General features: G+C 61.2%; 1 protein-coding gene across 1 annotated transcript; it reads left to right on the top strand.

Moving 5' to 3' along the window:
* Window positions 1–1,567: 1,567 nt before the first annotated feature.
* On the top strand, window positions 1,568–63,403 carry NFATC1 (nuclear factor of activated T cells 1). The gene is made up of 12 exons (XM_090285991.1): window positions 1,568–2,028; window positions 13,906–15,007; window positions 25,935–26,094; window positions 33,900–34,102; window positions 35,260–35,432; window positions 36,356–36,496; window positions 44,857–44,912; window positions 49,015–49,147; window positions 60,659–61,041; window positions 61,153–61,391; window positions 62,881–63,040; window positions 63,350–63,403. Exons 1-12 carry the CDS (start codon window positions 1,902–1,904, stop codon window positions 63,401–63,403), a joined length of 2,931 nt encoding a protein of 976 aa, XP_090142117.1. The 5' UTR covers window positions 1,568–1,901.
* Window positions 63,404–119,562: the final 56,159 nt, after the last annotated feature.

Here is a 119,562-nt window from a genome sequence, read left to right as displayed (position 1 = left end):
TCGAGGGGGAGGGGAGGCCCAGCCACCGTGGCCGAAAGCTCCCGGCTCCGGCCCCTCCCCGACCAGGGGCGCCCCCACCCTCGTGCGTCCCGCGGGCTGCAGGCCCGGGGGTCCCACCTGCGCGTGTCAGGGGCGGACGGGGCCAGACTTGACTTCCTTACGACTCGTGGGACCTCCCGTCGCGCAATCCCAACCGTCAGCCCCCTCCCGGCGCGTCCCGGTGCGGGGCGGGGGGGCCGGGGGAGCGGCGGACGGAAACTCTCCCGGCAGAACCCTGGCGGGGGGCGGGGCGGGAAACGGAAACTCTCGGCAAAGCCCTGGCACCCGGGTCTGGGGACGCCAGGACTCAGCGAGCGCAGAGGGAGCTTGTGAAACGGTGGGGGCGGGGCGGCGCGGCCTGGCGCCCCTGGCGGCCAACCCCGCTGGAGCACGCGGCTCCTCGCGGGGTCCCCCTGCCTCGGGGTCCCCACACCCTCGGAGTCCCCGCGGGGCCCCCTGCCGCCACCCACGGTACCCCCGCGCGCCCCCTCTCCCTGCGCCTGGGGCAGGGGCTCTCAGCGTGAGAGCAGATGTGCAGGGAGGGGCCCCCGAAAAGTGGGACACCCCGGGCCGAGGCGGCTTGGTGGGGCCTGGGACGGGGAGAGATACCAGTTCCGCCCAGCGGCTTCCTATCATCTGCTGTTGCACCCCATTAGCCGGCGGGACCCCCGTCTGGGTCAGTGTCCCCCCACCCCGTTTCCCTGGGTCCCGGGCCTGGAGTCACCTAGGGGACCCACCGGCGTCCCGTAGGCCACCTGGGTCCGCGCAGCAGACACGCCCTTTGCTTTGGGGTTTATTTTAAACCACGTAAGGGCGTCGTGCTCTAGATTTATGCGTTTTGTACACCAGACATTTTTGCCGCCCTAACACTCCGGCCCCTCCATCCGCGGCCAACGAGAAAACGTGGTCGCGTTTGGCAGCGAGCAGCGCCGGAGGAAAAGCGTTACGTGAACCGCGGCGTCGGCGCTGGGCTCCCGGACCGGCCCCGCCACCGAGCGCAAGCCGAGCTGGGGGCCGGGAGCCCGGGGAGGGGCCGCGCGCGCCCCCCCTCCCCGGTCCTGCGCCCCGCGATGGAGGGCTCGGGCGTTCACTCAGGGAAGCGACAGTAAGTCGAGGGACGTACTGCCTGCAATCTGTTAGTGATTTGGCGGGGTGGGAATTTCCTTTCTCGGGCCTGCCAGGGGCAGAGCTTTTCCAAATTTCCACCACGGGGAAGCCTGCGATTTTACATAATGACTTCAGCATGCCGCGCTCCCGAGCCCCTCGGCTCTGCTTCCCCGCCGTCCACTCTGGGCGGAGAGCTACTCTCGGGACCCCCGCTGGACCCGATCCGGGCTGGTCCGTGCGCGCGGTCCCCCCACGCGCACCCCTGCCTGCTGCCCTGGCGCCCAGGCCCGGAGAGGGGCAGCCTGGCGGGGAGGGGCCTGCGCTCCTCGCTCGGCACTGGTCCCCCGGCGCGCCGGACAGGCGGGGGCGTGATGTCACGGCAGGGAGGGGGCTCGGGAGCGGCTGGGCGGCGGGAGGCGGGGGAGGTGTTTTCCAGCTTTAAAAAGGCAGGAGGCAGAGCGCGGCCCTGCGTCAGAGCGAGACTTTGAGAGTCCCGAGCCGCCGCGAGGGATCCGGCTGCCGGGTGCGGGCGCACGCCTCCGACCCCCACCACCGCCACCCGACACCCCGCTCGGGTCCCGGCCGCAGCCGTCCGGCCACGCGCGCACGCCCCTCGATGACAGTTCTCCCGGGAGCGCGACGCTGAGCCTAGGCAGCGCTCGTCCGCTGGGAAGTCTGCCTCCCCGGGAGCCCGACCCCGGCGGTGCCCGCTGCTCCCGCTCCTCCTCCTGCTCCGCGCCGCCGCGGCCGCGTGGATGCCAAGTACCAGTTTCCCAGTCCCTTCCAAGTTTCCACTCGGCTCTCCGGCTGCAGTCTGCGGGAGAGAAGAAACTTTGGGGCCCGCGCCGCCCGCCGGCGGCACCATGAAGTCGGCGGAGGAAGGTAAGCCGCCGGCCGCCGCCCCCCACGCGGCCCCCCAGCCCTGGCCCCGGCGCCCCCAGCCCGCGCCCACTGCCCACCGCCCACCGCCTCCCATGAGCCCGTGCCGCCCGCACGCCCCCGGGCCCCGACCCGAAGAGGGCCCAGCTGGCCCCCGGCGTGTGCGTGCGGGAGGGGCGCGGGTCCCCAGCGCGCTGCACAGATTGGGAAGCGGTGTCCCCCTGGTGTTTCCCCGGAGAAGCCCTGATTTCGAGCGCGCCTTCTTGCCAATAGGTGTCTCCTCTTCTCTAGCGCTGAGCGCGCGCCCTCGGCCTTCGCGGGTACAGCCGCGCGGTGAATCCCGGCGGTAAAAACTCAGTTCAAATGCGAGCGGTTTGGGGACGGGGCGAGGTTAGGGCCGTCGGGACCACAAAACACACTTTGGGATGAAGTGACGTTTGGGGGAGGACGAAGGATGACCTGGTTTCTACCGCTGTGGGGCAGGGCCACCCTGTGGCTTTGAAGACCAGTCCACGAGAGGTGTGGGGGCCGCGCCCCTCCAGCAGCGGTCTCTCCAGTCGCCGGCCCCCACATCCGCCTCCGCGTCGCGGGTCCCGCTCAGGGCCGATCAGAAGCGCTGAGTGCAGCCCCTGCTTCCAGCCGCTTTTAATCCTGTAGACACGAGAGTTCCAACCGTAGAAAACGTTTCAGGACACTTCGAAAAGTGACCGCCAAGTTTCCAGCTGCTCGTTTGTAGTCACAGGGTGGCATAGTGTCTGTCCTGAAGCCTGAGATGGCGAGTCCCCGGCTGACAGTGAGCTCGCCACCCTCCACAGGGCAGGTTCGCAGCCACAGTCCCCTTCGCTCCTTACAAGAACCACCAGCGGCCAAAGCAGCAGGGACCTCCCATGGGGAGGCCCCCTCAGGTGTCTGGGAAGCCAGGGAGAGAGGTGACTGGCACCCCCCTGGGGGGGATTAGGAAGCGGGGCGACACCTTTCCAAATGCCTTATTGGGCTGAAGCAGTTTATTCAGATTATTTTAAGAAAGCTGGCAAACCTGCCCATGCGTAATGAGCACTCATATTTTATAAGGGCGGACATCCTTCTGCAAGCGCTAGAAAGTACAGGCTGCTGCTTCCTGCCCGCTCCGGCCAGCGCCGGGCCTCAGAGCCACAGCTTCCCAAGGCTGCGAGCTGCCGAGATGGGTGCCGCTAACAGACGGCTCAGACTCACGCGCTCAGGGTCGGCCCCGGGACCAGTGGCCTGGCGCTGCTCTGTCCTAGTCTGTACCGAGGAAGACGCATCTTCCGTTTCTTACCATTTCATCTCAAGGCAGAACATGTGGAAACACAAACGTCAGGAAATGTTTACAGGACCAGTTCTTGCTATTAAAAAAGTTTTTAAACATTGTTGAGGTTTTGATTGTAAACCCTGGACACTTATTTCAAAGTTTTCCCCACACATTTCTTGCCACTATTTTTCTTTAAAAAGCAAAACCACAGGCCTTTCGCAGTCCAGATTTTTATCTTTTATTTATTTTTTTACTTGACCAGTCAGGGGTCTGCAGCAAAGCCTCTGCTCTGAGGAGAGAAAAGACCATCATGGGCGCTGCCAAGTGTCCCCGTTTCCTCGAGAAGGTGTCGTTCGGCGATGCCCCTGCTGAACGCCGTCCCAGGTGCCCTGTGCCCTTTGCTAAACAAATGTTGCTGTTATTTTATGAGGAGGACAGAATTAGCACTGCTCTAGCCCGTCATAAAGACAGACCCTCCATCTGAGACAGGGTCCCTCCTGCTCAGGGCTGGGGACGATCTGTCCTTCTGTCCTGAGACAGGCCCACCAGGGCCTGAGGTGCCTCTCGGAAACTGAGCCCAGCCTCCCCCAGTTTAATGAGCATCTGGGTTGAAGCCCCCACCCCCACCCCCCACCCCCGTTGGTGCTCACAAGCAGAGGCCGAGAAATGCTGGCCTGTAGGTAAGGGCCCACCCACCCATTCAGAGGCTGCTCCACTCGGAATGCCCCCGGGCTCCCAGGACGGAACAAAGCGGCCCTGTTCTCCTGCCACTCCACTTCCCAGATGGTTTCCTAATCCAGATTAGAAGGGTGCTGGCACCCCTGTGTCACACGCGGGGTGCAGTGCACACCCGGGAACACCCACAGCCCCCGAGGAAGGGCCAAACTAAACACCCTGTCAGGACTGGGGTGTCTGCTGAACTGGCAAACAGCTCCCACCTCCCACAGGATGCAAGTCTTGGGGTGCCGGTAAGAGGAGCACTTTAAAAGCTGCCACCTCACCCGATCACCTTGGTTGGGGAGCTGAAACTAGGTGGGAACCGGCTCATCCTCGGGGAGCGCAGCCCTGACCCTGGCTCCCACGGGGCCCAGGGACCGGGCGGCTCAGGGCACCCAGTGTGCGCCCACCTCTGCGGGACGGCAGAGCACACAGTTTTAGTCTAAACAGATAAGGGCTGTTACTTGTGGGCCAGGTTTTCACAGAGGTGAGAGGGTAGCTGTAGGTTTAAAAAAAAAGAAAGAAAAGAGAGGAAATGAGATGTTGCCGCTTCTCAACAGAAAACAGAACTTCCATTTGCCTGAAGGTCAGCAGAAAAAGCAAACTAAAACAAAACAGCCCTCCGACGTCCATCCCAGAGTGAGAGCTATTGTTAGAACCTAAATCAGGCCAGAGCGAGCTACAGTTTATCACGGGAGAGAGCCAGCCCTTTGCGAAGGGTCACGGGAGACGCAGGTCTGGGGTGCGGGTGGGGTCATGTGATGAGCAGGGGGTCTCTGCTTCTGGAAAATGCAGGGCCTTCGGGGCAGAAGGAGGGCGATTAGGCGCAGCGTTGCCCGCAGGATGGGGTCCCACCCCCCGCCTTCCTCCTGGACTCCCGAGAGTGTGCCCCTCCGCACTGTGGCCTTCGCCACCATCCCGTGCTGTTCCAGATGTTGACTTGCGTGGTGCCAGCACGCTGGGGACAGTGAGCACAAGCTGCTGGGAGAAGACAGAGGGCGACAGCGGGGCGGCTCGGGCGGCCCTCGGTACTAAGTGCGGCAGGGCGCGCGCTGCTCTGCGCCCCCCTGGACTTCAAGCTCGGGCCTCCTCCGCTCAGCCCCGCGCAGCCGGGTGGGGGCCGCTCTGCGCTTTCTGGAGCCTGGGGACTGGAGGGAGGGCGGTGTGACCGAAAGGAAGGGCTGCCTCCGAGGCACAGGCCCGGGAGCCAGACGCCGACACCCGAGGCCAGAAGGCCTCGGGGCCCGCGCGAGGAAGCCGATGGGGGAGCCCGGGCTCGGCCCGTCGTGCGGGGGTGGGGCGCGGGGGTGTCCGTCCCAGGAGAGCGCCCCTGTCCCCTGCACTTAGGTGGTGTACTGAGCTGCGGGGCTGCGGTGGCACTTGGGGTCCAGCCGGGAGGCTCCGGCCTCGTGGGACGCGCCGCCGCCCTCCTCCGGGGAGAAGAGGGTGGGCAGTGCGAGCGCTTAAAAGCATCGAAGTTGTAGACAGTCCGCGGGCCCGGGGACGGTGTCGCCGTCGCTCTGGGTGCAGTCACTGCTCTTTGCGCCACTCGGTGTCACGGAGGAATCGGCGGGGCGCGTGGGGGTCCCGACAGAACCGTGTCCCCCGCGCGCACGCGGACCCAGAGCGGATGGGGGGGACGCTCTGGGGTCTCGCCCTCGGGCGGGGCGCTGGGGCGGGGACGCGGGTGACAGGCGCGCGCCAGCTCCGGAGTTTATTTAAAACTCGGGACGCAGCCGCGGAGTCTTGTTTGTGTGAACCCGGAAACGCGGGGGAGGGGCCGGGCCGGGAGCGCGGGCGGGGGAGGGGCGGCCGGAGTCACGTTACCAGGACCGGCGAGCGCCGGGCGCAGCGTAGCCGGGCGGGACCACAGGTGCGTGCGGCCGGGACCCCGCCGCACCCGGCCGCGCCCCGCAGCCCGGCCCCAAAGCCGGCCCGGCCCCGACCCTGGACCCTGGACCCTGGACCGCGGCCCCGACCCTGGGCCCCAGCGCTGACCCCGGACCTCGGACCCCAGCAGTGGCCCCCGACCCCGGCCCCCGGCCCCCGACCCTGGACTCCGCCCCCGGACTCCGGCCCGGCCCGTCCGACATGACGGGGCTGGAGGACCAGGAGTTCGACTTCGATTTCCTTTTCGAATTTAACCAGAGCAGCGAGGGCGTCCCTGGCTTCGCCCCAGGTGGGTCCCTGCGCCGGGGGTCAGGGCGCAGGGGTTTGGGGTGCCGGGCGCGGGCGCGTTGTCCCGGGGTTCAGGGTCCTGGAGCGCAGGGATGGGGTGCAGGCAGGGGTGCAAGGGTCGGAGGCAGAGCGTCCGGGGTCATGGGTGGAGGGTCAAGGGGTCAGCGATGGGGGAAGGTCCGGGGAAGCCGGCCCGGGCCCAGGCAGCCTCTCCCCTCCTCTCTGCCCAAGAGCATCCGCACCCCAAGTCCCTCTGGCCCCACCCCCGCTCAGGACAGGTCAGTGCAGCAGCCACAGTGTCCCCGGCTCCCGTGTCCTGTGCTGTCCTGCACTCGGGCGCTGCGGAGCGGCCGGAAAACAGGTCAAGTTTGATGACTGGCGGGTGGGGAGGCGGGAGGCCACTTGGTGCCGCAGCTCAGGCTCCGGCGTCCGGAGCATCAGGTCCCCAGCCTGTGTCACACTCGTGCTGGCCCTGCAGCCTCCCCGTGGACGGGCCTCTGGCTCCCGGCGGCCGCTGCACCCATCAAGCCAGGGGACGGGCGCCTCCAAGGCCCGACTTGGACAGTGCCTGGGGACAGGTGGTGAGTGGCCACTGCCAGAGGGCAGGGGGGCCCGGAGCCCCCCCATCTGTCCCTGGTCCTGCTCTGTGGCCTCAGGCTCCCAGCCCCTCCCAGAACAAAGTTAAAGTGGAAGTAGCCCAGCCACGGGGAGGGGGGTGCCCGGGCCGGTTCTTTCTTTCGTTTTCTCTTTTGTGTCAAAATAAAGGGACCCTCCTGCCCCCCAGAGAGGGAGCTCTTAAGTAAGACTAGGGCTGCTGAGAAATCCCAGCCAGTCTGCTTGGCGTGGGGGAAGCCAGGGGCCCCTTCGGGCCCCTCTCTTCCCGTGGGTCTTCAGGGTGCTGCGAGCGGTCCGGGCCCACGTGGTGGCAAGGCCAAGCGGCGACGCAGCGCACCTGGCACCCACAGCCGCCCTTCCTGCAGCAGTCATGTGTTTTCCATACCATTCACCACTTGTCTTTTAAAGACTTGACTGCACTGGTCATTAAAAAAATAAAATAAAATAAATGTCCGGCCAGGCCCGCACTGCCTGATGGTCGTTATCCTCCCTCCGGACCGGCTCCTCTTCTCTCCCTCGGCGGGGGGTCCCCAGGCCCAGCAGGCACGGGAGGGAGCCCAGGCAGGCTACCAAGCGCCAGAGAGCCCAGGCCTCGACTTTCCTGCTGGGTCTGGTGCCTGGGGCTCTGTGGGCACGCCCTGGGTTCCCGCCTTTTTGGTTCACGCAGCCAAGATCGCCAACGTCGGGTGCACGTGTGGCCCGCGCCCCGGCCTCTGTGGTGTGAGAGGGCAGAACGTCTTGCTGGAATCACAGGGGGTGCAGCTTGGCGGAGTGGGTCCGGGTCCCTCCCTGAGCTCTGCGGCAGGCACCGGCTGCTCCCCAGGTCTCCTCCTGGTCTGGCAGCTCCTTTCTCCCCAGCGGTGGGTCACAGTCCACCGTCCGGATGGGCCACAGCTCATGCATCCCTCACCCACGGAAGCCTCTTTTGGTTCCTTCCAAGTTTGTGCAACTGTGAATACTGTCCTTTCTTCTTGTTCTTATTAATTTTTACATTCCCTTTGTTAATTATTAAATTACCACCTTGATATATTACATCGCTACACTAAGGCTCTGAATGGGTGAGAGAAAAGGCCTCAGGTGGTCTCTGGGCTGTGCCTGAGTTTGAATAAACGAGTGAGCACCTAATACCAAGTTCACCGGGAAACCTGGGAACATGGAGCTTTCCAGCCGATGCTGAGCACAAACACGGGCTCTTTGTCCTGAGGACAGGCCAGCCCCGACCACAGGCAGCCCTGGTACCCCCGGGGCTCAGGGTTGGGTCAGCCCTCCGTCCACCCTTCACTCGGGCCACCTCATGCGTCTGTCCACCAATGTGGCTTCTGCCTGACGGTTACTTCAAGGGAGACTGGGTCTTGGGCTTCCCAGAGTGCTTAGCAGGTACAGATAGACAGTCAGGAAGCACTTGTTGGAAGAAAGAAAAGAGAATTTAAAAAATAACGTGCTCTGGGCTGGGCAGGCGTGTTCTTTGCGCCCACCTTCCTGTCCACGGGCCCCAACCCCCTCGGGCAGGAGAAGGCTGGGCACAGGCCTCGCTCCTCTCTGGATCTCAGGAAATAGCTGCCGCTGTCAGCTGGGAGGAGGGTGTGGCCCAGCTTCCCGCCAGGGCTCCTGTTTGCTCCCTTATTTTGGCCGGCCCACTGCTGCCAATACTGTCGCCTTGGCAACTCGGGAGGAACTTGGCCAGGCCTCTGGGTCTGGCTGGAGTCTCCCCGGCCAGTCGGCCACCTCCTGCTCCTTGCAGGCCTGCCTGCGCCCCTCCCTGTGCGGGGCTGCATTTCATCGCTCCTGTGCTAGAGTGGTGTCGCCGGAGGCATTTTTATTCTCAGCGGTGCTGATGGGGACAGGAGGAGCCTGGGAGCCCCGCACAGGGGCCGTCAGCCCCGCGGCAGGCGCGGGCACAGGGAGGCCTCTGCAGCGCCGGGCACAGGGCGTGGGGCCGGATCTCTGGCACATCAGGACAGGCACCTGTGTCTTTAAGACAAGTGGCCCTGCCGTCCTTGTCCTCAGAGATGTTTCCACGAGGGACAGTTGTTTGTGTGAAGGATGTTTTAATTCTGTGTCATGTCCGTCAGAGGAAGACCACAGCTAGCAATGAACAGCTCCGTGGTTTTAGCTCCTTAGAAACGGCCTGAGAGGCGAGGACCTAGGCGGGCTGGGCGGGGGACCCTCGGGGGGCTGCCAAGGCGCCCTGGCGGGGCGTTCTCCCGCGTGTTCGCGTGTGCGCCACTGTGTCAAGGCCATTCTGCTGGCTGTTGTGCAGCCTCCTCCCAGCAGCGTGTGGGCCAGCGGGGCCCTCAGAGGCCACCTCTCTGTCACCCATGGGTCCCACGCCCTTAGGTAGCACTTCCCACAGCTGCTCAGTAAACAGGTTTCAGCACAGGTCTGGGCCTTGAGTGTGTTTGGGTTTTGCTCTGTTTTGTTTCCACTTCCTACAAAGTTACAATCTCACCCTGTGGGCACCGGCCCCGTCGCCCCGTGGACAGGGGTCTGGCCAGGCGTCCGGGAGGGTGGGGCCTGGCGGTCACTCATTCCAGTTCCATTTCTAGCCTCATGTCCTGCAGCTCAACCCCAGGAAGCACCGAAGGGGGCGGTCCTTCAAAAGAAAAGTAAGAGTCGGTGTGTCTCTCGGAGCTGGCGGAGGAGCCCGGGACACACGGCCAGATTGCTGACTCCTTCGGCGACGTCTGCCTGGTGGACGCGTGGCCCCGCATGCGCAGCGCCCGGGCGCACCGGCCCGGCCCCTGTCGCTGTCACAGGACGGGTGGTCCCGGGCACCCGAGTAATGCCAGACGCCATTGTCTTTAACAGAAAGCACGTGGGTAATTTGGGGGCGGTGGTTCAGAAGGAATAAAATGGTGAGGCTCTGAACTAAATTATTTCGTGGAATGAGACGGAGTAATTCTGACAAGTCGGGCTTGTTGAATTTGCTGAGTGTGGAATTTGCGGGCCCTGAGTCCGCCTAGGAGCTGAGGATGCCCCTGCGGGCTGCAGGCCCCGCCTGCTCCCTGCTCGGTGCCTGTCTTGGTGCCCCAGGGCACCCTGCACGGGGTGGGGGGCAGCCGTCGAGAACAAGGAGACGGTGGGCGGTTCCTGGCTTCTGAGGATGAGCCGCAGTTGTATTCCTTCTGTCCGAGTGAGCTGTTTTGAATAAGCTCCGTAACATTTGCTTGGGCCCCGGCCGCTGCGCGCTCACCTGCACTGTAATTTAATGACCCCTCCTTGGCGGGCGGCCAGGTGCCCGAAACAGCAGCAGAAAAGGACTCTCATGGGTGTTGTCTTCAGAGGCTCCTGACAGGACAGGGATCAGAAAGTCACGGAGAACATCCTTATTGCACGTCCACGGGATCCCTTTGAATAGTTAAATAATTCAGATTTGAATACGGTTTGGGTTGGTAATACAACCAAATGAGGTGGCGCGGGAGGGCGCGGCCCTGCCGTGTGCCGGTTCCAAAGAGAGGGCTTCGTGGGCAGCTCTGGCAAGCGCGCCCCAGGCGGCTCCGGCTTCCAGCCCTTCGTCTCGAAATCTGTCCCACGAAGGGGCAGTCGCGCTTAGGTCGGCCCGTTCTTGTTTTTAAAGGAGGCCGCGTCCTTTCCCTTCCTCACTGACAAACTTCGGTTTAAAGAAAGGCCCCTTCTCGGCACGCCCGGTGGTCGGGCCCCCACAGAAACACGCCCAGCCGCCCCTCCCCCACCTGCCGGTTCATCCGGGACCTGCCAGGAAGGAGGCTGAGTCCTGGGGGTGCTGGATGGGGGGCCCCCACACTTGCTCTGCTGATGGCTCAATTTTTTTCTTTTGAGTCTTAGAATTGCCTTCCTGCCAATAAATGGCGGTTCCACTCTGGGAGGGGCTGTTTCTTAAGATAAGTCACGCATCCTCATGATGTTCTTTTAGCTGGGCGGGGGGCGGAGGGGTCCGTCCTCTTCCCAGGCCCTGCGTCCTCAGCGGGGAGGAGCACCCAGGCTCCTCGTGGGCGGGACCCGGCAGTGCAGGGGCGGCTGTGAGTTTACACCCACGCTTCCTGTTTCCACCCACGCCCGCCCGTGCCGCGTCCCTGGAGACGGGAGTTCTCTTTGACACGAAAATGCATTTTCTGTAAACTGTTAGGTCCTCTGTGGCTTCGCTGATACGTGGGCTGTAAACACACAGAGGCCGGCGTGGGTGGCAGGGTGGGGCCCCTTCTCGCCTGCGGCCCCAGCTGCAGCGGCTGCTTCCATGTGGGGGAGGGGACACTTGTTACTACCTAGGGGACGTTGCCACCTCAGGGACCGAATGACAAGAAAGCTCTGGGCATCAGGGAACAGCGTTTTACCTGTGCTGGTGCCTGTGGCCGGGGGCGCACCAACCACCCTGGAAGTGAGGGGGGCGCAGAGACCCCAGGAAGTGGCCCCTGGCTCTGTCTCTGTCTCAGTGGGCCAGGCGAGTCCCCTGCGGTGACCGGCCAGCGCAAGGGTGGCCGCAGTGTGCTGGGCCACAGGGGTCTGAGAGGGAGCCCAGGGTTGCCTTGGGGACCCGGGACAGCCAGGAGGGGCGAGCTGCCAGCCCCAGCGGCTGCCGAGGAATCGCGTGGTGGGGACTGGGGCGCAACTGTCTTGTCCGTGGTGAAAAACTGCCGGGGTCGAGGCAGCAAGCCGCCCTGACCTGCACTTCGTGTTGGAACAAGTCAAACACAGTGAAGCTATTGGTTGAAGTCTAGTGACTAAAGTGCCTGCCTGCAGATCCACAACACGGCTTCACGCCTGCTTTATTAACACCCCGCCTGCTGACCGTTCACCGCTAATAACCGTAATCACACAGAAGCAGGACGGGGGTGCTTTGCTCTTGGTCGGGCTTCTGACCTGCGGCCGTGCGGACCTGTGGACACATGGGTGTCCCGTGCTGAGCTGGCAGACCCAGCAGAAAGGGCTTGGGGAGCGGGGTCCGGCCCCAGAGGGGCGTCTGATGGGACTGTGTCCCCCTGACGTGTCACGGGAGAGTGCGCGCCGCCGACCTGCACGTGGCTGTGAGGGGCACTGTCCCCCAGGACGAGCGTTCCACTCCCCTTGGAAGTTTGCAGAGTGGCGTATGGTCTCCCTGGACGGAGGGAGTAATTTCTACTCGGTGTCCCACCTTGCTGGGCGCCCCTCCCACAGCAGCCTGTCCTGCTGTCCACGGGGACCTGTGGCCTCACTGTGTCCCTCAGGCCCCGCCTGGTCCCCTGCACTGGCTTGTCGCGCCTGTGCCCTGGAGGGCGGCCCTGGGTCCCGGCCTGGCACCCGAAGGCCCGGCACGCAGTGACGTCTCGTGGCCTCGGCAGCTGCGGCCCCGGCCACCTCCTCCCGGGCACTCGACTGCCACCAGCAAGTGCCTTTCCAGGGTTATTAACTTCTTGTTTGGTTTTTACAAGTACCATAACCAGATTTTAACACCCAATTTCAGTTTTTGTGTTGAAAGTGTCAGCACAGGAGGGTGTTGGCATGTGCCGGGTCAGGGTGCATGTCGCCAGTGTGGGCGCGGCCGTCCCGGGACAGGCTGCAGAGCCAGGGGCCAACCGGGTCAGGCCTTGCCTGCTCCCTGCCTCCTGCCCACGGACGTGAGGCCTCACCCTTCCCCCCAGGACTGTCCCCATCACCCTTCTGGTTCCTGGGGAGACGGGACCCGGAGGTGGGAAGGACCAGGGATTTCAGATCAGTGTCCGTGGCCGCGAGGCCGCAGGAGGCACCCCTGCCGCTCCAGCGTCTGACTTTCTCGGTCACAGCTTTGGGTCCTCTCCCGCGTCACAGCTCTGTGTCCCCCAGGGGCCCTTGGGAACCTGGCCCCTGCTCTGGGCATCGGGAGCGCCGTTGGGGGCTCTCCTGAAGGCCGCAGCAGCCCCTGGGTTACAAGGGCTGTGGGCTGTCCTCCGGCCGCCGGCAGGGCCGGGCCAGGACTGCCCCGGGGAGCAGGGAACAGCGCTTCCATCAGGGAGGGGTTCCCGACAGCAAGGGTCACAGACGACGCGGTTACCGCCCAGGGTGGCTGCTGGCTGCTGCCAGAAATAAGTGATAAGGATGTTGGTCCCGCCTGTTTGGGGCCTCACACCCACTTCTGTGAGAGGGGCCGTGGTGTGGACCGGCCCCCTGAGGCCCGGGACCCTCTGGCCTCCCTCCACAGACACCCGTGTCTGACACCCGGCGAGCCATGTTCGGCCGGCGCCGCAGCGGGAGCCTGGGTAGAGTTTCCACGGGTGAGTGTCCATTACTGAGCGACCTGGATAGCAGTGCCGGGCACACGGTGATGCGGTGCCAGGTGCCGCAGCAGGTCCGTGCAAGCTGGAAGCCCAGCATGTGCCTTTTCTGGTAAAAGGGACTAATTACACCGTAACGATTTTTTTTAAAAAAAGATCTTACTGAGGTTCTCATTAGCGTGTAATGATTCTTAATCTCGCTGGGCCCCACCGCCGCCTGCTTTGCTTTTTCTCCGAGGAAGCGTTTCTGGTCGAGAGTCGCCGGCACAGCTCACACGGGAGAGGCTCCAGCAGCTGCTTCCCTCCGTCGATCCTGGAGGGGGTTTGCTTTGCAGCCGGGGATTCGCGCAGCTCGGCCGCGATTAGTCTGTTCACACATCTTCACACACACACACAGGTCCCTAAACGCACCCACCTGCCCGCCCATCTGCCCAACAACGGGAGCACCTCCCTGTGCCGGCCGCAGCCCTCGGCCCTGAAGGCAGCAAACCACAGCCCCCGGGGCCGGGGAGGCTCCCGCCCTCCGGGTGCTGAGCTTCTGCAGGTGAAACAGATGAGGCCCAGATGATGAGGAGCGTTTGTGGAGGGAAGGCACCGGGAAGAGTGCGCTCAGAACTCCCACAGGGAGGGTGGGAGACCCTTCTGAGCAAAGAGCAGAAGGAAGCAGGGAGGCCACGGGCAGAGGCCAGCCCACGGGGGAGGGGCGCGTGCGGGGCTTTGCGGGGGAACGGGAGGGCCGGGCCAGGTCCCAGCAGCCTCGTGGCTGGACAGGACGGGATGTTGCTCTCAGGTGTTGGGGGCGGGGCCCACAGGGCGGGTTCTGGGCCTGCCTGGCCGTGGGCGTGCGTGTCAGGTGACCGGCCCCTCACGCCTGCCTCTCCTCCCCTCTCCCTGCAGAGCACTACAGCTTCGGGTCCTCCGGCCTCAGCCCCAGTCTGCCCCTGCCCACGGCGCACCCCTCCCTGCCGGCGCCCTGCCATGACCTGCAGCCGCCGGCCCCCGGCATCTCGGCCGCCCATGCCACGGGCCACCACCCCTCGGGCTACGGGGCAGCGGTGGAAGGCGGGCCCTCGGGCTACTTCCTGTCGTCCGGCCATGTCAGGCCCAACGGCGCCCCGGCCCTGGAGAGCCCGCGCATCGAGATCACCTCCTACCTGGGGCTGCACCACGGCAACAGCCAGTTCTTCCACGACGTGGATGTGGAGGACGTCCTGCCCGGCGCCAAGCGGCCCCCGTCCACAGCCACCCTGAACCTGCCCAACCTGGAGGCCTACCGGGACCCCTCCTGCCTCAGCCCGGCCAGCAGCCTGTCCTCCCGCAGCTGCAACTCCGAGGCCTCGTCCTATGAGTCCAACTACTCGTACCCGTACGCGTCCCCGCAGACGTCCCCGTGGCAGTCGCCCTGCGTGTCCCCCAAGACCACGGACCCCGAGGAGGGCTTTCCCCGCGGCCTGGGGGCCTGCAGCCTGCTGGGCTCCCCGAGGCACTCGCCGTCCGCCTCGCCCCGCACCAGCGTCACCGAGGAGAGCTGGCTGGGGGCGCGCTCCTCCAGGCCCTCGTCCCCCAGCAACAAGCGGAAGCACGGCCTCAACGGGCGGCAGCTCTCCTGCTCCCCCCACCACTCGCCCACGCCGTCCCCGCACAGCTCGCCGCGCGTCAGCGTCACGGACGACACGTGGCTGGGCAACACCACGCAGTACACCAGCTCGGCCATCGTCGCCGCCATCAACGCCCTGAGCACCGACGGCGGCCTGGACCTGGGCGACGGCGTCCCCGTCAAGGCCCGCAAGACGGCCCTGGACCACTCGCCCTCCGTGGCCCTCAAGGTGGAGCCGGCGGGCGAGGACCTGGGCGCCACGCCGCCCGCGTCCGACTTCCCGCCGGAGGAGTTCCCCGCCTTCCAGCACATCCGCAAGGGCGCCTTCTGCGACCAGTACCTGTCGGTGCCGCAGCACCCGTACCCGTGGGCCCGGCCCCGGTCCCCCACGTCCTACGCCAGGTGAGCGGGTGGGAGGGCGGTGCCCCGGGCCGGCGCCTCCTGTGCTCAGAGCCCGGCAGGGGCTTCGCTGCCAGGCTCGGGTGTCCCTTGTGTTCAGCGGCACCCCCCCCCCCCCGTCTCTGCCCGCTGTGTCGCTCTCCCGGGCGTCTGTGTCCAGTGTCCCTTTTTATAAGGACCAGGAGGCAGCTCCCCCTCAAGCCCTCCTCCTCTCTCGCCAACCTCTGTGAGGGCCCTTTCTGGGGTCTGGCGGACACAGTTCACAAGCAGGGGCACCCGCGTTTGCTTTCTGTTCTGCGGCTCCGGGGGTCCCTCTCCTGTTTGCTTGCGCCCCCTGCTCACCCCCTTCCCGTCTCTGCCTAGTCGCTGCCAGCGCGCGCTGATGGGGCCTCAGCGCTGCAGTTCCCGGAGCCGCCACGCTCCCTGCGGTGCCCACCCGGTGCAGAGAACGGCACAGCCGCCTGCTCCCCAGGGGCGCGCGCAGGTCCCCGCCGTCTGGTGACCGAGCTCGAGCCCGTTCCCAGCTCTGCGTCTCGGGTTGTTGATCCTTCTTTTTAACGGCGTGTGGGGCCGCCGGGGCTCCACTGGGGCCGCTTACTCGGCCCAGCGTCTTTATTTTTAACAGAACAGCTTTCCCGACAGGTGGGCCCCTAACGACCGCTGGCAGAGCGCTCTCCCCTGCAGGCTTGTGATTGGGCCGCAGCGGCGTCCACGCCTGCCTCCCGTGCGCAGCACCATGGGGTGCGCGGCCGTGGGGTGTCGGAGATGGGAGCTCAGTGGGGGTCGGGACCCTCTGCTCTGCTCAGACCCCCGTCCCCCCAGCCGGAGCCCGGGTGGGGGCTGTAACTGAGCTCTGAGCCCCCACCACCAGCTGCCCCTTTGCACCCTCTTTTTTTCTTTCTTCTTTAAAAAAAGATTTTATTTATTTTGTTAGAGGGGAAGGGAGAGAGAAAAAGAGGGAGAGAAACATCGATCGCTTGCCTCTCGTGCACCCCGACCAGGGAGCAAACCCGCAGCCCGGGCCTGTGCTGTGACCGGGAACTGAACCTGCGACCTTTTGCTTCGCGGGACGACGCCCCCTCCCCCAAGCCGCCGGCCAGGGCTCCGCACCCTTTCAGTCTGTGGCAGGGAACCGTGTGAGTCGTGACAGCCTTTCAGGCCAGCAGAGGGTGAGCGTTAGGGCCCAGTTAGGATCAGAGGGAAACCAAAGCCGACTCCTGGCGTTTCTCCCCCTTCACGAGGGCCTGTCCCCGTTTTTATCAGTGCGACGAGGTTCAAAAAGCTGGTGTTTTCAAAGATCCCGCCAAACGCACCTCGGCACTGGGATTAAGGCGTTAACACGGGAACTTAAAAAACGTCAGCACTGGTTATGGCGGCCGCACGTGCTCTGTAACTTTTATGGGAATGAGAATATTCAGAAACTCACCGCCTCAGGGCCAGAGTCACACACGTGCCTCGGTGCGGGACCTGCACTTTCCTGGACCGCAAAGGTCACAGTGCCAGCCCGGGGCTTCTCTCCAGTCCTGACCCCAAGGACAGAGTGATGTCATCGGCACGGACCGTCACTTCTAGTGTGAAGAGCCCAGGGAAACCCTGTGTGTTGACAACACCAGACGAGGCTGGCCTGGCCTATCCCCCGGGCGTGTAGACCCCGTTGTCACCGTCTCTTCCTCGTCCTTCATGCGTCTCTGCGGCCAAATGTCTCCTGTGGATGAGGACCCAGTGGTCCTGTGTCAGGTCCCCCCAAGGCCCTCACCGCAGCCCCGTGGAGGCCCCGAGTCCACACAGCCGCACGCTGAGGTGCAGGGGTGGACCCCAGGCTGTGGGTTCCGCAGGGACACAGCTGTCCCGTCCCGGCGACGGGCAGACCGCCTCTGCCTTTGAGGCCCAGGGGTGTTTCTGGGGGTGGCCATCTGCACAACCAGGCCTGCGTTTACTCCGTGGTTGGGAAGCAGGTAGCCCCTCTGTCCCTGCCGGGGCTGAGCAGGCATTCTGTGGCCACCTGCCTGCTCCTTATCTCTCGGTCCCAGAGCCTGTGTTCAGTGTGACGCTCTCACATTCCTGGGCATTAACGCAAACAAAGCCCGGGGAAGGCGCCTGCTGCCCTCCGCAGGGGCCAGGCTAACCTTTCCCCTGTGCCGGCTCCACATCCAATATGTTTCCTGGACCTGCCCGCGTGTTTCCACAGGACCCCATCGGCTGGGGCCCAGGGGCAGTGGGGACGCCAGGGAAGCCAGAGGTGAGGCAGTTTTGCCCGCGGGAGGGGGCGACCACACTTCCTTCCCGAGCCCGGGGCCAGCACAGGCGGATGCCAACAGGACCCTCCACGCAGCGGGGGGCGAGGTCTGGGCGGAGAACACACCCCCTCCTGCCCTCAGGGCCCCTGTGCGTCACTTCTGCCCCCCAGGAGCGGGAGCATCAGCGACACGTGTGCCCGAGGCACGTGCTGCGGCGTCGCGTCCCCGCCGGGGTCCCTTTCGCTGCGTGGCGCCCACGGCTCCTCCCTTGGCCGAGCGGCTGACTTCTTGCTGTGGTGGAAGAGAGTGTTTGCCAAACGAACAGTGTTTGATAGAACTTCACAGTAATAGACTTCATTCTTGTTCTAGAGTTTAACCAAACACCATTTCTGGTCTTAAAGCTCGGAAAGGCACAGAAATCACAGAGGATTCGTGAACCCCCATAAAAAAATCTGCCCTGGCAGGTGTGGCTCAGTGGATTGAGCACCGGCCTGCAGACCAAACGGTCACCGGTTCAATTCCTAGTCAGGGCACAGGCCTGGGTTATGGGCCAGGTCCCCTGTTGGGGGCGTGTGAGAGGCAACCACACACTGATGTTTCTCTCCCTCTCTTCCTCCCTCCCTTCCCCTCTCTCTAAAAATAAATAAGTAAATAAATTTTTTAAAGTTAGAATTCTAGCGTCCAGGCCGAGGCCACCAGCCTCTTCGTGATGTGCTGATGGTGAGGGCAGCGTCCCCAGACCCACCTTGTTACAGGCATAGGCTGCGTGTGGGCACGAGAGGCCACCCGGGGTGGGGCGCCGATGGGCGCAGGGGCCAGGGCAGCGGGAGCGTTCGGTGCCCACGTCAGACACTCTCGCGCACCCACACGTGATCGTTTCTAGGCAGTAGTTTGCAGATGGCGCCTTTAGCAGGTTTCATGTTAACCTGAAAGAGCTGAAGTTTGTGCAGCTGAAGTTTGTTGGCTCAGACAGACAGGACTGCGCGTCCATCACGGTGCCAGCGCCCCGCGGCCATTTCTGTGGGTGAGAATCTTTTCTTCCCTTGGATCAGGGCCATGGGAAGTCTCAGCTTTGGGGGTTTTCGGGTCCTTAGCTCTCTGCGCCGAGACTATCTCTGAATTTGCCTGGAGACAGGCGGTCACCAGAGAAACAGACTACCCGGGTCTGGAAAGACGCGCGCGTGACATGAACCTGATGTCAGCAGCCCCTGTCCCACCAGACGGCTGTGTGCGGCCCGGCCACTTCGACGCACGCGCCTGCCAAGAAGCAGGTTTCCTAAGGGGCGGGATGAGCTTAGTGAACAGTTTTTCCTCAGAGCCGAGGGGGCTAAATCTGTGAATTTCAGATGTTGCTTCTTTCAGGTTTTCGGCTGTGACATTGATGATTTCAGTGATATTTGTCACTTGTGTGCTGCGCAGAGTGTTAGCTTCCAAAACCTGATAACTGCTGACCCTGATTGCATTTATGAGGTGTCTGAATATCTCAGATTTGTCCTAATTTGGAGTGAAATTAAATAAACCTGTAGGCAGGTCACCAGTCCAGCCGGTGGGTCATTCGTAAGTGTCAGCGCTGTGCGCCAGAGCCCAGGCTGAGGCATGTGCTCCCTGGTGGCCAGCCCACCGGGATCCCAGGACACCCCTTCTGGGTTATTTTTCTCTTCTTGATCTGGAGAAGGAGTGAGCCCCCTGCATGTCACGAGAGGAAGGTTGCTGAGTGCAGGGAGGGGCCGTGGGGACGCGCTGGAGTCGGCCCGGCGCAGGCAGTGGCAGGGCAGCCTCGTGATCCCCTGGCCCAGAGCTGCCCCTTGCTGGGTCCCTGCAACCAGCACCCCCGAGGAGGCTCCTGTGTCCCAGGAGCACCTCTGGGAGCAGGTGGGACCCAGCACAGCCGTCCCCATGAGGCCCAGAGACTGACCTGAGCCACAGCCCCTCCCAGGGGGTAAGCGTGGCATCTCTTGGGCTCAGCCTGTTGTTGCCTGGGACACGGGACACGGGACACGGGACACGGTTGTATCCGCCTGTGCGGAGAACATGGCCGGGCAGAGCCGGGCCTGCTCCGCAGCCTTTCACTGGCCTGCAGCCGGGCGGGGCTGCGAAAGCCGTTAGGTCCAAAGACCGTCACTCCTCCCACAGTTTCTTCTGGTTCCACCGAATTCACAGCTGGCCCTTGGGAGGTGGCATCCTGACCCCTGGCCTGGGAGCCTTGCCTGCAGCCAGCGGTCACACCAGGGCTTGGGCCGGGCCCCAGGGGAGGGGCTGCCTCCGAGCAAGGCCTTCCTCCCAGGTGTGTGCAGGGCATGGGCCCGGGGGCTGCTGTGCAGGATCAAACAACCCGGATCCCAGCGGAGGGGTCACAGGACCATCCAAACACCAGCCAAGGTGTGGCCGCGAGGCTGAGCGGCCCCCGACCTGCTCATGTCCACCGAGGGGGGCCGGCGGCTCTCAGGCTCCTCCCCCCACTATCGCCGCTGCGTGTCCAGTCCTGACATTTCCCAAACTACCTGAGCCCCGCCGGGAGGAGGGCGCGTGTCAGCGGCCACGGAGCAGAGCATCTCTGCGCTGACCTTGCCCTCAGAGCAGGACGGGGGCAGGCCCTTCCCGTGGGGTCTGCAGCTGCCCGAGGTGGGCATGGGCCGCAGCCTCGGCAAACCTGGCAGCCCTGCCGGGAGATTTAAATTTAACCGGGAGGCAGCGTCGTCCGCCTTCATACTGGACCTTCCGTGCAGTGAATGGGACTTGCTCGCTGCTGTTCTTGGGTCCCCGAGCCAGCGTTTGGAACGTCACGATGCGGTTTCTGTTCTTCTGGACGCTGGGCTGACCTGGCTTGAGTCAGTTTCCAGTCAGGACACCCTGACACTGCCCACAAGGGGCAGGGCTGGCCCTCCCCCAGCCCTCCCCCAGCCCCCGAGGACACGGATGTCCCCGTGTGTCTTGGCCCTGAGGCCACCGGCAGAGGCTGGCCCCACTGACCGGGCTGAGGGGCAGGCTCCGGTCCGTGGAGAGGGACATCCATTGCTGGGGACCTGGACCCACACAGGGGCCGGGGGCCGTGTCTGTGTGCAGCATTCGGGGTTCAGCCTGTGGTCGCCGCTCGGTCAGAGGCCACGTTGCTGACAGGCCTGCAGAGGCGGCAGCCCCGTCCTTTCCTCGGTCGCAGGCTGCCTGCGGGTTTCACTGCCCCCCCAGAGCCTGACGGCTCATCTCAGGCGCCGGTGACACCCGGCGTGGTCGTGCCCTGGGAGCTCCCGCGCCACCTGGAAAAGCCTGACCGCCCCCCGAGAAGGCGGGCGCCCTGCGCCGACCCCGTGTCTGCTGGGCGGTGTCTGCCCCGTCACGGGGGGGTCGCCCGCAGGCCGTTTCTCGTGGGGATGCTCCCCACGGGCCGCCCTCCCTCCCTCCCTCCCCTCGGGGCCCACGCACGGGGCAGGCCCTCCTGTGGGCCTTCACGGCTCGGCTGCCTGAGTGCGGTAGATGCTGCGAGAAGGCAGTGTCCTCCTGGGCCTGAACCGTGTGGTCTGGGGACGGGGACAAGGTGGGGGTGGTGGGGGGCTCCAGTCTCAGGGCAGAAGGAGCCCCAGCAGGTGGGCAGTTAGTTCCCCCAGATCCCGTCGCTGGGGCCCCCTCCCCATTGTCAGGAATGTCTGAGGTTATTAGATGTGTCATCTTTCGGTGGGAAGAGCCCGCCCGCGTGGGCCCGAGGGGGCCGCTGAGCTGGGTGGTCCCGGCGCGGCTCTGCCCACGGGCGCCTTTGGGGGCCCCGAGTCCCAGCCTCAGGTGCGAGCGCTGTGCCTATGACCTCTCCTAAAACTGGAGAGAAGAACAAAACCAAACAAGAAGGAGGCCTCTGGCTGCTGTGCTGAGGAAGGGCTAACGGCCCCGCTCCATCCCCTTCCCCAGCACTGACTCCGCTGCAGGAGGCGGGTCCCGCCAAGCTCAGGGTTTGTGGCTTCAGCTAGTCAGTGTCATACAAAGGCCTTCCTGCTTCCTCTGAGTGACGAGGACACACAGGCTTAACCCTGGGAAAATTCACCTGAATTGTTTGAACCGCCCCCCACCCTGGGTTTCTGCCACGTAAGGAACGCTGCTCCCCGCAGCGGTGCTTCTGAGATTTCCGAACTCAGCAGGCGGGTGACTGACATGAAAACCGGTTTCAGGCGACATGTGAAGAGGTTCTCTCTCGGGCCCCGGGGCCCAGAAAGGCCCTCAGACCCACGGGTGCTGCCAGTATGCTGAGCGGGGCCGCGGGGTCAGACCGGCGTGCCTTGCAAGGGACAGGAGAAGGCTGAATCATGAACAGTTTTATCGTTTGTGCTTCTACAAAGAACATGCTCCACTGCAGAATCCTCAGCTTTAAGACACAGATGAACAGAGAGAACACTGGCTCGCTTAAGTCCTCCGGCCCAGGGTGGCCATGCGTCTTTCTCCCACGCGTGGGGCCGTTCACTCCGCGCTACGTAAGACGTGGGCACGCAGCGGTGACAGACTCAGCCACGGGGCCTCTAACCCGGGTCCGCTGGTCTCATCCCCCAACCCCTGACCCCGGTCCATGGGCAGTCAGGCAGCCTTTCCTCTAAATACGCAGTGTGTCTTCCAAAATAGGGGCTCATTTTTAGAATTATGGTCCCTTCGCTGTCACATGAGATACCAACAAGCAGTTTGAACTGACCCCTTAGGTCGCCACGTGAGCCCGCGGTCACATGCCTGGGTCTCTCCCTCGCAGCCGCTGATGCACACAGTCGTCCGTGAGGAAACCTGGTGCTTCCCCAGATTCCGGGGGCTGCGTCTGCCACACGCTCACCTCCCGTCTTCCCTGTTTTTCTGAAATGGGTGCTGATCGGGGGCATTGCTGGGAGGGTGGTCCAGGTGTGGGCAGCGTGGTGCGTGTCCGGAGGCAGGTGCCTGCGTCTCTCTCCACCGTCACTGACGAAATCGCCTACAGGTGGTCTTCAGTTTTAAATGGAGATGCTCAGTTTGAAAGTCTGGGCTGTGCCCCTCCACCCCGCGAGTCCTGGGATGTCACGGGGGGTGGGTCACTGCCGGCCTGGGGTCCCGAGAGGAGGTGGGATGGCTCCCCAGTGAGGGATGGGCCTTCATGCCCCCGGGGGCAGCAGGGCAGCCAGGCTGATAAGAGAAGCATGGCCCCGTGTGGGCGATAGGGAGGGAGGGAAACCCTGCATTATTCTCTGAGTTTGGATCAAGGTGTGTAGGTGGTCTCGCTGCTGTGAACAGCGTTAAAAAAAATCCTTCACATTTTTTCTATGTGAAGAAAACACTGGAGCTCTTGAGAAATGAAAGGCTGTTCTCGTGGGGAACGGTGGTCACGGCAGCCGTGGGAGGGCTGTGATTCAAACCGGCACGGCACGGCCCCCTTTTCCACCCGGCCTCGCCCACGCCCAGCGGAGACAGTGCAGCCTGTGGCCCGCTTCCCTTGTGTGGTCCCACGCGGCGAGCCCCGCGAGGAGACGGGGTCGGCTGCGTCCCTGGCACACAGGATGGCGGAGCCTGGCTGCCGGGGGAGGGGGCAGAGGGCCACCTGCGCTTCCTGGCCTCTCGGGGGGAGGACGGTAACGCCAGTGGAGGTGATGCTCGTGTTCCCGGCCCAACAGCAGGGATTTAAAAATTTCTGTTTTGCACTAATTCCAGATTCACCCTGGCCAGTGCGGCTCAGTGGGTTGGGCGTCATCCTGCAAACTGAAAGGTCATAGGTTCAATTCCCGGCCTGGGCGCCTGCGCGGTTTGTGGGTTAGGCCCCCGGTTGGGGTGCGTGCAGGAAGCAACCAGTTGATGTTTCTCTCTCTCTTTCTCCCTCTTTCCCCTTCTCTCTAAAATCAATAAGCACGTCCTCGGGTGATGATTAAAAAATAAAAACAAAAGAATTCCAGGTTCCCAGAAAGTGGCTGCGATCCGTGTGCCCTTCAGCCAGAGTTCCTCATAATGACATTGCCAGCTCCCGGGCCCGGTAGGGGCGCCGTGTGTGTGTGGTGCGGAGGAGGAGACGCAGGTACGCGGGACGGTGTGTCCCCAGCTTTCCCAGAACTGTCTCCACCTCCCAGCAGCTGAGCGAGGCGGCGTTCCTGCCAGCCTCGTTCTACAAGCGAGAGGATTTAGTTAGAATTCAGGAGAATGTGTCAGTCTCTTCAAGCCGCCGGCGCTGCTTGAGCCAGGCTTCCTCTAGACCAGCGGCCGCAGGGGCCCGCAGGGCCACCGTCACAGCCACAGCCTCCCCGCGGACCCTGCGCAGGCCCAGCCCGGCCGCTGCCTCTGCAGAGGGCTGCGTCCGAGGCTCCTCGCGCTATAGGCGGCTTCCGCTAGTCCCGTGCCCAGGACGGCTCCCGAGCGCGTCCTCCGTGAGCGGGAGTCCCGTGTCGTTTCGTGAACTTGCCGCACGGGACGCTCCCAGGCTGCGCCCCCCTGCCTAGGACGTGGGTAGGTTTTCCTTCACAGACGGCCAGCCCAGCCCAGGGGTGTGGCCGCGGTTTGCCGCCGTCCGCTCTGTAGGGCCTGCAACTGTGCCCAGGAGCGGCCTCTGCGGCCCACGGGCGGGCTCTCTGTCGGGACCAGGACTCGGGATGTGTGCAAGCGAGAGGCTTTCCGCCGTGTTCCTGCGAGTGCCGCGGATGTATTTGCTCACGTGTGTTGCTCACAGGTGGCGGGTGTTGGCTCTTCACGTTGCAGAGTTGCGTGCCCCATGGGGGACACACCGGTCCCCGCCCCGGGGCTGCCTGCAGGTGTGTCCCCGGCGGCAGCTGTTCACGCTCATCCACGGGGCTGTGACCTTGTCCAAGGAAACGACCAGAAAGGCAGTCAGGGTCTCGCCTGCACGCTCCCGTCTCTGGGGTCACCCTCAGCGGCAGGTCCAGAGACTGGGTCCCAGCTGATCCCCCATGCGGCTCGTGTGCAGCTGTGGGGCAACCACCCCCAACAAGGTGCCGAAGCTCAAAATTTTAGAGAAGCTTTAGGTTTTAGAGAAGCCCGCGTATGAGCTGATGTACGTTATTGTGTGGAGCTGTGGCCCTTGTTCTACGCAAGTCCTCACAGAGAGGCACCCAGTCTTCAGGTCCGAGGTGTGCGTGGGTCAGGTGTGTAGGGCGTCATGGCTTCCGTTTGTCTGTGCGCCTCAGGGACGCTCATGTATGGACTTAACCACCCGCCATCCTCGTGGCAGCGAGTGTGACTGGAAAATGGAGTTTAGCGGAAGGTGAGTGAGGAGCACGACATTGTCTGTCTGTCCAGCCAGCAGAGCCCGGGGCCCCCGACGGGCAGAGGGCAGAGCCGGCACAGGGCGGCGAGGTGGGGGCGGGGCGGCCGCCGGCCGGGGCCCCTCGCCAGGCGAGGTCTTTCCTCTGAGTCAGACACGCTCATTCTTTCTGCACAGCTGCCAGATCCATGCTGAAAATTTCCAAGCAAAAACAATACTTCTCGTCGTCTCTGTTACAATATTTATTTTGTGAACCATTCTGACTTTAAACTGTGCACACAGTGTGTTGCCAATTCTGTCAGTGATTCGAGAGCTGATTGTTTACCCAGATTCGTTCCCTAACGTCCCAGTGTGGGATGGTCTAGAAGCCTCGTTGCCCTTTACCAAGAGCGAGGAATTGAACTTTGCTCCTCCGTCCCTCCGCCCCCTCATTGTCTCTCACGCTCTTTGTTTTGAACTTTCTGGGCCTCCGAGGGACCTTTGTGTTTCTTCTTTTCCTATTTATAGTAAGTGATACCAGCCTCGTTACCTGGGCCAGCAGCTTTCATACAATAACGACCCAACAGGGGAAGTGCTGCCTCGGGGTCCCGGTGGCACTGAGTGCCCCATGTCCGTCTGGGGTGGTGGTGGGGGGCCACATTAACAGTTGCTATGTATCCGTGTACCGCGAGGCGGCCTCTAGCCTCGCGTCCACACCGGGAGCTCCAGGCCGACGTCTGTCTGTCCATCATTGGTGGGGGATTCAGCTGGGGTTGGAGGTTTCTGGCTGCACCTAACACAGGCTGAAGGCGTGGCTTCCTCCTGCGCTTGGACGCCTTGGATTGGCCGGGCCTGGGACGGGCACAGGCCCCGTGGGCGGCACGCAGCGGGCGCAGGCCCGGCAGGCGTTGCTGTCTGTGGGCAGGACCCTGCAGCTGCTCGTGCTGCGTCCAGAGCCATGGGCTCTGAGGACACGCGTCACACTGTCCTCTTCCCCTCACCGGTGCCAAAACTTGCTGTGTCTCCTGCAAGTGACATTAGGTAACAAACAAGCTCACAGACCAACCTCGTGGGCCCCACAGTGGTTTCCCTCCTTCCTGCAGGCAGGGTCGCCCATTTGTCTGCATGAACCACGGAAGCTGGGGGCTGGGCTGGGGTGGCCGCAAACCCACTGAGCTGTCGGGCTGGCCTGCGGGGCCTTAGACCAGGACGTGTGCCCCCGTGGCTGTGAAAGGACCTTCGATGGGTCCTGGGGCCGTGACCTGCGGGAGGCATGGCCACTCCACCAGGCCTGTCCAGCAGGTTGGGACCGTCCCTGGGAAATGTTTCTACCTGGTTCTGGAGGCCCTGGCCACCCGCGGGGCCACATCAGTCACTTGTGCCGCGAAGGGAACCTTTGCGTTGGGAAGCCTGACCCCCGGCTTGTGAAGGGTGCAGGGGGTCAGGCCCCGAAGCGAGGGCGCGGCCCGGGTGGGCGCTGTGTGCCCGCCACCTAACGCTGTGCCGTCTCTTCCAGCCCGACTCTTCCTGCCCTCGACTGGCAGCTGCCGTCGCGCTCGGGACCCTACGAGCTGAGGATCGAGGTGCAGCCCAAGTCCCACCACAGAGCCCACTACGAGACGGAGGGCAGCCGGGGGGCCGTGAAGGCGTCCGCAGGGGGCCACCCCAGCGTGCAGGTACCGTGTGCTCGTGGGGCTTCTGAGCCCGTAGGCGACTCTGTGGCCGCGGCTAACAGCTCCCTTCTCCTCTCTTCCAATTAACTGTCACCTCCGGGCGGCGGAGCTCCTGCGTTGTGCAGGGGGGCAGGCCGGGCTCTCTCCGGCCCGTGCGGGGTTGGGCTGGGAGTGTCTGGGGCTCTGGCTTCTGCAGCTTCTCAGTCGGCTGTTCCAGTCGAGCCTGAGACTCGTGTTAAAATGGGGACTTCTCTGCACGGAGCTCTGCTCTGGGGAGGCAGGCAGTTTCTGGGTGCCAGGCCCCGGGGACACTCCCTGTGGCCTGCCCGCGGCTAGAGGGACTGAACGGATGATATTGCCAGCAGGCGTCTCTCCCATGGGGGGCCCGACCGGCGGTGGCTCATAGTTTGTAAGTGGCGGGCTGCCGAGTGTCCTTTGTCCCAACGGACGCCGTCCCTCCAACCCCATGTCCTGCTGGGCAGTCACGTTTGACTCAGAAAAGATGAGAAAGCGCAAAACAAGAATCACGGAGACAGCCTGGCAGAGGGGATGCCCGGGCCCCCCGCCCCGAGGACCCGGGTTGCAGCCAGTGGGCTAGTGCAGCTTCTGTCCTCGTCATAGACTCGGCCCGTGTCCTAGAATAGAAAACTTGAAAGAAAATAAGTATAACCTTGAAATAAAACATTTTTATTTTGAGGACCGTTTCGGTAACAAACTGCAGAAAGGTTCATCAGACTGAGGAGAGGAGCTTGTGCCCCAGCCCCTGGCCCCCCAGAAGCCCCCCCGAGGCAGGTGGAGGGAAATGGCCTTAGGGTCCATCCAGCGGCCTCACGTCCAGGCACCCGCCAAACCTGCAGCCCACAAGGTGGACAGCGTCCTCCTGCATGGATGCCCCACTCGGGACAGATGGACGACGGGCACAGAGTGTTGAACTGAGTGGTCAGGGCCCCTAAAGATCCGACTCCAAGGGGTGGTCGGGCGCTGCAGATCGGGGTTCATGGGGTGGGGACCCAGGGACCCGGCGCCGTCCCGCCAGCCACGTCATGGGCAGAGCCCAGCGGAAGGGGGTCCCCAGCCGCCTCTGCCCCACGTTTGCTCAGAACCGCCCCAGCCCTGCCAGCTCAGAAATCGGGGTAGATCGTGACGGCCCGCCGTCCCTCGGCCTTTGCCCCTGAACCGCCTGTCCCAAGGCAGCTCTGTGAAGCGCGTTCGGGCCGAGACCCTACAGGCTGCCTCCCTTGGCGCTTTCACGGCACGTCATCACGGAGCTGGCGCGGGTCCCCTGCCCAAGGCTCATTCCGTCTCACGGAGGTGCCTTTGGTCTGGACGTGTTCGGTGGTCGATGGCAAACACTTCATCTTTCCTCTTGAAAGCCTTAGACCCTCTAAGATGTGGCTCTCAAAGCGTGGTCCCCGGACCTGCCTCGCCAGACTCCCTGGGAACTTGTAAGAAACACACGCCTCTGGCCCCTGGACCCCTGAGTGTGTCCAGCTCCGGGCGGGCCCTGCGGCCACGGCTGAGCCGAGGACCTGCCATGAGCTACCAGGCGCAGGGCAGTGTGTTTGGGTGGCCAGGGAGGCCAGTGGCCCAAGGGAGAGGCTTCATGCGCAGGGTGGCCAGGCCGGAGGGGTGGGTGCTGTGCCGGCAGAGCCGGGGCCACCCCACCTTACGGCACTTGGGAGGTGTGGTTTCAGGGTCCGAGCTGGCATCAGGGAGCCCCTGGGGGGCCGCGACAGGGACGGGTGTCCTCCCCCATACCAGACGCGTCACCCGCTCCACCCGGCGTGGATGTGAGCCCCAGGTTGGCTGCAGGCCGGCATCCTCCTTGCCCTTGGGGGTCCCACGTCACCTCATAGGCTGTAAGTCCCGCAGGCCCCTGGCATGACAGGCCCCGCAGGGACACGCGCGTCCCCCGTCTGCACCCACCACACCCGGACGCCGACCCTGCTCTCAGGGGCTGTGTTGGCATTTTATTCAGGTTCAGTGAACAGGAAGCTCGGGAGGAGTGGGGCTCGGAGACCCAGCGCCACAGTCAGCACCACCGGGAAGGTGTGGGGGACGTTAGGTGGCATCTGTGGCTGTGCGCTCCGTGACGATGGGTGCCTGCTTGGCTAGCTGCTCGGCTTGGTGCAGCGGCCCGTGACCTTTGAAGTTGCTACCTTCTCGGGGGCAGCAAGGCCCCATGGTGCCGGCGTCCAGCCGAGCTCCACGCTGCAGGCATTTAGCTCCCTGTCTGGCTGCAGCGTCGACGGAACAAGAGTGCGTTGTTGCTGAGCGGCAGGGACGTCACAGCCGCGCGGAAGCGAGAATAGAGCCGCCCGGGAGTTGACGCCCGCGGCCTGTAGATGACGGTGGGGAGGGACGGAAGCAGGACCGTCCCCTGCGTGGGAGACGCCTCCCCGGGAGACACAGGACGGCTGGGTCTCTTCCAGCACTTTCCCTAATAAGCCAGAGAACTGTGTCCCTGAGGAGCCCAGGGTCCCGCCGCCACCTCCTTCAGACAGGAACGCAGAGGCTCCCGGAGGCTGGCGGGTCACCGAGTCCCTGCTGCCCGTCTCTGTCTTCTGCTCTGTGTCCCTGGTGCCCCATCTCCGTCACCCTCCCCCCAGCCTCTGTCCCCAGAGCGCTGCTCACGTGAGTGTGTGGTGGGTGAGCGTCCAGAGGGCCTGTCCAATGTGTCCTGTGTCCCTGCCCTTGTTGGGGGCAGGGGCCCACGAGCCACGCGGAGAAGTCACTGGTCCCTGACCCCAGGGTCAAAGGATTAAGCTCTGTTTACCAGCTCACCAAAGTAACTTTCTCGATAGCATCTAAGCCCGTCACACAGGAGGCTGGTGTGTGAATAATTAATGGGCCTCAGAAACACGAAACACAGCACAGGCCTGTCAGTTCCTGAATAGCACGTTGGGCCTGCAGTCTACGTGCTGCTCAGTCACCCCTGTCCGGCCGAGGAAGGGCCTGCGTGGGGGCCGAGGGCCGGGCGACCCTCTGCTGGACGTGGGGGCCCCCCGGCCCAGCACTTCGCCCTGGCCGCAGGAAGGGCGGCTGGTGCCCTGCCTGGTTGGACTCTTTAATTAGGGCGCTTGGCTTTCAGGCCTAACGGTGTCCCCACGGAGCATGACAGCTATTTTTCTGTTATACGAGACATTGGCGAGCTGAAACCACCGAGTGACCACAGCAGGGAACAACTTGCTTTTCGTCAGATGGTTCAAGTCGGCGTTTAGGGTCGGGCTGGCCATGTTCGGTTGAGGAAGGGCCCTCCCTGGCTTGGAGGGGCGGCCGGAGACGCAGGCTCCAGAGGGGGCCCAGGCCGGCTCCTGCTCCCCGCCGTCCGCAGCACGTTCCATTTTACGCAAAGCTTGTTCCACTTTCTGGTTCATTTGTCTGCACTCAGGACGCAATTATGAACCTGGAACACCAGGGTTTTCACAAAAGCCAGAGAAAGAGATGTTGCTGGAGAAAACCACGATTCGATGGCAAACCCCGGGCCCACCAAGGAGCCAGGCACCCGGGACCGGGGACCAGGGATGGCGCGGGTCCACTCGGGGCCCCTCCCGGAGCCGAGGCCGCCCGCCAGGTTAAGATGCAGCTCTGACCCCGCCGGCCCCGCCCACGCTGCCGACCTGCATGGCACGGACACGCATGAATTTTTCATGGTCGGCCTCAGCCGCCTGGCTCCTGCCCTTGACTCGTTCCCGACCCCAGACTAGGAGTCGCTTCCCACCTGCGGCCACCGTGTCCATGAGCCCGAGGCCGTACCCTGGAGGGGGGCCTGCATTGTTGCCGTCAGGCTTTTGTGAGGTGTCTTCTCCTCGCCTCCTGCAAAGCCCGCACGGCCGTGAGACGCGACGAGGAGGGAGGGCGAGGGGGCGGTTACGTCACCCCGATCGCCCTGCGTCCATCTTGGCTGCTGCGTTTGAAGACTGCTCCACATGTGAGAGGGAGGCCCTGGCAGGAGCGATGTCACCTCCTGAGCGGATGTGACGTGACTGTCCCCTAAGCAGCTGTGGGCCAGGGTGCCAGGAGGGCCCAGCGACCTGCACCCGGGTCGGGCGGGCGTGGCGTCCCAGTGACTGCCTGTGGCCGTCACCCCGATTGCCCAGCGTAAATTGTTTACATCTTAGCGCGTGCACGAGGCCTGGGTCATTAGCAAATCGACGTCATTCACAGGAAGGGCGCTCAGAATTGAAGTGACGCGTTGTGGTGCAAATTCAGCATTGACATCAGGTCATGGCACGTACATGGGCGCATTTACAGAGGCACACACGTGCACACGCAACACTGCGGGGGCTGGGGAGCCGCCCCCCGGAGCAGCCGTGCAGACGAGGGGCTTCCTGGAGCAGTGATGGCTCAGGGCCCCTGCTCGCCGGGTCCTGGGCTGGACGCTGCACGTGTGCAGCCGCCCCTGTCCCCACCCCGTCCTCAGACAGCGCTGCGTCCCCCGACCGTCTGTCATCAGAGGATGGACTTCACCTGGGCCGGCCGAGCCCAGAGCTGACGCCTGCATCCTCACACATGCACACATCCATGCCCTTGTGCACACGCATGTATCACACCTGCAAAAACACCAGCCAGCCTCGTGAGGAAGTCAGTACTGAGCAGCTTTCACCGGCACGTTGTTGCGGCCCCTGCGCGCTCCCTGTGACGGACCCAGAATTCCCGTGGGGCAGGTGCCCAGGAGGCACGGCCAAGAGGGTGGGCACATGCCGGGGCTCACGCATGCACACACACGGGGGGGGGGGGCTTTCCTGTGACGCTCAGCTCCGTTTTGTCGCCACTGTTCTGTTTCTCATTTCTACTTTCCCGCCCCCCCCCTTAATAAGTGGCAGGAAGTCAGTGTATAGGGCTTTGCGTCAGCTTGCGCTTGGACGCTCGCATGGTGTTTGTTGCCGTGACCACAGGCCCCGCCCCCATGGCGTGACAGACACCAGCCCCCGATGTGCTCCCTGCCGCCCCGTCGCTCACTGTCCCGGAACGGGCGACAGGGAGCAGAGACCCTGCTCTTCCTCTTCATTACCTGCTCGTGGAGGGGGAGCCCTGGGCCTCACTCGCCGGGAACCTGTCCTGCCTCCGGCGCCACCTCTGTGGGGCGGCCTGGCCCCTGTGCGGCTCGTGGTGAGGAGCTGGGACGCGGGGCAGCTAACGCGGCGACGCTCACACAGCACAGTCAGCCTCTGAGGTCATCCAGGAGGGACACGTGGCTGAAACGAAGTGAAACTGCTTTTTAAGCTGGATTTTTCCTCCCTGCGTAGTTCCTTTGGACTTCAGTTAAAGACGCGGGTTTTACGTCTGGGTGGAACCCATAATTTCTCTCTGTGTGGACGCTGTGCAAGGATTTTCTTGTTTAGTCTGTGTGTCACCCAACTCAAAATGGCTAATTGAACATAATTCTCCTCAATTAACTGGTTCTGTGTTTACAAGATACTGCCTTTCTCTGTGTGCACACGTGTGTGCACATGGATGCGGGGATGCCTGCATGTATGCCTTGTGTGTGTGGGCTGCGCACTTGTATGCCTGTTGACATGTGTGCACATGAGTGTGCGCATGCTGGTGCCTTGTGTTCGTGTGTGCGTGGGGTGCGCCTGCATGTGTGCCTGTGGACATGTGAGTGTGTGTGGGTGTATTCGTGCGTGTGGGGTGTGTGTACAAGCACTGCTTGAGTTCAGCATGGAATTAACTCGGCCGCAATCACTCCCGTCACCTGTCACGTCCCGAGTAGCTGCTGAGCTAAGCACAGAAGCTAAAAACAAACATCTTGACGGGTGGAAACTCAGGCGCTCTTACGCCTTGAAAGGGAATAATGCATTTGTTTAGCGAAGAGAGGCCATTCTTGTGACAGGTAATTTTAAAAATATTGTCTTGACCGAAACTATGGTGTGCCAGAGGCAGAAAAGCAGGCAGTGCAGTGTGTGAAGTATTTAAATTACTTTTCTTAAAGTGAACTTCATGTTTTAAATAATAGATGTTTACCTCCCAGGTTGAGCCTTATGTATCCCCATTTTCACTGGAATGACATGTTTTAAAAGGCTAGAGTGAGGCCCACCATCCGCTGCCTTCCACAGACCCGGTGGGGGTCCCGGGGGAGTTGGAAATGGTCGATTCCAAACCATCCGAGCCCCGCACGGCGGCCTCCTGACCCATAGAACCGCCTGGGCCGCACGAGACGAGGCTTCGGCCAGAGTCCCAGATACGTCCTGCGTTAAACGTTACAAAGTAGAACACAGAACGGCAGAACATGTCTCCTAATCAATCTCTGCTTTAATTTTTACATTTCCCGTTAGAACATGTAGGTTTGGGTCCGGTGTGGAGTCAGGTTTCTCAGTAAGTTCACTAACTGGCAAAGACTGGGGCCCTAGTCCCCGGCCAGGAGGCGGGAGGGGTGGCCCAGACGGTGGGTGTCGGCCTCCTGTCCCGACTGCAGATGGCGGCCCCTGTCTGCACCTGGAGAGAGGGCTGCGGGACACGCAGGATACACGTCACCCTGCAGTCAGGCCACCCAGGGTGAGTGCTGGCGCTGGGCTGGCTCCTGGTGGCTTCTCTGTGGGGACCAGAGGCCAAACCGCGGTTTTGCCTGCGCTCGGCCAGGAGGAAAGCAAGTGGACGGAGCAGGTGAGGGAGAGCTGGCCCCATGCCCAGCACAGCTGTCCGCGCGACGTTGCTGGGTCCTCTGTGGGACTCGGGTGTGTCAGCCGCAGGGTTTGTCCCAACATGTCGGAGACAGGAGGGTCAGGACGAGACTCTGTGTCAGGACAAGAGGAGCACTTTGAAGACGGCCGTGTCACAGACCGGCAGAGACAGCTGGGACGCTGACACGGGACGGCCACGCTGCAACCCAGAGTGGAGACCCCCCCAGTCTCACACTCAGGGCTCCAGAGGGTCCGGGAGCCGCTGTGAGTGTGTGTGTGGGCACGTGTGCGCACCTGCGTGTCCAAGTGTGAACGCACTCGTGTGAGGTGTGTGCACAGGGGACTGTCCTCGGTGGTACAGTGGGGGACATTTCAGCGCTTGCCCTCTGTGCACACCACCCTCCTCCGGCTCCGGCGCCGCTCACTGGGGGTGCGCAGAGGCTCCGTGGGCCGCTCTGCAGCAGCTGACCGGTGCAGCCGGTCCGTGTGGGTGAGGCGGCTGCCGGTGCCCACCGGGACGTCACAGACACTGCGCCCCGAGCAAGTCCGCACTGCGGACCTCGGGGCCGACAGATACCGCAGCGGCCAGCGCTGGTCTGTGATTGTGACCTCGTGGGCCAGGTGTCACGGGGGGACAATACGGGACGAGCTGCCGCTGCTGCTACCGGCCCCTCGGAAGGGGCGGCTCGCACCGGGCGGAGAGATCGTGGCCTCCTAGGTGCGCGCCTGGTTCTCCCAGGCGGATAGCTCGATCTCAGGGTGTCCAGCTCTCTGAGGGGCCGCGCACCTGCGTGTGGTCCTCACCGCCCTCCGGGGGAGGCTCAGAACAGGCAGCCGGCGGCTGGGAGGACCGCTGGGAGGTGGGCCCGGCTCGTCCCGCCCCACAGAGAAGCCAGCACGGCCTGCGTGTCGTCAGTCAGTGCTGGTCGTGTGGCGGTCGTGGCAGTGTGTGCACATGTGTGTGCACGTGTGTGTTGGAACGTAGGCACCACGTGCCCCGGGTGTGGGGGTCGGGGGGCCATCCCAGGCCCCCAGTTTCGTTGTTGCTGAGCAGCAGGGGCTGGAGCGGGAGAGACTCGCCCCAAGCAGCTGCCACGGGTCTCCGTTCAAACTCGCCTCAGCTTGGGGGTGTAGTCGGCCCTGAGCATCTGCGCGGGTGCTGAGCGGGTTCTCTTCTCCCGCCAGCTCCACGGCTACCTGGAGAGCGAGCCCCTGACGCTGCAGCTGTTCATCGGGACGGCGGACGACCGCCTGCTGCGGCCACACGCCTTCTACCAGGTTCACCGCATCACGGGGAAGACGGTGTCCACCACCAGCCACGAGGCCGTCCTGTCCAACACCAAGGTCCTGGAGATCCCGCTGCTGCCGGAGAACAACATGCGAGCCATGTAAGCCGCGGCCTGCCGCTCGGCCGGCGCTCTGCCGCCGTCACACGTGCTGAGGGCGACTTGTCCTCTCCGGGGTTTCAGCCTCTGAGCCGGGTGCCACTTAAATACTCAGCTCCAAGCCACGAGAACCCCCGGGCCTGCGTCCAGCTCCCGGACGTGACGCCACCTTGAGGGACGGCTGACGTGCAGACGCTGAGCCGTTAGCGAGAACTCTGAGCCTCACGTGCAGGCAGCTCTCACTCCCTCGTTTGGAGGTGGATTTGGGATCAGCGGAGGTTCCCACGTCTCCTCTCTGAACGGGGCCTGTACGTGCGGCTCCCACGAGTCCCGCCCTGTGGACGTCTTGCCTAAGCCGTGGGCGCCACGGAGAAGGAACACGGTCACCCCACGGGATTTACCTCCTGCTGGGGCCCTGGGGTCGTGTGTCAGAGGCCCGGTGGCCACGGGAGATCAGGCAGTGTTCCCGGGGTGGAGAGCAGGTTAGGCAGGGAGACAGCACGTGGGGAGGCCTGAGGGACAGTGGGACGTAGGACAGGCTGGGCCACGCTGCAGGACTTCGAGTGCGGTTCTGCTTACGTTCTGAAACCTGAAACCCTGCAGGTTGAAAACAGAGGGAATGCTTTCTCTCCAGGTTGTCTTTTCCTGATTTGGGGGGTTCATGCGCCTCTGAGCTCATGCTCAGCCCTGGGGTTTCCTCCTAGCTGGAGTGTGCTCCCCGTCCCAGACGGAGGCGGGGGTCCTCCAGCAGCAGCAGCAGCCCGTGCGGGCCGCCAGGGGCAGGGGCGGGGCCGGCGCTGGCCCCAGTCCGACCACAGGACCCGGCGCTGCCTCCTCAGGCTCCCTGAGGGCGAGGGTCAGGGCCCACCCGGCCAGAGGTCCGCAGGGAGTTCTGCCGGAGGCTGGTGCCCAGTTAAGTGAACAGAAGCACGTGCAGCTGTGGAGGCTGCGGGACCTTGAGCTGAGCGGGGGGGGGGGGGGGCGGCCGCGGCTCTGGGAGGACGGCACCTTGGCCACAGGGGCAGGGCTGCCAGCGCGGCCGCCTCCCTGGCCCACGGGATGGCCGCATGCCCTGCCCTCAGGGGGCCCCTGTCAGGAGGTTGGAGCCGGCAGCTTCCCGTGCGGCTGGGCCCGAACATCCTCTCGTTTCGTTTGCGCAGCATCGACTGCGCCGGGATCCTGAAGCTGCGGAACTCGGACATCGAGCTGCGCAAAGGCGAGACGGACATCGGCAGGAAGAACACGCGAGTGAGGCTGGTGTTCCGGGTCCACATCCCGCAGCCCAACGGCCGCACGCTGTCGCTGCAGGCGGCCTCCAACCCCATCGAGTGCTGTGAGTACCACGGCCGCCCGGACAGCGCGCCCCACCGACGCACGCGTGTTCCCGTGCAGCCCGGCCGCGCCCCAGCCCGCGCAGGTGGGGGTGGGAATGAAGAGTGAAAGCGAGTTGGTCCTGAGGCAGATCCCGCAGGGCCGGCTTTGGCGTCAGTCCCTTCCCGTTTCTGGGACGTCGGGCTCGGAAGCCCGGTGCAACCCCCACCACGCCCCGGTCGTCCTGTTCTCACGTGGCGTGGGGCCCTTTCTCTTGCAGCGGGGGTGCCATGATCGTTAGCAAATGGGGTGCCCAGGCTGAGGGCAGGACCCGAGCTGGGTCTCTCGGGGTCCCCCAGCAAGCTCGCTCTCCAGCGCCGTCAGAAACACTCCTTGCCCAGCACTCCCTCCTGCTTCCCTTGCCTCTGAGTGACCCCACCCAGCCCCAGGTGGGCTCACCTGTCCTCACCGCTCACGGCAGGAGCGTCTTAGTTTGGTTCCTTTGCTGCAACTTGAATGTCAGGGACGGGGTCCTCCTCTCGCGCCTTCTCTGTGATGCTGGCCCCGCCCAGCTGTCCTGTGTCCTCTGCTCCGGGACATCCCTGCACGTCATCTTGCAGACGCCTGCCTCACACCTGGGTCCTTTCTGCACTGTGGCCTCCTCTGTGGGGGCGGGAACGGGACCCTCGGGACTCTGTGAGGACCCCAGTTTGTGGTTTGTCCTCAGAAACTCTGCTCACCCTTCCCCTCGGGACAATGTGACCACTCCCAGCATCGGCGAGGTGTGTGACTGACTGCCTGTTGTCCCTGTATGGGTCACGCTGTGCGCACTGGTCCCCAGAGGAGCCACTTGAAGGCACCACTCCGCAAAGGGCTGGCCCTCTGGGATCACTGGGGACAGGAGGGCTGGTGGCCTCTCACTCACTGTCCTTCCTGACCCCACAGCCCAGCGGTCGGCCCAGGAGCTGCCCCTGGTGGAGAAGCAGAGCGTGGCCAGCGGCCCCGTTCTCGGCGGGAAGAGGATGGTCCTGTCCGGCCACAACTTCCTACAAGACTCCAAGGTCATTTTCGTGGAGAAAGCACCAGGTATTGTCCTTGAAAACAGACCATCCAGTGCTTCCTCTCTGGGGATGCAGGGAGGCTTCCTGGAGGCGGTGGCAGGCACCCTTGTGTTGGTCTGCGTGTGCTGGGCACAGGGCTGACTGTGCAGCAGGGCCCGTCCTGACACACGTCTGGTGTTAGAGGGGCCACAGCGAGGGGCCACCTTGAGGAGCGCTGTGCTCTCCTGGGGCCACGTGCATCCCTGCGCCCAGACTGGGCAGGTGCCTCCGCGCAGAAGCGCTCTTTCTCGGACTCAGACACCGGAGACGGGCGTCCAGGTGCAGAGCAGCCACATAGCCAGGGGAACCTGCACTCAGACCCACAGACCCCGCCGGCCCTGTCTTCCTGCAGCCCCCCAGAGGCCAGTGCAGAGTTGCTGTTCTCTGTGTGACCGGCAGCCCACAGGGCCCCAGCCTTCGTGTGCCTGAGCCAGTGTGGACCCCGTGTGCGTGGTGCTTGTGGGGGAGTTGTGGATGAGGCTTGTGGGGTGAAGATGAGGAGCGTCTGCCCCCTGGAACTGGGGGAACCGGCGCGGAGCCATGCGCTGCAGCCTGGGTGTAGGGAGGCACTGCACCTGCCCCGCGGATGCCCACGCAGGCCCGTGGAAGAGCCATTGGCACTCACGCGAGCAACATGACCCTGGTACGCGGAGCGGCCTGCACCCAGCGTGGGGTGAGGGGCGCCTGCAGGTGGCCCCGTTGGTGGCCTGTTTTGTTTCGGTCACGTTGCCCAGTTGCAATGTTCCTGAGCGCCGGGCAGGACTTGTGCTAATCGCTGGAAACCTCAGGCATTCAGCCTCCATAATGGGCCTTGATTGGGTACCGTTTGCAGGAAAATTAAGTGCTCCAGTCAGAATGGGCTTAAAAGTCTTTCCTGTTTAACGTGGCCTGCCTATGTAATCATGCACATAATTGGGAAATGCGTCTCAGATTATGGAGAAAACCCAACCAAGTGTAACGATGGGGACACGCATTTGAATTTCTGGAACGCCCTCCTTTGAGGGACGTTAATTTTGAAATAACCTTTTGAGCTTTGAACGTGGGCGCGTGCTATGGAGGCGGGAGCGCGGGGCTTTGCTCGGGGGCAAGGCTGCTCAGAGCCGTTCCACAAAGGGAGGGAGGAGCGGCTTCCTCGCTGTTCCCTGCCAGATGTCACCTCACCGTAGGGTGGGGACTGAGGCCTCCCCAGGAGGCTCCTGGCTTGCTGTGGGCATCCCCTCTGCGGAGCAGGCCTCCCAGCCGCGCGGCAGCTCGGTCCGCACGTGGTGGCCTCGCAGGTACCCCGTGGAGGTCGGCCACCTGCCCCAGTGTGGGAAGCTGAGCTCAGGAACGTCCAGCCGTCCTCACCCCGCGGTCCCCGGGGCTTCCCTGGACGAGATCCAGGCTGTGCCTTGCCAGGCTTGGGGGGCGTCCTCACCCCCCCCCCCCAGCTCCTGCAGCAGCCGGGCGCCCGTGCAAAGACGAGACACAAACAAGTGGGCGGCGACTAGACGTGACATAAACGTGCTGCACCTGGGATGCGTGAATGCAGACATGACGGTCATGCCTCTGACATGCCGGCTGCTCATGTGTGCTCATATGCACGTGCACATCCCGTGTCTGCAGAAGGCAGCGATGTCCATGTCTCTTTCCTGACGTCGGCTCTTGGCCAAGGACGCTCAGCTCGCCCACCATTGTGTGTCCTCAGCTTGGTGTTTGGAGAAACCACTTGTCAGCTCAGACACAAACACAGTTCGCCTCAGTGCGTCCGTGGAGGTCACACGGCCCGTCTCAATGTCATCTTTAAACCGCTACTGGGGGCACCCAGGCCGCGTGAGGGGGAGATCCGGCTGCCAGTGTCCCAGACGTCGGCATGGAAACCTCCCCCAGTGGCTCTCACGGGCGTCGCCCACCAGGGCTCCCCCTGACCCCGGCCTGCGCACCCAGCTCCCGCGGGGGTGCCTGTGGCACACGGCCACCGCTCTTCCCGTGCTCCGGGGGGCAGCCCCCTCGGCCCTGCAGGCCTCGCCTTGGCCGGTGTTGCTGAGGAAGGCGTGCCCATCGTGGTGACAGCAGGGAGCCTGATGCAGGACCTCAGGTCCCTCTGGTGGATGCCGGCCAGGCCCCGGGGTCAGTGAGGGGCTGCGGGGACCTCAAGAGAAGTGTCACCAAGAGGGTGAATGGCGTGTCATGGAGCCGCCGTTTGCAGGGGTCCTGTGGTTCCCTCAGGTTTTTCACTGAGTCGCACGAAAAGCCCGAGTGCTGGAACAGCCCGTCCTTCAGGGACCAGACTGCTATCCGAGGCGTGGAGTCCAGGTGTGGGGGCCTGAAGCACCAGGTGCAGGGCTGGCTGGGGACCAGCAGCTCAGACACGCGATGTCCACCAGCGATAAGTAAAAGCCGGCACAGAACTCCCCGTAGCTGCGTCTTCAGGGCCCAGTTAAGGGCATGGCTGCACCTGCACGTCAAACTCTGAGGCAGCCCGGGGCACCTCCACGTCACACGTGAAGACACCAGGGAGGTACCCACGGGGACCGGGACTCACTCTTTCTCTGGATGTGGGCCTGAGACCGAAGAGAAGAGAGAGGTTCAAAGGTTTTATTGGATTAAACGTCATCAACCTCCTGATGCTAAAGCTGAAAAGAGCTCTTTTTGGTCCAGCCACCTGTCCGTCTGTCTGATTGCTGGAAACACTGAGAGAAGCCTGTTCCAATTCCTTTTGCGGTAAAGCAGATGCCACCAAAATGTACAGGGTCCGCACCACAGTCGCTGTGGGCGACATGTACAGGCCATGTGGGCGATGTGTGCAAGCCGTGTGGGCGACATGTGTGGGCTGGACCCCACCACGGCCACTTCGGTGGCCGCCACGCGCTGGCCGGTCAGCTGGGGCTGGGTGGGGCCCTTCCCTCTGTGGACAGTCTCAGGCCCCCACCCTGAGGTCCTGTCAGCACCCACACCGGGGTCTCCTCAGGTCCCTGCTGGCCAGATCTGGGGGAGGCCCCTGAGGCGTAGACACGGAGGCACAGTCCATTGGGGCCCCATTAACCGCCCCCACAAGCCAGACCACTTCCCTTTCAAAACCTCTCCAGCAGGTACTCAGACCCTGACTGAGGTCTCAAAACCAACATGGCCAGACCCCACCCCTCAGTGCTGACAGGGCCCATCCCAAGCCCAACAGAGCCGGACGCCAACCCCAAACGCAGCTCCGCTGGACCTGACTCACCTGCCCGCCCCCAGGGGCCTCGCCTGCCCTTTGCTCAGTCTGAGGTCGGCCCTGGGCATCTCCACGTGAGCCCCGCCCGTGTGCCGGTGCAGCCCCCGCCCCTGCCAGCTCCCAGCCTGCCCTGCCCCTCAGCCCAGGCTTCATCCCACCGAGGTCATTCACGTGGGAGGCGGGCAGCCGTCTCAGAGACCGTGGCACAGCAAACCCTCCTGGCATAAAGAAGGCAGGCGCTGCTGCAGGAGTGAGTGTGGACAGGTGTGTGTGCGTCACGTACTTACCTGTGCTGGAGGAGAGACGGCATCCAGTTTCCTAAACTCCTTGAACAGGAGCAGGACTTGCCTCCTTCAGACGTGGCCTCTGCCCCATCCAAGAGCCAGGTGCAGACTTGGCCGAATCGCAGAGGAGCCACATTGTGGTCTTTAGGGGGCCACCTGATCCGTGGGCAGTGCCCCAGCGCCCGGGGCCCTTGGGGTCCGGCCTTTACCGAGGGGTCTCAGCAGGCTCCGCTCAGCAGCCCACGGAGGGACCGGCTGCTGGCCACATGTGTGCGGCCCTGGGAACGTAAGGAACAAAAGTGACCTCGCGTCAGCATGGCGCTCGCCGGGCCGGGGTGAGTGAGACGCTTGGCGGGGTCGTGTGTGTAAATACGGAGCTGTTCAGAGCACCGGCGTCTTCACCACAGGGGCAGTTGTGAGAAAGCAGGCGCGGTACGGCCATCTTGGTCGCCTGGACGCGGGGGCCCAGTTAGGAGTGGCACGTGCAGGGGTGTGTGAGCGGGTGAGGACCCCCACCCCACTGCCTTAGGGGCTCCGGCCCTGCACCAGGCCGCGCCGGGCGGCAGTGACCCCTGGCGGCCTGGGTGCTGGGAGCGCTCCCCGCCCGGCGCACACCCAGCTGGGCCAGTGCCCATGCGGGTCGTGTTTCTCTGGCCTGGGCCCTCCAGCTGGTGCTCAGGCGGCAATGACGCAGCCTGGCCGGTGGCCTGCCCCTCCTCCGGGGTCTCCCGGGGCCGTGGCTGCGCGGCGCCCTGGCCCGTGATCTGACCGCAGGCCGCTCTCGGTGTGTGGTCCCTACAGGACTTGGGAAAACCCCCAGATTGACGCCGCAGGCCTGTGGCACGGCTCACACACCCGGAAGTCATAACTTGGGTGGAGGACGAGCCCTCTCCTTCCAGACTTTCCTGGCGCTGACCTGGGGAGGGGGCGGGACCGCGTCCATGCCCCGGACAGCTGCGTCACCAAGGACTCCCGCGTCAGCCTGGGTGGCGCTGACCGCTGTGACCGCGCCTGCAGCCGGGGTGGGCCCGAGGTGGCGTGCGGCTGGTGCGTGGGCAGCAGAAACCTGCCCAGGACTGGTCAGAAGCCCCAGTGGCTTCCAGTGAGTGAGGGACGTGGGGAGCCAGGCCAGCCCGTGTCCTAAGCAGGGCTTTTCCTGCTTCTCCAGCCTCACGACGGGAAGACGAGCTGACGGCTGTGAGCCACCGGCTCTCTGAACAGTCTCAGGCGGAGAGTAGCTGCTGGGAGCCCTGCGGGGGGCGGCGTGGGGGGCCAGGGTAGTGTCAGCAGGCTGTGCCCATGGGTCTCACACCCTGCCCCCCAGCCCAGCAGCGCTCAGGTTCGTGGAGGCCCCAGGGTGAGAGGAGTGGCTTTAGCCCAGCCCAGGGGACCTCCCTCCAGCAGGGCTGGCCTCCAAGGTCAGCTCTCGGGGGATCTGACCGGGAGTGGCTGGTGCAGCTTCCGGGCCAGAAGGTGAGGCTCAGTTTGACCTCTGCCCTTGAGACCCTCCCTGGCCCTGGACACACCCGCTCCCCCAAGGTCACGGGGACAGCGGTGGAGGGCACCGGTGGCTTGTGCCGCTGGCCCAGGTGTGGCAGGAGGGCCTCTCCACAGGCACCCACGGGGCCTCCAAGAGCCAGGCCAGGGGCCTTGCCGCTTCCTCCCGTAGGTTGTCACCGAAACCTCTGCCTGGGCACATGGCTGGCCACTCCCTCTGATTTGCCCCAAACCACACATCTCTTTGTCCAGGTTCGGCCCTGGGCAACTTCCAGAAGGTGGGCCCTGATCCCTCCCCTGGTTGGGGGAATCGTCTGTGCCCAGTCCCACTGTCTGTGAGCCGGGTGAGCCCTGGCTGCCGCTGGGGAGGGCGCGGGAGGGGGTGCAGCCGGGCGTCCCGGCTTCCACTCCTCTCCCTCGGGCCTCAAGGACGTGGGGCCATGCCCCCGTGTTGTGTGGCAGAACATACTTTTACAGCAGCTTTGAGATGTAACCAATTCTCGGACCACACAGCTCACCTGTGTGCCATGGTTCAGGTAAATCGGAGCCATGCTACCGTCAGCACGAATTCCAGACTGCAGCATCGCCTGCGGCCTGTCCAGGCACGTCCCTGCGGGACCCCGTGTGAGAGCTGCACCCATGGAGGCAGGCGGCCCCCCGGTTCAGCCGGGCCGCGTGCTGTTGGCCCACGGGCAGTGGGTGGGCCTCGGGGTTGCGCCCACTGTGCGCCTTTTGAGCTCAGTGCTGCCCTGAGCATCCGCCCCCACGCTTTGGCGTGGACGAGCGCGTTCCTTCCGGGGCGCAGTTCTGGGTCTGCCATTGCTGGTCACGTGGAAATTCCGCGTTTGACCATTTGAGGAGCCATCAGGCTGGGTCCCGCAGCGCAGAGATAATCTTTCCACTCCCATGCCAAGCAGGCTGGTCCCCGTGGCTCTGGGGGGACACTGCCCAAGTGTGAAGCCTGGGGAGGGTTCTGGGGACGGAGGCCGCAGGTGTGACAGGCCACCGCATGCCAGTCTTAAGGGCCTGGGACCAGCGCCTGATCCACCGGCCCTCCACTGGGTCAGGCCCTGCACAGGCTTCCCGGCATCTCTGTGGGGAGGGGACCACCCGTGTGCACGTCACACGGCCTGCCGCTGCCCGCAGACAGCACAGGTCTCGCTCAGCCACACGGGCTTTGCTCACCAGGGTCCTGTGTGCAGGCCGGACACATGAGACTCACAGGCACCGTGAACAAGCGTTCAGCCCCCCCCTGTGGCCCAGCGACCACCAGGAGGGGATGAGTGTGTGGCCATGGGCCTGAGGAGCCGGGGTCCCCAGGAGCGGGTGTGGGGCCACGTAAGCCCAGAGCTCTTCTTGCCCTGGGCGCGTGGTGACCTCCCTGCCGGTTCTGCCATTGGCTGGTGAGGCTCACAGCTCCTGCATTCAAGCCAAAGCTCCGCACCTTCCCACCTCCACAGGAACCAGGCCCATGTCCTGAGGACAAGGCCAGACAAGGGTCCCCGGAGGTCTTGGGGAGGCTTGGGCCTCTGTGAGGACCCGGCTCGGCCAGGGCGGCCTGCTGGCCAGAGGAGGCCACCCCAGCGCACAGGCGGCCGTGGGAGCCTCCAGGCGGGTGTGGCAGGGAAGCCTTTCCGATGACTCAGGCCGCAGGGAATTCCCTAATGACTGGGAATATTTTTACTTCTGGGCTTGTGCACAGTTTCCTACTGAGAGCCCAGGGAGCCCCTGATAAGGCGGAACACAAAGGCCCATTCAGGCCGGTTTCCCTTCCCAGCGGAGGTGCTGTGCCGCACGGCACCCAGGCCTGGCCAGGCCTCTGCAGGGCAGGGCGGGCTGCGCTGGGCGTGGCGATGGGAACCAAACACGCCGAGTGTTGCCTAAGAGTTGGTTCGCAGGCAGCCGTCTGGAACCGGCCTGAGTCCTGTCCCCCCTGAACAATGGCCTGTGTGAGCAGACCCCGGTCTCTGAAAGGCCTCCGCTCCTTGAGGGTCTCCAAGTGGATCCTGAAGCCCCTGGGCTGTGGATCAGCCACAGACAGGAAGACCTCCAAGGTCAGGCCAGGGTGCACACCCTGGGCAGGCGCCAGAGCCCCAGCCTTTGAGAGGTGCGTGCACTTCGGGGGTTCCAGGATCCCGGCTTGGGCGTCTCTGTGTGTCTCTCTGGACTGCTGTGGGCCTGACTGGGAGGACGTGTGATTTCAGAAGCCGGGATGGGGCAGCCAGGCCCGGATGTGGCCGCGCACAGGTCCCCGGGGGCTGAGCTGCTCTTGAGAGCTGTGAGCATTCACGCGGCTCCTGTCACCTCTTCGTGGAGGCGATGTGGGCACTGACCCCTGGGTCCATATCTTGTCAGCGAGGGGGTCACGTGCACCGGCCAGGCCAGCATCCCCAGAGGCCGGTACGGCCCCTGTCCCCATGACTCACGTTTCCTCTCTGCCGCCACCTCCACCCACCCGGCAGCATATGGGGAGGGAGGAAAAGGAGAGTTTGCCTGATTTACTCGTAATTGAGGATTTGTAACACACGTTGCTTCTTTGAAAACAAAGCGTAAATGGAAACTGATGTTTCTGAAAGGACTGACTAGAGAAGCCAGAGAGGAGAGAGGCCTGGGGGAGCGGGGCGGGGGGGGGGGGGGACATCTAGTAACTCAGACTCACTGCAGAACCAGCCCCGGGCAGGGCGCCTGCCAGGCGCGGCTTCCACGCACCAGCGTCCAGTGGGCAGGGGGCTTCATCTGACTGCCCGGGGGCCCAGCCCAGGCCCAAAGCCCTTCCACAGGCCCCTTCATGAGACTTTTTTTCTTTAAAAAATGTGTGTTTTTTAAACACATCACCTTACCCCAGGGGTAAGATTAAAAATACCATAGGCTTTGCATTTCTGTGTCCTGATGTGGCACAGGGAGGACTTTCTTGGTTGCCCCGCGGGCCCTGGCCCCTGAGCCCCACTTGCTGAAGGGCTCAGCCCCTGATGGCACGAGGGCCCTGCAGGCTCGAAGTCACTGCGCCCTCCGAAGCGGGAGCCGGCGGGGAGAGCAGCGCCCAGCCTGGTTCCAGGTCCGAGGTTCTCCTGAGCTTGCGCTGTCTTGGAGACGGGTGTGCGGAAACTCCCCTGACGTTGGGCAGAGAGCAGTCTGGGGGTGCCCCCCACAGTGAGGCTGTGTCCTCCGGGCCTGGCGGCTGCTCCCCACAGACACGCAGGCTGGACTCTTGCTCCTGCTGGGTCACAGCCGGGCAGGCTGCGCCCGGCAGGGCTGGGTCCTCGACTCCTGGCTGCTGTCCCCGGGGCCTGTCTGCCTGGGCCAGGCGTACGTTTTCGGGGTGCACTCCATCAGGCCCCGGAGTAACAGACTTCTCGCTTCCCTTTCTTCTAGACGGCCATCACATCTGGGAAATGGAGGCGAAGACCGACCGAGATCTGTGCAAGCCAGTGAGTATCGCTCTGACCTGCCCGCGCAGGCGCCTGGCGCGTCCCAGGCTCACTGCGCCGGAGCGGGGTTCCTGCCGGGGGCCGTGGCTGCTGCTTTGTTTATGTGAAACAACCAAATAGAAATAACGGAGGCAGCAGCAGCCACGAGACAGGAGTGACCGTAGAGCAGTCCCGGAGCCCTCAGGAGGCCCCCCAGGCAGTCGCGGAGGGCCGGGCTCCACAGCCGCACCCCACTTCACGCCCGTGGGACGGCCCCGGCTGCACGGGCAGGACAGGGGTGCGCATCATGCCATGGCCCTCTGCTGTCACTGTCCCCGGGACCGCGCCCCAGGACGACCGCTGAGGGGGCGCTGTACCTGCCCAGGCACGTGGGTGGCGCGGTTCACCAGCCTCCTTGGCAGGGATGTCTGGCCCGTTCTCCGAGAACACCCACCGCTTAGCAGACTTGCTCTGAGTGTGAAATGGTTGCCTCTTGAGCTGACCCGTTCCGGTGCCCTCTGGGCTGCCAGGCTGGTGCCGAGGCCGCCGACCTGCGTCTCAGCCTGCACGGCAGCTCTGGTGCCTGAGGAATAATTGTTTCTTTGACCCCTTAGTTACTCACGGAGGACAGTTTCTGTCTGAAACCGTGGCACTCTCCCGCCTTCCTCTCGGTTACTGTCGCCTGGGGTCTTCCTCCGTCCCTTTACTTGTCATCTGTGGATTTAGGTGTAAGGAGGGCAGCAGAGCCAGGTCTTACCCCCTGACAGAGCCTCTCGTGGACGTGGTCTGTGGCGGCTGGTGTTCAAAGTGGCGATTAGTAGCCGCTGTGAGAGTGTGTCTCCCACTCAGTCCTGGAACAGTGGCCGGAGCCTCAGCGGACGTGAAACACGCTGCGAGGGGGTCACGTTCCTCCGACTCCACAGCCCCTCCCACCAGTGGCGGCGGGAACGCTCCTCCCGCACCCGTGGCCGTGGGGACGGGGGAGGACTGCTCAGGTCAAGTACGCGGCACCTCGGCTCTCAAACTTAATAGTCCCCAAAACTGTTTGAGAAGCAGTTTGTTTGAATCCTCTTCGTTTGTCGCATGAGAGGCGCTGACTGGTCCCCGAGGCGCCAGCAGGACGGGCTGTCGGGCTGCGAAGCGAAACGCGAAGTTTCTCCATGAACAACTTGGTCGAGAACCGAGTTGTTCCGGAACTGGGGTTGGACTGCACTTCATTTGAGGGGGGGGATGCGCTGTGGGTCCTGCCCAGCTGAGCCACGTGCGCGGGAGACCCGGACGGTGGTGTTGGTGACTGCTCACTGCCCGTGGCGGCGGGACCCCGTGTCACGACGGGGCCTCGGCAGTCTCGGAGGTGCTCCTGACGTGCTGGTGACGGCTCGCCATGGCTCTGCCGGGAAGAGGCGTCATCCCGCTGTGACTTAGCTCCCTCCTCCACGCTCCACCCACTCACCGCAGCCTCCCGAGTGGTGTGGGAGGGAGAAGACCCCAGCCCGGCGCCAGGGTGGGCCGTGTTCAAGGTGCGCTGACCTGGGGGACTCACGCAACTCCCTCGCGCTCCCCTCCCCCAGCCTGAGGCTGTGCTAGAGCCCCCGCAGCTCCATGTGCAGACAGGGGACCCAGCCCAACGGGCCCGTGAGCGCGGAGTCAGCAGAGGCTTGTCCTAGGCAGACACCCGGCTGCTGGGGAGACCAGCCCCCCCCCAGGCCACACCTCCCCGCGTCCAGGTCACGCCACCCTGCGGCCCTCACCCCGGGCTCCAGCGCCCCCAGCCCCCCTGCCCAGCCCGCAGTGCCTGCCCACCACCTCCCCCCACGCCCGCCGGTGGAAACCTGCAGCTTCTGTATCGAAGTGATTCAGGTTTTCTGTCATTGTTTCTCTTTTACTTTGAGTAGTTAGTATTTTACAGGAAGCGTAACAGTTACTTGTATGTTTTAAAAGAAACATAACATACATCCTCATCTCTTAAAGGAGGTTCACGTTTACATTTTTTCTTTTCTTTCTTTCCTTTTTTTTTTTCCTGTGGTTGCCTCTTGCGTGTCCCGTGCTGGGGACCTGGCCTGCGACCCGACTGGGAGCCGAACCCGCGACCGTTCAGTTTGCACTGAGCCACACCAGCCAGGGCCAAACTCTTTCCTAATTATAAAAAGATGTTGCCTTCACTGTGTTGATTGGCACGAGCGCGTCTGCGTGCCTGAGCCTTCACACGCGTGTACATGTGCGTCATAGCGTGTGCGTCCTTCCGCAGAGGGAGGCTGTGCTGCACGTGGGGTCCGTGGGCTGTCGTGAGCAGCCCCGCCGGTGGGCGTTCTTTAACGGAGCCGCGCGTGTCCCAAGCGTCCCCGGTCAGCCTCGCTGCCCTCACTGCGTGTGTCCCCCGCCCTCCGGCTCCAGTGTCCTGTGGGGACAGAGTTCTGTCACAGAGCTTGTCTGTCCAGAGAGCTGAAGCCTCCCCACCTGTGCCCACACCAGAGCACGGCCCTCGGAACTTGTGGAAACTGGCCCCGGACACTGGATGGCTCCGCGGGCCCGGCCCCCCACCCCCGCCCCCGGCAGGCCCAGGGCAGTGCCTCAGGCTCCCCCACTTGGCTTCCGCTCCCAGCCCGAGGGGCACTCTTCCTCCCTGTCCCTTCCCCCGGCTCCTCGGTGGTGGCCAGGCCCAGCGCCACCTGCGGGGTCCCCTTCCTCACGCGTGACTCCTCAGGGGACATCTCTGTCCTGACCTGGATCTTGCTGGGACAGACGGGAGGCCACAGACTGGGGCGACCCTGAGCCAGGCCGAGGGCCCAGTTCTCCCTGACGCGCCTGCGGTGCGCCTCTGGCTTCAGGCTTGTTTCTGGTGACGGGACGACAGGCTGGGGCAGGGGACGGGGTGCCTTTGCTTCTTCTAAATGACACGGAGTTCTTGAAACAACAGCGTGGCCCGGGGCGGAGACCCCAGCCCCGACGTCCGTGCCCCCGGAGCAGCAGCGCCTGTGCCGTCTCCTCCCCTGTGAAAGGAGGCTGGGCCTGAAGCTCTCCTCAGTTTTCCGATTTAACGTGCTTCAGATTTCATCATTAACATGATCAGTCGATTTTGCTATTAACCTGGGGAACAAGCTACAATTACTTCAACAGAAAAAGTGATACAATGGATTTTTCTGATACAGTTTCCCTGCTTGTTAACTGAAATGCACGACAAGAAAATGGAAGGAACTTTTTGGATTTTAAGTGCTCCCCACTCTCCGAAACCCAGAGCCGTGCCCCACCACCACCACCACCACGGCGCTGGGGCGCGGAGCACGTGGTGCCGACCGACTGGGGCCACACGGGGCGGCTGGGCGGGCACCGGGGTCACAGCGCCTGCGCACAGGCCGCGGGGTGTGGGCGTGCGGCCCCAGCCCACCTCGCCCGCAATGCCACGCTGCCCGCCCCGACTTGCTTTATTACGTTTGCACGTGAAAGAGCATGATGTTGTGAATCTGTTGCTGATTTTTATTTTAAAACGTGGGAAAGTAGCAGCAGTCATCAAAACCATCCTGTTCCATCTCGGCCCCACCTCCCGCCTCTGCCAGGTGTCCGGCTCGCCATCTTCCTCGGTTTGACGGCGTCTGGGCTTCCGTGACGGACCCTGTGTCACTGTTGTCACACACTCTGTCCCTAGAGACATGTCTCCAGAAAGCACCTGCCCTGGGTCTTCACAGCCAGTGAGCTGGGCAGGTGCTCCTGGCTCCAGTGACGAGTCGGAGCATGGGGTGGGGGTGGGGGGTTTTATTTTCAAAGGTCACTGGTCCTTGGCTGTCGGGCAGACAGAAGCATTGGGGTCAGCTGCTGCATGGCTACTCCTCTTCCCATGTCTGCGCCATGCTGGTGGCATCCGAGGGGAAGCCCCAGCCTGTGTCCCTGTGACACGCCACCTCAGACCACCTGCCAGCTCCGTCAAGGACCCTCTTCCTCGTGAGCCCACACATGACTGGCAGGTGGCCTGCACACGCGTGTGCCCGCTCCTGTGGGGCTCTCTGCGGGCAGCTACCTCTGTTGGCTGACAGTGGGGCACCGTCTCCACATGGGCGAACACAGTGTGGGTGCAGAGCGCTCCGTGCGTGCGAGGCGCTAACCGTCCCCCCATCCGCTTTCCCTCCAGAACTCGCTGGTGGTCGAGATCCCGCCGTTCCGCAACCAGAGAATCACCAGCCCCGTCCAAGTCAGCTTCTACGTCTGCAACGGGAAGAGGAAGCGAAGCCAGTACCAGCCCTTCACCTACTTGCCTGCCAACGGTAACGCTGTCTTTCTAGCCTTGCGCGCTGCGAACGAGCCGGGGGGGTGCTTTTTCTAAACGACGCGGCAGCGACGATCCACTGCCGGTGTGAAACAACGTGGTCACCTTGTCCCTTTCCTCTGTGTCCCTGTCCTGTTGGCAAGACTTTGTCCTCAGTTCCTTAGGAAGGAAAATACGAGCGAGCCTTCCGGTGTACTTTCCTTGATTACTGGAGGGGGTGGGCAGCGTATTGGGGTGATTACTGAACGTTCTGCTGCTGCTTGCAAGTATTTAACAGCCAGGGGCGAAAAGGGGGCTCTTCTGCCCTCGGGGCGGAGAGTGCCGTGTGTGTCTAAACTCTGTAGTGTTTCAGGTGGGAAGCAAATAGCTGTAATTATTTTGCAGGTGCCCTTAGAAATAAACCCTTGCTCAGAAGCCTGAGGCTACTGCCTGATGTGGTCATTAACAAACATTCAGGTCTTTTTGTGCTTGCGCTGAAATCCCGCAGGACATTCTGCCTCGAATATGGCATCGTCCTGTGGCCGTGTGGCCCACCAAGGGTCCTGCTTATAGCCCTTAAAAAATCAGTGTACTCTTCAGGGCATATCCTTAAAGGAAACTTGGTTGTCTGTGCTTCCGCCCCTGCGCCAGGGGAAGGTGGTGGTGGAGTGCAGAGCCGCCGCTGGGGGGCCCCTCAGTCCCTGGTGGCCAGGGGACGGCCACGCGGTCCCGGTTTAACTGTATGTTGTGGAAGCTCTGCTCTGCAAACAGTCTCTTTACACGGTGGCCTTTGTTCTAAAACACGAGCGTTAAGAGGGAAATTATACCCCAGAACGAATTCCGGAAGCAGCCGTGTTGCTATTGAGTGAAATGACGACTTTTTGAAGGTTCCGTTGTCTCTGAATGTAAAATGTCGTTTGCCGTAGACTGGCTCATGGAAAACGCAAGGATATCGGGGTCGCTAGCAAACGGAATGAGCTGTTTCTGAGGCAAACACAGGCCCTGCCTCTGAAGGTTGGAAAGATGAGATGGTTGTAAAATTGCCGCCTCCCGAGCGCGTCCGCAGCAGCGACAGTGCGCCTGTCACGGGCTCACGGGAGCAGGGCCCAGGAGGCGTGTTTGTTCCGTGTTCCACCGCGTCCATGACCTGTATTGCATGAACATCGTCTGTCCCATCCGTCCTGGGCAGAGATACGGCTTATCTCAAAAAAGAAACTATTTAGTCTTTATTTTGAAAATGTAATAATTGTCTCCTAATTAAACTTCAAGCATGGTTGACCAAATATTGAATGTTTTACAGAAAACCTAAGCCTTACAAAGAAAACTTTCTTTGTTTAGAAGTTACCTGTGCAGGCGCAGCTCCAAGTTCACGGGCACCGACCGTTCCACACTCACCATGGCAGGGGGAGGGCCTGCTGGGACGTGTTCACCCAGTTATGGGTGGGGGTCACCAAGGGCCCCAGAACACAGAGCTGAGATCATGGGGCGCAGCGGGCTGTGCACCTGCCATCCTGCGCCCCCCCGCCCTGCAGCCTGCCCCCCGAGGTCAGAGCTGCCCTCTGCCCGGCAACCACGGCCCTGGCTCCCCATCGGCCCCAGGCCTCCTGCACCTCCCTCTCCGTGCTGTGAGGGCACCCCGCCCGGTCCTGTCCCGCTAGCTGGTGCCCCAGCTTCACCCACGGGGCCCTGGTCCACCCGCCTACCGTGACCCACGGGCTCTCTGAGGCCTGGACTTCCAGCCCTTCGGGTGGTGTGAGCCCGGCTTCATCGTCTCTCTTCATCACTTGTCCCTGAAATTTGCTCCAGCTCCATGATCCAGAGGTGCCCACGCTGTCCGGGGAGCGCCCGGCCTTCCTGCCTTCGGGGGCCAGGGGCAGAGGGTCCCAAGTTCACGGGCTTGTGGCCACTCAGCCCATCACTAGCCTGTGAGCTCCGCGAGAGCAGGGTCATCCGCCTGCATCAGTCCCGGTGCCTGGACTGTGGGACTGTCCTCGCGTGGTTTCCAAGATCAATAAATGAGTGAGTGACCCACGAGAGCCCAAGCAGCAGTTTTGGTTTGGTGTTTCCCGCGCCCTGCGTCGCCGCCGCCTCCGCTCTGGGGCTGAGTCTGCTCACCGCACAAAGCGGGTGCGGGCGGGTCAGGCCCTGCGCCTGGGCCCTGAGGGTCCCCTTGGAGCGGCTGCACCCGACGGCCACAGGCCAGCACCCCGTCCCCGAGAGCGATTGCCACGCTGAGCGCGTGGCCTGTGGACGGGGCTGTGTGGGTGGCCCAGGGCGAGGCTTCATCGGGAAGGCTCACCTGATTCCGAGGTCCTTCCGTTCATTCCCGTCCCCCTTCAACCCGGTGGGTGGTGGTCACCTGCTCCTCCAGGTGTGGGGGCCGCGTCGCCCTGCCCACGTGACCCCGGCAGACCCCTGCCTCGGGCTGTGTTCTGCTTGCATAGATGGGCAGATTCCTTTTAAGCTCAGAAAATGAAATCCTGCCTCTGAAGTTCATCTTTATGTGCGGATATGTAAGGTCAAGTCCCATTTGGGGGTTCCCTTCAAAATGGGGGGAAAGAAAGGAGAGGGCGTGGCTTTGCTGCTGCAGCCTCCCCATAGAAGAGCGGCAGAAAGGGCTGACCCGTGGGGACAGGGCAGCGTGGGGGGACGTCGCTGTGGCACCCTCGGCTCACAGCCCAGCGGCTGCCACCCCCCAGCCCCCTGGCCGGGGACACGCACGGCAGGGACCGGGACTCAGATGATACAAGGAATTCCAGTTGTGACCTTGGAATTGCATAAAATGAGAAGAATAACTCCTGGCGGATTGCTGGGTCTTGGGGAGCTTGTCTTTTTGTCTGGGATGTTTCTAGATGGTTCCCCCAAAACCCCTGTGGGAGCCCCGCCCGCCCACCGCTGGTGCCGTGCGGGCAGGCATCCTGGAGCTTCCCCAGGAAAGCCCAGACCCACGTTTGTTGGGGTCCCTGGCAGCCAGGACTCCCCGCCTGGGGGCTGTCCCAGAGACCACGTGGTGGGGACTCAGCTCTTGTCCCCAACTGAACCCCCCAGACCGTGGGGAGAAGCAGCTGCGGCCCCTGGGGAAGGCCACTGGCCAGGTCAGAGGGGCTCAGGGCAGCCCTGCCCCTGGGTGTGTGGGGGCTCAGTGAGCACCAAGCGAAGGGGACCCCGGTTAAGTCAGCACCCTCGTAAGGTGATGGCCCGACTGGAGATGCATCTCCACACCCCGGGGGGAAGTGGGGGCCGGGACGTAGGTCCTGCGTTCTGTCTGCGTCCCTTGGTCCAGAAGTCAGAGCCGAGTGAGAAGCGGCAGGGACAGGGCCCCGGCCGCACACAGCCCTCTGCTGGCCCGAGCAGGGCAGGTCCCTGGGGGTCCCAGCAGGGCGGCTGCGATGTGAGGACCCCGCTGCGGCCCCCACGGGCTCGTGGTCCGACTCGGGGGCCAGCCCAGCCTCGGGGCGGCCAGAGCATGTGTGTGGACATGCAGCCGGCCGCCCGCCAGACAGTATCCACATGGCAAGCTGCGCGGGGTCAGCCTCTCCCACCCCGTCCTCCCCATGTTTGTTGCATTAAAGTTTAAGCCTGGAGTGACTGCCTTTATGGACTCAGAACACATCAGGGACTTCAGAGAGCCACGGGCTTCTGTGCGAGGCCTGGCTGGCTGGACCTCGCTCGGACCGCTCACGTCCCGCCCGCAGCCCGCAGTCCCTCCCCCCAGCGCCCCGCCTGGGCCTCGACTCCTACACATCCCCGTTTACAGACAAATAACAGAGAGTTTCACACGCCCTGGACAAGCGCGTGGGGCCTGCAGTGTCTGACCCGGGGCCGGTCCCTTCCAACCGGCAGGCCCCTGTGCCACCTTCAGAAAGGCCACGTGGGTCCCTCCTGCCAGGTGCCATTCCCCCTTCTGTCCGACAGGAGGGCGGGCCCAAAGGGCGCCCATCCGCGCTCCACGCCCACTGCCGGGCCGGCAGCTTGCTGCAGATCCCCTGCCGGCTTTCATATAAGGCAGGTGGTGCTGACATTTCTGACCCACGATGTCCGTCCTGGGAGCTTCCTCCCAAAGGCAGACAGAGCTGGAGGTGGGGGGTGGGCAGAGGGGATGGGCAAGGAGAAGATACCGCCCCCCCTGGCCAGCTTCCTGGAGGGCCACTGAAACCCCAGGACACTGGGCAGGCCCCTGTGGTCGGCAGCATGACTGGCCCTGTAGACATTCTGGAACCTTCTTCCTGAGGGAGTGGGCTGCTGCTGGGAGCGGGGCTGGCCCCCGGCACAGGCTTTGATGCTCCTTCTCATTAAAGGCTCAGAACCACGAGCCGGTTCTTATTAAACTCCCTGTTTTATGGGCTCTCGTGCCATTTCAGCCAGAAAATGGGGGGCCTGTGTTTCACTCCCTCTTTCCACGCAGCGCACCTAGTGGAACAGAGGTGCCCGGGCACCAAGTGATGTCCTGGGAGGGGCGTTTGCCCTGCGTCAGCCCCCAGAACGAGTGGGGACAAAGCCAGGTCAGGCTATGGCAGGGATGGGGGGTGGGGAGCTGTACCCCCCTAAGTTTCCTCCGCTCACGTGGCAGCATGTGTCTGACCTTCTGTCACGGGGTCCGAGGCAGGGCCGGGGGCGTCCCCCCCATGTTAGAAGAAGGAGAGCTGGGACATGCCCCTGAGGGGCTGCCTGGCCGGGTGGTCTGCGTGCTGAGCCCCGTGACCGCACTGCAGAGCACAGGAGGCGTTGCGCGTGCTGGTTCTGGAAATGAGTCTGGAGGCCCGTGCCCCGAGTGGGGGTGGGGGGCAGCCACCGGAGGCCCCACACCCAGGGCTCCTCCACAGAGCCCGGCCACAGCAGCCCCGAGGGGACGGAGGGCACGGACGGTGGTCTAGTCCAGAAACGAGGGCTGTGGCCACCAAACACAGGGGATGTGGGAGTCCTCAGTGAGCTGGACGCCCAGATGCGTGTGGACAAGACCTGACAGGGCTCCGTGCGTCCCAGTGGGGCAGCCTGTCCCCTGGGGAGCCTGTCCCATGGCACCTGCATGAGGGGTCACATCACAGCTGCAAAAAGCGTCACCCTCAGTGCTGTTGGGGCCTGTGAGCCTCCCTGGGCCTCCGACCCGAACCGCGGCCCTCGGCGCACAGCTGCTGGGAGCCACCGCGGAGCGTGAGTCACGGTCCTCCCATGCGGTTCTGGCAATTATTGGGTGAAATCCGATCGATGTGTTTTTTGGCTTCTGTGGTCTGTTTTGACCGTCATCTCCATCAGAATAATTGGGTGACAGGTCCCCGCGTCACTAGGCCCGGGAGAGACCGGCTGGTGCACATCTGTGTCCACGAAGCTGGCACCCAGCCAGGGATGCGCTGGCCTTAGGGGAGCGGGGGTCCCCAGCACACCCCCACCCGCCCTGCAGCCCCCGGGCCCCATCCCCACTGTTCCCGTCTGGTTATCAGTAATAAGTCATGCCCTGAAGTCCTCACTGTGGTGTTTATGTTGATGGTAAAATGCAGGCTCCAGTGTTTGCAACAAACAGCAGACAGTCTGCCCTTTGTTTTCTGGGGTTTAGAACAAAACCTCCTTTGTCCAGGACTGTGGAAGGGACCTGGTAAAGTAATTCAAGCTACAACAGTTGCGGTCCCTTAAAAACGTGCGCGTGCAGATAGTGGAAGGCAAGCCCTTGCCTGCGTCCCGCCCCTTCCACGTTCCTCAGTCCCGTTACGCCCGGGGAGCAGACGCTGCTGCAGATGCGCGCGGGGCCAGGCCCCCCTCGCACTGCCAGCCGCGCCGCACGCTTCATGCCCACGGCTCAGACGCCGCAGCCTGAAGCCGGGTGCTGGCGGGGTGGGAACCCGTGAGGACCCCTCCGCAGGCAGATGCGGCCTCTTCCCTGTGTGGTCACACAGCAGGTGGGCAGGGCGCGGCCCCATCAGAGCAGGACCCCTCAGCGCCCATGTAACCGACATCACCTCTCACTGCCCCATCCAAATACAGCAACGCGGGGGGGTTAGGGCCTCAACCCATGGATTTGGGGATACGGTTCAGCCCGAGGTCCAAGTGCTGGGCTATGCTCCCAGCCAACTGCTGGCCCCGCAGCTGTTGGGAGTGGGAGGGGCCCAGCAGGAACCCCAAGTGCGGAGCCAGCTTTGCTCCCGATGATGCGCTGTCTCCTCACTGTACTGTAGGTAGATGCCGTCTGCGTGACAGCGGGGAAACGGAGGCCCAGGGGAGTCTGCGATTAGTCCAGCCCACCAGCTGGTGGGTGATGGCAGGACTCTCCAAGCCAGGCTGGCCGGTGGGATGCCCGGGGCGAGGATCCAGGCAGCACTGTGACTCTGTCCCCGCTCCAGGTGGGGTGTGGACATGGGAGGCCCTGCCCCGACCCCCGTGTGGGAGGAGCACACAAGGGCACTAGCAGGAAATACACAGGCGGCCGGTCCCTTCCTCGGAAGCGTCTCATGCGATGTCAGCTCCCGCTCTTGCCGGAACAGGGGCTGTGCACGGTGTGAAGTCTGGGCCTGGGACGGCCCCGGCAGGCTGCGGCTGTGGTCACTGAAAGCTCCCTCATCGTTTTCTGATGAATGCAGAGGGGCTCACGAGGTGCTGCTCCTCGGTGGGGCGTGGTCCCCAAACGTTCCCATGACAAGTGCAAAGACCTCCTGTCTTCACGCCCCGCGGGGCCGCAGCCGCCCCGGGTTAGAGGACGGGCCCAAGCCCAGACTCACAGCAGGATTTGGGGGGTTGCCCCTGGGTGAGGGGACAGGCCTGGCTCAGAGGACAGCGGCACACCCGCTTGCTGTGCCCAAGCCCCAGAATGACAGGTGTGTGGGGCCGTTGGTGTCCCCGCATGGCATCCTCATGGTCCCTCCAGCCCGGGGACGGCCGTCAGTCCGTGTGCTCAACGTCAGGCCACATAAAAGAGAAAACGTGGTCGGTGTGGGGCTGCAGACAGTCCGGACTCCCTGCAAAGCAAGGGCTGCATCCCCAGCCCCCGACACCCCAGGGGGTGGCCCTGCCCACTGTCTCTTCATCCAAGTAGAAGCTTCGGGTTCAAAGCCAAGTTGGGACCAAACTGGCGCCCGTTGCCGCACGTACTGGGGGCCCAGGGGTGTCTGCCTGGCCTCGAGAGTGAGCACAGTGGTGCGGACAGTGTGTGGGCGGGATGACAGGGTGGCTGAGCCCCGGCAGCAGGACTCACTGACTTCTGGGAGCCTGCCTGAGACTCGGCAGCCGGGCCGCGATCTGTGGGCACGGAGCTCATGCGCACGCAGCACCCATGTCAGGAAGTCAGGGGGCCTGGGCGGCAGGTGGGGCTGCACTGACCATGCTCTGGTCCCAGAAACGCTCTGGGGGTCTGGGGTGGGGCTGCCTCCTTGGAAGGCACCTCCCGTCCTCCATTGCCCTGTGGGGACATGAGCCCATTGGCCAGATATTTCTCCGCGCCAGGCCAGGAATGTTCCGGAGTGCTGTTTGGCCCTCGGACTGCCGTTGCAGACAGAGGCTGTGGCCAAGAAGACCCTACAGCCTGGCTCCTGGGGACGCCTCTCTCATCGCTGGACTGAAGGCTCTTCAGGGCCCCTGACATCACCACTCCTGGGACAGAAACGGGGGCCGCTTCCATGAGACGCTGGCGCCAGACACGAGCAAGCTTCAGCGCCCTGACAGCGCAGAGTGCGGCTCAGGAGGGAGGCACAGCGTCACGGTCAGGACCCTGCACACGGTCCCCGCAGGCCTGTGCGGAGGCGAGCCCTTCACCTCGTGAGCCCGCGGCCCACAGATCAGCGCCAGCCCTCCCACGGCGGCCGTTTGTAGCAACGTGGGTTCTAAACGCCCCACCCAGCCTGGCCTCCGGCTGCCATCCCTCCCAGATGAATGAGCGCAGTGGACGCCACGAGGTCACCAGACAGACGCTGCGCTGCCCGCACAGACGCGTCCTCCCGCCTCACTGATAGGAAACTGGGGCTTCTGCTCGGCGGCCCTGACTTATAGCGAGGTATTCACTTCCTTTGAAACCCACCAAGGAAATGCAATTGAGATGGCCCCCAGGTCTCAGCCGCTCGTGCCCAGAGCTTCTGCACATGCACAGGGGCTGCACGGCTGTGGCTTCGGTCCTGTAGGGTCATCACACATGCCTGGCGGGGCCAGCAGGGAGCGTCAGCCCCCCAGTGCTGTGTCGTTAGGGCGTCTCTGTCCTGGCTAATCCTCAGCGACCCGCTGCTCCTGGGGTTGTACGGAGCCCCCAGAACAGATGGGGGCGGGGGGAACTGCGTCCGTCACGTGCACCGAGTTCCTCCCCCAGGGGAGCCTGTCTCCAGGGCCTGCGCGGAGCCCTCTGGACCTGCCGTGTGGTGAAGGGGAGCACGTTGCCCCCAAGGGTCAGGCCGCCTCCGGGTGAGGAGTGGCCACAGCAGCCGACACTGGGCTGCCTGAGCGGGAAAGCCCAGCTTAGGAGTCCCGGCCGGGCTGGGCAGGGCTGGGTCTGGCCTCACAGTCAGCCCTGCGTCCACTCTCCACCCTTCCTGGGCAAGAGGGGGCTCCTGAAGCCATTGGCAGGCGTCGGGTGTCCTCCCCCAACAGCGCGGCCCTGGTGGGGGTGCGCAGAGGCCCCGACCAGCCGTGGTGCAGACTTTCCCAGAGGAGCCGGGAAGTAGGCCAAGTGTGGGGTCAGGGCTGGTGCCAGGGGGCTTTCACAGGTCGTAAATGACACTGTGCCCACCGAGCAGAGTGACAGCAGCTCGCTCTGGCCCACCAATGGTGCCCACCTGTCCACTGACCAGCCCCGGGAAGCCCTGGCTCCAGCCCAGCCGCGTGGCGCGTGGGTCACGGTCATGCTGCTGGCGTTTCCCGGGCAGCTCGCGGGGCCACCCTTCGAATGTCGAGCGGAGCAGATGGGGTAAAAGGTTAATGAGCTCAGGGGGTGGGTCGTGAGAGACACGAAGGCCCTCGTGCCGGCAGAGACGCGGTGCGGGAGAGTCCCTGGGGCCTCGAGGTCACATGCCAGGCGGTCATGACCTCTGAAAATACTGAACTCATGCAGAATTAACCTTCGCTGCCCTGGACGCCACAGTTCACCCAAGTGCCTTCGAACGGGGAGACTAGCTCCGCCCAGGGCCACGTTTGCTCGTGGGGACCAGGTGCAGGGTCTCTGGGCCGTTTCTGGGTTTACGGCACCCTGGGAGCAGGAGTGGTTCTGGTTGGGGCAGTGCCTGGACCCCGTGCCGCAACCCTCAGAGCTGGCCACGGGACTGTCTTGAAGGGGAACTCCGTCAGCCCGAGGACGGAGCCGCCTGTGAGAGGCCGTCGGCCCCCAACCCCGCCCAGCCCTTCATGGCACACAAGCCGAGGCCGCCTTCCGACGCTGGGCTCTTGGGGGCAGAAGGAGCGGCGGCAGCTGTTTCCTATTAAGTGAGGACGTCACCGCGGTCTCGGCAGCCCGGGCCCAGCACCTCCACTGCCTGTCTGTGGATGTGGAGTGCGTGGCGGGGAGGCACACCACAGGGAGCTCAGGCCCGCAGAGGAGGGAGACCCCCGGCTGGGGGTGCCTATTGGGAAGTTAAGGGGAGACTATGGGGGGCAGTTTCTGAGGGGCCACCTGACAAAGCCGTGAGCCCTCTGCACACACTCAGGGGCCGTGGACACACAGAGCCTCCAGTGGGCCGCCCTCAGGGGCCCGGGCCACCACGTCCATGGGGCGACCGGCTCTTCTAGACACACACTCGCCCCTCAGAAGCCGTATCCTCCTCCCGGGACTCACAGCTGCTGGCCAGACCTGCGGAGGAGTCACCGGCAAGATGGGCACGGAATTAAAATTTACCCCAAGAACGGCCTGTTCTTCTGATCCCTCCTGCAGCCCCGCAGCCTTCTCTGGATGGCGGGCGCGTCGGGACGCCCAGCCCTCGGCCCCGGGCCCAACCAGCAGAGCTCTTATGCAACAGCAGAACTTGGGCGGGGCCGGCGGACGCCAGTGCAGTCCGTGTGGCTGCTGAAGACCCCCCAGCACCCTGTGGGGCCCTGTGTGACAACTGCCACACTCGGCCAGGTCAGCCATGCTGGACACGACCAGGCCCAGAGGCCTCGAGCTCAGCCACGTGGGACTTTGCAGGCACTGAGCAGCCTCTGCGCATTGCAGACCGTGGTCATCGCCGACGGAGGGTGCAGGCCTCATAATTATTGAGACCCTGTCTGCACCGCCCAGGGTCCAGGGACTCCAAACCACACACCCTAGGCTGTGTGCTGGGGAGACACCTTCACGGTGGAAGAGCAATGAGGGGTGGGACATGCGGTTCCCTTGCGAATCCCCAGGAGCCAAAAGCTCGGGCTGTGGAGATGCCGAGGAATCACTTGCCCGGAATCGTCCTCACCGTTTAGTCTGGGTGTTGCCTTCACGTGAGAGACGAGGGGCCGGGCCCGCGAGCTGGGTGCCCACCCGAGGGGCGCCGGGGCCGCTGCTTCGCCACCATCTTCACCCGGCCGCCGGCCACAGCGCAGCGTAGACGGCGCCCTTGCTGGGTCAGGGCCTTCCTTAAACATTTTGTCTCAGGATGTAGATGTGCTTTTGTTCATCTAAGGAGGCCACCTGCCTCGCCTGTGCGTCTGCCGGGCACAGGAGGCCACAGCCGTGACAGGGGCGCCTGGCCCCCAGTGCACAGGAGGTGACGTGCGGCCGGGAGGGGCTGATACAGCGTGTGATCACACTGTCCTCGAGGCCGGACGGGCTTCTGCCGTGTGTGTGTGTGCTGACGCAGCCGCTCTCGGGATAACAGCCCCGACCAGCGTGCTGCCCCTGTCAATGGGCGTCAGAGGCACGAAGCCAACAAGGAAACGGGACGTGAGAGGCAAGTGAGGGTGGGAGTGGCCGGGGTCCTGACGGAGCCAGGTGGAGACGGCACACGGGCCCACCGCTGCGGACCCTCTCCTCCTCTGTTGGCCGCCCGCCCGCATCCCAGCCTATTCCAGGCTTCATTAGCTTCCTGATGAGGGGTGGGCTCAGGAGCCGTCCCCCGTGGGCTCAGGACGGCCGATCGCTGACCTTCGGGAGCGGAAACTGAAGGGCGGGAAGGAGAGGAGGCGTTTCCGTTTCTCTGGCTGAAAGCTCCCCTCCTGCACCAGACTTGTCATTGCCGTTGGGTGTTTGGTGACTTCTGACTCCGCGCTGCATCCCCGTCTCAGGCTCGCCGACCGCGCGCTTACCCGACGGGCCTCGGTAGCACACAGATGCGGCCGCGCGTCCAAGTTCACATTCTCGCTTTGATTGCTACAAATCTGCCGGCCCTCGGGTCCAGGGCTTCTACTGCAGTTTGCGAACGGGTTTTTATGGCACGTTAGTGCTGTGGGAGAGGCAAGGAAAACAGTGCAGTCGGCATTAGAAGCAGCTGCAGCCCTCGGAGCCAGTGACTCACGCCCGCCTTTTTAATTGGGTGGGAGAGCCGGGCGGGAGACACAGGGACTCAGTCAAGACGCTGTTTGTTTTCAGAGGGTGTCCTGGCTGCGGCCCGCCCCATCACACCCATCAGCAGCGTATTTACCCAACTCCTTTTCCTTCTCACAGTTCCAATCATAAAAACAGAGCCCACCGATGACTACGAGCCGGCCCTGACCTGCGGACCAATGAGCCAGGGCCTGAGCCCACTCCCAAAGCAGTGCTACAGCCAGCAGCTGGCCCTGCCACCCGACCCTGGGGCCTGCCTCGTGGCCGGCTTCCCGCCCTGTCCCCAGAGGAGCGCCCTGATGTCACCGCCGCCCAGCACCAGCCCGAAGCTCCACGACCTCTCCTCCGCCCCTTACAGCAAGGGCATGGCCAGCCCCGGCCACGGCCCCCTCGGACTCCAGCGGCCAGCCGGAGGGGTCCTCGCCAGCCCGGAGGCACCAAGGCCCATGGGCGTGCACCCCGGCTCCCCCCAGCCGCCGCCCCCTGCCCTGCTGCAGCCACAGGTGAGTCCACAGCTGAGCTGCAGCTGTCCCCTGGGTGGCCAGCCAGCACTCTGTCCCCACAGTCCCTCGTCTGCACTGCCGTCCGGTGCCCAAGAGCCGACCTGTTTGCAGTCCTGCAGCCCAACCGGCCCGCCCGGGATGGGCCGCCAGCAGCACCAACTGCCGAAGGTTCCGGAAACAGAGCCTGCAGCCGCCCGGCCCCTGCCGCTGCCCGAGGTGCGTGAGGACAGTAATCAGGGTCTGGCCCCCACTCCCGTATCGGTCAAGCGAGAGCCTCAGGAGTTGGACCAGCTGTACCTGGACGACGGTGAGTGCCCGCGGCCGCAGGTGCGTGCCCGGCCTGGCGCCGTGTGAGTGCCCGGAGGAGGGGTGTGCAAGCTCGCTGCCGGGCAGGGCACCTGCCACGTCTGTGCGCACGGCGCCCCGGCTGCTGTGGGGGCTCCCGCAAGCAGGCAGAGTCGGCACGTGACACGTGGCGCTGCTGTCACCTCGGCCACCAAAGTGGCAGGTGCCTGTGGCCGTCGACCCACGGGGAACATTGTCCCAGTGGCTCCGGCCAACACCGTAGAACCCCAGGTGTGCCGGGCAGGCCGTGCAAAGCAGTGCTGAGAGCGAGCCAGTCTGTCGGGACGCGACCGCCCGCCCGGGAGCCGGGCAGTCAAGCTTCTCGGGAGCTCCGCTCGTGGACAGTGTTTGAGTAATGGCTCAGTGACACGTGGTGGCAGCTATGTAAGGAGACTTAGTGCTGTGACAGTCTTGTCAGGGGCTTGGTGAGGGGACAGGTGGCCCTGGAGCCCCCGCATGGCACGCAGCTCTCTGTGCAGAGCCTGTGCCGGACGACTGGGGAGGGGCATGCCCTCAGCACGCCTGTGTGCAGGTGAGGAAGCCTGAGAGCCAAGGTCTCCGTGTGCAGTGGCAGCAGAAGACTCCTGGCGTTCTCGTGCATTTGTCATGCAGCCGCTCTTCCCTTGGGGACAGGCTGTGGCTGCATCCAGGTGACTGCAGGCTGGCGAGCTGCTCCCTGCGAGCTGCTCAGCTAGTGCGTTCCTGGCCGAGTGTGGGCCATGTGTGTGGAGCCCCTTCCCGTCCCCCAGGGGTTGGCCGTTTCCCAGACTTGGGCACAAAGGGACGCCTGGAGCCGAGGCCCAGGTCCTCGTGGCCGGCGGACTCAGGTGGAGCCTAGGAACCAGGCCAGGTCGGCGGGGGCACATGGCCGGGCCCTCGGCTGCCCAGCCTCTCACTTTTTATTCCCTAAAAACAACAGCCAGGCGGTGCCGGCCCTTTTGTGCCGCTGCAGCTGCCTCGGGAGCCATCACGTGCGCCTGCACGTGTGCCCGCTGTGAGCTCCTCTCGTCCCGAGGGTCCTTTTGGAAGAACAGTCCCTTTGGGAGCTGCTGTTCCCAAGTGGGTCATGTCACTGTCTGCCCCATTCCAGCCACTTGTAGGTGCCGCTGGCCTGGCAGCACGTGCCTTCAGGGGCAGGGGTGACATCCCGCTGGGCATGTTCCGCGCACTCCCGGCTCCGTCCTTTCCTGTTTGCTCGGGGAAAACGGGGCCCTGCCATGCACTCCTGCTGCTCCCTCCTCCCTCCAGGCCGCAAACACACCGACACTTTTGTCCCGTGAACACTCACCTCTCCAGTCTCCGTGGTGAGCATGGGGGCCCACAGCCTCCCTCCCTCAGAGGCGCCCCCAGAACGGAGCTGCCCCTCCTGTGAGGCCATGCTCCGGGCCCAAGCAGCCCTCAGCAACCTCAGAGGGTCCTCTGACACGCCCGCGCGCCCACGGCTGTCACGTGGGACAGTCGCATTTAGCACGTCTGGTCTTCATTTCCCCCCAGACACTCTGCTGGTGCTCCCTGGTCGCCTCTGCTCAGCAGTGTGGCCGAGGCCCTCCCTGTCCTCAGCCTCCCGGCCCCAGCCCTGCACGCACTGCGCCCGGTGACCTCGTCGGGCCTGGCCTGCCCTCGTCTCCGGGTCCCGCGCACGGTCCTGGGCCCTGTGAGCAGAGGCCCTGCGGCCCAGCCTAGCTCAGCTCTGCATATAGGCCTTGTCGCCTCCGTTCCGGGCTGCGTCCCAGGCCCGTGACGAACAAAGCTTCCCGGTTTCGGTCCATGTGAGTGCAGTGATGATGTTCCGTTGGGGTCAGGATTGGGGTCAGGCCTCCCTGGAAAGAGTAGGTGCGCTTCTGTAAATGCGCATCTTTTCCATACCCCTGCCCCCCCCCCCACATGACGTTTCAGTGAGGACCACACAGGGAAGCATGAATGACGGCCTTGAGCCCTGACAGACTCTGACCTGCCCTCACAGGAGAGCGAACCCCCACTTGGTCCTTCAGAGTTGGTGGTGGGTGCAGATGGCTGACCAGCCTCTGCCTCTGAGCATCCATGGCCGGAGGTGGAGGGAGGCCTGCGGGGTGCACGCGCCGTGTTTCTGGGATGCAGCCGCACCCATGTCAGGCTCCCCTCAGTGGGCTCCCAGGCTGGGGTGGATCCGAGCACACAGGCCTGCTGGCCCTGCCCTGTCCTGGCGGCTGGACCCATAGCTTGTCCGGTCTGGGCACCCATCCCCACCGGGAAAGCAGATCAGATGCTTCTTGCAGTCTGAGTGGATAGGTCTCCCCACGTCCACAGGCAGTTAGAATACTGACAGGCCTGGAAATCTCCAGGTGTTTGCAGCTGTGCAGCTGGAGAGGAGAGGAGGCACCTCTGTCTCACCAGAGGGCGGGCAAACTGTCTGCAGAGAAGTCAGGGCTTATAGAAGGATCTTGGTGCCGAACTTGACTTCTGAGGGCTGGGAACCCGCCTCACACAAGAGCAGCAGCATCCGTGCAGGGCCGACCTGGGACGCACAACGCGGAGTGATGGCCACATGGCGGACACAGGCACCTGCCCTCCCCCCACTTGACTTCTGAGAGCGTTGAGGGTGGGCTTGCACTGTCGGTCCTTGACACGGGCGGTCGGAGAGCGTGGCAGCGGGGCGGGCAGATCCCGGGCACTTTCGTGGGGCTTGCAGGGCGAGTGAGCGTCGTGATCTGAGGCTTTGCTGGCCCACGTTCAGGTTCTGCATAACTGAGGCTTTTGGAAATTAACTCTTCCAGCGGGGACAGTGTCAGTGCTCCTGCTCGTTCTGGGTGGAAGAGGGTTTGGTTTCAAAGGTACTCAGCCCATAAGTAAATGGCAACAATAATTTATTCTTCGGTTCAACAACATTCATAAGATTTGGCTCTCAATCGAGACTTCCCCATCCCAGTGGAACCACAAGAGTACATTTTTTTAAAGATTAGTTTTATGGACCTCACGTTATTTGAAATGTAGGTTTTTAAAGTGTGTCGTAAGAGCTATACTTGCGCCATTTCTCCGCCAGGATTTCTGTGGTTGCCGTTGTCAAGAGCTGCAGGGGCGAGCACAGCCCACTCCAGGAAGGGGCCGGCCGTGGACTTACACGCGTGGGACGTGGGACGTTCGGCCCCACACACACGCACACGCGTCGTCGCTGACGGGTCCCACTTATGTGCATTTGCTGGAAGCATGTTCTAAACATGTCTGGCGCACACGGAGTGCATGCCAGAACTTATGTGGAGGGGACCCGCACCCCTGTTTTGCTGACATGGAGCCCCTCCTTCAAGCTTTGCACTTGAGCGATGGCTCCCTAGGCGTGGGCTTGTCTGCCGCCAAAGCCCCCTGTGTCACCTCGCCCTCCCTGCCGCCTCCCCCGCATGCCACAATCGGCCCTTTCAGTTTCTCCAGGAGCTCCAGGGTTTCCAGAAGTCTAGATGTCATTAAAACAACAAGCAGGTGGACCAGGCGGCCAGGATCGTGTCTGCCCCGAGTCTGGGCCGGGAGCCCCCCGCCCCCCTTTCCTGAGCTGGAGCTGCGCTGGGAGACAACAAAGGCTTCCCTCATGGAAAGTTTTACTAACCTGGCGCAGCGCCCAGGCCGTCCCCGCTCCCGGCGGTGATTGAAAGGGTCTGTATATTACAGGGCGCAGGCCCGCCGCGTGGTTAGCACTGTGGACATGCCGCCACACGGCGCGGAGGAGAACAGACTCAGCCGCACAGAAACTCAGCAGGGCCCGGCGTCTCTGCGTGTGGACATCTGCACGGCCGTCTCAGGGCACAGAGTGACCCCCCACGCCACCCAGAGACCGACGGCCGTCAGCATGGGAGCCCAGCAGGTGTACAGAGAGCTCTCTGGAGACCCTGCAGAGGGGGTGTCACCCAGTTTCCAGCGGAGCTGCTGGCCGTAGAGCAGGACCCTGAGCGGCTCCCATCCCAGGTGCCAAGAGCCTCGAAGGGCCACGGCAGCCCCTCCACAGGCCGGTGCCTCCCTGGGACGTCCGTCTCTACATGGAGACTTGGAGGCGAGCTTCCAGGGACATTGCACCTCCAAGGGGGTCAGACAAATGTGCACACATTGCTTACATATCTTAGTGTTTGTCTAGGTAAACCCACCGTCGCCGGGAAACTGGTCAGTGCGAGGACGGTCTCGCTGACCTGGTGGAGGCCAGGACAAGCATGGGTTTCTGCCGTGTCTTGGAAGGTGTGTGTGTTCGTGTTGGAAACCCGTTGCCATGGACGCAGGGCAGCAGCAGGTGTGGAAGGCGTGGAAGGAAAGACAGGGGCAGCTCTGCCCGTCCACTCAGTGAGGCTGTCCGTAAATAGGGCACTGTGTCCGCGCAGCACAGTGACGTCGGTGTGTCTTCTGTTCCTTCCTATGTGGCGCGGGTGGGGGGTTGAGCTCATATGACCCGGAGCTTCGGTGTCTGTGAGGTGCTGGGCCCTTTCCTCAGCCGCCTGGGGCGCAGCTGTGAATTACACGGCCCTTCTCACGAGTCGCCTCCACCCCAGTCGTGTTCTGTGGACGTGGAAGGGAGCTGGTGGCGCTGCTTTCAGCTGATCAGCCCTCTTCTTCCTCCAGTAACGAGCGGCCTTAGCGTGTTCCCTTCCGTAAATGCAGAGTTGTTTCAGATTATTACTCTGAGGGAAAAAACGGGGTGGAGCAGAAAGAAACAAGGGACAAGCAGGGGTCCCATGGAGCTCAGACTGTCGACACCATTCAGAGCTATTTAGTGTTGAAAGCACTTGTCACCAGAAGCCAGAGGGACTGGAAGCTGCTGTCTTGCTGTGACTGTGCAGGCAAGGCGGGCGCATCCGTCCCTTGCCCTCGGTCACAGGGGAGCTCGGCACAGTCATCAGGTATCCGTGTGTGGTACCGCCTGGTGTGTGGCCAGGGTTTCTCGTGTGTAGGCTTGCTGTTCCCTCCGGCGAGGAGGTGAACGCTGTCCCAGAAGCACGCAGGCGGCTGTGTCCCGTTTCAGATCAGTGTGCGGCATTGTGTTCTCTCTCTGATGCGCCTTTTGCTTCAGAGCAACGGCTCTTCCCAGGCACTTTGATGTCCGTGAGCCAGCGAGCCACACGCACTGTGCTGTGTCACCAGCATGGGACGCCACGGAGCAGGGCGTTCAGAAGCATAATAGGCACATTCACAACACCCAGCTGTTGACAGACCGTCGGGCCTGGCGTCCTGTCGGGGAGAGCAGTGACCAGGGCCGCCAGGGCTGTCGGCATCTGTCGGACAACCGTGTTTTCGCAAGAGCAGCCAGGGCCCCGCAGCGCAAGCCAGCACTTGGCCCGGGGCCCCGGAGCTCCAGGCTGGGAGCCAGCCGAGCGCAGACACTTCTGAGTGATCGTCCCAACACAGAAGTGTGCTCTGGCACGCGGACGGCCCAGGAACAGTGTCCACCAGCTCACGGGTCACTGCCCATCAGGTCCGCACGGAGGACGCAGACGTTGGCGATTGTACTGATCATCCTCCCACCACGGCTGAGGGAGTCGTTCCCAACCCAAGGCAACGTGCCTTTGCCAGCAGACAGAAAACCCAGACGGCGGGAACAGTCGTCAGAGCTGGGGGGATGGCCTTCGGTGCTTCCCAAAGGGACTTCTACACGTATGCTCTCCATTTCCATATCCAACCTCAGAACGATCTTCTGGGGCAGAACGGCCCGTGCGAAGCCCACCTGACAGAGGAAGGACACCGAGGTTTAGACAGAAATGCCATTCGTCTTGCTCAGCAGTCACAGTGAAGGAGAGACGGACCCAGGGACACGCCCTGGGTCCACCGGCTCGGATCTCAGTGGCCTCTGCTCTACCCACCCAGGTTAGCTCAGCTGCTGTGCTTCCCCACGAGGGATGGGATCAGCAAAGATCCCTGCCCAGAAGTCTGGCTCTCAAGTGTGAACTGGCCTTTCAAGCGGAAGGGGAGTGTAGTGTATGTTTTTCTTCATCAAAGCATTTCTGGTTATTAACTGAGGAACAGTGGGGCAGCTCCAGCAGGACTGGAGGACAGATGGGACTTTCAGAGTGATGGAGGGAGGACCTCAGTGACTCAGTCCCCCCAAGAGCAATAAAAATACTGACAAAACTCTCAAATCAATGATTTCAGAATCTGGAAATTAACCAGAGAGGCAGCACAAGTGAAAAGCATTTGTTCACAAAATACTGGACTTGGGAGAACAGGGGACCTGCCGCCCCCCCCCCTCCCGCTCCACGGAGTGTGGCGTGAAAAGCTGGCAGCTTCACAGGCAGGGAGGGGATTGGCCTCTGGGGATCCTGTCAGGACCCCTCCCCGCACAGCGCGATCCGTGTTTTGACTGGTTGTGAAGCTCCCTTGGAAAAGCCTGGTTCCTTGGGCGCCATCAAAGACAGCAGATGCTGAATCATGCTCCTTGGAGCCCCAAGTTGGGGCAAAGAGGGACCTAACAAGCCCATGTCCACAGGGGAGTCTGAGACCCTGCCCTACCCCTGCGGGTCCAGAAGCACACGCAGACGCGCGCACGCTCAGGAAAGACCCTACTGACCGTTAAACTACGCTAACCTGAGGGTGATCCCAGGATCCAGGGTTAAAAACAAAAACAAGAATTTTTTAAAAGAGGGACAGAGAACGTGAGTAGCCACACAATTTCAGAGAAGCCGCTGACCAAGCAAGCGGCAGTGGGGAGAGAAGTAGAGCCCCCGATAGCAACACATCACGGGAGAAGGCTGATTCTTCTACAGTATGTTGTCCGTAATGTCCAGGTTCAACCCAAAACTTACGGGACGTGCAAAGAAACATAAAAGTACTTCTCGTCCTCAGGGAAGAGACCAGCCCGCAGGCAGCAGTGACCGGGGAGGGCTCCGGTGTGGACTCAGTAGGCCAGGCTTCAAATCAGCTGCTGAGGATACTTGCAAAGAACTCAGAGAAACCATGTGTAGGGAACTGAAAGAAAGTATAACAACTGTGTCTCACCAAATAGAGAATTTCAATAACGAGGTGGGAATATTTTATTTAAAAAAGAGCCAAGTAGAGCCCTGGCTGGCATGGCTCAGTGGGTTGAGCTCCGGCCTGCAAATGGAAGGGTCACTGGTTTGATTCCCAGTCGGGGCACAGACCTGGGTTTTGGGCCGGGTGCCCAGTTGGGGGTGCGTGAGAGGCAACCACACAGGGATGCTTCTCTCCCTCCCTTTCTCCCTCCCTTCCCTCTCTCTAAAAGTAGATAAAATCTTTAAAACTAAGAAGAAGAAAAAAGAAAAGAGAGCCAAGTAGAAATCCTAGAATTTAAAAGCACAAGAAGTGAAGCGAAAAATTCATTAGAGGGGCGATCAACATATTGGAGCTGAGAGAGAAAAAGAACCAACAAACTGGAAGGGAGGTCAATAGATTGAATCTGAGGAAAGAAAGGAAAATGAACACAGGGACCTATGAATTATGGACATCGAGAAAAAGAGAAGAGAGAAAGGGGTAAAAAGAATGAAAATACTTGCAGAGATAATCAGTAAAATCTTCTCAATTAGCTGCAAAACATTATCTTATACATCCAAAAAGGCCGACAGATTTCAGGTAGGATAACGTCAAAGATTCACCCAGACACGTCACAACCAAACTGTCAGAGGGCAAAGAAAGGCAGTGGGAGGCGCCTGGAAGCAGCAAGACAGACCCAAGAGCCCGCGGGGACCCTCCGCGAGATGAGCCGCAGACCACTCCTGCGCAGCCGCGGGCGCCGGGAGGCAGACGCCGGAGCCCAGGGGCCGAGGGAGTACAGCTGTTTGTTGACCAAGACGTCCGGGCTAGCAGGGCTGGCCCTGAGAACTAGGGGACGTGAAGCTGCTCCCGGGAAACCGGAGGCGCACAGGGTGGGTTGCCAGCAGGCCTGGCCCACAGGAAGAGCTAGAGGGGGCGCTCCGGGCTGATTGATGGTGACGCAGAGCGACATCAAGAAGTGAGACGCTCTGGTAAACGGAACTGCATGGGCAAATGAGAGAGGCAGCATCCGCGTGTTTCAGGCATTCTTCTTCTCCCAACTGACTTTTAAAAACTATATCAGACAATAATTACAAAATGTGCTGATGGACTTATGATACATAAACCCATCGCTTGTGTGACAATAGTAGCACAAAGGAGGGAAGAGGGGAGGAAAATATTTCAGAACAAGATGTTTATATATTATTAGAAATAAGTATTAACCTGAAATTGTTTTATGTAAAAATGCATATTGTAATCTCTAGAGGAACCACCAAGAGAATAAAATTACATAGTAAACAAAACAAGACCCCAAAGCCATTTAAACAATACACCAGAAAATACATATTTAACATAAAGAAGGTGGCAGTGAAAGATCAGAGGAACCACAACCACTACAAACAAAAACACAAAACCTCAGACGTGAAAAACAAATACCGAAATGACAAACGTAAGCCCTACAGTCAGATCACATTACATGTGAATGAATCAAACACGCCAACAACACGGTAGAGCTGGCGAGACTAGACGGGAAGAAACCCACGGGACCCGATGATGCGCCATCTCCCAAGGTGCGCTTTAGGGTAAAAGCACCAATACGTTGGAAGTAAAAGCGTGGAAAAGAGACGTCACGCCAACAGTGGCCGAGAGCACTCTCAGGAGCCGTTGCTGTATCCGACGGAAGAGTTGGCCTCCCAGAAATGTTACTAGAGGCGGAGAGGGCATGCTCCAATGAGGAAAACATGAGGGGAGCAGAAAAGAAGAACAATTATGAATATATTTACACCTGACAAAGCCCCTGTAGTCGTCGTCGGCAGCCGTCCGTCTCGAGAGACGATGGTGTAGCTTCTTAAGAGTCTATCTGCACCGCCGAGAATGGTTGTGCAGTCCGACTCGGGAGTGACACGGTATCTGTCTCCTCCCGTGTTGAATCGACATCTTGCGATGACGCTGGAGTGTCCTCTCCAGTGAAGCTGAAGCTACAGAGCCTGGGCAGGGTGATATGGAGGGTCTGCTGTTGCCCATGCAGCAGACCCCCCCTCTCTTCGCAGCTGAAGGATCCAAGGGAAAGACGGAGTCAATACAGCTTGGCTTCAGGTACACCGCAGGAGTTGCCGGTGTTGACTACAACGTCAAACCGCCTTAGGGACTCCGGCTCCGGATTTTCTGTCGGGGTTTACTCCCTTAGCCTTTCCCCTGAAGAGGTATGCCGCAAGGCAGCGGAGGTTTTTTGGAGTCAGAGTTTTCCTTCTCTGAAAGCCCCTGTAGTACATGGAACAAAAACCGGCCTAATTGAAGGGATACGTTAAAAGACGATTAAAAAATAATAGCTGGGCCTTCAGTAATGGGTAGAATAATGCGACATAAAGTCCACAAGGAGATAAAACGATCACACAGTCTTGTCCGCCAGCGTCGCCTGGACAGCGTCTGCAGAACGCCCCACGGCACGCGTGCTGGGAACGCTGTCCAGGACAGGCCTCCTCCCACCCCACCCCCGCCACTCCCCGGCCACAAGCAAGCCTGGCCACGTTGTAAAGATTAATTCCGATCATGTGGGCACTCATCTATAGATTCGACATGGCCCCTACTATAATTTTAGCAGATTTTTTTTTTAACTGTCAAAATAATCCTAAAATTTGTATGGAATTTCAAAGATACAGAATAACCAAAGCAACTTGGAAGGAAAACAAAAAAAGTTGGGATGCTCACACGTCTCAATTTCAAACCTCCGGCAAAGCTGCAATAATCAAGACAGTGGGACGCCGACACCGGACCTAGATCCATGGAACAGAGGAGAGCCCAGAAATAAACCCTCGTACTTACAGTAAACTGATTTTCAACCAGGTGCCAAGCCATGTGATTGGGGCAAAGGATAGACTTGTAAACAGACGGTGCTGGAACCATTGCATATACACATGCAAAAAAAAAAAAAAAAGAACTTAGACTCTTACCTCACACCAGCCATAAAAAGTGAACTTGAAATTGGTCATGGGATTGAGTATAGGAGCTAAAACAATAAAACTTGAGTGCCAATAGATAAGAAAATCCTCCAATCCTTGAATTAGGCAAAGATATTTTAGATATAACACCAGAAACGCCGTCCATAAAATTAAAAAATTGATAAATTTGACCCCTCAAAATTCAAAATTCTTGTGCTTCAAACGATGCCATGAGAAAACAGAAAGGCAAGTGACAGAGCAGAGAACTGTGTTTGCAGGACACGTGTCTGATGAAAGGCCTGCATCCAGGAAGTTACACTTCAGCAATAAGACAAACAGCTTAGGCAAAGCCTGGGTAAAAGATTTTAGTTTTCTTGTTTGCTTGTTTGTTTGTTTAATTTATTTTTAGAGAGAAGGGAGAGGGAAAGGGAGGGAAACATCAATGTGTCAGAGAAACATCAATTGGTTGCCTCTCGCACGCTCCCAACAGGGGACCTGGCCCCCAACCCAGGCTTGTGCCCTGACTGGGAATCGAACCCGGGGCCTTTCAGGTCACAGGCTGGTGCTCAACCCACTGAGCCACACCTGCCAGGGCAGGTAAAAGGTTTAAACAGACATTTCTGCAAAGAAGATACATGAAAGGCCGTAAGTGCGTGCAGAAATGCTCAACACGGTCGCCCAGGGATGTGACAAAAGGACCACGGCGAGGGAGGTCACGTTGCTCACCCGCCACCGGGGCCGCGGGAACAGGCGATGGTGACGTTGTGGGAAGATGTGCAGAAACTGGAATATGCTCAAATTTCTTGTCCTTTTGGTGATGTCTTGAAAGTGGAACAGAAACGTAGCACCCATTCCACTGTTGGGTGTCTACCCGAGGGAAATGAACACACGCATGTCCGCACAGACTTGCACACAGATGTCCTCACCGGCGTTAGTCACCGCAGCCAACATTTGGGGCCCCCTAGACGCCCCGCAACTGGTGAACAGAGGCGAGAGGCGGTCCACTTGTACCCGGGGATGTCATTCGGCCGAAGGAGCCTGGGGAGCTGATTCAGGCTAGGGTGCGGGTGAATTCTGAAAACGTGCTGCTGAGTCAAAGGATCCCAACGTGAGAGGCCGCGGAGTGTCTGGTCCCGTTTATTGGACACCGTCCAGAGAAGGCAAGCCTCCCGGGGCCGAGAACAACCCGGCTCCGAGGACGGGTCTGGTCTGCGCACTCAGCACAAGGAGCTTCTCTTCAGAGGCGTTCAGGGTTAGGCACGGCGCTGTGAGCGGCCCAGCGAGCCTGGAAATGCCGCACGCCGAGGAGACGCGGTGCGTGGGAGCTCGAGGCTTGTGTGTCACGGACGCTTTCTGTTTCTTTGGGGCAGACGTGCGTTCCTGGGACTCCTTTTTTAAGGCATGTTGGAAGAAACTTCTATTTTTCTATGACATGCACACTGTGCTGATGGTGAGATTTCTCTTAGGGAGTAAAATACGGGGGCCTCTCTGCCCCTTGCTGCGTAGTTAAATTAAGGGTTATCTTGAAAGCAGGGATGGGGTGATGTGACCTTCTCCCCCTGCTGTCACCAGCGGGATGGACCACGGCGGATGGAGGTTCTCTGTCATGTTAATGTCGGTTGGGCACGTAGGATTCCGAGGCCCTTTTACCTTTTTCAGTTTGAATTTTGAAGCCCGGCTCTCCCTTCCGCCCAGATTATCGCATAAAGGACGAAGAAAGCCCAGTCCCCTGCTCCAGATGTTTCGGTGTCCGCCCTTATCAGGTCCAAGGGCCCCAGCTAATCACAGCCTGATAGTTGGGACAATAGGCCAGCCAGCCGGGCCGCCTCCTGAGCCAGTGACGGCTCCCAGAACCCAGAAGCTGGTTTTCTTTGGTCTCCCACCCAGGAGGGCAGACGGTGCAGGATGCGGTCCCCGCAGAGGGCCGGCGGTTATCAGCCCCCAGCCCGTCCTCTCTCCCGCCCTGGGGGAGGGCTCGCCCAGCCGCCCTATCAGGCCCTCACAGCTGCTGTTATTTCAGATACGGCAGGAAGTGGGCCCTGGAAGACAGGGAGCGCAGAGCCTTCAGCAACATCTAGAAATGTCTGTGATTTACTCGGGGCCTGGCCACAGTCCAGCCCGTTGCGGGAGGGAGAAGGAAAAAGTGCAGCAGAGACGCTGTCTGGCCTCGCAGACAAGGCGGGGGGGCGGGGCGGGGGGAGCTCTGCCATCGCGTTGGGGCCCCGGCTCAGCAGCTGGGCCGCCAGCTCCCTCTGCCCTGCGGGCGGGACCCACACTGGGCAGCACCCCTCAGCCTCCTTGTTTGACAGCCTCCTCCGTCCTCTCGGCCCGTGAAGGGGGTGGGCCTGCCGTTGCATCCACAGATGATTTTAACAGGGCTGAGCTCTGCCCCAGCAGCGGCCAGGTCAGAAACCCAGGGCTGACGCTCCACATCAGAATGTGTGCGAGGCTGGGGCGGGTCCTCTCCCCTCGGTTCGGTCCCGGTGGCTCAGAGCTCCGTGATGAAGACGCTGCGCACCGCCCTGTCCACGGGCGACCGGCCCTGAGTGTCGGCTCTGCACCCCGCGCTTAGGACAGGGCCCAGGTACAACGGGGGCTCCGTGAGGGGCCTTGCTAACATCTGCGAGTGTTTAGTGAGAGAAATTACCTTTTAGGACATTTCCTCTTAATTACGGCCCAGGCGAGATTGGTCAGGGAGGGGAGGGGGGCGAGGTCACGTGTCAGGGCTGCCGCGGCCCGGTGGGGAGAGCCTGCTGTTTGCTGCTCTTGGCGAGGCTCCCGTGTCCGCGGCGGCAAAGCTCAGAGTCGCCTTTGTGTGCACTTCCCTTTTTTTCCACAGTAGCTGTTGCCAGCACGCTGTAAACTACCGTATATCACTCAGATTTAAGAACCTAAACTTTAAAACAAATTAAACTCTTGTTGACATTGTAATAAAAATCAGAATGGGACCGAGCAGCTCAGTAGACGCATACTTCAATTATTTTTGTGGATTTAAGATTGTTTTCTGGGATTCCCAGACTCCCAGCCCAGCAGAGTTATTTCCTCTTGGCAGAGGGCTGGAGAGAAAGGTGAGGGGTGGATGGAGGGGCCGGGCTGGCTTGGGGGAGCGGTCCCTCTGCCGCCCGAATGCTCGCTCCGGCCTCAGCAGGAGCGTGTTGGGGGGTGGGGAGCCACGTGTAGGTATTTTTATACATTTTAATTTAAGAAAGGAGCTCAGAAAGTGTTTGTCCACGCCTGCCTGTCTGTCAGGTGTTCATGCCGGGTTACGGCAGCACCAGTCTGGCCATCCTTCCAGCTGGGTCTGAGCGCCCCTCCCCCTCCCCTTATCTTCATCACGGCAGGAACCCTGAGCTTTGATTCTCTGCGCAATTTCTCTCACTCCCTAAGATGGAAACGGTGGTTTCCACTGGATCAAGTGCCAGTTTTCCACCCTGCGTGCAGTTTCCTGCCGTGATAACGCAGGCCGAAGCACCGCAGAGGTGCCTGCAGATGGAAAGTGGGTGATGGACGGGCTGGACCGCGCTCTCCGGAGGCGGCAGGCTCCCGGGAGCTGCGCCGTGACCTGGACTTCCGCGGGAGCCTTGCACAGGCACCTCCCGGCCCTGCCCGCCCGCGGCTTCCTCCCCTGGGCGGCATCCTGTTTCTCTCTGATTTCAGGGCCAGGCTGGCAGCAGCTCTGGGGCCTCTGGCCCGAGTAAGCGCCGATGTCCCGTGCACGCTCCTGTCCCCTGGCGCAGCCCTCAAAGCCCCAGGCCCCGGGGGTGCGAGCGTGGCTGAGACTGGGCGGCCAGGCACAGGGGCAGGAGGCTTGTCGAGGAGGGGGTGCGAGCAAGAGGTGGTGCCCGCTTGCTTGCCACGTCTGGGGCACCTACGTGTCAGTTCCCCTCAGTGTCCCTCGCTGGTTAGAGAGACCACAGGCTTAGACAGAGTCGCTCACCAGCCTCAAAGCCCCCCTCACTAGGTCTTCACACACACGCACACACACACGCACACACACAGACGTGCATGGGGATTTTTTTGAAGCATTTGGTCATGTTGATTAAGCCTGTGATCTCCACTTGACCAGGGCGTTTGGTAACAGGTGCCTTTTTGCTCCTGATTTAAATGTCCCACAGCTTGTGGAGACAGAAGGTGGGGAAGGTTGACCGCCAGCCCCTGACCTGAGCTTCGGGGCCCCTTCCACGCCATCTGGGTCCTCGTGACTCATTGTCGCGGAAACAGGCTGCAGCCGGGGCTTCAGTCCCGGGGCAGCGATGGGCTTACTCCCGTCTGATCAGCTCCCGCGGCAAACAGACAGGCCCTAATAGCTTGTTTTCTACAGGCGTCTCTTCTCTGAAGACCTATTTTAAGGCTTCTTCAAAAAACAAATGGAGATAAACAGTGGAGGAATTAAAATTAAGTTTCCCAAACAGGGAGCTCGTAGCCCCGGGGGAGGAAGGAACCGCAACAAACAGCCTCCAGCAGCGCCCGCTCCCTGAGGGGCCACTGCAGAGGGGGTGCCCCCAGCCCCGCCGCCCGCGTGGCCTGTGCAGGACCCGCTCACTCTCGCCCCGCAGGGCTGTGAGGACACAGCATGTCAGGGCCCTGACCCCTCAGAGCCTGGTGGGGGGTCAAGAGCCACGCAAACACTAGGCCGAGGTCAGAACCTCATACAAAAGGGAGAGGACAGTGTGGTGTCACCCTATGGCCGGGTGAGGGGCCAAGGGAATTGTGGAGGCCACGGTTAGTGACCCTGTGGGGTCAAGGTTGTGTCAGGAGGGACTGAGAGCAGAACCCAGACCAGGGCCCAGGTGGACAGGCCGTTCGCCTGGCAGCTGAAGAGGCGTCTGCTCACACAGGGAACCGCAGACCGCAGTGGCGGGGTCACGGCCGTCCGTTTTGGGAGCAGCTGGTGGATGGAATCTTCCCCTGAAGGTGGGAGGTGTCCCCGGCCGCACCATGGTCCCCCGTGCGTGACCCCGTGCGCCCTGTCTGTGCTAGAAGGAAGCGCAGCTGATTTCTTCGCCTGTCCTGTCCACTGCTGTTGGCCACGCGGTCCCGGTACCTGGGCTGAGGGGTGGTCTGGGGGTGCCACAAGGCTGCTGACTTGGTGACCGCGGGGGCGTGTCCTCGTCACAGAGAGCCAGAGTGCCTGCGTGCGGCCCTGCTGATTCGATTTCGGAGGACGGAAGCCCAGTCATGTGCAATTACAAGGACCTAATGGCCCTTTGCGCTGACGGCAGCTTCCATGACACCTAATACGCTCTGATGAATTGCTCATTACCTGCAATGTTGGAATTGCTTCTGTAAAGATGAATAATTGGATAATCAACTCCAAAATTCAATCCCGGGCGTTTGCTTCCACGCCAGGGTCAATATGTCCTAAAGATTAGGGCCCTGTCTCATTCGCCTGCATTTTCCGGACTCGCCCCCTCTCCCCCGCCCTTGTTTTCCAGATTAGGGGTTCCCCAGGGGGCCTGAGCTGCAGGGTTGCTGTGCGCGCTTTTCTTCCTGCCCCTCCGACTCGTTCTGTTCAGATCTTTACGGGAGGAGGACACGGGCTGTGTTGCCCAGCTCTGTCCACACGCCCAGGCACACGTTCTACCCTCCAGTGCGGGGTGTGGACAAGGCCGTGAATGAGCCGTGCGGTGACCGTGGGACCGACAGGCGCTGCCGGCACAGGAGGGGCACCAGGTGGCTCTCAGGTGGCCGGGAGAGACCGAGAGCGGGTCTCAGGCATCCTGGGTGGTGGCGTCCCAGCCGGGCTGCAGGGACAGGTGCCGGGACGCACCTGGAAGCGGCTGGGGTGGAGCAGACGGCAGGGGCTGGGGGCCGTGACAAGACGCGTCTCCCGTGGGGGCACATCGGGCTCTCGGGGACAGAGTTCCCTCTCAGCAGCTCTCGTTCCGGCAGCAGGCAGGGCAGTGCTGAGGTTGCCTAGTCGAGAGCCGGTGGCCAAGTGGGCTGTGGACGTGCTGGGCCTGGGGACAGTGGATTCACGTGGCCGTGTTCAGGACCCGTGTGGGGACAGGCAAGATTCAGAACCTGGTGTAGGAGGCAGGAGGCAAAGGCGGCCGTGGGAAGTGGGGGCGCAGATGGGGGACACTGTGGGGGGCGGGGCTCCACAGAAGGCCTTGTCAGACACACCGGGCAAGACCCTTGCTGGAGATGTCGTGGCCGAGGCCCAGCCGGTGGGAGGAAGGTGCACCTCGGGGTGCAGGGGACAGACCCACGGGGCCTTTGCTGCAGAGCAAGGCAGCTGCAGGCCGGCCCCGGACCTGCCAGCCGGAGGCCCCTGCACCTGCTGAGCGTCCGGCTCTTCAGGAGCCGTGTCAGAGGCCATGCCGCTCCCTGCGGTGGCACACGGCCCCACGGCAGTCAGCGTCCGTCCTTCCCTGGTCCGCACGGCACACCACACCACATGCCTCAGAACTTTCAGGCGATCCTCACACCTCAAGCAGGTGTCACTGGCAGTGTTATGTTTTCAATTTAAAAAAGAAAACGCTGGTACAGAATTTCTCCTCCAAGGTTTGAACAGGGTTTAGGATACTTTGAAGGGAGGAGAAGTAAACTAACGGCAAGATTCTCCCGAGGCACCAAAAGGGCCTCTTCTCTACCTCCTGCTCACCCCCAAGAGCCCCGGGGCCTCAGACACGCGTGTGCGTCGGGTCAAACCCTGGGCTCCGGTTCAGATGTTCCGGTTCAGTGTGTCTGGTGGGGCCTAAGAACCCGCGTCCCTCCCAGCTGCACATGACACTGCCAGTCCCAGTGTCACGAGGGGCAGGGACAGCCCCGGCGCCCTCGTGGCTGTGGTGCAGGGCCGGGTTCCCAACACCCCTCAAAGTGGCCGGACCCCGGTGTCCTCTACCTCAGCTGGGTCCCCAGAGAGCCGGCCAGCCTTGGGAGACTCAGTGGCCAGTCACCAGCTTCTCTGGAGATAATGTTGGTTTTTAATTATGAAAATTTCAAACATCCCCCAGATTAGAAAGGATAGTGCGCTGGGTCCGCACGCCCCTTACCCAGATTCAGCGCCAGGACGGGCATGGCAGGGCGCCCGTCCTCCATGACGCCCTCTGGTTGTGGCAGCCGGGACAGAGAGTCAGGCCTCAGACCTCCCAGCTTCCCGCCCGCCGCCCCTCACACACGCCCGTCTCTGAAGCGGCCGTTCCCTCCAGGCTCGTCGTGCAATGACCACACCTAATAAGATCGCTGATAATTACGTGGCAAGGTGAGGGTTGCGTTCCAGGTCGCGTTTAATGACAAGAAGATGTGGTTTCACTTCCCGTGAACCCAGGAAGGGTCACTTCCTACTGAGCAGCACCTTCTGACCCAAACCTGGCAGCTGGCGGGCGGTTCCCGGGCACCTGGCTGCCACCTGGTGGGTGCCGAGCGGACGCAGGGCTGGCCGGCCGCGTTGCCCTCTCACACCGACTCAGAGCAGCCTCTGGCCTTGGCTGCCTCCTTGGCTGCCCCGGGGAGATGAGAGTGACACCCCGTTCTTGCCTTTGACTTGGGGTCCCCAATCTCACGCATAAAGCGCGGCAGAGCGGCTTCCGGGTCTCCACAGCAGCGTGGCAGGAGCAGGCAGGCCCGGCCCAGCCAGCAGCGGTCTCTCTGTCTCTGCCTCCGGGCCCATTGGTTTATTTGTTTTAATTAAAGGGAGCTTTTACAATTTTTATTTTTTCAATTCTGTTAATTCTGTTTCAATAGGAATTTCGCAATTTGGGGGAATGTATTCTGACACAAAGAAAGCGCTAGAAAAATGCTTGTTGACAGTTTAATGATCCCAGCGAGTGACTGCGGAGTGATCTGGCAGATAGACTCTCGGGCAGGTGATGGGGCCGGCCCACGCCCTGGCCCACGCCCTGGCCAACTGCGGAGGGAGGCGCGCAGGCCCACCCAGGGAAACGCCGGTCACGGGGCTGCCGGTCCCCACGGTGCCAGTTTCCATACAGGGCGTTTGCATTATTGAGGCTAAATCAGGAAGTGGCACTGAAGGTAGGAAAATTATTCCGTTTTAATGGCTGGCAGTCCCGGGTAACAGCCGAGCTCATCAGCCAGCCCCACAGCCAGCCGGGAGGGTCATGTTTTATTAAAGCTGTGACTTGCTGTCAGGCAGTCCCACTGCCGTCCCGTTCTCTCCTTCCAAAAATAGCAGGCCCCGTGGCAGTGGCTGATTGGGATTAAAAAGATAAAAATAAGTGAAGGCTGGTCCAGGACTCCGAGGTAACACGAGAGCTTACTTTTTAGTGAAACTTGAGAAACTATTATTTTTCACTGCTTCACAAAACATCTTTGGAAAAAAACCCGCAGAAAGTGAGAAAGGAGTTCAGTGATGTTGCAACTCTGCATTTTCAGAATTACAGTGGCTGCCGTGGGCCGGCGGCCGGTGTGCCCTGTTTGCGGCGGGTGCAGGGGGCCGTGCCGGCCCAGCGCCGCCGGGGAAGGAGCAGTATGGGCCGCGCTTTCTGAGAGCTTGCCTCTTCTGAAGATACAAACGCCCACGTGAGAGAGACCCTGCGCTGTCCTCGGGCCCCCACCCGGGTCCTCTCCTCCAGGACCAGGGACACTGTCACGGCAAAACACAAGCGTTCTCTCCCCTCTGAGTCGTGGCTCCAGCCGTGGCGCTTCCACGTCCTCAGCTCACATCTCCTGTCATTCCTTAAAGGAGGACCAGCGGGGACTCGGGGGCTGGGCATTCCGCGGTCCACTGGGGACACGTCCCAGAAGCTACTGCTTTAAGGACAGACTTGGCCCGTGATATCTCTGGTTTCCTGTGTCCACCTAAATTATGATGCTCTTAGGTTACAATACTAACTTTAGCTAAAGGTGTATTTTCTGGGAAAGTTAGAAAATACTTTTTTCAAAATTATCTCCTAGTTATAGGAATGAGAAAGAATGTCCTTCCTGTTTTGTTTTGCTCCTTAAAAAGCTATTTTGGCTTTCCCTAAAAAATAAAGTGTGTCTGATCCGATCCCTGTAAAGATTAGCGTTCTTCTGTCCCTCAGAGGAACATGGAGTGAGAAGCAGGAGCGGGTGCTGTGCTGCGTGTTTATTTACGGGCAGGGTTTCCTTGGACTGTGAGCTTTCGGAGAGTCCACAGGACAGAATGCGCCGTGGGGAGCTATCCTTGCGGGCTCCAGAGGAGGGTCATTAAGGCTTTTCTCCTTTCCCAGATTGCTTTTGTGTAAAGGACAATGGTGGCCTTTAAAGAAAACCGTTCTTTTCATGGAAAATCAACATGTTAGCATGTTATAAAACCAGGGACAGAGAAATGACAGTGTCCCTGCTGGGCTTGCTAATTTACTAAGTGGCAGCAGACAAATACTGTTCATTTTTTAAAATTCCTAGTACAATTGGTTTTCTTACTCGAACCAACATAAGTATTGAAAACGAGAAAAATGCTTTAAAGTTTATATGTAATTGAGCTAATATGTACCTATGGCAACAAATGTGGTGGGTTTTTTTAATTGACCAAAGTATTATTTGCAAAGGATGGCCCTTACCCATCTTAACCCTTTTTTAAAAAGCGAGGACGGAGCAGTGGCTGGTTGACACTGAGGAGCCAGGCTTCTTATTCCCTGAGCCCAGTCCCGGTCCCTGAGGACCCAGGAGCAGTGTCTGTGTGAACACCCCCACCTGGAACACTCCAGCCCCTCCCCCGGGCCTGCTCGCTGGCAGGGTCCCAGCGCCGCGGGGCAGGTGTGGGGCCGGGTTTGCCCCGTGGTCACTCACTGCGGCGTCCAGGACGGGACTCACCGCGCTGTGGACTCAGTGTGACAGAAGCGACCACCTGCACAAGCGTCTGTCCTGCTGGAAGGGCGGCGGCCGCAGCCCCGTCCTGCTCTCTGCCGTGTCTCCTGCGGGGATGTGTGCACCGGGGGCTGGGCTCAGACTCTGCGTCCACCGCGACTTTCCCTCCTGGGTCCACTCCCTTCCCTCCTGCCGACAGTCAGTAAACTGAAAGTGGGCCTGAAAGCACTAGTGCACACACACACGTCTTTTCTTTGTAGCGGCAGGAGATCCGAGCCTTTGATGGAGCACCTGAGCAACTGAGGTGCCATTTAGAAAGCAGGCCAGAGGCCCAGGAAGCCCCCAGCCTGCAGCCCCACCCTCTCTGCTGACCCTCGCGGGCCCTGGATGGCCCAGCATCCCCCCCCCAGTAGCCTGAGTCCACCCTGGTGCAGTCTACCTGCTGTGACGACAGGCTCATCTCTTGACATCTCTGGTCCTGTTTCCTAATAAGAGTGACGTGCCTCTCCCGGAGAGCTGGGCAAGAGGCCCTGAGGTGCACGTGTGTTATCTTCCCCAGCGTGGGGAACCCAGAGCTGTTTGTTTCTCCATTTGCAATGACTGAAAAACCCCCGATTCGTAAAGCAGAAAGGGACCTTGGCCAAGACTCCCGCTCTCACAGATGGGACCCTCGGGCCCCTACGCTGTGCAGGAACCACGTCACGTGGGGCTTCGGAGGCAGAGTGGGGACGGGACCTGGTCCTCCCGGCGCCCCTTCTCCTGACCGGCGTGCTCGGGCGCAGAGGCCTCCCTCCAGGCCTCCGGAAGGACGGTCGCAGGCCCCCAGCACTGGCGCCGCCTCTCGCTTCTCCGCGTGATGGTTTGGAGGCTGCGCTGTGGACGCAGGGAGAACGTGGGTCTGAGAAAAGTGGGAAACCCACACGGTTTGGGGGAGTTTGGTTGCCATCCAAGAAAACACCGCATGGTCCAGGCGCCACCTGGACGTGGGACGTCCTGCCATCTTTAAAGACAACACACCTAGATGCGCTCTTTGTAGTTCCTGTCACTTTGGGGGACTTGCTTATTGTCTGGGGCCTACTGCTTTAAGTCTAGTCCCCTAAGGTCCTGTGTTTCCAGGGGTCTAAGGGACACACTGTCAGGACCTGGGCTTCCTCCGTGGCCATTCTCTCCTCCTGCAGGTGAAGTGACAGAGCTGTTACCCCTCCACCCAGAGTCCCTCCCCACAGACACGCACTCTCGCTCCTTCGCTTCCCTGCAGGGAGCAGGACGCAGGACAGGGGGCCATCGTCCTGGCAGAACCATCCAGGCCGCAGCCAGCTGCCTGGATGCCCAGTGCCCAGAGGGTCCCCACCAGCCAGGAGGAGGCCTTCCAGGTGGGGGGCTGCCTCTAGCAGGTCGACTCCTGTGGTAGGACATCCGCGGGGTCCGGGTCAGGCCTTCACCCGCCTTTCTCACGGGAAACTGAGTCCGGGGCCTGGCTGCTGGGATCTCTGAATGAAGGCTCGCGGCGTGTGGGCAATATCCGGGCACCGAGATCTACCCGGGGCTCTCGGTTCACTTGCCATTTGCCTCAGAGCAAAGGAAATGCTGACACATCCCATGTGTTCTTACCGTGTGGCGGAAAATAGGTGATCAGACAGGCCCCGCGCGGTTCCTTTGGTTGTGTCCCTGGTTTCCTTTTGAACAAAAAATGTTTAAAACACATAGAAGCTGGTCCAGGAGAAATGACTAGGAAAAAAAATGTTTCTGGCTCCGGCAGAGCACCATGTGGGTGGCGGTGGCCGTGGCAATGGGTGGGCATGTTTTGCTTTTTGAGAGAAGCTGCCTCTGAAAAGGAGGCAATAGCTGCGCCCCATCCTCCTCCCCTTGGAGACCTCGCATCTGAGGGCTGAGCAGGTGAAACCAGCGAGGAGCAGACGGAGGCGACAGTGGGGGTGGAATGAGGAAGGGGCACAGCAGGCGCAGGCGCCAACACAGGCCTGGGACCATCCACCCTGCAGCATCGGCCGGGGCACCCCCAGACCATGGGGCTCAGTCCCTTCGTGACCTTCCCAGTAAGTCACAGAAAACAGCGCGCAGGCGCCGTCTGGAAGCTCGTAGAATCGCCAGCTGAGGTGGTGGGGGCGGCTGGCAGCCACGCTCTGGTCCCCAGGTCCTCGTCTCGGGCTCCCCGCCTCTCAGCTGAGCCCTCCACGGTCTCTCCATGTACAAAATGCACAGTCCCGGCACCGCACCCCGCTGGGTGCTGCAGATGCCCCAAACAGTGTCTGCACCCGTGCTGAGACCCGGGGGCCACGTGTGCCTGGGGTGAATAGTGCTTTGCTCGGTCCTTAAAATGGGATTTCAGGTCCTTGGTTGCTTGTAGAAACCAGGAGTTCAGAAATGTGGGGAAACTTCGCCTAAACGCCAGGCGTTGAGAGGGGCAAATGTATTTGACAACATTCACACTCAGGCGATCTCAGTGCGTACACAGAACCCGCGAGGGACCCTAAGAGACGGACCTTGGATAGTTCCCTGTGATACGAGGCTTGACATCAAGTTCTTTCAAACTCATGATCAAAAAGAAGAAACTCATTATGTGAAAGTACAAACGTTTTACTCTGAAAAGGACACTTCACCTTCAATTGCACAGCTATTTGTCAAGAGCTGAGAGATCATGTCCTCTTAGGAAAAAATGAGTGACTTTTTACAGATAAGGTAAGTACAGGTGAAAAGATGTACATTTTAGCTTTTGTATTTAAAAAAATACTCTTTCCCTTCCACTCCATTGCAGACCTGCACCCAGAGGTGGACTTGGGTGTGTGAGGCACTCACATCCTACACACAGATCCCAGATTAGAACAAGCCTTCAAACTGCCACAGAAGCTTTAGAAAAAAACAATAGTTTCCACCTTAGGAGCATTTTAGAGAAAAATTAAATATAAGGGAAAAAACCCTTCTTATTAAATCAAATTGTGGTGTAACAGCTCACCACATCCTGTTGAGGGGCATCTGACGTGAGGCCGGGCGCAGGTTCCGCTTTCAGGTCTCTGACGAGCGGTGAGGGTCACATGTTACCTGCAGTTCAAAATACTTCTTTAAAGAAAAAACCTCGGTGTAGGTGGAAAAGCTGAATAAGAAATGGAAACTATCAGCAGAGAGAAGACACTGTGGGAAAGCGTGGGTGTCGTCGACACGACCACATCGAAGAGAGAGCCACTCCCAAAATAGCCCGGGCGGCGGTGGCCTGAGGCGGACGCGAACCGTGACCTCATGGAAGAGAAGTAGGACGCCGTGGCCCGGAGAGGAGTGGGGCCGGAGGGTCCCGTGCTTGCTTTCTCGGCCCAGCCATCAAAGACGCATCCGACCTTCATCAGCTCTTCTGGGACGGGTTCTGTGTCCGTCTGTGAAACGGGGACCGCCAGGGCTTTCCTGACCGGATTCCAGCACAGACTGTGTCTACAGGAGACGGAGTAGCTCCATGGTTGTCCGTCCTCGGCTGTGTCGGCACTTGTGCGGGATGGCGTCCGCTCTGCGGTGTCTGGTTGTCCGTCGTGGCTCGCTGCCTAACACCCGCCATCCCATGGGGTGCTCAGGGAAGATCCTAGAGGATATTTGTGCACCTGTGGGAGTTCCTGAGCGAGCTCCCAAGATGGCTGCACCGTTGTGGCCCCAACTTGACGGACGTTTCTGGGCTTGGACAAAGCAGGATCGGATGACCCAGCACTTCCGGCCAACACATTATTGGGAGGGAGGCAGGGACAGTTGCTCCTCAGAAACCATCAGACCGCAGTGACAGCCGGGGACCTTGGCTCCCTCGGTGGGCCCTTCCAGCACCCAGCCCCCCGTTCTCCTGTGACCCCAGCGGGGTCAGAAAGAGGAGCCCTATGGCGGGAACGAGGGCCCTGGCTGGCTCAGGACACGCTGCGTGATTTCCCACTCCCACTCACTGCGGGTGCTCCCGCCAGGTTCAGGTGCCCCCGTGGGCAGTAGGGGAAGCCCACTTCTGAAGTTTCTTCCCCTTTTATCTTGTCAAACAGATGTTATTTTCCTGCGGTCGGTGTAAACTTGAGGAACTAGAAGAGTCTAGCTTCTTTGCTTACTGCCCTCCCTCCAGTCTCCATCACTGTGACACCCAGGGCCCCTCTCTCAGTCCCCCCCATTGTTACTCCTCAGGATACCCTATCAGTACCTCATTATTCTCTCCCAGGCCTCCCTCCTGATCCCCACGATTACCGCCCCGTGGTTACCCATCACGATCACCCCTCAGGCCAGCCCCCAGTTTCCCATGATCGTCACCCTCTCGAGCATCCCTCTCAGCCCCCATTCTTATTACAACATCAAACTCCTCTCAATCCCCATGATTAATAAACTTCAGGTAGCCTTCCATTCCCCAAACTGTAGCCCCTCGGGCCTCCACCCAGACCCCCGTCATGACACCCCATGAGGAGTCCCCTTCCGTAAGCACCCTGTTCCCACACAGGCCTCCCCCTGTTCCACCAATTATTCATTTCAGGGCTCCTTCTAATATCCCCATTCAGTTCCCTCCTGTTCTCCATCATCATCACTCTTTATACCTTTTCAACCTCCCTTTCACTGACGGGATTTGCATCTGGGGCTTTGATCAGCCGTGATAATTGGTTGAGAATTTTATCCCAGCTCTTGCTTTCGGGTTCCTGGCGGAACACCTTCTTACAGCTGTCCCCTCGTGAACGTGCTCCGCTTGGTGTGTCCTGGCCGGGCCGCCCCTGGGTGAGACGCCCTGTGGCCTCCATGCCCACCTTCCAGTGGCTCCTGCTGCCCAGCTGGAGGGTCACCGACCGAGTGGCCCCAACATTGCAGTGTGGGCCCCACACCTGCTGCCCCATCTGAGGGCCTCGTGGGATGACCTGCTGTGCCATGGCCGACTGTCGGTTGCAGAGCAAATGAGATGAAGACCGTGGAGGCCACCCGAGCTCCAGGCGTGGAAGTGGGGTCTGTCCTGCGCCGGGGCTGTCGGAGCTTGTCTGTCACCTTGCCCGGCGACTCCTTCATCTGCACACAAGCTCCGTGTCTTCCTAAGTACGCTCCACACGCCTCGCTTCACACAAGAGGCCTCGGTGCCGTGAGCCTCTTACTGTCCAAGACAGCACAGGATTTTTGGGTTCTTTGTTAAAATGTTCTTTGACGTGGCAACGTTCTGCCACATAAAAGTTGGACGTGTGCCTCTTAAAAACACGAGAGTGTGACAAGTGAAATGGGACAGAAGGGTGCCCTCACCCCCGCGTCCTGGGCTCCCATCTGGGGTCACTGGGGCAGGTGCCGGGGAGCACGAGGGAGGAGCCCTCTGGGCCTGGGGGAGACGATGCTGTACCTGGGACCGCCGTGGGGAAGCCCCCTGCACACCCGCAGACAGGTGGCATCCTGGGACCTGGTCTGAGCCCTCGGCACCGGCCTTGCCCCGTCGGCAGCTGGGAGGAGCCCCTGGCAGAGGGTGAGTTCCTCCCAGGGCCTCCCGGCCACCCCTTCGCCACCTGCGGAGACAACAGCTGTGTGTCACCTCTGGGTCTCAGGCAGGCTGGCCGAAGCCCCTGGCCCAGGCGGCGGGGGGGCTCGGGAGAGGCTGCTCACCAGCGCCCGGGGTCTGCGCCCGGCCACCCCTTTGGGCTTTGGGATCGCAGCTCGGGTTCCTGACGAAGCTGGTGCCAGTGAGTTCTGTTATCAGGTCCCATGACTCAATTCCTGGTTCCCCCAACTGTGTTTTATTATTGTTATTCTTAAAAATAGTCGGGGAGGGGGCGGTGTTGAAAGGGGATTGGGGGGGGAGGGGGGTGACATGTGCGCCAGCTCACGGCTCAGGAAGCCGCCCTCGGACAGGCCGGGGCCTTTGCAGAAACACACGGGGTTTATCTGGGCAGTTCCGTGACGCGAGCATGTGCTCCCACCTCCCAGTGCTGTCAGGAAAGTGACCGTGGTGACACCTCCCCCGGTGACCTTTCCTCTATCTGGGTGCCCATCACGGATGGAGGGAGGGCGTATTGCGCAGCCCGCTCATGATGGCCTTTGCTCACTTCCTCCCTGGCTGCCAAAACTCACAGGCCGATAGTGGCCTTGGACAAGGGGACAGAGACGCAGGCAGAGGGCCTCCCGCCACCCGGGGCCGGCCTCTCTTTGATGTGGCGACGAGGCCGCGGGGCAGCCACCGAGCGTGGACCTCTCAGAGGCGCTTCCATGTGGGTGCCCGCTGCCGGTTTTACAAACCCACAGACCCCCGACTGGGGCTCTCCCAGCTAGAGAAGACGCATCCAGGGCCCAGGGGTCCCTGGTGCACGGGGACGCAGAGGCCGGCCCCCAGCTGTGGTTCCGGTTAGAGCACGGACTGCATGACCAGCCGCGCCGCTGGCCCAGGACACCTCCAGGACATGGCGCGAGGCAGGAAGGGAGCCGGTTCCTTTCGCAGGCCACACGTCACGTCCTGAGAGCGCGGCCGACGGCACCTCTGGTTGTCTGCACGCGTCCCGTGCAGCCGCGCTCCCCTAACACCTTCTCTGTGTCTGTTCTCTTGCAGTAAATGAAATCATACGGAACGACCTCTCCAGCGCCAGCACCCACTCGTAGCTGGTGACGGTGGGACCCACTCGGGGGCTGTGTGGCGTCAGCTCAGCGGGGGACCGTGGAGGCTCAGCATGCGGACTTCTGACTCAATAAACTGAACAGACCTGGTACCACTCAGAACTTCCAACTTACTGAAGGTTGATTCTGCGTACAAAGAAGCGGCTCTTTAACAGGAAGGAAGGAAGGAAAGGAAAAAGGACAACTCCATCTTCTGAAGGAAAGGTCATCTCAAGAAGACGGGAAAGGGGTGGGGTGGGGGGAGACAGACCTGCCGTGGCGGGACCCCACGTGGCAGCCCGACCCCAGTGTCCCCCTGGGCACCCCTGGATATCAGTACTGGAAGTGCCTTATTTAACCCAAACGCAGCATCAGGGCATCGTAGAACTCAGCATTAAATCTGCTACCAGGAAAATATTTGTAGGAGCAAAGCTATAAGAACATTTTGCCGTGAGGCTATATCAAACTTTGTATACATGAAGAGAATGCTGGCAAGCTACGCATTGTGAGCAAAACCTAACACACGTTTCCTGCTTCTCCCCGACTTTCCCTGGGCGGCTGTGATGTGCAGTTTTGTCGCCTCGTTCAGTGCGTTTAGAAATCTCCCAGTTCGTCATCTCAGCTCCTCCTCCTCATCTTTCCCTCCCCTGTGTCACTAACACCGTAGGATTGTTCATTGTAGCATGCTAGGGTTTTGTTTTTAATCTGCCTTTGAACAAGTAGGTTGCATAGCACAAGATAGGTTACTGGACAAGAAGAGAAGTCTGTTCGTCACAGGACAGGTGTTGCATTTGCATGTATGTACATATATAGGCACATATTTATGTATAAATAATAAATAACAGGTGGTCTTTGGTCTTCGCCCAGCAAGGGCTTCCGAGCCAGCAGTGACCGGCATCCATCTGGGGAGACGCATCCAAGATCCAAATCTGGCTTTTCAGCCACTTCCGCCAGGGCCATCACCCCCGCCAGGTCGCGTTTTCTCGTCCCGTGCAGATAACCGAGCACTTCAGGAGCCGGGGGAGGTGCGCTCGGGACACTCGGTGTCACCAAACGGCGAAGTGCGGAAGTAATTGTAAATAACACGACAGAGGGGGTGTAATATATTTGTTCAGCTCTGAGATTATTAGTCCACAGAAGCCTTATAATTCTGCTTCCTGTAAGAAAACGGTTACCAAAAAGCAGCGTTTTCATATACAGCGGCAGTCGGCGGCTTCAGACTAGTCCCTGTTAACAGATAGGGTAGTGTAAACTCTCGCACTGCGTTTTGTACAGTTAACAGCTTATCACACATAACCAAAAAGAGCATGGTTTCTCTGAAACATGTTTAACCTGATCCTTGTGCCTTAGGAAGTCACGCCCCCTCCTGGAAGCAGCCTGAACTGCGGCCGCGGGTGCTCCATGTCACCGAACATGGAAGTGAGGGTAGGGAGAGAGCTCACCCGCCAGAAGAATTATTTTAAAAATGTTCTTCTGTATGATTATGACTTACTTTTTTAATTCACAGAAAGAAACAAAAATCCAAAAGCCATGTTGTCACATTGACACGGAACTGTGAAGAACTGAAGAAATGTGGCCACACCTATACACGGTCCTGCTCCCGCGGGCGCCCGTCCCTCCTGCTTGTAACCCCAGAACCCGCCACACGTTTGGCGTCATAGGCTTGCGTGAGACGTTTCGGGGGTGTCGCGGGGACAGGGAACGTTTGATATTCGTGTCAGCTGTCTCTGTATTTAGGGAATGGATGTAATAAAGCGATACTTTCCTGCTGGACGCTCTGGGCTGAGCGTGAGTCATTCCCGCGGGGAAGCCCTGCCCGCTCGGGAAGCGTGTTTGCCGCTGCAGGGACTTGTACCTGTGAGAAGGGCTTTGTGTCGTGAAGCCGCGCTGATACGATCGCTCAGCCTGGAGGCGCGTCTCACCAATAGAGCCCTTCTCTCTTCCTTCTGCGTTTGAAGAGAGCCTGGCGTGGGCGTGGGCGCGCGGTGCAGCCAGATGCTGTGAGCACAGCGGCCCGGCCTGTGGGAGGTGGAGCGTTCCCGGTGCCAAACATCTCCGCTCCGAGGAGGCGCCGGGGCGAGCCCTTGGCCACACACAGACCTGCGTGCAGTCCGACCATTGTTTCGGCAACACGGCGTGTGTGTCAGCTCGTCCCTGCAGCTCGCCCCTGCGGGGACCCCCTCCCGCCCGGACCGCCCACTTGGCTCTGGTGGGAGGATCGTCTCAGCCCTTCGTAAATCAGGTGTGAGACCTAGACCTTCCGTAATGATCATTCTGAATTATCAGCAACACTGTTTTCTTCTAGGATGTTTCTAACACAGGCGTTCCCTTCCCCATGGCTAAGAGGGTTACAGATTGCGGTCAGTACCAGGGGACCCTTGTTTCCAAACGCAGCGTCTGTCCGGCCAGCTTTCTACGCTGTGCCTGAGGGAAGCCACATGCGGAGCTCCCCCGGGATGAAGGGGGCGCACAGGAGGGCTTGGTGGTTGTTGGGGGGGAAAGAGGACCCAGCTGTTCACGAACAGGAAGTACCCTCGAGCCCAGAGACACAGCAGTGTCCCCAGGCAGGGCCTGTCACAGGCTTGGAATGCTGGGTCCCAAAGGGCAACCAAAAGCCCCTAATACAGAGGGAAGTGGAGCCCCACCGGCCCCCCTGAGAGCAGGCTGCCCGAGCCCGGGGGAACGACGCTTGTCCCTGAAGAAGACATTGGAGCTCTTCATTCCAAAGTGAGTGTTTATAAATCTGCTTCCCCAGACACAGGAACGTAAATCTATAAAATGGGCGGTTTCTGCAAAAGAGGTTGGGCTCCCGTGGGTGCCCATTACCTTCATTTCCGTTCTCTGGGTGGATTTGGAGAGATAAGGAAATACGCCCAGACACTCGTTGCCAGCACGGAGGTGATGAGCTTTGCCCCAAACTGAGGCGGCGTCTTTCTGGGCAGCTGAGACAGGCACCAGCTTAACCAGAGCTGGCCGAGCCTCGGGGGTGCTGGGGGTCCCTTGCCTCCCGCGGTGTCCCCGGCAATGGGGATCACGGGGGAACCGTGGACGGGCACCTCCACCAGAGCCGGGAGCTGCGCGCTCGGGAAGCCCATGTCGCTGACTCCACTCCACCTGCACGTCTCTCGGCCCCGTGATTCCAGCCCTTCCCGAGGCTGAGACTGGGGGGCATAAAAACACTCTGACAGACGTCAGATTTCCCTGGTAACCAAGTGCAGCCTAAGCAAACCCTGGGCTTCCGAGCCGAGTCCCCAGCTCACTGGACAGCTTCCCACAGCCCCCACCCCGGCTTCAGGGAGGGACCCCACTGTCATCAACTGCTTCTGCTAATCCTGTGACATTGCCTTGCTGTGTCCCAGCCAACAATGTCACCAGGGGGCTGTCTGTGCAACTTAAGTATTCCTTGAGAAATGTGTTTGGTGTTGGAATAAACTGTTTGGGGAGGAAGAGTCAGGAAGGAGGAGCGAGGCTGACGCTGAGATGAGGGTCCTGGGTGAGCGGCGTCCTTGCTCCGTGTCTTTAAAACGTTACGGTAAAATGTGTATCAGACGAAATTAATGATTTTAAAGTAGACGGTTCAGCAGCATGTAGTGCATCTGCCACGCGGTACAACCACTACCTCTGTCTGGTTCCAAATATTCTCATCGCCCCCCCAGAAGGAAACCCGGGGCCACCACCTCCCCCTCCCCCGACCCCCAGTAACCGCCGTGAACTGTGCCTCTGTGGATTCGTGTATCGGCATGTGTGACCCGCCTGGAATCATACAATCTGCAGCCTCTGGGATGGGCTCCTTCCACTGAGCATCACGGGTCAGGGTCTGTGCACACGACGGCACTTGCAGAACTCCCTCCTCTTCCTGGCCCAGCACCTTCCCCGTGTGAGCGCCCGTCGGCCCGGGGCGTCTGGCTGTGTCCCGTTTGTCTGCTGTGAGCATTCGTGGGCAAGTCTTGGCCCGAGTCCCCGTGTTCACGTCTCTGGGCGCATCCCTCGGGGCAGCACTGCGGGGTGCACAGTAACTGCGTGTTTGACTTTCTGAAGAACTGTTTTTTCCTCGCTTACTGTTTAAATTATGCATCCCTGAGACAGACGCTGGATCACTAACCTAATTTAGAATCACATATGAGAAGCATATCATATTTATATTTCTTTATGCCAAAAAAATTAAGTTAGCTTTCCCATGACGAAAGGCTCATTTGCACCCAAGCAGAAAGCAGGCCTCGCTCGCGCCTGCTCCGCTCCTGCTGGGCTGGGCCCGCCCGGGGTCTCTGCCGGGACGTGGGGCCTGCTCGGCTCGCGGGGTCTGACCAACCGGTGCCAGCAGAGCCCGGGCAACACCGTTTTTTCACTTTGCACATCCAGTTACAATAGCAGGGCTAAGAGCCTGGGCTGAGACCTTCCCTGCTGAGCATCGTGGGCGCAGTGAGCCGGGGAGCAGACAGAACCACCGCGGGCCGGCGCCACCTGCGCACGAGTGTGGCCCGGCGCCTGACTTTTCTGCGCAGGAAGCTGCAAAGCTGCACCGTGTGTTCTCCGCAGTGGCCATTTCCCCTCAACCATCCAAACGTCACGTTCCCAAACAGCGACAGGGCCAGAGTGGGCGGCAGCTTCCTGTGAAGAGCGGACATACCGGAGCACCTCTGTCCCTGCAGCCGCTCGGTCTTTTCCAAAAAGGAGGAGGAGCGGACTGACGAGACTTTTGGAGGAACGTGGAAGGCATGCATGGGAAGAGAGGATGCCGATCTGAGCTCCGTCACTTCTGAGGTTTCTGCTACATCCTGGCCTGGCCTGTCCGCTCTGGAGCCTGGCCCGGGGGGAGAGACTGTCCCCATGGCCGGTCCCCTACTGTTCTTCCCTGCGAAGCCGGCCCCTGTCCACACACTGTCCCCAGACTTGGTCCAAAGGGCCTGCTGGTTCTAACGCGTCCTCCTGTGCTCCGGCCGCCACGCCTGCTCCTGTCGAACAGATGCCCCCCTTCCCCATCCGTTACACGGTCATGATGCTGCTTTAAAGAGTGAAACGTCTTATAAGAGGTTTGAATGACTCACATTGTAAATACTCCACATGTCCCCGGGTAGTGTGCTCCCAGCGCCAGGCAGCACCGCGCAGATCAGGACCTCCCTCCGCACGTTCTGCAGGGCTGGGCTGGTGGCACGGGGGTATTTCAGCTTCTCTGTGTGTGACAGTGCTTTTATTTTGCCCTATTTTTTAACTTTATTTTTAAATAATTACAGGTTCACTGGAAGTTGCCAAAAAATGTACATGGAGGTTGCACTGAACCTTCCCATTTTGCCCCAACAGGAAATGGACATCGCCACAATTGATCAGTTGTTCAGGTTTCATGAGTTTCACATGCACATATGTGTGTGTGCGTGTGCGTGTGGTTCTGTACAGTTTCCTCGGGTATAGATTCAATTGATGCTGGTCATCAGGATGGAGGTGCTCCGTCCGCTGCCCGGGACACACCCCACACTCCGCCCCACATGTGGCCCCACGGCCGCAGTTTTCTCGTTTCCTGTGAATGGAGCCACACGGCCAGTGGCTACACCACGTGTTTCTCCTGAGCGTCACCCGCGTGGGGCGCACCAGGCTTATCCCTTGTCCTTGCTCCATCCTACCCTACAGTAAGCAGTTTCCTAAACTCCTCCCCCACTGAAGGACGCCTGGGGTCCCCCGTTTTTCGTTTCTTTGTTTTTGCTGAAAAAGGCTTTATTGTTTCCACTTGGTCCGCAGCCTGGGAGAGGCTCCAGGGTCGTTTAAAGGGCGCCTAGAAGCTGCAGGGAGAGGCTCAGGCAGGAGCCAGACACCAGGGGGTGCGGAGGGGCCCTTCGGAGGCCCCTGGGTGGTGCTTGAGGGGGAGCCTTGGGAAGAGGCACCTGCCCAGCCCAGCCTGGGGGCGGCCTGCCCAGGAGGGGAGCCAGGTGTCGCCCCTGTTCCCGGCGAGCTCCACCTGCGCGTCCAGGAAGCCCCGGAGCGGAGGGGCTGTGCGGGCAGAGCGGGGCCTGCAGGTCCACAGGGGCCCGGGTCAGGCTCCTCTCCAAGCCCAGGCGGCTCCCCTGGGGCCCTGAGTGCCACCCCCTCGTCTTGGGACGGCTCCCCACGTCCTGGAAGAGAACCGGCCACGGCGCTGGTCTTGCAGCTTTAACAGCCGCTCGGTGGCCTCCTGCTCCTCCTCGGCCACCTCGGGGAAGACGCGGCCCCCGCCCTGCAGAGCCACAGCGTGGGGTGGACGGAGGGGCCCAGAGGCAGGTAGGTGTGGCAGCCGCGGGGCAGGCTGACCGCCGTGACGGTGACGGGTGACGGTGACGGGCCTCCAGCGCAGTCATGCTGACGGATCTGGGAGCTCCTGGCTGCTCGGCCGCGAGGAGCTAAGGTCCAAACCTGGTGCTGGCCGGGCTCAGGCCGAGGACGGTGAGGTGGTTCTGAAGGCGGCGCCCGGAAAGGAGGTGGGGGGGCGGGGCGGGGGCTGGAAGGAGGGGCGACCCTGGGTCTGTGCTGTCCCAGCCCCGTTGTAGCCGGAGACAGATTCGGGGACCACCAAGGGCACTGTCTCCCCAGTTTTTTCGTTACTACGAATAAAGCCACTGTAAACATTGTACACGTAAGTTTTCATTTTAGGTTTTGGTGAACAGAAGCTTCCATTTTTCTAGAATAGAGGCCAAGAAGGCATGTCTGGCTCATGTGGTAAATGGATGTTTTGTTTTCTAAAATGCCCGACGATGTTCTTAAGTTGCTGCACCATTTTACACTCCTGCTGACAACGCGTGGATGGTTGTTGTTTTCATTTTAGCCCTTCTGAGGGTGTGCGGTGGTGTTTTATTGTGGTTTACGCCCCCCGATGGCTGCAGTGCTGGACGTTTTCACGTGTGAAAAGGCCTCTTCCTTTCTCGGCCTATTTTCCAGTGGAATTGTTTTGTCTTTGTTTTCTGTCAGGTTTCAAGAGTTCCTAAATATTCTTTAGGTTTGTGTTATAAGATTTAAGCTATGCGCCATTTTGAGTACATTTCTGTCTAAGGTGTGAAACTGGGGTCTGGCCTCATGTCCCCCATGTGCCGCGGCTCCAGCACCTCGTTCCTGCTTTGAACAGGCTGGCGGGGTCCCCGTCCGGTTCCGTGATCGCTGCGCTTCGTGTCTGTCCCTCCGCCGGTCCACACCGTCTCGGGGCTGCGTCTGGAAGCTTTGGCGTCACCTCTAGTGGCTCTTCCCACTGCATTCGTCTTTTCCAAAATTGCGTAGCTATTGTAGACTTTGTCTTTCCAAAGAAATTTTGGAGTTAACTTGTCCACCTCCAAGAAGCCTTGCCGAGGTGTTGACAGGAATTCTCTTTAGCCTGTAGGTAGATCAGTTTGGGGGAAATTGATATGTTTTTTATGTTGAATCTTCCAATCCACAAACATGGTATGTTTTTCAGACCCTTTTCAGTTCTCTTTTATCCTTATTAAGATCTTCCTTATTTCTTTCACCTGCATTTTTTTTATTTTCAGCTTTACTAGGGTTACCCTCTAGTATTTAGTTCTCTTTGCATCCATTATAAGTGGTATATGTTTTACGCTCCTCTCCCAGGTGTTCATTGTTGGTACATAGAAATGTGACCCACTGTGTGTGCTGACCTTTATCCCGTGACCTTGCAGATGCTACTTATTAGTTTTAGGAGTTTTGTGGTAGACTCTTTGGGACTTTCTATGCGGATAATTATGGATCTGCAAATAGAGATGATTTACTTTTTCCTTTCCAGCCTTTTGTTTCTTTGTCCTGCTTTATTGCTCTGGAGAGAACTTCTTTGCCATGTTGAGTAAAAGCGGAGAGAGCAGGCGTCCTTGTCTTGTCCCCAGTCTCAGAGGGAGAGTGCTCACGGTCCCCGTTAAGTGTGACGTGAGCTGTGGGTTTCTGCAGCTGTCCCCTGCCAAGGTGAGGAAGCTCCCCTCACACCGGTGAGAGATTTCATCCATGCTTTTTCCATGAGTTGATATGATATGATTTTTCTTCCTCTGCCCTAGATCCATGGTTTACGTTTACTTTCATTTCTTTTAAAGAGCTTAACGTTTCTTTCTTTAAAAAAAAAAAAAGACTTTATTTATGTATTTTTAGAGAGAGGGAGGGAGATGAAAAAGGGGGAGAGAACCATGGATGTAAGAGAGAAACATCCATCGGTTGCCTCTCACATGCACCCTGACGAGGGACGGAACCCGCAACTCAGGTGCGTGCCCTGACTGGGAACAAACCCACGACCTTCTGGTTCCCGGGACAGTGCCCGACCCACTGAGCCACGCTGGTCAAGGTCACGTTCATTTTTGAAAGATATCTTTTCGGCTGTAGAATTCTCAGTTCATCTTTTCTTTCCTTCGGGCCTTTAAAGGCGTTCTGCCGCCTCCGGGCTGCGCCGTCCTGACAAGAGCCCCGTCCTCGTCCTTCACCTTCGTTCTCCCGTGTTCTGGGGGGGCCTGCTCTGGCTGCCCGTCAGAGCTTTCTCTTCATCACTTGTCTTAAGCAATGTGATTATGTAATTTGGTGTAATTTTCTTCATGTCTCTTGGGGTTCGTTGAGCCTCAAACACCAGTCGGTTTATAATTTTCATCAAATGTGGAAAATTTCAAGCACGAACTCTTCCTATGTTTCTTCCCTTCTCCCGTGACGACAGCGCACACACGGGGTGAGGCGAAGGCGGGTTTCCAGCTGCAAGGACACGAAACACAAAGGTTGTTCTTACGTTATCACTTATTAATGATCGTGTGATTTTCCATCCAAACAACCGTAAACCTGCTTTTGCCACACCTGGTGTGTCAGGCTGTGTGAGTTGGCCCGCGGCTCACTAATGCTGTTATTTCAGACTGCTTCTGTGTTTTATTTCACATAGTTTCTGGTACTATGTATTCAAGGTTAGTAATTTTTCTTTTCCGCAGCATGAAACCTGCTATTAATCTAGTTACCTCCAACACTGTAGTTTTCCACTCCAAAGGTTTAGTTTGGGTTTCTTTTGTTTTTAACATCTCGTGTTCAGCCTTTCCTCTGACTTCTTCAATGTGTAGAAGGTAGTCTAATCACTTTTAATACCCATACTGCTCTTTGGTCATCCATTTAACTTTAGGTGATTTTGATTGATCTTTTTTGTTTCATTATGGGTCATTTCTCCCGCTCTTTGGCAGACCTATTCTTTTTTTTTTTAAGATTTTATTTATCTATTTTTAGAGAGGGGGAAAGGAGAGAGAAACATCATGTGTGGTTGCATCTCAAGCACCCCCAACTGGGGACCTGGCCTGCAACCCAGGTCTGTGCCCTGACTGGGAACCAAACTGGTGACTCCTTGGTTCACAGGCCGGTGCTCAGTCCACTGAGCCGCACCCGCTGGGGCAGTAGACCTGTTCATGTTTGATCGGATGCCAGACCTTGCGATTGTCACCACCCTGAGTGGTGGGTCTGTTCCATAATCTTACGCACGCTTGAGCATTGTTCTGGGACGCAGCCACGTCGCGTGGAAAGTGATCCAGTGGGTCTTCCTAAGCTTTGTCAGTTAGAAACAGCATGGCCTCCAGTCTCAGACTAATTTTTCCCACTATTTTCCTGTCCGAGGACAGTGCCTAATGCCCCCCTGGGTGGGCCTGCCGTGAGGTCCGAGTACTGAGCCCTCGAGTCCTTTGCAGTGGCCCTTTACCAACCCTGTGGGGACCCCTGTGCACATGACATCGGGACTCAGCCGGACCCGCTGCAGGTCTCCGAGCTCCCTCTGGGCAGGCCTCGTGTGTGATCATGACCCAGACGCGGCCTCGGCGCCCTGAGCTCTCAGCCCGTCTCGTCCACGCCGCTGGGCCACCGCAGACACTGCCAGCACCACCCCTCAGCACGGCGCCTGGAAACCCCCGCCCCCGGCCGTGCGTGGGCGCAGCCACGCCGCTCACCTTGTTGGTTTCCCTCTCAGGATCCCTGTTCTTTGTTGCCTGATGTCTAATGTCTAACATATGTTTCTTAGGGCTGTTCCATTTCTCACTGGCTTTGGTAGGAGGGGAAATCTGGTCCCTGTTAGCTTGTGTTGGCTGAAAGCAGAGGCTCTGGTGCTTGGTTTTTCTAAGTTTCTCTGGTGAGCCAGATTTTCGTCCGAGCAGCAGTCAACCTTCCGCTCTCCCCGCGTTTTATATCGCACAACAATCATGCTATTCACAGGAAAGCCGCACGTCTAGCCAAGAGAGGGCTTACGATCGGCAGCTACGCCCTGGGGCCCCGTATAATTTTAATCGGAAGGGAAAGCATCAAACAGGCTGAAAAACAGCTTCAGCTGCCAAAGAGGCTTTTTCACCTGGAGAAAGAACAAAAGAATCCCGGGGAAGAGACAGAGGCTTTCCTTTTGTGAAAAAAAGCTGCAGAGAGCAGAACTGTGTCTGCGCAGGTGGTGCGGGGCCCGCCCCACGTGGCTCTGGTGTCACGTTGTCACTGTGACGGGAAGCCTGTGCTGAGCTCCTCGCTGCGGGGCCACTGGCCTCTGCCCTGCAACGGCTGCGTCATCAACACCGAGACCTGCACGCAGATGCAGGCCCACGGCCACGTGCCCTCGGGGTCCAGCTGCCTCCAGGGACAGCGCTGCAGCCTCCTGCAGGGACCTGGCCCAAGACTAACGGTGACCTGTGGCCAGAACGTGAAATAGATGAATTGTACAGGTGTTTCTACCTTTCGTGGATTCATCTACTGTACCTGGAGCACCTGTTGCCCAGGACGGCCTTCAGGTGGAATTTGAAATGATTGGACATTCATGATATGTGCCTGGTTCAAGTTCACATTTAGACTTTCTAGTGAGAAAGGTGTTTGCCCAGCAAAAAGCAAGAATGCAAGTCTCTTACAGGAGCAGTTCTGAGGATGTAGGAACATCTCACCACATGGACGACCTCATGATTCTGTCACCACTTGGGAGCGAAGTGTGCTGTTACCCAGGGAGACCCCGGGGCAGGCAGTGCTGCTCAGACATCAGTCCTGTCCCGGCACCCCCATTGACCTGACTCATCCAGGTGCTTCCTGAGTCAGAAACCCAAGGCGGCACTGACCGCGAGGCTGGGCACGAGCGGCAGGGCCTGCCCCCCAGCCTGCCCCGGTGGCAGGGGCCCCAGAGTTTGCAGCGCACCCCCACACCGCACTCCCTCCCAGGCTCTGTGGCCCCTCCAGCTGTCCTCCTGGGGTCCCGGACCCAGGTCACTTTGCATCTGTTGGCTGTAGCTTCCTGGAAGAGGAGGTTCCCGGCCAGGGCAGCGGGTTGGACACACGTCTGTCCTCGCGGCCTCGGCCACAGTCCTTCCCTCAGCCCTTTGCCAAGCCGCCCCTCCCGTCCCGGATGTCGGTGGCAGACGGCCCACTGCCCCCCTCAGCCTGGGTTTCCTAGCTGTTCTCCCAGTCAGAGCAGAGCAGACAATGGAGGCCACCCCGGAGGGTCTCGCTGACCTCATCGCCGCTGCCGGGAGCTTCTACGCGGCCAGGGTGGCAGGGGCCTGGGGTGGGGGCACCTCCATCCAGCTGCACACGTAGACCTCATTCTACATTTGTGCCGGGGACACGGGCCGGCCGAGGGCACTGTGGAGGTCGGGGTGAGCAGGGAGGAAACGGTCGGGGGGGGGGGGTGCACTGAGCCCCTATCACCTCATACTCAGGTTTGTAGCTGGAGTTCCCAGCTGTGTGTGGCCCTGAACTGTTTTCTCAGCTTCCGTGTTTCCATGTCTGACCTCATGACGGCCTGCAGCTGTGCTGGGCGGGGGTCTGTCCGGGGTGGGGCCTGGGGAGGGATCTCCAAGTGCAGATGGTGGAGCGTTTCGCAGGCGCCGGCCTCGCATCCGAATCCTAGTTACGCCCCCTTCAGAGTCTGGCGGCCCGTGGCTCCCCTGTCATCGCCGCCCGCTGGGAGGGGGTGAGGCGGTGGGACTGGGGACCTTGCTGTCCCGTCTGGGCCCTGACAGACCCCCTACTTGTCCTCCCGCTGCCCGCCCGCCCGGCCAGCACGAGGAAGCAGTGGGGATCCGCTCAGGCATCCGTCCACACCTGTGCTGGGGCCGGGCGTCCGGACGACAGCACGCAGCCCCGGTCTCTGCACACACAGCACGTGGACGCCGCGGTCCAGCTGTGCCCTCGGCTCCCAGCGCCGGAGCAGCCGCAGCCCCTCCGGCCCCCTGAGGCTGGTGGCCTGTGGAGGCAGGAGGCCCGGGATGTCAGGGGTGGGAGCCACGGGGAAGCGGGGAGGACACTCAGGCCAGGGCGCTTTGGGCCACACGGCAGAGCAGAGTGTAAGGACGGAGTACGGTCCCCCCACCAAGCCCACCACTGCTCCTTGGCCTCGACAAGGCGGCCTGAGACCCCAGCTCTGGGCCCAAGACCTCGTCAGTCGCCTTTGGCAAAGGGGCTACACGTCACCCTGGGGTGGCCCCTCATGGGGCAGTTTGCTCACAAGCCAGCGAAGGAGACAGACGGGCTCCTGGAGAGACAGGGGCGGAGGAGCAGCCCTTGGGGACACCGAGGGGCGTGGCTGTCACTGCACTGGGGTCATGGCAGGTGCTGATGGGAAGGCCCTCAGTGGAGCTCGGCCTGGCCTGGACTTGGGGTGCTGATGCAGGAGGCCGTCCCTGCAGAAGAGACAGGGCTGGGACCCCGTGGGTCCCAACACAGAGCTCGGACACCCAGCCCCACCCCCAGTTCCCCTGTCCTCACACCCCAAGCCCTGGCCTGGGCGCCAGGCTCCCCAAATGTGGGCTCTCTTGGCTCTGGGGTCCTCCCACCTCCCACCAGGAGCCCGACGCCCTCATGGAGGAGGGGCGTCATTTCTTTCTTGGGCTGTTGGCTCTGCTCTGCCTGTTGCCGGTCTAATTTCTGCCGTTTTTCAGCTCCTCCTGCTGGGACCTGCCAAGGAACTTGGGCAAATTGGCTCCAATTAGCACAACTACAACCCCTGTGGGCACGGGGGCCCCCACTTCCCTGCCTTACCTCACGCCAGCTGCCCCGTAGGGCCGTGAAGGGCGATAGAAAGAGACAGGAGGGAGACGAGATGGTGGGGGGGACTCATCTGCCAGGTTCCCCGGTGATGTTGGCACGTCCCCTCCCTGGCACTGGGCCAACAAAAGCAGGTCCTCCCACAGCTCTGGGGCTGCAAGTCCATCCAGGTCCCCAACTCCGGTGGCCGCCTCAGACCCTGGGGTCCCCCGCGCTCTGCCTCCGCCTCCGCCCCACACGCCCTTCTCCAAACCTGCCCCCTTTATGAGGCCAGCACCGCACTGGCCACGCCCCTGACCCCCACTTGAAGGCACCTTCATTAATGGCCCTGCCGCCGTCCGCCTGCCCTTCCAGGGCCCTGACGGACGTCAGCATCTGCATTCAGGGGACACAGCTCGACCCTTGGCAGCGGTCTGAGGCCAGTTTGCTGGGCGTGCTCCCCACACTGATGCCAGTCGGTCACACACAAGACCCCGGGAGGCCTGACCTGCAGCTGGTTCACTGTCCATCCTGGCAGGCATGCCAGCCTGTCCATGCAGGGTGGTCCCCACGGCAGCCTCCTCTGACCAGTTCTGTCTACACGTTCCTTGGTGACAATCGAGACTTAATTCACAATGATGTAGTTGGAAACTAAGCCAGCTTACAGGGCATTGTCTTCCTTTAAAATCCTCATTTCACCCTGGCTGCTGTGGTTCAGTGGACTGAGCGTCGGCCTGCAAACCAAAGTGTCACTGGTTCGATTCCCAGTCAGGACACATGCCTGGGTTGCACGTCAAGTCCCCATTTGGGGGCACACGAGAGGCAACCACGCAGTGATGTTTCTCTCCCTCTCTCTAAAAATAAATAAAATCTTTTTTTTTTTAAACCCTCATGTCATCTTAGAAGAGTGAGCAGTTGGACAGGATTTCCCTAGAAAATCACAGAAATGAATGCTAGCCTGCTGTTGGCTGCCTCAGATACGGTCCCCAGATGCTACCCAGCTGGGGCCTGCACCCTGGCTGCCTCACGAAGCCAGGGGCGCGGGAAGCAGAGGCCGTTGGGGGTCCAGCCCTCTGTGCTCTGGCCCTGGGCTGCCCTGGGCTGTGACCCTGTGAGCCCCCAGCTCTATTGCTGGGGGGCACGGTAGCACCACGGACCCTGTTCTGGCGGTTTTGCTTCCAGTCCTCTCGTGCATGTCCCCTGGAAAATGCTGCCCAATGTGACCACAGCCCTGCCCGCCCTCAGCTTCCCTGGGGGATCGGGGCCGCAGGAGGAGGCAGCCTGAGAACACGGGCTTCTGCCCCTGCTGCCGGAGCCCTGCAGTCATGACACAAGGCCTCAGACTGGCTCCCATGTGATGCTGACCAGCAGCTATTCATGCAGGTCATGGTGTTGTCCACAGTGTCTCCAGGCCTGGGCTGCGAGTCCCCTCGGTGGCCCCCACAGGTCACCAGACCTGAGGAGCCATGCCCGTGACACAGTGGGCAGGAATGTGTTGCTTGGCATTTGGTCCCGAGAGTAGAGCTGGCATCTGTGTCCTGCGTGTGTGCACTGTGGCCGGGCAGGCCCTGCTGCTGCCTCTGCCTCTGAGCAGAGGGTGGTGAGCAGGGAGGAGGGACCCAGAGCCTCCCCGGGGGGTCAGGAACATCGTGCCAGAGCCCCAGGTAAGCCCCAGGTGAGGTCCCCGTGAGCCCCAGGGCTCATGGAGAAGCTTTCCTGGCATTAGCAGCAACACCTGGCAGGTGAGAGAGACACGTGGAAGCCCTCAGTACATTCCCCGGGGCCGTTCAGGCTTCATCTTGTGACCTTAAAGCTGGGGGAACAAAGCCCCAGAGCTGCCTTCGGTTTGGTGGGGCCATGTTTCCGTGGGTCACACACCTGGGAGACACCAGCAGCAGAGCCCAGCACACCTGGGTGTTGGCTCGGTGACTCACGGAAGGGCACCACCTAATGAGTCACTGTGTGTGCATCCCACACCTGCCCAGCCAGGGAAACCGCTCTCCCAAGGCCAACCCAGCCTGGCCAGTGTCCCACGGAAGCACAAAGAGCAGACAGAAGTGGCCGCGGTGGTTTCGCGGGGAGGGCTCCATGTGTAATTCAACAGCCTGTCAGGCATCACTGACCACGGAGTCAATGAATGGAGAGATGAATAAACCAACAGGTGAGTGACCCCGTGCCTGAGAAAGGAGGGGGACAGAGGCCCCGCCCTCGGTGCACATCCGAGGGGCCGGTCACTGGCGGTCAGTGTTGCTCCGGGACCTCGTCAGTGTAAGGATTGACATCCTGAGCTCGGCGGCAGGTCTGAACCTCAACCTGAGTTAGGGCCCCCTGCCCAGGCCCCGCCTTGCCCCCCTCCTGTTCCTCCGGTGCTGCATGGTCTCTCATGGTGTTCCCTCTGGACTCTCAATATCTCTGGGCAACATAAGGTGCATGTGACTCACAGCTCAGGTGTCACCACCGTGAGGAATAACTGCTGACCTGCAGAACCACGCCACCCGCGCCCGCGCCCCCGCAGGCATCACTCATCGATTGCAATCACAGCAAACCTGCCCACGGAGCCCAGACGGGGCCGACCCAGCCCCCACCCGTCAGATGAACACACAACGCGGCCTCTGCCCGTCCGCCTGGAGCTCGTGGCTTGAAGATGCCGATAATGGGATTTCGAGCGTAGCTGGTGCAGAGGGGACAGCAGGGTCGTCCCAGCTTCCCAGGGATCGCCTGTCCCACTGCCCCAAGGTTGGCTCTGTCCTGGGAGTGCCCCGAGAAGCCACAGACTCACGTGGCGGCTCCTCGCTCCGTGACAGGAGGTGCCGCCCACTGTCGGAGGGCGACTGAGAACACGGGGCCATCCCGTCCCCAGCAGCTCTCCTTCAGATTCATGTCTGCACAGTTTGGCTTCAGACCCCAGGGAGAAGCTATTCTATGTCCCAAGCTTGGCCATATTTACCTTCCAAGCCCAGGTGGCCGGCCAGGCAGCCGGCAAAGCCTTCACCACACTTTCAGAAGGCAACTGGGGTCACCGTGGAAAGCTGGCCAAGTTCCCCCATAAAGGACCTGGCCTGCCGTCTGAGCTTGGCCAGGGCTGCCCCGCCCAGAGGCAGTCCTGCGCGGTGGTATCTGCCTCAGCCCACTGAGGCGCTCTGAGGACCCCAGGGGGTTAAAAACTGCTCTGTCAGCCACACCTCGTTCATCTTCCTGAATGCTCAGTAGTGGATGGAACGCACACTTCAGACGCTGGTGTTCATAAAAACTCAGCTACGGTTCTTGACCTGTTCCCAGCTTTTGAATCAACCATCCTTTTGAAGTCACCACAAGACGGGGTTACACCGGGGTGGGGAGCTTCCACACAGAGCCCTTCCAACCAGCCCCTGGACATCAGCCCTGAGTCCAGGGACTTCTTCGCCTCCCTCTCCCCCACTCCCCCTCCATCCCCCTTCTCCCGCTCCTTCTTTTTTTGCTGAAGAAGCAGCTGTACTGCTTCCACTGGGCCCACAGTGGAGGGAGGCTCAGGCCGGGGCAGTCATCAGTGTAGTCTTCAGGGTGAGCCTCACCGCCTGGCTGGGGAGTGACCCCAGGGGGTCCCAGTGGTGGGGTTGTGCAGGCACCTGCAGGCCAGGGCGGTTGCAGTGCTGGGCGCCACCCCGTGCAGCCGTGCTGGCTCTGTGCCTGGCGGGGAGAGGGGCTCTGGGAACTGCTGGGCGGCCCACACCCCCACGTCATCGCGTGGGAACAGCCCAGTGGACGGTGGGCAAGGAGGCCGCAGATACATGCTGACCAGGCGGCTGACGGCAGCCGTTCCCCGCTACAGAGGATTAAGTCTCGGGCCCTGAGGGCTCCCAGGTGGTGGCAACAAGCCACTGGCCACAGAATGGGTATCCGCTGGCCCTGGAAGCAGGCGGCAGCTGGACAACCCGGAGCTGTGACTGGAGAGGGGAGCGGATCCCTTGGGTCTGTCCCCATAAATGCTGTACAAGCAGGAGACAGGCCACCGTGACCACCAGGGGCTGCAGCAAGTGACTTCTAGATGCTCTTCCTCTGCCCGATGGCACGTGAGGCCACAGCTCTTCCCTACTGCCCGTTCCTGTGGGGTCGATGGGGCTCCCACGCGACCCTGACTGCCCTTGGCACCCCATTCTCTCTGCAGCGCTGGCCACCCTCACGTGTACAGTCGGGGCCACATTGCGGTTCCTCCTGAACTCAGTGGCAGACAAGTCCATTCCTGCCTGTCACGACCCAGCCTTTTTAAAACTTAGACACTTTATTTCACATAAAAAACTGTCAGCGCCTTAGAGCTCCCTAAAAAGTTAACTAAAATGATTTAAGAGTCTCAAAGTGCATTTAGAGATAGAACATCATTTTGATTCAAATGAGTGGGGTCCGGTGTTCAGTTCAGTTGAATTTTCTGCTTAACTGACGGTGGACTAGAAAACCCTTTTTCTTTTTGATCTTGTTTTTAAATCTTACTAAAATTATATATAGTGGTCTTCTTAGGAAGTAGACAAAGCACAAAAGCAGAAATGCTCACATCTAGGTTACAAGACATCTCAGCCCGGACCCCCAGAGCAGAGTCTGGGGCAGAGGGTTTGTTAGCCCAGTGACGAGAGAGCAGGCGGGACGTCCGTCCCCCGTTTCAATGAAAATGATAACTGAAGAAGACAATAAAGGAACAGGAAAACATCTCAGGTCCTACGTGATCACAAGACGGAGAAATGAACGACAGCCAGGGCCGTGCGAGCCCGGCACCGCCATGCCCCCCGCCGGCCGGGCGCCCGGCCCCTTGGAGCCACCTGGTCTCCGGAGGAGCCAGGGGCCTGCTGGGCCAGGCAGCAGTTCCCGGACCCTCAGCACCGATCTTCTGGACATGCGCTGCCCCAGCAGCAGGAAGGAGGCCGCAAGCTTTAACCCCTAAATACTTACGATTTTAAAATGGGATCTGGCAAGTGATTAAACTGAGTCGCAGACCTAATTGCTTTCACTTAAGTTAACATTAAAGCAAACATGACACTGTGTTTGACTTGGAGAACAGTGCCTCTGCCGCTCGGCTCTGTCCTGATTTTCCCCACAGGCCACCTGTGAAAACGAGGTCCTTGGTGTTTGTGACCTTACAGCATATTTTTAAGTGGAGCAAATGGCTACTTTGGGGGGATTGTTCACCCCTATCTCTGCCTTCAGCCCCGAAAGCAAATCACCCTCCAAAAGAGGGAAGAGTGAGGGGTGCCCACACTTTTGTCGAAGTGGCCAAATGCCATGTGACTGTGGAGTCGGGGTCCCCAACGGACTCCGGCCCCCACTCGGCCGTGGGGCCCAGGGGCCTGGGTGGGAGAGGTGGCCCAGAGGGGCCTCCAGCCCATGGGCCCTGCTCCAGGCGTTGGCAGCGGCAGAGGCAGCGGGCATCTCTGCACAGGCCTCTGGGCGGGCGGCCGGGCGGGCACAGAGTGGACTCGGGAACATCTGGAAGCGACAGCTGTGCAGGACCCAGCGGTTGAGATGGAAGAGCCTCTGGAAGAACCCACGGCCACGGACGAGAGCCGCTGTGTGGGCCGCCTTGGAAGGAGCAGGAGGAGAAAAACAGTGGAGGACGCAGCTCCCCAGTTTCCAGTTTCTGAGTTCACGCTCGAATTGATCTTTGCTTGGAGTTGCCAGAGCAGCTGTTCACACGGCGAGGGTGGGGCTCTAGGGGCCTGCCCCCCTCCTGGCCCCACCGACCGCCCACTGTGAGCAGCGGCAGGCAGCAGCGCTGGGGGCGGGGAGGAGGGGACAGGGACAGCTCTGGTCTGCACAGCACACGGGCGCTCCGTCACTTCCCTCAATAGTTCCAACTGGGAGGGAGAAAGAGAGAGAGCTGAACACACATGGTCATAAATCTGGGGTCTGTTTTTATTGGTGTTTCTATTTCAGAGTCTCAGTTTGGAAAGTGTTTCCTGCATTCCTGGCTACCTCTGTGATGGTGGGGAGACCATGATCAATGCAAACGTTAAAAAAAAGAACGTCCCTCTCAGATCCAGGAGGACACACCCTGGTAAACAGCCGCTGGCCTCAAGGCCCCGTGTCCTGTCTGAGCTGACCGGTCACAGCTCTGTGCCACTTCCCCAGGGTCCCAGCCGCCTGCACCCGGGGTTCTCCCCAGACGCTGCCGGAGGCTCCTGCGGGGAAGCCACTGTGCAGGGAACAGCTGGGTGGGATGTTCCCCAGGACAATATGGCAGACCGCGGGGCACGCTTGGCACCGTTCGTCTGGACGCGCCGTGTTCTGCTGCATGAGGCAGACTGTGCAGGACCCGCGGCCTGTGGGTCAGATCCGTGTGGACCAGCCGAACCCAGGCAGCTTCTACCGCGGCTGTTTGCCTCCCGCCTGGCCACGAAAAGGCGGTTTCTGTCACGCCGTGTGCATTTGTGGACATGGCGCAACACCCTGCCCCAGCCGCCCAGACAAGGCGGTGGGTTAATCTGCTCCAGCTGTGCTCACGATGGGGGCGGGGGTCCCCTCAAGCAGCTGCACGCAGGTCCGAGTATAAACCGCGTGCAGACGAGGGTGGGAGACCCAGCTGTGCTCACGCAGCGGCCCAAGCCCAGCGCCTCCCCAGGCCTGGCCGGCTGACAGGGAGGGGGGAGATTACTGTGAGCCCCAGGTATTCTGCGAGCGGGGAGCTGGCTGGCTGGGGAGGATGCAGGCGCCAGCGACACCTCCAGCTGGCGGGCGCTCCTGGCAGCCACGTCCCCAGAATGACGCCCCGGTGGGTGAGCTGCGTCCAGAGCCCTGGACTCTGCCGCTGTCCCCGAGGGAAACACAGCCCGGAGGGAGCCCACCCCAAGCATCAGCTGGACGGGGCAGCCTGGACCAAGGCGGCCAGAGAACAGCCCCATGCCAGGCACCCGGGCGCGGCCACCAACGTGACCGGGAAGGGCAGGTTCTCCTGGCAGTGAGAGGCAGCCAGGCCGGGCGTGGGGCGGGGAGAACAGGCTGGTGGCCAACAGCGTCCAGGTGACGTGACAGCCCCGAGCTCCCCGGGGCGTCCGCAGCGGAGGGGGCCGTTTCCCAGGGGTTCTGCTGGCACCGACGCCCCAGTTTTCACTCTCCTTCTGCTGAAAATGAGATGATTTAGTGACTTAGCTTCTGAGACTTAGTCACAGCCACCGGGCTCTCCTGGGGAGCATGGGGAGGGGTAGGGACCAGTCTGGACACTGTGGCCACGGTCACTCTTGCTCACCCAAGTGTGCAGAGGACACTGCTGACATGTAGCAGGCGCTCCGTGCACATTTGCTGAGTGAAGAACACGAACACGCTCCACACTGGCAGCCGGGGAGGGGCCAAGACGGGCGGCCTCAGGAAAGCTGCGGAGACAGGGGGCCGGGGCGGGGGGCATAGCAGGCACAGCGCTGACCATGCAGCCACGGGTCAGAAGAGGCCGGACAGGCACGGTGGCAGGTGGCGCTGCTGGCCTGTGGCTCGCCCCCCGCCCCTGCCCGGCACAGCCCCAGGTTCTCCCCCGAAATGTCGAGGAGAGCTGCTCCCATGCTCTTAGCACATCCTCTGGGGGGCCCTGCTGTCCCGCTCGGTCCCGGGCAACCCCACGGAGTGGTTCCGTCTTCTGGACCCGGAGGCTGAGGCACAGAGACGTCGCACCGACCTGCCGCTGTGCCAGCGGCCTGACAGGCAGGACCTGAGACGCTGGGTCCGTGCCCTCGGTCTCGCGGGTGAGGTGTCCACAGCGACGTGGCCGCGCCCTCTGTTCGGGGCCTCACATGGCTGAAGCCGAGGGCACAGCAAGCCGCGTTCCTGCCTAGAGGCTCTGGGAGATCCTGAGTCCCAGGTCCTGGCTGTGGGGCTGCGGCCCCCGCCGTCTGCGTCTGCCTCCCGCCTCCTCCCTGGGGGCCCCCTCGCACCACACCACCCACCAGAGGGCCCCTCGCTTCCAACGTGCCCCCGACGCAGAGGCCCCACCAAGTCGTCGGGGCGAGTCGCACCCTGGGGCCGCCATCCTGTTGGAACCGTCACGAGGCGACGCCAGACGCCCGTCCCCACTCCCGCCAACAAGCACATGTGAGCGCCATGAGCCAGGCCCCACCTGAAACACACAGAAGTGTGGAGGGTCACACACCTGTCTGCCCCTCCCGTTGCGGTGACTAACCGCCCAGCGCGGCTGCCACCAATGCCGGGGCCCGACTTCCGGTGGACAGAACGCGGGCATCTGTGAGCTGAGCCGACAGCCTGATGCATGCGCCGGGCTTTGAAGAGTTTACAAGAAAAGAATATGACAAATTATTAATTCCTTACACTGATCACAGAGAAAATGACCCAATTTTTGACAGATGCTTAAATAAAATCTAATATGAAAACTAGACCCCCTTGTGTTTATTTCTTTAATGTGCAGCCCACTGTGGGTTTGGAAGTGGCGAGCAGGTGTGTGTGGGAGCTGGCGCATCTCAAGGGCTGATTGAAGCTGACTCTGTTCCCCCAAAGCTGCTCCCTGATTTTCCACTTAAACCCCGGGGAATGCAACCACTCAGAGATCAGTTTGGTTTAAATAGGATTCTGCTCTAAAAATGCAAATGTACGTGCGGTAGGGAAGGTCATCCACATGTTAGTGCGAATGAGCCCAGTGGCTTCTCTATCCCAACCTGCACTTCAGCTGCTGAAACACAGGGCTGAGCTGCAGTGGAGCTCTGAGGAGGCCAAGGGCCGCGGGGTCAGGCAGGTCTGTGCCGCCCTGTCCTCCTCCTGCCTCAAGACACACCTGCTGTGGTAACGGGCGGAGCCCACCAGGTGCAACAAGTTCTTCGGGGTGGGCCCCAGTTCTGAGTAGCAGAGGAGGCTTTGGAACCAGTCGCGTGCAGTTGGAGAGCTTCCTGGCCATTTTGGACACATCCTTAAAGAGCCAAACACTCCGTGAAACAGCGTCTGCAAGCCATGGCTGTCGCGGGGGCTACAGAGCCGGGGGCTGAGTTACGAGGACGCCTCCCCAGAGTGCAAAATGCAGGCAGCGAGTGCACATGTGGGCTCTGATGCACACACCACACGCGTGCACAGTCACACATGAAAACACAATTATGCTTGTACACGCTTGCACACATGCACTTACATGTGCGTGCACTACACATTACAGTTGTGCACACACCGCATGGAGATGTGCGTCACACTTGCATGCACGTGCATGCACACGTGCCCCCTCACAGGTGCACACATCACTCACTGGCACGGTCATACATGCAAACACGGTAATAGATGCACTCATCTGCATGCACCACACTCACATGCACAGTTACGCACACACGCACACATCAGTTTTGCACATGTCACATGCTTGCCCTGGCTGGTTTAGCTCAGTGGATTGAGCGTCGGCCTGCGAGCTAAGTGTCGCTGGTTCGATCTTCCAGTCAGGGTACATCAGAGAAGGAAAACTCTGACTCCAAAAAACCTCCGCTGCCTTGCGGCATACCTCTTCAGGGGAGAGGCTAAGGGAGTAAACCCCGACAGAAAATCCGGAGCCGGAGTCCCTAAGGCGGTTTGACGTTGTAGTCAACACCGGCAATTCCTGCGGCGCACCTGAAGCCAAGCTGTATTGACTCCGTCTTTCCCTTGGACCCTTCAGCTGCGAAGAGAGGGGGGGTCTGCTGCATGGGCAACAGCAGACCCTCCTTATCACCCTGCCCAGGCTCTGTAGCTTCAGCGTCATCGCAAGATGTCGATTCAACACGGGAGAAGACAGATACCATGTCACTCCCGAGTCGGACTGCACGGCCATTCTCGGCGGTGCGGATGGACTCTTAAGAAGCTACACCATCGTCTCTCGAGACGGACGGCTGCGGACGACGACGATGACGACGACAACGACGACGACGACATGCTTACCTGTATGCACACCTGTGCCCACTCATGCACACACCTCCCCCTGCTGGCCCCAGGCTCCGCCCACCCGCCTCGGCCCCCTGCAGACCCTCTGTCCAGCCTTTGTCTTGGTGGCTCCCTGGAGCCGAGGAAGCACGGCCTGTGGGTGCAGACTTGGGGGGGCCTCCACCCCCTTCCTCCACGAATGGTCTTCGTTAAACGGACGCTAAGTGAGCACACTCAGCGGTAACTGTACATCGGCCGTGCAGCCACGGCGCCGGCCCCAGACCCGGGCTCTGAGCCTGCGGCCAGTGATTGGCCACCTGCCTTAGCTCCTGCCACACGTGGTTGGAGCTGAGGATGCTGGGGACACCTTGGGGACGCGCCTCACCTGTGCTATTTGTGGCCAGTCTTAATCACCTCTCCAGGAGCCTGGGGCAACAGAGTCTGGAAAAAAGAGCAAATTAAAACCTTGAAAAGAAACACCGGGCAATGAGTCCATGTTTGAGCCCTTCTTTCTGGGAGCGGAAGGCCAGAGGCCAAGGGAGCCTGGCCGTGTGGAGGGGCGGGGGCAGCTTCAACAGCAGAAATGTCTCCCCTCCCGTCCTAGACACCAGATGTCTGAGATCCAGGTTCGGCCGGGCCACACGTACTCCGAGGCTCCAGGGGAGGGTCTGTGCTGCCTTGTCCATACCCAGGAGTGAGGCTGCCCAGGGAGACCTGTCTTCTCTGGGGCACAGGTCACGGCGTCGGGCCAGTGCGTGCACGTTTGAAGGCACAGGGTCCCCTTGCTCCGTGGCGCCAGCGCTGTCCTGGCAAAGGGGCCTCTTGTTCAGTGAAGCAACTCCTGTCTTACTCGTTTCTGTTGTTAAAACCACGGGCACATCCCAAAGGCACAGTCCCAATCCCAGTTTTCGAACGTCCGTGGCGTTCCTGGATTTAACAGACTTGACGCGAGTTCCTGGCGATCCAGACACGTCGCGGCTCAGAAGCCACACGAGACGGTGCTGGCGGTGAGAAGCTGTGCGGCGCGGCGCAGACAGGCTGAAATTTACAGCCATGACCTGGGCCTCGCCGGGCCCCTGTGGCAGAGAGTCGAGTGAATCGCAGCTTAGTCACCGCGTGCTGGGCCAGGCCGGGCGGATGAGGCAGCCGGCAAAAGGTCAGTCAGTAGGAGTTTGTCTAGACGCTCTATTTTGGATCCTATGCTTGGTGTTTCTGTAGCAACCCTTGCAAACACCAATATTTCAGCAACAGCGTGAAAAGCGTTGTTTTCTGTCATCGGCTGGAGTGTCTGCCCACTGACCCCGTTTGGCCATGGCGCCTGCCACCGGGGCCCCGATCCGGGGGCGCAGGGAGAACCCTCAGGAGGCCCGTCCCCTCTGGCCTCTCCGGTGACACCCAGCCCCGGGAAGGACACACTGGCATGGGAAGACGCCAGGCCTTCGAGAAGTTTGTCCAAGGTCCTCGGGAAACATGCCCAGAAGTAGAAGTGGCTTGTTTTTCCTCTGGGCCTGGTGGGGAGGCTGGTTTATGGCCCGTCCCTCGGTCCTTTCTCCTGGGTTTGGAGCAGGCCTGAGAGCTGAGCAGGGGCCGTCATACGTGTGGCTGAGCGGTCACTGCCTGTGTCCTGCCGGGAGCGCAAGGCCACGGGCAGGTGGAGAGAGTGTGGGCCAGGGAGCAGGAGAGTGTGAGGTCCCCAAGGCCTCTCCGTCTCCCGCCCAGTGGCTCTCTGCATCTGGGGGCTGCTGCCTGCAAGTGGGCGGAGGTCGGGGTGCTGCCCTGCACCCGCGAGCAGAGGATGCCCCCACCGGGCCACACCGACCGTCAGCGAGTCAAGTGTGGACGGCCCTGGAGAACAGGCCATGCGATAAAGGAGAAAAGCAGCCTGAGAAGTAAAACGGTCCCAAAGTGCCGGCGTCACGTCTGGCCTTTTCCTTATTACGGCTTTTACTGCGACCAGACTCCCCTCCCCTCACCCACTCAGACACCATCCAAACCAGCCCGCTCTGCACGCCCTCCGCAGGTGCCGAGGGTGTTGGCCGGGCATGCCACCTGCCCACTCGAGAGCCAGCGGGCCCCCACGTGCCCCGCCCCATGGGCCAGCGCTGCGGACACGTGTGCCGGCCCCTCAGGGAAGAAGCCTGCCGGCCGCCGTCAGGAGCCGCAGACAGAACGGCCTGGGTCGGTCTCCACTGCCCACATTCGGTCCCGGCGGAGTGCTCAGGGACCCCGTTTCAGTCAGCAACTGTCCCTTGTCACAGCCCAGGGCTCCCTGCACGTGTGGGAGAGGCGAGCAGCGGAGAGCTGGTCCCCAGAAGCCCCTTGGGCCTGCCCCCCACCCCCAAGGGCTCACTTGGGACCTTTCCAGCCAGGATGTAGGATGAAAGTCCTTCTCACTTTCGAAACCAAGAGGGCACAGGAACTGCAGCACAGCGACCCTCCGCGGGGCGCGGGGTGCGGGGCGCGGGGCACAGGCCTTGTGGGGGAGCCCAGGCGTCTCAGCCCTGGGCCACAGAGCCGGGAGTCCCGGCTGACAGCGCCCTGCAGCCCCCAGAGCCAAGGCCGCCACACAGGGCTCCCTGTCCCCAAAGGACACTGTGGGGACGCTCGCTCTGCGAACTTGGACCAGGGTCTGTGCGCACACCCCGCCTGCCTGTCTGAGCCTGGGCCCCACAGGAGGGGCTGAGACCATGGTTTGAATCGAGGTCCATCCAGGAGACGCGCCCACAGGGCGCGTGGGGTGAGGACGAGAGCGGGAGGACAGGCAAGCGACAGGGTGGGGACTGAGCTTCCCCGGGGCCGCTGCCCAGAGGCAACACAAACTGTGGCCCTCAGGAGCCGGCAGGGCGCCCGCAGGGGAGGGGCCGCACAGACCAGTCCTGGGTGCTGATGGCAAGGTCCCCGTGACGGCTATCACGCCCAAACACGCCCTCTGGCGCTAGCAGTGGGGGAAGACCATGCGAGTTCCCTTGATAGCCGCGGACCGATGCCACAGGGGAATGAGAGAAAACTTGGGAACAATTGAAAAACATGGATGCAGATTTAGGGCTTAAAATAGTGAGTCGCATGTCTCTGTTCTTTGTCCCCACTGAAGTCAATTGGGAACAACAGGGACCCAGAGGAGAAGAAAAAGAAACATTGTTTCCGACCCGAGTTGGAGACACAGGTAGGAGAGTCCAGAGGTCACAGGTGACACCAGGATGGGGATGGCTGGAGCGGGCGCTGCGGCAGGAGGCCACAGGCTGCTGCAGGGTTCACGGGTGACGGGAAGCACCCCACGGTGGCCTGTCATGCCCCTGCCAGGCTGGCCTCAGCTGCTGGGAAGAAGCCCCACCGCGTGCACAGAGGGATGTGTGAGGGGCTGGGGCGCCCAGCAGGAGCCGCCGTCCGTGCGGGAACCCAGCTTGGACCGTCTCCCGCACGAGCTGCCTGCCGAGGGGAGGGCAGGAGAGGACACGCCGTGGCCCACGATGGTTCAGAATCAGATGGTTCTACCTGAAGGCACTGCAGGCCTCCCGGGAAAAGGAGGCAGGAAAAGCAAACGGCAGACAGAGCAGGCGCTAGCAGAGAAGTACCCAGAATGGGCAACGTGGTGTTGGCCTGATGTCAGGACAGCCCAGACGGGGGAGCCATCGCCTCCCAGAAACAAGAGCCCAGGCAGGGAGGCTGGGATGTCAACAGCAGACAGGGATGCCGCAGGAAGGGAGACGTTCATGCCCATGTCCCTGACCAACACAGATCAAAACCCCCAGAGACACGAGCAGCCGCACTCAACGGCCAGCTGTCAGGATCAGCCACCGCGATCACCTGGGACTCGTTCCGGGGATGCTGGGCGGCTCAACATGGGCAGCCCAGTCCCATCGACAGTGTCAACAGACGCAGAAAAGCCTCAGACAAAATCCAGTACCCACTTATGACGAACGCTCTCAGCACAGCGGTACCGAGGGGCCCCACCTCAGCCCCATGAGGCCACACGTGAGGAGCCCGCTGCTAACAGCGCATCCGGGGCAACACGTGGAAAGCTTTTCCCATAGGAGTGGGTGGGGACAAGGACGCCCCCGTCACCAGCTGTTCGACACAGGCCTGGAGTCCAGAGAGGCCACGGCCTGTGCAGCCGGTCACAGGGCCACCCGGCACGGGCACAGGACTCAAGGCAAGCACACACCGCACGCTTCAGTAACAACCGTCGTAGTCTGTGGTCTGCTTCACTGGTTTTGAAAATATTTGCAGGCCTGCAGCGGCAGAGGGACGTCAAGTGTGTCCTGACCCTTAGTTGCCTGTCCCTGCTGGCAGGGACACTGGAGGCAGCACTGGGCACTGCAGGGTCCCCTGGACATCAGAGCCTCTGGCACATCTGGCCATCCCCCGGGCCTCACGCTGGCTTCTGTCTGGGTGCCAAGGTCTGTCCTTGTGTTTGTCCCTCTGCCTGCCCAGTCCCTCGGCACCTCTCAGCAGGCGGTCAGTCTGGGAGGCTGAGCCCGCCAGGCCGTGGCCCCAGCCCCTTCAAGGTCGGCCGCGCTCCCCCTTTGGAGGTAAGATGTTCTGCTGCCGTGTGGCCCCCACATTCTGGCCCAGACCTGCCCCCTGTGAGCCTCCCGCTCTGCTTCGGGTCTGGAGCCTGGCTCAGCAGGGAGGGACGGGAAACAGAACCCATGCCTCACCGGGCTGAGGTGGGGCCACATTTCTGAGAACATTTCCTCCCGATCTGTTACAAGGCGGGACGTCAGCACGTGTGCCATGCCCGACTGAGGGCCCTGGGCACCTGCTGTCCCCACCTCGGCTGCAGGAGGCCACGGCCCAGCCCCCGGCTGCTGCTGAAACTCGCCCGCCCTTGACGGACCCGACCAGGTCCCCACGCGGAGTCCTTCCTCCTCCAGAGCTGCCTGCCACAGCCACACTCCTGGGGAAGGTCCTGCCTCTGCACTCGAAGTCTGGGTTGTCACCATTCCGTGACAGTTGAGACAAAGGGGAATGGACTGTTTTTACAAGGTCACAGCACAGCTGCAGGGAAGGCTGCCCTGGACAGACAGACAGACACACTGTCCTGGTGGAACCCGTGCCGTGCAAGGCTGAGGCAGGTCCAGGGGCCATCACCCACCCTCAGGAGCAGGGGCCCTGCCTCCTGTGATGCCACCTCCTCCCACTGGTTTTCCAACCCCTGGTCTGTGGGGAGCCCCAACCTGAGCCTACCCTCCCTGCTCTGGTGAAGGGACACAGGCTTCACTTCCAAGTGTCTCCCGAAGAGATGGGGTGGGGGGCTGGAGGGGGGAGGGGCACAGCATGGAGACACGGAGCACCTGGGGGCTGCTGGCCAGGTGTGCTTGGCCTGGCAGGGAGAGCCAACAGCAGCCCCGTGAAACTAGCTCCCGTGTGTGTGTGTGTGTGTGTGTGTGTGTGTGTGTGTGTACGAAGGCCCCACTGTGGGCTGCCGGCTCCGCCAGGGTCTGATCAGCTCAGCCTGGCAGCTGCCCCCTCCCCTCTGGTGCTGTCGGACGGCCTCACCACCACTGAGACCCCAAAGCTCTGACACTGAGAGCCGCAGTGTGGCACCTACCCAGTTAGTCGAATAACAACCCCCGAGACTCTCAGGGTTCCCCACATTGACCCCGCCCCCACAGGCTCCTCTGCCAGGACACTGGAGCCCCCACTCCTTCCCCTTGAGAAGGCCGAGGGGTGGATGTGGCTGCCAGCAGAGGCCACACCAGGGACGGGAGGGGGGGTGGGGGATGCTGTGAGGTGGGAGCACAGGCGTGGGGCCTGCTGAGGCCTGTCCTGGCCCTGCCTCTGCTGTGGGAGGCAATGTCGTAATGGAAGCACCGCCACTCAGCCACTAATTAGCAGTGACCTTGGCAGCGTCCCTGGCCTCAGTTTCCTTCCATAAAAGGAGGGGTGGGGCGGTGCTGCCTGGCTGAGGGAGAATCCAGGCGGTGTGGGGCAGGCTGGGGGCTGGCCCCGGGCCGGGCGTCACCACCCTGAGCAACAGAAACCTGAGAACGGTGACGTGTTGGCTCAGCCAACTCCAGACAGACCGCGGCCTGTGTGCAGCCCGTGGCCCCAGACCAGCCGCTGGGCCCAGGGGGCCAGTGTGGCTGCCGACGCCCGTGGAGCCCCAGAGCTGGGTCTGGACCCCCCGCGCTACCGCCGTCAGCCTGGGGACCCCTGGTCTAGACGCTCCCCCGCCTGGCGGCCCCGACAGAAGCCTGGAGGTCGGGGGTTCAGCTCAGAGCCGCCCCCAACACCCCTTCTTTGCCACAGGCTGGCGAGGGTCCGGGCGGCTCTGTGAGCGCCGCCCAAAGGCCGGCTCAGGCTTCTGGAGCCCCTGCAGCCGCGGCCTGTCCGGGATCTCCGCACGGGACAGGTCAGCCCAGGCGCGCGGCCCGTCCCCGTCCTGGGGCAGAGCTCCAGTCGAGAGCATCCCTGGCCGGGCAGGACTGGGTGGGCCGGGGCCCCGCGATGTCTTGCGTGCTCTGCACAGGCTGCGGGCCACACGCCACCTGCCCGCCCGCAGACTGGGGCGCAGGGCTCTGGTGTGTGCCAGCCCAGCCCCGGCCATGGGAGCAGAGGCGACCGTCAACATGGCTCCCAAAGACACCCCCTCCTCCTTCTGGCACGTGGAGACTTCAGGAAGCACATTCAGGGGGTTAATGGTCCCAGGGGTCCTTCCAGAAACTAACGCACATGAATTATGCACCCAGCATCGCGGACGGCGCCCTCACACCGTGGGGTGTGGGACCAGCAGGGCTGCGGAGATGGAAACCGTCCACCCAACCCCACGGGGCACGGGGGTCAGTCCTTGGTGCGTGACACTGGGGGGCCCACTGCATCTCCTCCTCTAACCCAACTGTTCCAACAAGAAGGAAAGGACCCAACACCCTGGTCCCCAGTGTCCTGACTGGGTGCTGCGCCTCCCCCGCGGCCCCTGCAGCCAGCTCACATCCATGTGCCCCCAGAACGCCCCCTGTGTGGGACAGTCCTAGGGCGTCTGCGAGAGCCCCCAGCCCTCGGTTGCCATGGAGGCCAGCAGGCCCTTAGGGTGACCGCGTCCCCGCTTCTGTGGGTGCTGGGCTCTCCATCCAGATCCTGCCAGGAGGCAGCTGCTCACCCAGGGGCCCCATCCCCAGGGGCCTGGCGAGGGCCATCCCCGCCAGTCCCGCCCAGCTCCTCTCCTGCGAGTCGACTCTGGCCTGTCGCTGGGGACCACGGGGACCCACCCAGCCGATGGACAGATGCGGTCCAGCTCTACAGGGACGGCAGGAGCAGGGACAAAGGAGGTCCGCCCACTGGCCAAATCATTTGAAGCAGGTCCTTAAAAAATGAGGACCCCATAGCAAATGGGATCAGGTCTGTCCCAGCAGGGGGGAAGGGGCACCCGAGGCTGAGCCGTGTGTACAGAATCTGCTGCAACGGCCTCCACCGGCAGGAGGCTGAGCCCCGAGGAGCCGCGCACCCCGCTGAGGTGAGGGCAGGGCTCCGTCCTGGGGAGAAAAGTCAGCCCTAACACCGCGCAGCTGACCGGCTCCTTTCTGGTGAGTTTGCTTTAAAAGCCCACAGGTGGGAGGAGGCGGCTGCTCTCTGGCCCTCTGACCCCATCACAGACCAGCTCACTGAGGACACCAGCTTCCGGCCTGGTCAGAGCCGCGGTCCCCGTCCCTGTCCCCCACACCCCCTCAGGGCAAACGGAGCACCACCACCCCACCACCCCCCCCCCCCCGCTCTCGTCTCCAGGGGGAGCCAGAGAGCCACTGGGGCTCATTGTTTTGTGGGGTTTGTGTTATTTTGTGGGGGGTTTTAACCATTGGGCAGTTTCTAAGGTGAACCTGGGAGGTCCCACCAGCCTGAGGGGGCCCCACATGATTCTGGAATGTTCCCCCTGACGGAGTTGCCAGGAGGAACCCGTCGAACATAAAGCGAGAGATTCCGCACTGGTTTCCATAATTGGCCAGGAGAGCCAGCGCTTCGGAGGGTGAGTTTTGTCTGAGCTGCTCCTCATTCCGTAAGAAGTTCATTAGAGCAATTACATGGCAATGAACATGGCTGAGTGTAGGTGGCTTGGGTTTCTCAACAGAGCGTGTGTGCCACGGCAATTAGCCGCTGGACGTGCGTGGCGCAGGGCCGGCTGCGGGCGGGCGCGGTGTCTCCACTGGGGAGTCACAGATAACCTACTACTCTTCTTCCCGACACCCAGCAGCACGCTCACACGCCTCCCCTCCGAGGCTGTGCCCTGAGATCCCTGTAAGTAAACAGAGCACCTGCAGGAGGCGGCTTGTCAGCGTGCACTGGGGGTGGGAACTGAAGGCCCGGGCGTGACTCAGGTCGTCATCAGCCCCTGGGGCAGGTGTCACAACATCACCTGCTCCGCTCAGGAGGGCCCTGTCCAGCACGGTCTGTCTGTCCAGGACGGTCTGTCTGTCCAGCACGATCTGTCTGTCCCGGACGATCTGTCCAGCACGGTCTGTCTGTTCAGCACGGTCTGTCTGTCTGGGGCCTGCTTTCCATGGAGGCCCCAGCTCTGGGTTCCCCTCGACCCTGCAGCCGCCCCCAGGCCAGCCTGTGACCCCTCAGAGGACAGGAAGGGGCTCCCCCTGTGGGGCACGTCTGGGAAACCGCCCCAGGTCTTTGCTGAGTAACAGAGGACCTTTTCCGAGTGCAGGTAAGACTGGGCCGTTCAATGCAGCTGGGGTCGCATCCAGCCTGCCCTTTATCATCTTCAGCGGGACCAACCACATCCGCACTTATATGTGGAATCTAAGAAAAACACGCACGAGCGAGCTGGGGAAGCAGGGAAGATGCTCAAACAGCACAGACTTGCAGGAAGAAGCGGGAACCGGGGCATCGGGGTGGCCGCCATCCGCCACGTGCGCAGGGGCTGCTGGCTGGAGCTCTGGGTCAGCGGGTGCTATTCCCGGACCTGTGGCTCTCCCACTCCTTTGCGCTGTTAAGAACACTTGGGCCCCAAAGCAGCTATTGTAAGATATATAAATTTGTAGCAGCTTTCTTAATACAAAAAGTTTACAAAATCAGCTTGGCGTTGAAAGCTAGGGCTGAGGGCAGAGTGAAGCCGGGGGCGAGGAGTCCAGACGCAGAGCCAGCAGGAGCTCGTGGAGCAGCAGCTGTCCTGAGGAGCCTGCTGAGAGACCCTGCTGTCGGGGTGGACCGCGGGGTGGGGGAGAAGGAGCACCCAGCTAGATGGGGCTGGAGGGATGTTCTCCGTGTGATGCCAGAAACAGCCTCCTGCAGAGGCACCTGTGCT

Source organism: Furipterus horrens, unplaced genomic scaffold, assembly GCF_987537825.1.
Source record: "Furipterus horrens unplaced genomic scaffold, mFurHor1.1.pri manual_scaffold_8, whole genome shotgun sequence".
Classification (NCBI taxonomy): domain Eukaryota; kingdom Metazoa; phylum Chordata; class Mammalia; order Chiroptera; family Furipteridae; genus Furipterus; species Furipterus horrens.
The sequence above is the reverse complement of the archived record's forward strand: the minus strand, read 5'-3'. Positions and strand labels throughout refer to the sequence as shown.

What these genes read in the sequence shown, in the direction of transcription:
- NFATC1 (XM_090285991.1), top strand. Translation starts at nt 1,902, where the DNA reads ATGCCAAGTACCAGTTTCCCAGTCCCTTCCAAGTTTCCACTCGGCTCT. An exon ending in GGGGCCACCCCAGCGTGCAG is followed by an intron (nt 26,095 to 33,899) that starts GTACCGTGTGCT and finishes TTCTCCCGCCAG; the next exon opens with CTCCACGGCTACCTGGAGAG. An exon ending in CGTGCCCGGCCTGGCGCCGT is followed by an intron (nt 61,392 to 62,880) that starts GTGAGTGCCCGG and finishes ATTTCCCCCCAG; the next exon opens with ACACTCTGCTGGTGCTCCCT.